This window comes from Musca autumnalis, unplaced genomic scaffold (assembly GCF_047663935.1).
Source record: "Musca autumnalis isolate F117 unplaced genomic scaffold, ASM4766393v1 scaffold_4, whole genome shotgun sequence".
Lineage (NCBI taxonomy): Eukaryota > Metazoa > Arthropoda > Insecta > Diptera > Muscidae > Musca > Musca autumnalis.
The window spans coordinates 146,954,751-147,098,929 of record NW_027411977.1 but is presented as its reverse complement, the minus strand read 5'-3'; the positions used below and the strand labels follow the sequence as shown (position 1 = coordinate 147,098,929).

Here is a 144,179-nt window from a genome sequence, read left to right as displayed (position 1 = left end):
GGTATATACTAAGGTTGTAAAAACGTCATGACTCAATAGGTATATTGCTAACATTGTCTTGCCGCAATAGTACCAACCCAATGTACACGCTAGAAAGGCTACACATGCATTCACATACTCTAATGCTTGGTTTACATTTACGAAATCCACTCGATTTCAACTGTCAAATCCATAGGTTAAACGTCAAATGAAATCCAGATGAGATTTCATTTGACGTTTGAGCTATGGAATTGACAGTTGAAATCGAGTGGATTTCGTAAGTGTAAACTTAGCATAAAGCATGTTTGTTTGTATGTTCACTGCCGCATCTACTGCGACATTCAATGGCATAAAAATGAATGACTCGAAAGTTCTTTAACCCGAAATGTTGCAATTATGATGAAGAGTTTTTTGAATTTTCTTGATTCTTTTTGGTGCTTTTCTTCATATACAGTATGCAAAGTTCATATTCGTACACCCCTCAAAGACTAATAAAATCGTCATTAATTCCATATTTTATATGCAAATATGTAACAATTGATTGGAATTACAATAACGAAGAAAGATTTAAATATAAAATAAAAAAAAAACAAATTTTTAATTTATTCCATAGATGGCACCTGTGTGGATGGCAAAGTTCGTATTCGTACACCTAGAAGAACTGTATATTTGTTTTATTAAAGGATTTTTAAAACAAAATTCCACCAATTTTTGTTCTCTTCGTCTTTTAGAATGTCTCTACTGTAGGAAAATGTAAAAATAATGCCAGTTTATTTAAATATTTTGCATGAATTAAAAGTTGAATCAACATTCGAAATATTGATGTAAAATGTGATAGATATGATTAACTATGGCAATTTATAATCGAATTTTGGACGGAAATAGCTCATAGCAGACGTTCTGTAACAACATTCGAGGTCTGCTATGAAAATGAATTTTGTCAGCGTTCGGAAATGCAACGAAACTTAATCCGGGCTAAGGTAACGTAAAGTCATTATTGATTTCTACGTCGTAAAAATCACAAGTTTCGTTCCATATTTGGTCTAAAACTTATTGTACATTTTAGAATACAGTTTTTAAAATCATGTTATGTTTAGACATATCGGAAATGACGAGAAATAATAGATGATTAAGAGCGAAAATTTCCCCAAAAATAATGCATTTCTTCAATAGGTTACTTCACGTTATTTTCTGGCCAATTTACTTAATTCCTTTGACATTAGTGTAATCATTTTGATCCGTTCGGTAAAGAAATACAATTTTCTAGAAGTTAATGCCATTATTTTTGCAATTTTATCAACCATAACCCTCGTTATAGTAAGCGTAAAATTTCAGTCGTACGCAGACAGTATGAAGACTTGTATAGTTTAGTAGTTCCCCAGTTTTCGACATAAAATGACCACGAAGAAACCACAGATGTTACCTTAGCCCACATTACGCTTCGTTGCATTTCCAAACGTTGGCAACATTTATTTTCATAAGAGACCTCGAATATTGTTGCAGTAGGACTGCCAATAGCTTTTCGTCCAAAAGTCGAGAATAAATTGCTATGGTTAGTTATTAGATATTTTTTATTACAGTGTTTTATTTGACTTGCTCTGTTTCCTGCATGGTGCAAGAAAGAAGGTGATACAGTAACACTATGCAACACTGAAAATGCAAACAACTTCTAGTATGCATTTTTTGATAGTACATATTTAGACTACAAAAACCCTAGTACGGTTTTGTCCTGTCAGATCCAGTTCGTATTTTATGGCCATCTAAACCGGGCTAAAACTACACTTTTTTGCATATATCGGTCCTTTATCTCAGAAACGATTAGGAATTTGGTCTTAGGCAATATTGTAGCTCTGAACTAGTAGAACTTATCTTTTGAACAGACCACATAAGAAAAACTCCATCTGGGGCATCAAAATCTATAAAATATACACAATATTACTTAATTGCTGAAATTTTGGTCAGTATCGGCTAAACTATTGGGAGTTGAACCAAGTAACATTTGACAAAAATCTTCCAAATAATGTTCTCAACAATTCTTTAGAACATTCTGAAACTCTAAAATGCTTACTTCATGTTGTTTCAGCGGTATTTTGTATCATATCTTTTACAACACGTATTTCAAACACAGTTCACGCCAACAGTTTATTCTCCCATTTCGAATTTCACAACATTATTGACATTTTTATTAAATGGACGTTGAAAAATGTACTGAAAATAGAGGCATTTTACAACAATGATATGTTCTGGTTGTGATATTGTGGAGTCTCCTGTATCTTCAGGGGGCCCATGACAGTAACGGAGGGCGGATAAATGGATTTTATAGGTTCCGGGATATGAGAACAATATCTTTCACCTTCATTGACACAATATTAAAGACCCTAGTCTGGAGGAATGGGGCTAATACCAAAGGTTTACGTAACATATGGGCAGGGATCTAACGCATTCGGCTATAATTATGAATAACATGTTCCTATATTTGACTCCTATGTATATCGGATCACCCATTGAAGTCTCTAGACTACAAATCAATAGAGTACTTGCCGAAAAAATTCGACAAAACCCGTAATAGAGGCCTATTTTATGCCAATATTACACGAAAGTGGTACCACGAGTCCAATGGGGGGAAATATCACCGGATTACACCAAAACACTCGTTAATTTATTGTTTGGAGGCTCGTAAGTGATGAAAATTAAACGTGGGAAGGGCCTAATATTTTCTGGATTTTAATTCACCACTAAATACTTAAAAAAGTTGCATTTATATGTTATACGTATAACATCTCTATGTCGGCGTAATAATGCAATCAAAAAAAATGTTGAGAGGTGTAAAGTTTATTTTGACGCTCACTGTATGTATGAAAGACAAATTGTTCTCATTTATGTCCAATTTACATTAGCAACTTTTTCGTCATTTAGAGCTGTTTCGTCATTTATTTGCTAAAACAGGCAACATTTTGCGTCATTTACCATACAAAATTAAATGACGATAGCTGCGTCATTTATTCTAAACAACGCACGAAAACACCATACTATTATATGCAACCCAGCTTTTTCGCCATAAACTACCAAAAAATGCAACTGTTTTATGATGTCTTTGTTTGTTTGTGTGTGTTGTAGAAAAACAAAAATACTCAAACGATGACAAAAGTGAAAATAAATGTTTAAAAAACTTGCAAAAATTATGTTTTTTGTTTTTAAAATTAATTTAAGTTATTTGATACACATTTGTGTTGTGAAATTCCTATTTCTCTGAATAAATATATTGTGTGCGTGTGTTTGTGTTATTGTATAAGTGTGTATGTGCGATTGTGTGCGTAAGCAAATGACGCAAAAAAACAGATGTAAATACACTTCATTTGTTTCTAGGATTTTGTAAAACGAAATCATTTAATGTGCATATGTAAATTGGACTTTACCCTTTTATGCAATGTTTTTGTATCATTTTTGAAATGTTATTAGTGAACGCAGACTTTCTGGGCTATGTGTATGTACCATGGTACAAATACACAGGTAGCCGCATCGGCAATTGTTGGCAACATAAGATGTCAAAATTTGACATCAATTCAATGCAGTTGACTCATTATGTTACCATCAGCTGGCATGATAATGCTACCTGTATTATTGTACCATGGTATGTACATACATACACTCCGGTACATCTGAATAGAACCAACCAATATTTGTCTACAAATACCGTTATATCAGACGAAAGGAGAGGAATTGTAAATAATAATTTTGTGGACATGTAGAGTATATAGTAGCCGATATTTTTAATACCTAACATGTTTCACATATGCGTCATAACGGTACTTTTTACTCGCTTTATGAAAAAAATGTCAAAATATTAGCATTTTTTAATGGTTCACCAGGATAGAACCAACCTAAGAATTTACACAAATCCTTTGTTAGATGTGGTAAACTTTAACAAAAAACTATTTATAGGTAATTATAAATAAACTAGCTGATCCCGGTGCGCTTTGCTACCCCGACATAGATAAAATATAATGAAATGCTTTTTTAATATTTTAACGTATAAATATAGGAGATATGAAGGCGTTCTCTATCCATTCAGGGCTGTTTTGGAGCATAGGTGTGCACGGGCATCCACTGGTGGCTGCTGTAAAATACTCTTACATTTATTAATTCAACAAAACTCAGACGTTTAAGTATTTTTTGTAATTTTTATTTAATAAATAATTTCATCCACGATTTAAGATTAGAATTGTGTTTTTACAATTAAAAATCAATTTAGAAAAACCATTAAAAACGACGAATGTTAAATTCTCTTATATTCTCTTAAATTCTGTTTTGCTCACCATTGTTTTGGAGCTACTATGGCAGGGGTGAGCTCGCCTGTGTGCTAGCCATAGATGGGCAAAATTGCTCTTAAATAGAATTTAAGGGAAAATTAGAGCAGTGTTTTTGTTACAATTTCTTTGCTTTTTTAATATTTTTTAAACACAGACGGTATCTTAACAAGTCCAAAAAACTATTATATTAAAAACAAATTTGCGAAATTACCCGTAAATGTTTATTTATGTTGTAACAACGAAAAAGAGAAACAAAACATAGCAACGCTGGCGTGCAAGAAAGCCCATCTATGGTGCTAGCACACATCCAAATTGTGAAAACGTACTCTTAGTTTTTCGTGAACCATTAACAATTAAAAGTTTATGCAATTTTTAATTTAAATTTTTTAATAATTTGCATTGTGGACGATTTTAGACAACATTAATGTTTAAAAAATGTTGAAATAAGTAATGAAACACCAAGAAAAATTAAATATTAATTCTCTCTTAAATTTCCCTCTCTCTCCATTTTGCTCAGCCCTATACTATGGTCACGGTTGCCGCAGTTGGTAGAATGTTACCAAAATTGGTAACTTTTTTTGGAGCTGGTAATTTGGTAATTTCGTTTTTGGTTTGGTAACTTTTTAAAGTTTGAACAAGTATCCAATTTTTGCTTTTCCGCATTACTTAGCATACAGAAAAAAACATTAAAACAAATGTGTCAACGGCGTGATAGGTAAATATCATAGTATCATAGTTAGGGTATTTGTTAACATTGATATTATGTATCTATAGTGCCAGGTTTTTCTTGCAAAACATTTTCTGCCATCCGGCTAAAACCTTAATAAGCCATATAGGTAGAAACTTCAAAATACCGAAAATAGGCCGATGCTGCAATATCAAAATGATGACAATTTTTTTAAATGTTAAGAATGTTTCAATGTGTCCTTCAAGATTTCAAAACTAGGACGGTATCGTTCTACCAACATTTCTCAGTAGAAATAATTTTTGCCATTCCGAAAACTAATTACCAAATTTAAGCCTCGTTGGTTAGATAATGTGGTAAAATAATTCAAAATACTCAAAATCGGGCGGCATTAGAGCTATATCAAAAATATATAAAAAATATGTTTTATATAACCAACGTAAACCAATTACTACATCTAAGACATTTCGTATGGATACTGGACTAAAACCATAAAAATATAGAAAAGCGAGAGACACGTTCTACTTGGGCTGCAGTCAGTATATTTTTAAACGTAATAATTTATATTTTGTTTCTTCCATGAACAACTTTCGTAGGATTTGGCTCGCCTTCAAAGGGCCATACGGTCGATGGTTGGTTTTTTTCGGGTCATCTGTGACGATCTTCTAAACGTCGTTTGAATCACCGCGGCCATATTTAAATTTCATCAATCGACAAGAGCCTTTTTGAGCAATTTTCAAGATGCGCTGAATCTAACGAGAATCAGGTATTCAAGCAATATCATATGTAAGTTGGTTGAAGGATGCATCTTTTTCACGGCGATCATGCATTATCCGTTTAGGCACAGTTTAATTTTTTCTGACATTTTTGGACGACCTTTACGATCTTCGTTTTTAACGAGTGTGTGTACGGGAACGCAAAAATTTTTTAGTTCTGGAACAGAGCTTTAACTATACTACCCATAGTATATAATTTTATAATTATACCCTATACCACAATGTGGAAAAGGGTATTATAAGTTTGTTTTGGTACAAATTCATGTAACACCGCGAAATATTCGTCGGAGACCCCCAATGTGGTATACCAATCTTCATATCTCGACGAGATAAAGCGATTTTGAGACGTGTGTCTGTCCGTCCGTCCGTCTGTCCATTATAAATTGTAAACACGCTCCAGGCCGCAATTATGGACCGATCGTCACGAAATTTCGTATGGAGGTCGGGTTCAGATCAGAATAGATCCCTATTATTATTGGTGATGATCGTGAAATATTTAGCGGGTGAAATGGACCAAAAACATAATATTTATCCAATTTTCTAGCGGCTCTGTAGGTCTCAATAATAGTCCGATCAACGCGTACTTTTAAATAAGGTAAGAGCATATCACAAAGGAGAAGCTTGCAATTTGAGATGGTGATCGGATAATATTTAGAGGGTTAAATGGACCAAAACTTTTGTGTGAAAATTGTGAAAATTTTTAATATTCAGCTTATATCTTAATTCCTGGAAGTGACATTCCGGACAAGTGAGATATACTTGAAAGTGGAACGCTTGACCTTTCAATTGATGCCAATTATGTTGGTGGGCATGATCAGTAGTGGGATTCTGTAAATCATTTTTGCTGTTATCGATAATCGTCGGTAAAATGAATATGCTTATAATTTCGATAATTAACGAAATTTTTCGGTAAGTTAACGATGAGTAGAAAGTAGTCGCTAACCTCTACCGACACAAACAGTGATGCCAACTTTTTTTATGTTTTTAGTCATAATTTTGCGATTTTATTTTACCGATTTTTGTCGGTAACAGCAAAAATGAGTTACAGAATCCCACTACAGATAACAGAGTTACAGCCTTATATATTCCGTTATTTGTTTGTAGTGTAATAATAAACTCGCTAGAAGTCGCAATTATATATCAATAGTCACGAAATTTTGCACCGGGTAAGAGTATAGGTCGAAAAAGATGCCTAAAATTTTGAATGATGATCTGATATTCTTTAGCGGGTGAAATGGACCATTACTTTTGTATGAAAAATATAAAAATTTTATTTTTGGTCGGTATTTTAATTCCTTGAGGACATATGTATATATTTCGCAAAGTAGCCTACATATGGAAAAAAACTACTGGCCCTTCCTCTGATGTAAATTGCAATAAAGTGTTTGCTAGATAACGGGACTACTGCCTAATATATAATGGGTTCTGTGTATTGGTTCCGTATTGTCTCTCCAAAAGTTTATGTAACACCACGAAATATTCGTCCTAGACACCTTATTTGGTATGCAGAAATTCATATCTCGACGAGATAAAGCGATTTGGCGATGTGTGTCCGTCCACTAAAAATTGTAAACAAGCTTAAGGCCGCAATTATGGACCGATTGTAACGAATTTTTTAAGGAGGTTGGGTTCAGGCAAGAATGTAAATGATTAGTTTTTGCTGATGATCGTGAAATGTTCAGGGAATGAAATGGACCAATTTTGTAGCGGCTCTGTAGGTCAAAATAATAACCCGCAAAATTTTAAACAAAGTTTGAGTTTATGATGAAGAAGAAGGGTACAAACCAACGTGAAGATCAGATAATACCTAGCGGGTTAAATGGACTGAAACTTTTGTGTGAAATTGGTAAAAATTTCAATAACGTAGCGGTTAAACAACGGAAGTAGTAGTACTACATAAGTAAGTTTCATTACATTTTAGTTTGTGTGAACTAAATGTTCCTTTCCTGCTACAAAAATGTCTTTGTCATGCTAGATATCTTTTTGGTTTTGGTCATAGGTATTATACATTATAACTCTCATATTTGATAATTAAATTTTCAAAATCATTGAAAAGAAGTTCCGTGGAGAGCGATTGTCCAGGGATAATGGTATAGGGTATCCCATGGTCGGCTCCGTCCGACTATAAACTTTTCTTACTTGTTTTTATATTAAAAGTTTGTTGGTAACTTTTTGGTAACATTTTCGGAAAATTTTGGTAGAAAATTATTTTACTCAGTGGCAACCGTGACTATGGTATTTTTGTATGTTTCAGGGGGTAACACTCCTAAAGCCTATAAGTATTCCTACGGTAGTTATATACTCTTACAGTATTAATTTCTCTTTATTTGTACAGATTGGATTTGGAGTGAATAAAATTAAGAATAGAACCAGGTTTGAGAACCTTAGGTTTGAGGATAGTTGTAATTTATTCTATAAATGGGACTTATTATTTTCAGGTCATATACATTAGGGCTATAACCAAAAAAATACCACCACATAGCCGTGTAGAGCATGGAAAACTATTATGAAACACGGTGTCAATTTTTCTCTATCGCGAAAAAAGTTTCCGCACCAAATGCATTGAAGTTCTGCAATGCATTTTTTAATTTTATCTGTCATAACAACATATTTGCTTTTCATTAAATTTTTTATTTTTTTGTAATCTAATTTAAAATCATTATCAAAGCGTTCTGGACCAATTTCTTCTCAAATCGCGCCATTTCGGACCACATTAGGATTTTTTGACACTATTGCAATTTTTGGTTTTTCTTTATAAATTCGTGAATTTTATGTTTATATTTTTTTAACCTATCGGACCAGGGAATATGGGGTCATTTGAAACGAATTCGCGAAAGTTACAGGCTGTTTTTGTTGACTTTGCTTGTGAGAATCGTATTTGTTTTCTACAAAAGTACAACACCAGTACCATGTGGGGAATTTTGTCCTAATAATGAAAACGCGTTTCTAAGACCGATTCTGTGAAAAAAGTTCCCGCACCGGCCGTGATTACTAAAACCCTTTTGATATTTCTTCTATTTAAAATTTTAAATTTGCTTTGTTTGAATAAATATTTATAGAAATAAATACAATTCTCACAGGCAAAGTCAACAAAAACAGCCTGTAACTTTCGCGAATTAGTTGCAAATGACTCCATATTCTCTTGTCCGATAGGTTAAAAAAATATAAACATAAAATGCACGAGTTTATAAAGAAAAACCAAAAATTGCAATAGTGTCAAAAAATTCTAATATGGTCCGAAATGGCGCGATTTAAGAACAAATTGGTCCAGAACGCTTTGATAATGATTTTACATTAGATTACAAAAAATAAAAATTTTAATGAAAAGCAAATATGTTGTTATGACAGATAAAATTAAAAAATGCATTATAGAACTTCAATGCATTTGGTGCGGAAACTTTTTTCGCGGTAGAGAAAAATTGACACCGTATTTCATAATAGTTTTTCATGCTCTACACGGCTATGTGGTGGTATTTTTGATATTTGCAAAAAAGTGCAAAAAGTTATATCCCTAATATACATATTAGCATATTGTGATATCTTAAATTACTCTTAGGATAACTCCCACTCGTATTCATAATTTTTACTCAATATTGATTTAGTTATATCATATTAAAACATTATTCTTAAGAAGTCTCTCAAAGATATAATCAGGCATGTCACAGAAACGAATTCCGATCGAAAGTGGAATTGATTCCGTATTTAGCTTCTTCAGAAAACGAAAAACGAAGAATTTTTCGGAATGAAACCACTTTTGATTTTGCAAACGGAATTGTATTTTTATTTTGTTTAAATCTGCCACTTTAAAACACTCCAAAAACACTTAGAAATAATTAAAATGTTGTTTTATTAACAAATTTACATTTAATTTCGCACTTAAAATAAATAATTAAGTTTTTTGACTTCACAAAATCGATCGGAATCTAAAGAAGCTAAGACAAAAACGATCGAAATGAAATTTCGGAATTGCAACCATTCCGATCGGAATCTGTGACATGCCTGAATATTTAAAGCTGTAGCCTAGGTCAATTCCTTCTCAACTGTAAGTACTTGTGTATATAATGATGACTTCTAAATATCTTCAAAATTTCATTGAAATTGGACATAAGCAACAAAAACATGAAAATATATATGGGAACTATATTCCGATCTGAACAGATCTCGATATCATTTTGCACATTTATTTTTACACCAAATCCCGTCTCACATTCCAGATTGCAATGAAATTGAACATACATAACGTGTTTGGTGCACAAAAAATGCAGGAAATCGGCCGAAAATATATATGGGAACTATATCCAAATATGAACCGATTTCGATATAAATTGGCACATTTATGTCTAGACCAAACTGCGTTAGACATTCCAAATTTTCGGCGAAATTTGACATACATAGTGTGCTTGGTGCATAAAATACAGGAAATCGGCCGAAAATATATATGGGAGCCATATCCAAATCTGAACCGATTTCGATTTAATTTGGCACATTTATGTCTACACCAAATTCCTTCAGACATTCTAAATTTCAGCAAAATTGGACATACATAGCGTGGACATACATATCCAAATAAGAACCGATATGGATATAATTTGCCACATTCATTTCTAGACTAAATTCCGTTAAACATTACAAATTTCAGCGAAATTGGACATATATAGAGTGTTTGGTGCATCAAATGCGGAAAATCGGCCCAAAATATATATGGGAGCTATATCTAAATCTGAACCTATTTCGATATAATTTGGCACATTTATTTCTAGATCATGTTTTGTAACACATTCCAAATTTCAGCGAACTTGGACATATATAGCGTGTTTGGTGAATCAAATGCGGAAAATCGGCCGAAAATATATATGGGAGCTACATCCAAATATGAACCGATTTTGATATAAATTCGCACATGTATTTCTAGACCAAGTTCAGTTACATATTCCAAATTTTATTGAAATTGGATATAAATAGCGTGTTTGGTGCCTCAAATACATGAAATCGGCAGAAAATATATATAGGAGCTATATCCAAATCTGAACCGATTTCGATATAAATTGGGAAATATATTTCTAGGCCAATATCCATCACACATTTTAAATTTCAGCGAAATTGGACATATATAGCGTGTTTGGTGCATAAAATAAGGAAATCAGCCGAAAATATATGTATATGGGAGCTATATCTAAATCTGAACCAATCTCGATATAATTTGGCACATTTATTTCTAGAACAAATTCCGTCAGACATTCTGAATTTCAGCGAAATTGGACATATATAGCGTGTTTGGTACATAAAATAAGGAAGTCGGCTGAAAATATATGTGTATGGGAGCTATATCCAAATCTGAACCGATTTTGATATAATTTGGCTCGTTTATTTCCAGACCAAGTTCCGTCACACATTCAAAATTTCATTGGAATTGGACATAAATAGCATGTTTGGTACATAAAATAAGGAAATAGGCCGAAAATATATGTATATGGGAGCTATATCCAAATCTGAACCGATTTGAATATAATTTGGTAGATTTATATCTACATCAAATTCCGTCACACATACAAAATTTCCCATTTTTAAAGATATTTGCATACAAAATCTAAATTTTTTGGAGGTGTCTCCGGTTTTGATTCTATATCTCTAGATCGACGCGAAATTTCAAAAAATGATATAGCCTATTTTCATTCCAGGCCATTTAGCAATGTACCCTAAACATTTCGGTAAGATCTGTTCAGCGGTTTTGGAGTCTATAAGGCACAAACAAACAAACGTACAAACAAATTTCAATTTTATATTTATAGATAAATCGCGGCATTGAAATATGATAGAACATGTAGCAACCACATAATTAGCCTTTGTCGTTACTTACGGTCACAAAATTAACACCGAAATATATGTATTTACTTTTGGAAATGTAGGTATTTTCTTACTAAACCAATAATAATAATAATAATAATAATTGCCTCTTTAGAAACCACTAATAACACTGGTCAACAGGACTTTTGTTTCAACCGAAGTTGCAGTTGTTTCTAGATGAAATCGGCGAGTTATTTTCAAATCCGGTCCCGGTTTTTCTCCATCAGCTCTTGTTTTTGAGATATAGCTCAAAATCGGTTTTTACGAGTTTAACCCAGACTTTCGTTATTTTCGGATACAAACAAATATTTTTGTGGGTTTTTCGACATTAATATATTAAGGAGATGTTGTACGCTCGATAAAATCGTTTTTGAAATAGTTATGGTGAGTATATATCAAAAAAATATAGAAAATATACGACGGACCTTGTAAAAATTGCATATTTTGAGTACTTTAAGCTGTAATTACGTCATCGGTTGAAGTCATAGGATCTTCGTATGGTACTCCGGATATGCTTATGGTGTCTACTATATAATCCAGTATTCAAATGTATAATATAAAGTTCATAGTCCCCATGATTCGGCCATAACCTAAAAATCGCCATGAAGACTGCTAAAGGGAAATAATTTACCAGTGATATCATTACCACATAAGCCATTTACTTTTCAATGGCAGTCTTCATGATGATTTTTAGGTTATGACCGAATCATGGGCGCTATGAACTTTATATTATATATTTGAATACTGGACTATATAGTAGACACCCTAAGCATATCCGCATTGCTATATGAAGATCCTATGACTTCCCCCGATGACGTAGTTACCGCTTAAAGTACTCAAAATATGCAATTTTTACAAGGTCCGTCGTATATTTTCTATATTTTTTTGATATATACTCACCATAACTATTTCAAAAACGATTTGTATCGAGCGTACAACATCTCCTTAATATATTAATGTCGAAAAACCCACAAAAAATATTTGTTTGTATCCGAAAATAACGAAAGTCTGGGTTAAACTCGTAAAAACCGATTTTGAGCTATATCTCAAAAACAAGAGCTGATGGAGAAAAACCGGGACGGGATTTGAAAATAACTCGCCGATTTCATCTAGAAACAACTGCAACTTCGTCTGAAACATTCAACTTTTTCGATTTTGTTGAGCAGTGTAATCGTTGACAATTTGTATCTTTTTAATTTCCTTTAAATAATTTCAATGCAAATTAAATTGATTGTCGTTAATAAAACATCTTAGAACTTTCAAATATTGATAAAACTAAAACATAAAATGTCACAATTTTGGCATATTAGGAAAGTCAGAATTTTTTAATATTCCATTTGAAAAAATTAAAAAAACTGTTTGACGCTATGAACGATTTTTGGTACATGGATTGAGAAAAAAATCCCATTCTCAAATCTGTTCGAGATACTAATTTTGGATATTGCGCGCAAAAGTTATGGCGGTTACAATTCTGATTATTAGAAAAAATCTTATAAAAACGCTATTCATTATATCGAGAAACATTGTTAATTTATGGCTTTCTACATACTATATGTTTACTGAGGTCCCATAACTTTAGTGAAAAAGTTGTAAATTTTCGCGGAAATTAGGAAATAATGCAAAACAATTGGTAGTTTGCAACTTGTTTTAAAAAAATTTAAGATTCAAATGAATATTAAAACTATACAAATCCGGTTTGAATATGATAGCAAAGACAAAAAAAAAAAACGTGTTTTTACCATTTACGTGTTTTTATTCATTTACGCGGTCATAGCTTCCGTGAAAATTAACTTTTTAGCCACTTTTGAGCATTGATTAAAAACACTTCGTTTGATGCAACTATGGTCATATTTCGTGGTACACTGCAATATTTCGCGAATTATAACAGTGGAAACCTTCATCAATGTTAATTTTGTTTTTTTGACTTTTCGTCATATACACTTTTCGCTAACAATTTGAAAAAGGTGGAAATAAGCAAGTCGGCGACAAAAGCCTGCAACGAAATGTGAGGCAACAATTAACTTTCTTCAAAATATATTTTTGCAAATTTTAGCGGATTTTTCGCCCTAAAAATTTTAAAAAAGGTGGAAATAAGCAAGTCGGCGACAAAAGCCTCCAATGAAATGTGAGGAAACTATTAACTTTCTTCAAAATATTTTTTGGCAAATTTTCGCGGATTCTTCGCGATATCTCAAAAATAAAATACGTCAGATCCTTCCTTTGATAAATACGAACATTTTAAGACAAACGCGAAACAAATCGGTTGCAAATTGGTCGAGTTTTTGATTCACGTACGAACGTCATTTGAGTTTTATATAATAGATGCCGTGAGTGTTAATTGCTATCAAATATTGTGCAAAAATTTGTATTAGGGTCATGGTAGAATAAGAAAAGGTAGCAGCAATACACAGCTGACTGAACTGGGTTGTAACGTTAGTGTCAAATTTCATATGACATTTTATACATTTATTTCTATTTCGATGTACATTAGGGACATAGGTATGTATATTTTTTGAAAAAAAAAATATATCATTCGGAAAAAACCATTTCCCAGAAAGACTTCTTATATCAATTATATGTAACCTCCTCCAAGTTCGAACGATAAGCCGTAAGCATAAATCCCCGCTTGTAGAGGCGATACAACGTTTGTTAATATGTGAGGTATTTTGTTAAAATTTAAAAAAATAAAGCCCTAATAAACATGTGCTTCTTTGATTTCTAAAACAAAACATTGAAACAGCTTCTCCTTTTTCTATGAATTTCCAGCGACCCCAAACTTTTCTGCAAGAATTCTACTTTCTGCGAGAATTTACGCATTTAGTGGAATGATGTGGAAACATGAAAATTGAAAACATGAAAATCCAAAATATTCAACCAAATGTGAAAAATTATTAGTTTTTTAAATTCCAATAATTTATAGACATTTCCTTGTTTTGTTTACAAATACAACTGGCAGTAACGTTACAAACAAAAACAAATTCCAAGTATTAACTTTACCTTATATTTGTTCTACCATGTATTAGGGTCTTGAAATTTCATGAAAATCGATGCTTAGAGCTCCAAAAAATATTTTTATGAAGAAATCGGTAGAAACAATAAAATTACAAAAAGTCACATTTGATAGGTTTATAAGTCCGAAACAGAGGAAATATGGTAAAGATAACTCAACCTTTCCAATCCAAATTTTGATATTTTATCTCAGGAAAGTGAATGCAAATCGATGGGTTCCACCCAGTTTCATTGGCTGTGGACATCAACAGGTTCAAAAAATTAAGAAAATTCCACCGCCGAATGCTCCATGTCACCATCAAGTCCTTGGAATTTCAAAAGGTTCTAAGACATTTGATGTGAAGAAACAGCTTAGAGGTAGTTTACACTATCTATCAATGTCATATGACACAATAAAAAAACATTCCATATCTACCCACGGAGGCAATGTGGAGACGTAGTTTTTTACATTTTTGCTGGTGTGGGCCCACAGAGTAAATGGCGTAAGGAAAATCTCCAATATTGCAAATATTAGCGAATATATAACGATGGAAAATTTCATGTCATATGACATTTACATATAGTGTAAACTACCCCTTAGCGATAAGGGAAAGCAGACGTTAACTTTTTTCGAAAGGAAAGGGTTTAATTTTTATGGTTATGATGTTCACACATCTTTTCCTCATATGTAAGTACCGAAAAAATTTTTAAGCAAATATATATGTACCTATGTATGTACATACAACATACCTATGTACATAACAATAAATAAGCTGCTGCAAATTATTCAAGTTCATGCAAAGTTCTATTCGGCGTGGTGGCAGCAATTTAACTTCCCGTACAAGAGATGACAAGTCTCTTTTTCTCTTAAATACATACATACAAAATGTTCTCTTAATTTGCCCTCTCATACACACAACTCGCGGACGCTTGGTGGTAGTTTGACGAAAAATACTCTTGTCTGCCTCTTCTCTAGAATTTTCAGGAGAAAACTCTAGAAAATTCTCTTTGCTTTGTGCAGAGTATATAAACAGCTGATACAGCGACCACAACAGTTCAGTTTGAATTGAAAGTTCAAAAAGACGCATTGAATCGTTAAAAAGCTAAAGCAAATAAACCAATCAACTGCACAATTCTTCAAACCGTTAAATAAATTGTTAAAAAAAAAATTAACATAAACAAAGTAGAAGAGAATAATAAAACGAAATGTCTCTAATTCCATTGTTACGCGAACTCGATGACACATTCAGTGAGGTGGATGATTTCTTCGAGGGTCCATTTGGACTTGGCATTCATCCAGTGGACATATTTAGACCTCGTCATCGTGCCTTAATGCTACATCCTCGTAACCGTTACTGTCCATACGTAACGCGTTATGGTGGTCATCCACGCAAAGAATCGTCTGCTGCTGAAAAATCGGAGTTAATACCAACTGTGGGCAAAGATGGATTCCAAGTTTGCATGGACGTTTCACAATTTACACCAAATGAGTTGACAGTCAAAACCGTTGACAGAATGGTCGTAGTTGAGGGAAAGCACGAGGAGCGCGAAGATGAACATGGTTTTGTTCAACGTCACTTCATACGCAAATATTCACTGCCCAAAGGCTATGATCCCAAAGATGTAGTCTCCACAATATCCTCAGATGGTGTGTTGACCGTTAAAGCACCACCACCGGCAATCAAGGGAAAGAACAACAACGAACGCATCGTACAAATTCAACAGACTGGACCGGCACATTTGAATGTAAAACAGCCGGAACAAATCAAGAAAGGAGAGGAATCTTCAGAGAAAATGGAAACAAAATAATAGTCTATCACTTTGATTCATTCCTATTCCTACCTTTGCAACTGATTAGTCTTAAATTCATCTATGGTTTGCTGCATTTCATTCATCATTTTAGATTTAGAAATTTGAATTTATCTTTAAGTTTTCAATAAATAAAACCAAATCTAAAATTAATTTTAGAAATGTGTTTTTCTATAGATTACAAAGTTTTTTAAGGCTAATGTCCCACTCTCTTTCCTATTTAGTTATGTATGTACCCACTCGAAAATATTTAAAAAACTTTTGCCACGGGTGCCTCTTTGAAAAACTACGACGATTGTCATGAAATTTTTTCAGAATGTCCATACTTCCTAAGACAATCAGGGCAATCATGAATATTTCCTTCGGAATATTCCGCACGGAAAATAATGTTAAAAAGTAAAAGGTAATAGGTGGCTGACGTTATTCTGCTACGATAGAAGGGGGATGTACTCCAGGGGCCTGGATAGGTTTGAAGAAGAAAATTAAAAACGTCCATGCTTCTTGAAATGGAAATAGGATATTGCTGTTTTGTTGATCGATTGATTGTATTGGAACAGAAAGAGAGTAATAAAGTAATGTCCAAGCCATGATAGGTTTTGGATATCGTTGTGTCCGATGACAGCCCATCTGTTATTAAGGCTACCGCATATATTTGCGTAACATATATGGCCAAAAATTCTAAACTTTCAAAACAACTGAAAAATAGAGGAGAAATTTAAGAAAACAATTTTGTAAAATCCTATTTTCGAAGTTATTGCTTGAACATACATACCTTCCACAATCAATCCAATCGCATACAAAATCATTCTTTGAACTTGGTGAAGACATGCCCCTGCTGGGTGTGATGCTGGTCCACATGGTGATTATCAATGTCGCTATCATAGAGTTGGTTGGGCGCATTTCAATTATTGGCTTGTTCCCGTACTTTATTACTTTATATTTTATACTAGCAAATGCCCGCTACTTCGTATGCGGAAAGGGAACAAAATATATATAAACAATATTTAATACGGGAATGGTGAATACTGGAGATTCTGTTGTACTAAGACCTATTTTTATTACCAATATTTTTTTCGATTGTAGTCAGTATTTACAAAAAAAAAAATCTGAAGTATCACACAACTACCATATTTTTTATTTCGAATTTACAAAACTACGTATCATATTGCAAATTTCAGATTTGACTCCTGGTTTTAACCCTTCACTAACACAGCATTCCCTTCCAGTACGAATTTCCAAACACTAAACTTTATCTCACGCCTTCACAACAACAATCACGCACATTTACAATGCAAGGTTCTAGCTTTAGCGGTTTCGCCCAGAACCCGAATAGGTCCGTTAAATTTTCGGCATTCAAAATGGCCATAAAAATCCAAAATGACCATAAAAATCCACGATTTCGTATATCCCCATATAACGGTACCTCTCGACTTAGTGTATTTTAAAAGATTACTTCCTTATATTCAACATATATCCTAACCCCAATTCACTTTTCCAGCTTTATCTGTTCTCCTGAAACCCATTATAGTACTATTTAGTACTTTTTGTATAAATAAGTACGAATTTTCAAAACCTCCTCCCTATCTCCACTCTAAACAACAATTGCTAATCTAGTACCGAATTTCAAAATTGCAGTTCTACCCTTTACAAAGTCACAAATTGTACAAAATTCTCTACCATATAGCAAATATCAAAAGGTACCAAATTTTGTACCTTTTAGCACTTTTCGTACACGATTTTCTAAAATGTACTTTCATATCTCAGCTCTATCCGTTCACCTAACCCCAATTTATATCCAATGTAGTTCCATTTAGCACTTTTCCATAAGTATGAATTTCCAAAACTACCTCAATCCTCACTCCAACAGTAATCTGTTCACGCAAATACAGCGAATTCCGTACCAGTTAGTACTGCTTCGTTCACATTAGTACAATTTTCCAAAGCTTCCTCCATATCTCAATTCTATATTCTAACAGTAATCTTAATTCCAAATTTCAGGATTCCAGCTCTTCAAATCCAAATCATACTAAACTCACTACCATTTAGGACTTTTCGACATTTGGTACATCTTTCTTACTCTTAATCAGTGATTCTCATTCCAAATTTCAGGATTCCGGCCCTATTCGTTAACTCATATCCAAATTGTACTAAATTTAGTACCATTTAGTACTTTTCGTGCACTTATAGTTCGAATTTCTAAAAACCTTTCTTTGTTACTCTCCATCAATGACCCTCATTACAAATTTCAGGATTCCAGCTCTATCCGTTCACCCATATCCAAATTGTACTAAATTTAGTACCATTTAGTACTTTTACCCTTATAGTTCGAATTTACAAAAACCTTTCATTGTTACTCTTCATCGGTAACCCCCATTCCAAATGTCTGTATTCCAGCTCAATCCGTTCACCCAAATCAAAATTGTACTAAATTTAGTACCATTTAGTACTTTTCGTACCCTTATAGTTGGAATGTCCAAAAACCTTTCATTGTTACTCTTTATCAGTGACCCTCATTCCAAATGTCTGTATTCCAGCTCTATCCATTCACCCTAATCCAAATTGTACTAAATTTAGTACTATTCGTGCACTTATAGTTCGAATTTCCAAAAAGTTTTCTTCGTTACTCTCCACAATTGGCCGTAATTTCAAATTTCAGGATTCCAGCTCCATCCGTTCACACAAATCCAAATTGTACTAAATTTAGTACCATTTAGTAATTTTCGTACACATAAGTACGAATTTCCAAAATCACCCTCATGTCTCAATCATACACTTCAACAGTAATCTTAATTCCAAATTTCAGGATTCCAGTTCTATCCGTTCACCCAAATATAATTTGTACTAAATTTAGTATCATTTAGTACTTTTCGTACACATTAGTATGATTTTCCAAAAACATTTAATTACATCAACACCACTTACCAACCTTGATTTCCATACCAAATTCCATGATTCTAGCTATATTCGTTCAAAATATACAATTGGTACTAAATTTTGTACATTTTAGTACTTTTCGTACACTTAGAGGTCGATTTTCCAAAAACCCTTTGGTAGATCTTTCTAGATCTCCATCAGTTACCCTCATTCCAAATTTCAGAATTCTAGCTCTTACCGTTTCCCTAATACAAAGGGTACCATATTTAGTACCTTTTAGTACTTTTCGTACACTTCTGGGTCGAATTTCCAAAAACCCAGCCTTATCTCACCCCTATACACCAACAGCAACCTACACCCAAAATTTCAACTTTCTAGCTTCAGCGGTTTCGTCTGGGCGGTGATGAATCAGTCAGTCAGTCAGTAAATACCTCACCTCACTGCTCTTTTATATATATAGATAAATTGTGTGTAAAGGAAAGCAACATGTGAAATATTGGTCAAAATTTTAAAATATTTTAGTTGTGAAGCAGAGTTTATACTAACCGATATTAATGAGATTTAAATTTACACCATTTATGTTACTGAAATAAGAAATCAATTCCAGATTTTATTTCAGATTTACAGCTGCTCAGTACGTTTACTGAGGTTCCACTATACGTAAACTGTGGAAACGTCTAACCGCATTATGTAGACAGTTCCATACATTCAGAGATATTCCAAATCATAACGGAATTTGGTATTTCGCCAGTTAAATAGAAAAGACCTTTGTGATAAACGAGGTTTCCGGCAATTACTAGACACTCTTTGTACGAAATGGTTTAAAAACGAGTTCGAATCTCGCCAAACAAAACTCACACACTACAAGACACTTAGGGGCCGATTATGGATGGCAACTCAACTGAAACTGCGTTGCCAGAAGTGAAAATCACACAAAAAAAAATAAGTGAAACGACAGACATTTTTGTCAAATTCATTCAATGTCAGTGTTTTGAGTCTTTGGCTATTAGTTTGATTGTAAAAAAGTATGAATTTCAATACAGAATTGGATCTTTTATTATTAAATTTGCTGTCGGCAAAGCAACTGGAGTTGGATTGCTATCCATAATCGACCTCTTATATTACCCGCTCTAATGTATGGATCAAAGGCATGCGTACTTCCAAAATCATATAAGGCATTATTTGGCGTGCTTGTGAACAAATTCTTCGGCTTGAGTCTCGTTTGGGGACACCTATCGGATCGGGCTGAAATTTTTACCATAGGTAGTTTTTGGGATATTCATACTTCTCAAGATATGTGTATACATTGATATTTTACTATTCTTACTTTAGCATAATGGGAATCGTTTTAAAGCTTGTGGATAGTTTTTTTTTTTTGCGTAGCCAACTTTTGGACAATTCCTTAGGAAAAAGTCTTAACCCCCCGTCAAAAGTAAAGCCGACTACTTAAAGAAAACATACGATTTTGTAAAAAATGTGTGTTCGCGTAAAAAACAATTATTGTTGTCATTTTTTAAATATTGACGTATAATAACTTGTCAAGAACTGCAAGAATCTATTAATTTTTACTAGTTTTCGATACAATAAGGAACAATTGTTATAGTAGTAAAAATTTGTAGAAGCAGGCATTATTTAAGATATTATAAAATCAAATTGATGAGGGTATCGTTTGCCTTATTTGTAAAATTTTGCGGGTTAAGGTTTGTTTGGCTGCAGGAGTTGAAGAAAGTATTGGCAGCAAACTTACCACAACTCTCTTTCATTTCCCTGAAGATGATTGGAGGTTCCAATCGAAATATTGGAAAATAAAGAAATTTAAATCAGAACATCAGATTTTTATTTAAAAAAACCTGCAGCCAAACAATCCTTAACCCGCAAAATAAAATCAAATTATTAACGGCATTTACAAACGGTACCCATATTGCATAGGTTAATTAATAGTGAAGTTTATATTTCCCCCTGGAAAGCTATATATCGTTCTGATCAGGTCCCAAGATAAGGAACAACTCTAGTTTAGTAAAAACTCTCCGATTCCAGAGGTAGATATTGTTGCGCTGACCACGGGAATGCATAATTTTCTAGGGGACGGACCCGGTTATTTGACCCGAAAGTTTGGGTACGAAGCTCGTGTACAGAATGGGTATCATTGGAAAGCTTATGGAAATACCTATCCAACAAGTAGTCATACGATATTTTCAGGTGATATAGCCCATTATGGTTGCTCGCATTATGTATGCCAGATTATAGCTCACTTTACCCTTTCCAAAATGGTGCTATATATTGTAATACTTTCTCTGGATCCAGAGATATCGCCCTTAAAATCATGACAAAACGGTTCTGTTTGGCTCAATTCATTAAATTATAGAGCTCTACATTGTAAAGTTCTAAATTTGTTTTCAATTTAATTTATTTATTACAATAACCTAGCCCATAGGGCCATGAGCGGTTCAAAAAACCTCTAAACATTAACTACTCGCAGGCCAGAAGTCTGGCCTTAGACAAAGGCATTTAACCCCCAAAAATGATTTTTTTGTTCTAAAATACATCTCAGAGATGTATAAATTTGCTGCTAATTCCATAAATTGTAATAAATATACCAATTAGATTAAAATAAATTTGTGTAATTATGCTTATTTTGTCACCAAGGAGCCACACAGTGCAGTTGTTGCTGTAAAAAATCCAACGATTTAGCCTAAACTCCATTTTTGTAAGGTGTACGTATACTTATCTGTGCCACTGTATGTCCAAAAAGAGATATTTCTGTCGATTCGCGAAAATATTAAGTGACTCCAGTAGTTTCCAACGTTTTAAAATATAGATTTTCAAGCATGTTATAGGAACGAGTTTCGATCGAAAAAGGAGTTAATTCCGTAGTTTTTAGAAAACGAAATTTTTTTGGAATGAAACCACTTCTGGTTTCGCAAGAGGAGGTATTTTTTGGAAACATGTCACTTTAAAACACTCAAAAAACACTTAAAAATAATAGAAAAAATTGTTTTATTAAGAAAATCACATTTAATTTCATATTTGTTATCATTTTATTTAAAAAAAATTCACAAATTTCCTTTATTTTCCAATTAACGAAACCAATTATTAGCAAAGTATTGCCACATAATTTTTCGTTGTAAATGTGTAAAAATTAAACAATCTAGCATTACGAATGATAAATTAAAGCAAAGATAATGGAAATTTCTATTATGGAATATTCTTCACGCCTCAAGAATTTTGTTCACACCATTTACTATTTTTTGCGAATTTCTTGGGACTAAGATTCATTAGATTATCTGGTATGTTCTGTGACACACTTTACCTCTCACTGCAAACCTCGAGCTTTTTGTTCACCCCATTTCATACGATTTCTATTTATGCCAAATCGTTCCCATCAAATTTCCAGAATAATACTTTGCAAGATTGCATTTTAATAAATACGAAGATAAGAAACGAGAATTCATCCACTTTTGATGCAAAGCATTTTAAAATGATAAAAGATGAACAGTAACCTTAAATTTCTCTTAACTTCTGAGATGATAATTCTGGAAATATATGTTTTACAAAGCTTAGCAAAACAAAAACCCCCCAACCATTAATAAAAATTTTAAAATATTTTGTTTTTGGCTTTTATTTAAAAATACATAGGTGCTTATAAAACTTAAGATACAATTACATAGAAAAAGTCATTAATGATTCGGAATAGTGAATGAATATAGGTACATATATCTAATCAGTCGCAGAGTTATACTAGAATAATACACATGGCTTATGACTTCTGTTATACTATTTTTTGCCTGTATCGCCACCACTGGGTCCATCAACATTTTTTACTTGTTCCGGCTGCTTAACATTTAGATGTGCTGGACCAGTCTGTTGAATTTGAATGATGCGTTCATTACTTTCCCTTTCCTTGATTGGTGGTGGTGGTGCTTTGACGGTCAACACACCATCTGAAGATATTGTCGAGACTACATCTTTGGGATCATAACCCTTGGGCAGTGAATATTTGCGTATGAAATGCCGTTGAATAAAACCATGTTCATCTTCACGTTCCTCATGTTTACCCTCAACTACGACCGTTCTATCCACAGTTTTAACGGTTAACTCGCTGGGCTTAAATTGTGACACATCCATACAAACTTGGAAACCGTCCTTGCCAACTGTTGGTATCAGTTCGGACTTTTCCGTAGAAGATTCTTTACCTGGACGACGGCGACTATATCTGGCTAAATATGGACAATAATTGCTGCGAGGATATAGCATTAAGGAGCGTTGACGAGGTCGAAATATATCCACGGGATGTATACCAAGTCCAAATGGACCTTCAAAGAAATCATCCACTTCATTGAATGTGTCGTCAAGTTCACGAAGCAAAGGAATTATCGACATCTTGTTTACTTTTTATTTTCACTTTTTTGAAATTCAAATGACGATTTTTTTCACAAGCGTAGTAGGCTATCTGTTTTTTTAGACGGTTCGTTGAGTTTATTAGCTGTGTGTGCTTCTTCAACTTTCTTTTAAAACTGAACGTACCCTGAGTGTGTTTCCGCCGCTTTATATACTCTTTGCAATGGCAAAGAGATTTTTCTCGAATTCTCTTCCCTTTGGCTTCTAGAAAATTCAAACAATACAAAAGAGAACAATTGAGAAGAGAGCAATTTGTTACAGCATTTTTGAGACCGGCGTTTTTGAAAACACAATTCAAGTTAAATATGTATGTATATAGCACAGATGTATACATACATATGTATATTTCTTTATATATCATTAGTATGTGTGTAATTTTGTCTGTTTTCATTTTTGTCTGCAAATACGATTGCTTCAGTGTTGTTTTTGTTTCGTCTGCAAGTCGAAGCCATACAATGGAATTGCAAGCCTACTGCTTATCATATGTGTGTATGAACGTATGTAATTTGGTATTGTTGATTTTTCATACCTCATTGTCTGATTCCCGAATATTCAAAGGTTCTTAAAAATTCTAGAACGTATTTTTTAAATAACAACAAAAATTCAATTCACTTAAAATTAATTCTAAAAAGTCGACATACAACGTACATTGTATGTTTTTACGTATGTATGTATATGTACATATGTACAGTGGTGGCCAATACTATTTTTTTATGAAAGTAAAATTATGTACATATTTTTTTGCAATTATTTATAGTTCATACCCCCATTATTATAAGTCTTCTTTTGTTATAGTTTGGATTTACCGAACAGATTTATAGCGCTCCGGTTAAGTTAAAGTTAAAAGTGATGATTGAATTTCAAAGAGGAGCTTCTTGCCATTAACTTTCAATGTGAAAATTATATTTTTTATGCCTCCAAATTAGTTTATTTTGCATTTTTAAATCCATCAGATAGTAAAAGAACACATGTAATAATGGCCCATAGTCTCAAATGTAAGAATATAAAAAGATTTGACACGTTATACAACAAAAAATTTAAAAAATATGAAAATACATAACACGTCTTAAAATTTAATGGTCAAAACATACCTATGCAACTGAACCAAAAATCCGATGTAAAAATCTTCAAATCATTTGTAAAAAATAAAATAACGGCAACCAATAACTACATGTAATTGCACGTTGTCAAATAAATGTTTTCGAAATGTATTTGAGGTTTAAAAATACCCCATATTGGTCCATATGGACCAAGGGAGTACCAGGTCATATTACATGAAAACAGAGGGTCTTAAAGCGGGAATATCTGAAAACTACGTCGTTTTATGACTTTCTTTAGTTCGCTAGGATAAATTATCATCAACAAAAATAAATATTAATTTCAGAATAATTAGATCAAGAGGGTTGCCAGATCTACTAAAAAGGTACCAGGTTATATAAACAGTAAATGAGACCATCTGAATCCATAACCAGTGCTTCAGATTTGTTTATTTAACTCAAATTGAATTAAGGGATAAGGCAATTCTCTAAAATAAACCAAAATATGACATAAAACTACAAAAATCGCTTAGAAGTACATATGCAAGATATAATCAGTCTATACTGATTTTATAATAGACATCCGATTTCAACTGTTTAGAGCCAATTCATAGGAATTCTCTAAGTTTTTTGGCTTCTATGGTAACACTGAAGCATTATTTTTCCGTTCGCATTATTTTCCCCTTAAAAAATATGCTGCAGTAGTACTGCAGAGTACGCGAAATGTGTCCAATAGGTCTAGTATGAATTCCTGAAAATTGTCTAAATCTGTACCCTATACATTTCTAATCAATATTAGTCTTCTACTGCGATATTTCCGATTGTTTCGTGAAATGTCATTATCTCTTAATTAAACTTCAAACAATCAAACTTCGGTGCCCTGTTTTGAGACACAGGTGGTCTCATTTACTGCTTATATAATTTAGTACCTTTTTAGTTGATCTGGCAACCCTTCTGATCTAATTATGCTGGACCTAACATTTATTGTATTTGATGGCAGTCCATCCTGATTAACTAAACAAAGTCACAAGACGTCTTGGTATTTAGATTTTCCGGTTTAAGACCCATAGGACCCTATTTACATGTAATATGACCTGGTACTCCTTTGGTCCCTCCTAGTACGGATATTCGATGCCTAAAATTGTTGATATTTATCAGTATTTAATCCCTGTTAAGAATAAAATTTATAATTTGTCATGATTTTCAAGTATTTACCTAAAATATGGGGATTTTGGAACTTCCACTACATTTCGAAAATATTTATTTGACAACGTGCATTACATGTATTTATTGGTTTTAGTTATTATTGTTGGACTACGTGGGCTAATTTTTTATTTATACATCTTGTCTTGTCTTAAATAAATCGTCCAACTAATTTTTGCAAAAAGCCCGACATTTTTATCAAAATTATCAGTATTTTTTTCATAAATTAATACAGTAAAATTTTAGTTTTCTTGTTTCGAAAACAATTACTTGACAAACTGTATGTATTTTTGTGAACCATAAACAATTAAAAGTTTAAGCAATTTTTTATTTAAATTTTTTAATAATTTGCATAGTGGACGATTTTAGACAACATTAATGTTTATAAAATATTAAAATAAGTAATGAAACATCAAGAAAAATTAAATATTAATTCTCTCTTAAATTTGCCTTTCTCTCGATTTTGCTCAGTAGTGCGATTTTGCTCAGGAGTTACCGACAATTGTCGGTAAAATTAAAATGCTTATAATTTCGGTAATTACCGATGTTTTTCGGTAAGTTAGCAACGAATAAAAAGCAGTCGTAAAGTTCTACCGATAACAAGAGCGTTGTCAACTTTTATTAGAACTTTTCATTCATAATTTTGCGTTTTAATTTTACCGATTTTTGTCGGTAACTCAAAAAATGACTTAGAGAATCGCACTACAGCTAGCGTCAATTATTCTTAATCGCAGTCATAATTGACACAACTAAAATTAAAAATAGACACATTGTTTTATAAATATTTTTAAACAATATGCAACTTTTAATATTTTAGAATACAAATAAAGTTTTAAAACACCTAATGTCGGCATGTACCAGTAGTCGGCACCTTTTGAATTTGAACTCAAATAACTAAAAATTAAGAAAACAAAATAGGAAAATAATCTTAAAAATTCTTCAACAATATTGTCAGCTAACTTTATATAAAATTTCATTGAGCCAGGACCAATTATTATATCGAAATTTAAGTTTTTGTCAGTGAGTGTTTTTCACCACAACCGAAAATGGATGTTTCTTAAGAAAAAAATTGTGGAGATGTTAACCTTATAAGCTCTGTAATTATTTTAAAATGAAGAAATTTTCCACAACATTTTTGTTATATATGTAGAGAACAGTTAAAAGAACACTTCAGAAAAAGAAATTTTTAAAAAATATTTATAATTGTGCAATTTTTGCTGATGCCGACTTTAGGGACAAAAAAATATAAAATTTGCCTGAAGTCGGCATGGGGTTATAAACATTGATTTTTATCGATTACTTTTAACTAAAAATTATAAAAAATACTAAAGAAATACTTTAAAGGCTAATTAATAAAAAAATAGTTTAAATTTGAAAGGAACTTTAGCGATTTTAAGCAATATTAGCCATGATTTGAAGTACGTGCGTTGTGGGGTGCCGACAACTGGGTAATAGATGCCGACTACTGGTACGAACTAATTTATTTAAACAATATGTTTAAATTCCCTTATTTTTTTAAGTAAAATCAATAGAAATGTATACAAATAAACTAGAAATGTATAAATAACTAAAGCTTAAGCTATAGTTCTTTCAAATATTTAAGAAAAAATGTAAAGTATGCATTTTTTCTTTATTTAAATATAACATGCCGACTACTGGATCATATCATGACGACTATTGGGGAATGGTGCCGACTACTGGTGAAAAAGCAGTATTTCACTAAAATTGTATTTTTTGCATGTTGAACAGAAAGAATCAAAAAATTGTTTATATAATCTAAAACTATACAAAATAACGAATCATAACAACATACATTTAATTTGATTGGATATTTAGACTCGGAATGACATACGGCTGAAGATACGAGAATCCTTAAAGTGCCGACTACTGGTGCACTTACCCCATAAAAAAGTTGAGAAAATCCAACAAAAATGCAGTTTGAAATATTTAAGAGAAAATGTGTCCGATTCTCTTTGTGCACCCCTAATTTACGGTAGCGTAAAGGCGTAAGCACCAATGTTCTAGAAAAGGAGAAGAGAGGAATCGAGAAATTTCTCTTTGGCAAATAAAGAGTATATAAGCTGCCGAGCGTTATCAACGGTATGTTCAGTTCATAGATGGGCAAAATTGCTCTTAAATAGAATTTAAGGGAAAATTAGAGCAGTGTTTTTGTTACAATTTCTTTGCTTTTTTAATATTTTTTAAACACAGACGGTATCTTAACAAGTCCAAAAAACTATTATATTAAAAACAAATTTGCGAAATTACCCGTAAATGTTTATTTATGTTGTAACAACGAAAAAGAGAAACAAAACATAGCAACGCTGGCGTGCAAGAAAGCCCATCTATGGTTCAGTTTGAAATTCAAACCAAACAAAACACACACTCACAGCAACAGAAAAAGCTACTCAAACAAATAGCAGAACCTTTTGTTTATTATCCGTGGAAAGCAAATCATACAAAGATAATTTAAAAAGTTTTCGACATAAAAAGAGATAAAATCAATCATGTCCATAATTCCACTCTTACGTGAACTTGAAGACTCCTTTGATTCCTTTGGTGAAGTCCATGAACTTTTGGAAGCACCATTTGGCCTTGGAATACACCCAGTGGACATATTCAAACCGCGTCATCGTTCCTTATTGTTGCGACAAAGGCCCAGTCGTTATTATCCGTACCTTATAAAATACTGTCGTCCTCGAAAGGAATCACATGAAGAAAACTCTAGTCGCCTTATACCTACTCTGAGCAAAGATGGTTTCCAGGTCTGTATGGACGTTTCACAATTTAAACCAAATGAACTTACTGTTAAGACAGTGGATCGAATGGTAGTAGTTGAGGGAAAACACGAAGAGCGTGAAGATGAACATGGTCTAATCCAGCGACAATTTGTACGTAAATACACACTACCAAAGGGTTATGATCCCAAAGATGTCGTTTCCACAATATCTTCTGACGGTGTGTTGACCGTTAAAGCAGCACCACCGCCAGCAATAAAGGCAAACAACAGCAATGAGCGTATAATACAAATTCAACAGACCGAGCCGGCTCATCTGAATATTAAGCAACCGGAACAGTTAAAAACGAATAGTAATGAATGCAATGGAGCTGCTGAGAAAATGGACACAAAGTAAAGGAACACGTGATGTATTTTAAAAAATTCGACTGACTAGTTTTACACTCATTCCCGTGGTTCAATACTTGTTTATTGTTCCAATTTCATTTTATTTATTGTATGCTTCATTTCATTTATGTACATTTAAGTCTACTTTTTATTGTAATTATTGTAAAATGTTAAGTTTTTATAAAAAAAAATAAAACAACAAATCCATTTTGAAACAAGTAAGAAAAGTCTATAGTCGGACGGAGCCGACCATGGGATACCCTATACCACTATCCCTGGACAATCGCTCTCCACGGAACTTCTTTTCAATAATTGTGAAAATTTAATTATCAAATATCAGAGATGTAGTGTATAATACATATGACCAAAACCAAAAAGTTATCTAGCATGGCAAAGACATTTTTGTAGCAGGAAAGGAAAATTTAGTTCACACAAACTAAAATGTAATGAAACCCGCTTATGTAGTACTACTACTTCCGTTGTTTATCCGCGACGTTATTGAAATTTTTACCAATTTCACACAAAATTTCAGTCCATTTAACCCGCTAAGTATTATCTGATCTTCACGTTGGTTTGTACGCTTCTTCTTCATCATAAACTCAAACTTTGTTTAAAATTTTGCGGTTTATTATTATGACCTACAGAGCCGCTACAAAATTGGTTAAAATTTTGTTTTTGGTCCATTTCATCCCCTGAACATTTCACGATCATCTCCAAAAACTTATCATTTCTAAAATGGCCCGAACCCAACCTCCTTAAAAAATTTGTTACAATCGGTCCGTAATTGCGGCCTTAAGCTTGCTTACAATTTTTTATGGACGGACACACATCCCTAAATCGCTTTATCTAGTCGAGATATGAATTTTGGCATACCAAATAAGGGGTCTAGGACGAATATTTCGTGGTGTTACATAAACTTTTGGAGAGACAATATGTAGCATGGGATAAAAATGTGGTTCTCTACACAGAACCCATTATATATTAGGCAGTAGGCCCGTTATCTAGCAAACACTTTATTGCAATTTACATCAGAGGAAAGGTCAGTAGTTTTTTTTCCATATGTAGGCTACTTTGCTCAAGGAATTAAAATATCGACCAAAAATAAAATTTTTATATTTTTCATACAAAAGTAATGGTCCATTTCATCCGCTAAAGAATATCAGATCATCATTCAAAATTGTAGGCATCTTTTTCGACCTATTCTTTTACCCGGTGCAAAATTTCGTGACTATTGATGTATAATTGCGACTTCTAGCGAGTTTATTATTACACTACAAACAAATAACGGGATATATTAGGCTGTAACTTTGTTATCTGATCATGCACACCAACATAATTGGCATCAATTGAAAGGTCAAGCGTTCCACTTTCAAGTATATCTCACTTGTCCGGAATGTCTTTTCCAGGAATTAAGATATAAGCTGTATATTAAAAATTTTCACAATTTTCACACAAAAGTTTTGGTCCATTTAACCCTCTAAATATTATCCGATCGCCATCTCAAATTGCAAGCTTCTCCTTTGTGATATACTCTTACCTTATTTAAAATTACGCGTTGATCGGACTATTATTGAGACCTACAGAGCCGCTAGAAAATTGGATAAATATTATGTTTTTGGTCCATTTCAACCGCTAAATATTTCACGATCATCACCAATAAGAATAGGGATCTATTCTGATCAGAACCTGACCTCCATACAAAATTTCGTGACGATCGGTCCTTAATTGCGGCCTGGAGCGTGTTTACAATTTATAATGACACACATCTCAAAATCGCTTTATCTCGTCGAGATATGAAGATTGGTATACCACATTGGGGGTCTCCGACGAATATTTCGCGGTGTTACATGAATTTTTACCAAAACAAACTTATAATACCCTTTTCCACATTGTGGTATAGGGTATAAAAAACATTGAAACATGTCTTTGCTTTGGGCACATCTTTTGCGCATTTTCTGCAATAGATATGGCGAAAAGCAAAAATCCTTTGCAATTCAATTTGAAAAAAATTAAAATTTTTTTTGAGAGCACATCTACAATTTTTGGCAAAAATTGGACGATTTTTGGACGGTTTTTATTCTCATATAAAGAAAATATATTTAAAAATATCTTTTTTGTTTTTATGAGAAAATATATGCATATTAATTAATTAAATATTAATTAAATATCACTATAAATGGCCTTCGCCTTAATAAGGCAAAAATAAAAAAATGCATAAATCGTTAGCAGCATTCCATATCTATTCGTAGATGTTTAAATAGTTATTAAATTTATTATTATTTTCGCGGAAAACCAACAAATGCGTAGAAAAATATGATACCAAATTTATAGAGATTGGGTACATAAATTGCATATTATAGCAACAACAAAAGAGAAAAACTTATTGTTGGAAAATATTGTTGCAAATATACATATGTATTTTTTTGGTTTGATTCGAAAATTAGAAAAAAATATGCGGGAGTTCTCCAACTATTTCGCTAAAATCTCATACAATAAATAATGTGTACTGCTAAAACTTCATCAAGAAATATGCAGGCATGTCACATATTCCGATCGGAATGGTTGCAATTCCGAAATTTCATTTCGATCGTTTTTGTCTTAGCTTCTTTAGATTCCGATCGATTTTGTGAAATCAAACAACTTAATTATTTATTTTAAATGCGAAATTAAATGTAAATTTGTTAATAAAACAACATTTTAATTATTTCTAAGTGTTTTTAGAGTGTTTGAAAGTGGCAGATTTAAACAAAATAAAAATACAATTCCGTTTGCCAAATCAAAAGTGGTTTCATTCCGAAAAATTCTTCGTTTTTCGTTTTCTGAAGAAGCTAAATACGGAATCAATTCCACTTTCGATCGGAATTCGTTTCTGTGACATGCCTGACGGTTTACCATCGTGAAAGCTTATTTGCTTACTGTGATAGCTTATATTATAGGAAGTTAAGAGTAATACTGAAATTACAATCATTCAAAAAATGTGGAAATTAAAAAGCCTATTATTCGCGAATTAGTTAAAATCAGTTGATGCGCATCCGTTTTTGGATACAGCGAATCAATCTCTTTCAATATCTATGCATATTTCGATGTTTCACTCAGCGGTCAAAGTATGCCGCCAGTTGCATCACACAATGCAAAAAACTTTAAAGTGGGTAAAAATCGCGCAAGTTGCATACGATTTTGATGCGCATCCGGTTTCAGTAGCACCCATCAAAAATACGTCTATATACACATATTTCAAACAGATTCTTTAAGAACCGCGGATGTGCCTCCACATTCCATTTTTGGCAAAAAACCGATATTACTCGCGAATCTCTATAATTTATGACACGCGTTTTCGCAAATGTTATAATCGCGTATAAAGGATTCCATTTCCGTAAAACATTTTAAAGAAAATCGCGGTTTAGTACGCGGATTTGGCAAAATAATTTTTTGCTGATTTTCCTATTTTCAGGATATCTATATCAGCGGTTTTAGTGGATGGATTCGATGGCGGATGGACTCATTAGAACCGTCGCGTAAAAAAAACTAAATTCACGCGAGGTACAAAGGAAATGGCATGGCACTTGTAAATTTTAAACGCAAAAAATGGGTTTTTAAAAAAAATTCACGCATCAAATATTGGCCTTTAGACTCCAATTACTAGGATGCTGTAAGGAGCACACTCATAAGATATGCATTAAACGACGAAAAATCACGAGTTATATAATCATATTATGAGTTTTGAATTATTAAAACAATTCAAAAACCCCGAAATTCCGGCTTCAAAATGTCAGCATCAAATTTAGGTGGATGCAGTGGATATATCGAAAAATGATACACTAGTATCATATTGTCCATGAAGTATTCTTTGAGTCTTTCTTTGGGTCTATAAAATGTAAGGTTAAGCCAGAAATCGGAAGAGAGCGTAAAAAAACTTGTTGGCTTCAACCCATTTTTACCTATTTTTATACATTGATGCCAACACAGCTTCCACGTAAATTAATTATAATGGTCGACCTTATGGGATTCCTCCTAAAACACTTCATTTTAAAGAATGTATATCATTCTATATAGAATATGTTAACGGTTCGCGAATTCTGAATGGGTGTAACTCGGATTCATCGATTGTAAAACATTTTTGGTTTTCGCCATATGTACTTCAATTTGTTATTTATTTGATTATATTAACTAATAACAAGTGAACCAAGGCTATAGTCGGGGCCGATTATGTGATACCCTACACCACTACCCCTGTACATACGCTTTTGACTGGTAAAATTCCAAATATTAAAATTGGGATAGCGTAGCGTCTTTGCTCTGAATGTGTTCATTAATACAGGTCAATTTTGCGGAGGAGATACTAAAAATAATGGATCTCCAGCCACTGCATATGGTACCATAGGGGATTTTACAACTTCAGGGATGTTTGCTCAAGAAGTATGGACTTGCCCCTGAAACAACTTTCACCATCGCAATTGAGGCAGCGAATGCAAGTTGCTTCAACAAAAATCAAAGTGATTCGGGAGCAGGTCTTAAAGTGAACATGTATCCGAAATTTTGTGTGGGAGGTACCGGATGAAGTGGACAAATATAGTCCATATTTGAATCTGATCTATATCTGGTAGATATATTAGGATGTGTAAAGTATGGACCAATTCGGCCACCCTCTTCAAGAGTTATCGTGGAACTTTTGTGGGGGAGGTACCTGAAGGAGTGGACCGATAGGGCTTATCTTCGAACTTAAACTATGTTTGGACAAAATATTATTAAGGCCAAACTTTGGACCGAATCGGCAGACCTGTTCGAGAGTTATTTTGCCATCCAACCTCCTTACACGGTGTCATAGGGGTTTTTTTGCAACTTTCAGGCTATTGCCCCTGATGAAACTTATACCGTCGTATGGAGGGCAGTGAATACAAGTTGCTAAAGCAAAAATCAAAGCGATTTGAAAGATGGTCCTAAACTGAACTTTTACAAATTTTTGTGTGGGAGGTACCCGACGGAGTGGCCCGATTGAGTCGATATTAAAACCTGATCTAAGTCAGGTACACGCTCCACGATGGGCAAAGTATGGACCAAATCGGTTACTCCCTTCAAGAGTTATCGTGCGCACAAATTTTCCGAACATTTTCGAACTTTTGTGGGGGAGGTACCGGAAGGAGTGGACCGATATAGCTCATCTTCGAACTTAAACTAATTTTGGGCAAAATATTATGAAAGCCGAATCGGTTCATCCGTTCGAGAGTTATCGTGCGCTCCAGACAGACAGACGGACGGACATTGCTCAATCGACTCCAAATTGTCTGAAACACATTTCGTCCAAACATATCGCTCATTTACTCAAAGAGTGGCATAACTCAAAAAATGGGTTTTTTAATTTCTATTTTTTCTACGACATCTACTTTATCTTGTGTCAAATTTTCAAGTTGATATCTCTAAAACTCAACGAGTTACAGCTTATTTTCTAGGAGTTTGGCATAAATCATCAAAAAAGTTTTTTGCATTTATGAAGCACTAAAACACTTCAAGTCATGCTTGAACTTGCACAGAAATTTAGCACTGATATCTGGCTAGTTCTCTGCAAAATATGGTCCAACTAGTTATTTTAGTTTTTGTGTAATAATCTTTTAAAGTTGGGAAGTCAAATTTCAATCGATAAATTAAAACGCGTTTTTCTCGAAACTTGATTTTTTGAAATGTGTCACTCTTTGAGTAAATGAGCGATATGTACTTGGGGTCTAAAACCATTATTTCGATGAGGCACATTTTGCCCGTATGAAAGTGTATATACCCTCGTTAGCATAAATGCTTAGGGTATAATTAGTATAAATGCTGAGGGTATAACAAGTGAGAAAAGGCTATAGTCGGTACGGGGCCGACTATGTGATACCCTACACCACTAACTCTGTGCATAATCTTTTCACTCGAAAACATTTCTTTTAGGGAGATACGAATGTTTTCACCTATGTCCCGGGCCACACTAGAATAATTTCACTGAAATTTTAACATGAAATTATGAGTCTCTAGATTGAGTTCCACAGTAGAGTAAAATCATGAAATTGCCGTAATGGGGAATTCGGCCTAAGAACACCTAATTTCATGAACTTTTTTAATGAAATTTACTCCAGTGTGGACCGGGACTATCTGGCTTTTATACCAAATGACTTAAGGCGAACTGCGCCAAATTAATTAATATTTAATTTTACATTTGACTACTATCGACATCTGTGAGAAAATTTCTTGATGATCCGATCAAATTGTAGTGTGATTGCAGAAAAAGTGGAAAAAAGGGATGCATTACCGACTATTGCGATATCTCTATTATTTGACTACCAACGACAACCTACTTTGCATAATTTTTTTTAAAGATGGGATTTTCAACTTTCTTAGTCATGCTTTGCTTTTATAAATTCCCCAACCAATGGTGTGATATATCCGTCATTATTATTAAAATCGCAAAAATGAAAAGTTGGGTTCTATTAGCGACTATTGCGATATCTTCGTTGTTTGACCTCCTACGACTACCTACGTTACATCGTTGTAAAGGTGATATGTTCTACTTTCATTGCCAGGTCAGGTCTAGCTTTTTGTATATCTTTGTATTTTCTACAAATAAATTTTTTGCTCATTCCGACCCCTAAATATTATCCGACTCATAATGTTACTCATTCGTTTTTGAACGAGGACAGTGATCCGGATCGTTCAATTGAATGTTCACTAATTATGACAGGGAAGTTCTTGTTGTACGATGCACCGGTAAAATCTTCCTCTCCCCATGAATAGGGTTCAGTGGTGTCCTGTTGCAGTCCTCGACAACATTCTGGCAGCTTTGAATATTCTCCCACTGCGTAACGCTGACATTTGCTTACCACAGCCCGGCTTATTGCATTGTAATGCAACAGGAATTCGAAAACATTGAAAAGGTATGTTGCATTTGAGTTTTTTGCATAATTACAGAACAATTTTTCAAATGATAAATAATAAAAGGGGCGGAGTTTACCAGCAACTTGAAGACACTGTTGCCACTTCTGATATTCACCTCAATTGGTACTAGACCTTTTTTGTGCTTTTTGGTCACGACATTTCCACAAACATTTATTTAAGGTATGTATACGTTGTTGTTTCTATTAGTTTTTCAGGTTATAATTCAAAAGTTTTTTAGGTTATTATTTTAAAGCCCATGGGCTAGTATATATATATAGACCTAGTTGACAATACTCAATACACGCCCTGTCAAATCCAATAATTTTTCTCCCGATCGTTTATAGACGCAGCGTGTTCATGTTAAAAAATTGTGTGTTGTACACAGAGGAACCAGAACCAGTTAACTGAAATTATTTACAAATAAGCATATTTTAGTGGCTGACGAATGTTTCAAAGGGTAAGTATGAGGTAGACGATATTTTAGTGCGTTGTCATTTTGGTATCTGCCCATTGAACAAAGTCTTAGGGGTCGATTATGGATAGCAACCCAACTCCAGTTGCGTTGACCATAGCAAATTAGGAATAGAATTTTCTATTTCCGCATTAAAATTTACTTTTTTACAAATAAATTAATAGCTGACAAATTGACACAAATTTTCGTCTTTTTGCTCATTTTATGGGCCGATTCCGTACAGCGAGGCGAGTCATGTCGCGTCGTCTATCGTCTCTGTGACAAAATTTAAAAAATACACTACGTACAGCGATAGAAAATAATCGTCGATAACAAGTTATTTTTATTTTTTTTTATTCGTTAGTAAAAATGAACGCGACAGCTAATTTGTTCTCGCCGGAAAATGAACATTATGGCGACAAAATTTGACGTCGTCGTGCGACTTTTGCCATACGTAATGGAAAAATTGCAACTGGCAACGCGACACGACTCGCCTCGCTGTACGGAATCGGCCCATTAATTGCATGATTTTCTCTTCTGGCAACGCAACTACAGTTGAGTTGCTATCCATAATCGACCCCTTAATTCCCGTGCGAACATGGGTTACTTACTCCAAGTTTTGGTGGGACTTCATCTACTTGAGTTTTCTATCGAAGTTTTTACCTTCATTCTTCGTCAGGGTGTATTTGATCTGCCAAAAAGTTATTTTATTTTTGAGTTGCTTGCTCAGTCCAACTCAAAACTGATGTTTGTTTATTGATGGTGGTTCTGAAGTAACCAAAATCGACCTGCATTAAAATTGCAGTTTCCAACTTCAGCTGTTTATACGAGTCCATTGCGTTTTACGCATATTGGTACCAACAACTTTGTCTTTTTCGATGTTGACTGTCTGAACAACTTAACCAATTGTAAACTGAGCATGGTATCCTTACCAGTTCTATGACATCTATACTAATCTAATTGGCCGGGGATAACGATCTTGGCGCGATGTGGGGCTAGACGCCACAATTTTCCATTCAACTTCTAGAGTGTTGAATTGGGTGTTTGTGACCGACCTACAGGTTAAAATTTCCCTCGATCTAACGTTTTGTCGTCTTCCCGAATGAAAATAAAAAAATTTTCTTTTTTTTATAAAAGTTCAATGTATTTGGAAATTCATTTTATTCAATTCAATAAAAAAATCAAGTCTTTTTTCTCGTTCAAAGTAAGCAGTTTTGATAAATGAAAATTAAAATAATATTAATGAAATATGAAATGTTTTGAAGAAAAAATGTAATGTATTAATATGATGGGGAATGTAAACTACATTTAATTGAATTAGACGTTGCTTATTTGGCACCAGTTTCTTCGACAGCTTTTTCTCCAGCAGCCGCGCCATTTTGGGCTTGTTTTATAGCCTGAGCCGATTCCGGCTGCTTGACATTCAAATGAGCCGGACCAGTCTGTTGAATTTGAATGATGCGTTCATTTTTAATGGCTTTATTTGGAGGAGGCGGTGCCTTTACGGTGAGAACACCATCCGAGGAAATTGTTGATTGAACATCTTTTGGATCGAAATCCTTCGGCAGAGTATATTTACGTATAAAATGACGCTGAATCATGCCGTGATCGTCTTCACGTTCCTCATGTTTGCCTTCAACTACGACCGTTCTATCCACAGTTTTTACGGTCAACTCGCTGGGCTTAAATTGTGACACATCCATACACACCTGAAAGCCTCCATCACTGCCCACAGTTGGCATGACACTAGTCAACTCATTACGTTCACGATGTTGGCGATGATGGTTGTGACGTCGACCACCCAGCAAATAGGGCGAATAAAATGGGCGTCTAGCATGTAGTTGGGCTAAACGTGGACGAAATATATCAACTGGATTGATGCCGAAACCAAAATCATCATCTAATAATCGATCCCATTCATCTAAACCGCGATGTTCAGCGTCCAAATCTCGAGCCAAATGCATTAAAACCGGTACCAGAGACATTTTTTCAATGAATAGATACACACAATTATCTGCACGTCGTACGTTTTATTTTTATTTTTTTTTTTTGTTTGTTTATTCAACACAAAAGCAAGTTGCAAAATTAACAAAGAAGCGCACAGAACTTGTGTTAAATGACCAGAACTTGTCTGTATTCAATACTTAAATAAGAGCAGAACGACACTTTTACAAGTTTATATGGCGAAATATGTTGGTGGGAAAGAAACTGCAGCCTGCTTGCAATTGAGAATAAGTAAATGACAAAAGAGAAAACTCTCACTGAAAGAGCAACGCTGTGCACATACGTTCTCTTTAGTTCTCGCATTTTCTAGAATTTTGAATGGAAGGACATTTTTGAACAGTTTTTTTTTGTGGGGGTTTTCAGACAGAAACCACTATAACTTAGCCATTTGTGAACCGATTAAAAAAATAATAACTTGTTCGAAAGATAATATTCACCCCTTTAAAAGGAAGAAGGATCAATATAAATCCGTTGTGAAAAAAAGAATTTTGCATCAGAACGCTTGAATATTTTTCTGGTCAACTTTTGTACAACTGTGTCATTTATCGACATTTCCCGAAAAGTTTGCACCTTCTCAAGGCCAAAACTGCCTGAAGGAGCGTTCCAATGCTTTTGCGATGTATTAGAGAGTTCTTAATCACTGTCTTGGCTACAATTTTTGTGTTGGATCGAAAATCTCCATGGTTTGGCCGTTATATGCTTAAATGTCCAAAAAACTTGGATAAAAAACTTAAAGTCAAAATCGGGAGGCTCGATTTTCGCGGTAGACCTATGGTCTAGTGGACTTTTTTGCTCAGTTCAATCCCAGGAATCAGAAACGCGAAGGGCTCATTAAGGTTTTCAAATCGCCCGGCCTATTGTATATATGTATTTACATTGCGTACGTAAGTATATACAGTATAGTGCAAAACAAACGCAACAAATAAATTTCAAAAATTATGTACGTGCAATGTACGTCGTACATACATACATATGTATGTACATACATTGGGTTACTTTGTTCAATACACCCTGCATCAAGGGATGTTCAATATTGCGACATTTTAGCTGCTAAAATTTAGCAAAACAAACGTAGTGTGCAAAAAATTATACATATGTACATACATATGTTATGTTTTTTTACTACAATAACAATTCTCTTAAATATCTCTGTCTCTATCTCTCTCTCTCTTTACAATTGGACATATTAAGACTCTTTATTTAAGAGTGCAGTATTCTCCTTATTAATTCTTTCACTCTTTTGAAACAAAGAGCAAAAAAACAAAGGTAAAACTCTCTTATTTTTCTTTAAATAAAAAATTCTAGAATTTACCCGCTCTTTCATGAAGGTATGTCAAACAAATATAAAAGCAGAACACAAGGCCGGCAACATTCAATTCAGTTTCAGCATTCGAACAGTTAACAACAGCGAAAAATTGCGGTGTTTTGCGATAAATAACAGAAGTGCACAAAGTGAAGCAAGTTAAATTGTCGTTCAGGAGTACAAAATTTAAAAACATGTCAAGCCTAGCATTGTTGTTGAACCTTCTTGACGAATTGGATCGTGAAGCTCCATCTTACTATGGAAATGACTTTGGTTTGGGTCTTTCGCCCTATTTAATCCATAGCCACGCTCACCGTGAACCCATAACCAACTCTGTTGGCTATACACTGCCCTTAAGTTTGTTGAATCGCCTAAGCGAACGTCAAGCAGTCAAATCTCGCCGTGGTGAAAAGAAAGAATCCCGTGTATCGCCCATTGGTAAAGATGGTTTCCAAGTTTGCATGGATGTGGCACAATTCAAGCCCAATGAACTGACTGTCAAAGTGGTGGACAATTGCATCGTCATTGAAGGTAAACATGAAGAACGCGAGGATGAGCACGGTTTCATAGAGCGGCATTTTGTACGACGCTATGTCCTTCCCAAAGGTTATGATGCCGATAAGGTTGCATCGACCCTATCATCTGATGGCGTCCTAACTGTTAGTGTTCCAAAGCCTCAAATTGAGGATAAATCAAATGAACGTATCATACAAATTCAGCAAACTGGACCGGCTCATCTGAATGTGAAACAAAATTCCGAGGAAAATCAGCCGGCTGAATCGAAGGAGGAGAAGTAATGTGTTTGCAGTCAGTCCTAGTGTAGAACACAGACATTCAACAAATCACAATTCACATTGCTGAGTATTTGAATTAATTTATCCTTAGTTTGTAACATTTAAGTATTAGACGATGAGTCATCTTTAGGAGTAGTCATTCGCTTTTAGTGGAGATGAAAACATTTCCATTCCATTCATTATATACATATAAATATATGCATACATTTGTTTTTCGTTGTATTATTATTCATTAACTAATTCCTTTAATTTTGTATTTAATTTTCATTCCTCGACAAATAAAATAAACGAAATTGAATTTCTATTAAAATAAAATAATTGTATTTTCGGCAGTTATGGTCAATCAATTGGGAAGAAATGTTATTTGTGTTCGTTTACTCGAAATTTGTATGGGTGTCCCAACTAGATACAAATTGTTCCTGGGCGTTGTCGTCGATTACAAGAAGTTACTGAACTTGTACAAATTGTTGAGTAAACGAACACACCTATTGTATCGTGCGTGTATTAGTTATCACGTTCTGTATTCAGACTCGAAAATTCTGCAACTTGTGCTGGTTGGGTCCATAAAGAGAGGAGACAGGTGAGTGGGGTTAGCGGGACAGCTTGGCATGGATGGCGGTATTGAAGGCATTCGATAGGCCAAATGTAGGGGACATTAACCCACTTAGAGCCACTGGTCGTTTAAACGCCACAAAAAATGGTTGCAAAAATTGACGTAAAACTCGGGTATTTTTGCGTGGTTTTTTTGCATTTTGTTATAGAATTGTCTATTATCTATCATTCCACGCTTATTCAGTTTCATTTCATTTTGCTTAAAATTTTGTAATTTTCGATTTTTGATGAAAAATTAAATATGCCATATAAATTTAAAATCATAAATTTAATCATAAATGTTACATTCAAATAAATTCAGGGATTTGTTTGGAATATAGTAAAAGTATTTTCTTCATCAAAACCAAGGGATTGTAATGTAAGAATACACCGATATTATACTTCCAAGTTTTCGGCATTTTTAAAAGAAGGCCCGATTACAGGAAAACTACGTTTTTACAGTGTTTTATTTAACTTGCTTTGGTCCGTTTAGTTCAAATCTGGTAAGTCATTTTTAACACAGTTGCAGTTGACCAATCGGACTAAAACTTTGCACACTTTTCAGATTTGGATGACAATACATGAATATGAAATTAAAACAACCCAGTGGGAAAATGGAAGCAGTGGTAAACGAGAAGGTAATGCAGAAACACTATGGTTTATTGATTCCAGAATACATTATTGTTAACACGGACCATGTCCTAGGAAAATAATGCATTCTTTTCTTGTGTCCAGAAATGAGTGTGTAATCTACGAATTGTCTGTGTATTGATTCCATAACCGTTAGATTGGGGAGTATAATGGATAATCAATGTGCAATTTGTTGGTCATTTGCATTCTTTTCTCGATTACAAAGGTAATACATTCCCCATTTTCCCACTGGGAAAGATTAGTCCATTTTACAGTGTTTCAACGGTGTTTTATTTAACTTTCAACTCTGGTAGCTCATTTTCCACACAGTTGCAGTTGGCCAATCGAACTGACACTTTGCACACTTTTCAGATTTGGATGACAATACATGAATATTGGCCCAATTTTTCCTACAGCCCCCATATAGTCGTACATTTTTGCCCGATTAGCTGTCATTTGGCATTTCCAATGATACAGACATTTCCCCACCAAAAATTTGGGAAACATAGGTCCAGGGTTTGGTATAGCCCCATTTAGCGGTCCCAACCGATTTCAAGTATTATGATTTTATCTTCATTTTGAGGCCGAATTTGCTGTAACTTGGCATTTGGAGTCCCCAATGGTACAGAAACTTATCCACCATTGTTGACATAGGTCCAGGTTTTGATATAGCCCCCATATAGTGTTCAAGTGTTTTAAGGTTTTGATCTTCCTTTTTTAGCCAAAATTGGCTGTAACTTGGCATTTGGAGTCCCCAATGGTACAGAAACTTTCCCACCAAAAATTATGGACATAAGTCCAGGTTTTGGTATAGCCTTTATATAACGGTACAACACGATTTCAGGCATTTTAAAGTTCTTATATAAATTTTCGGCCTAAATTGACTATAATTTTGTTCTCAGTGGTCAAAAAAATGTATTTACTAAAAATGAGAAAGAATATATTTATTGAGGCTAAGCGACAAATTATTTCCTAGTTTTAAGGGCATTTCTAAATAAAACACTGAAACTTATTTTTTTTAATTATATTTTATAGAGAAATAAATTATTTTATAAAAATGCTTAAAAAGCCTCATTAATATAATTTTCATAAAAAAATTAAGTTTTCTCGCAAAAAATTCTTGGCGCTAAGTGGGTTAATGAAGAAGTTCTGTAAGTAATTCCCAATTTACATTAGGCGAGTTTACTTGCGGCAATTGTCAGTTTGTGGGTGAGAGAGGGTGTTGAGAGGCAAAGGGTTACCATATACCTCACCTCTCTCTCTCTCTCCATCAAACTGACAATTGCCGCAAGTAAACTCGCCTAATGTAAATTGGGACTAATAGTTTGAGCATGTCGGTCAAGGATTGACGATTGTGTGCAAAACATCTGCTTGGCATGTGACTGACACGGATTTAGGCATGACCTCCCGATTTCTTTGAAAAACAGATAGGTATTTGTCCTGAGCACAACAATATGTGTATACATAATTGATCTGGGCGAAGTTTATATGTCCCGAAAATTGGGCTTTGAACGTTCCGAAAATATGTACATATCATGGCAGAACTACCAGGTAGTGGTATCACACCAGCTGATCGAATATGAAAAGTCAAATTCCTTTATAAAAAAATTATTTTTGTTGTAATTTCCCCAACAACATAAAGAAAGTTTTGACATAACATATTCAAAATTTTACGATGCCACTACCTGGGTAATTGTGCCATGGTACATATGGATTTCTGAATGAAATAGGAAACTTTTTAAAACGTGGTTTTTGATTTCCTTTATATTTTGTTGTATATTTTCAGATTTTTTTTACTAAAGGCTCCGGAGATAGCGCGCCTTGATAAAGTCGAATTCTGTAAAAGTTATATGCAAAGAAAGGCTGACTTCCGTATCGTCAGATGGGTTGACTTCTGTATCGTCAGTTGCTTGGCAAATGACTTCAAATGTTGTAAGTATTATGTTTCTTAACGCCGTAGTACTTAACAACTGCTACTTGCTCCAAAAAAGCAAACATGTATTATTTCTTATGCATTTTCGAGGAATAATGCATGAGTGTGCAACTTAAATATTTTGACGAAGTTTAAAAACTACAAAGCATCTGACGACACGGAAGTAAGCCAAACAATAATTACTTCTTTAATAATAGTCCAAATAGAAAATGGTTGACATTTAGACCTCTCGGTCTAGCCCAGTTGTAAACTATTTTTAGAGCCGTTTCGGCCCTTCTACAGACTATACTTGGATTCTTTTCCCTAAGAAGTATTATAACGTCGTCTGCATAGCAGATGTGTTCAAATCCCTCGTCGGTTAAGATCCTTAGTAGACTATTTATGGTGGTAACCCACAGGTGTTCCTCCCTGTGGCGTCCCCTGGCCAACTTTGTCTCTTTTTGTTACGTCTTGTAGCGCGCAGCTTATCCATCTATTCCTTAAGGCCTCGTCACAAAAGAGGATTTCTGGCCGCATCTCTACGCGGCTGAATGTGTGTTAAATCACGATTTTCGTATGCTTTGACTTTTGACTTAAGCCGGAAGAACATGCAACTTAATGAATTAAGCCAGAAATCCTCTTATGTGACGAGGCCTTTAGCATATGGTCTATACAGTGCCTCAAGGCCCGGTTTACCTGAAACTCGTCTAAGGAGTGGATTAGTGTTTCGGTGCTAACGTTGTTGAACGCTCCTTCGATGTCGATGCATACTGCGAGTATATACAGCTTCATCTCGAAGGTTCTCTCCATATGGTGTACTAGCTCATGTAATGAGGTTTCCACTGATCTATCTTTTACGTATGCGTGTTGTTTGTATTTGAGCATATCGTTGGAGATGTTACTCTTTATCATGGTGCCGACCGTCCGTTCCATTGAAGTTAAACTTATTGGGCAATAAAATTTTGGTATTGCATAACTTGCCTTGTCGGGCTTGGGAATGAATACTACCCTTGGCTCTTGCCAGGCCAATGGAGTATACGCAAAGTTTAAGCAAACATTGAAAATCTCGACCAGATTGGACGAAATGTAGTCCACTTCCCTTTGAAGTAAGGCTGGGAAAATCTGGTCTGGTCCGCTGCTTTGTATTGTGAGAAGTTCATTATTGCTTTTTTAGTCATCAAGTTGTCAATTTTTGTGCTTCTTCTGATGCATAAGCTATCTCCGTCGGTGACACTGTGTGTACCGTAGTACTCGACGGGAAGTGCTTCTCATTAGAAGGCTAAGAGTTTCCTCGGTTGTTTCCATCTTTTTACCCGTTTCATCAACCATAAGCTCGGGTTGTGAGTGAGTTTTAGATGGGAACTTTTTTAATTTTAGAGTCGTCATTTACCCTATCTACCTGTTTACAAAAAAGCTTCCAGGAGTTACGTTTGGCGTTTCTTGTCATTTTGTTGTATTCCTTTAGTTTTTTGGTAGTTGTCCCAGAATACAGCTGCTTTTTTACGTTGTAAAGTCTTCGGACCTCTTTGTCTTTGTTACGAATTTCCCCTGTCATCCAGGGTTTTTCGTAGGCAGACTTCATCTCTCGAAGTGGACAACTTTCTTCGGAAGACCTTACTAGAGCCTCTGTTAGTTTATTGACATTTCTATCTACAGTATGCAAAGTTCATATTCGTACAAACTTCAAATATGAATAAAATCGTTATTAATTCCATATTTTATATGCACATATGATACAATTGATGGGGATTACTATAACGAAAAAGGATTTAAAAATAAGAAAATAAATGTTTAATTTATTCCGTCATTTAGGTATAGATGGCGCCTGTGTGGGTGGCAAAGTTCGTATTCGTACACCTAGAAGCACTATATATTAGTGGTATTTAAGGATTTTCAAAGCAAAATACCACCAATTTTTGTTGCTTTCTTCTTTTAGAATACCTTTGCTGTAGAAAAATGTGAAAATAACGATAACTTAATTATACATTTTGCATTAATAAAAAGTCGGACGAACATCCGAAATACTTAAGAAAGATGTCATAGAAACGATTAACTATGGCAATTTTTTCTCGAATTTTCAACGGAAATAGCTAGCAGGAGTCCTTATGCAATAATATTCAAGGTCTTATATGAAAATAAATGTTGTCAACGTTCGGAAATCCAACGAAACGTAATCCGGGTTAAGGCAACGCAAAGACATGTTTTGGTTTCTACGTCGTAAAAATCACAATTTCTGTCTGATATTTGGCGGAAAGTGTATTGAAGTTTTAGAATAGGGTTTCGAAAATTATTTTATATCGAAAACTGTGAGAAATTATGAGGAACAATTAAACTGTAGAAGTCTTTATACTGTCTCCGTGCGACTGAAATTCTACGCTTACTATCACGAGGGTTATGGTTGATAAAATGGCAAAAACAATGATTTGTATTTGTAGAAAATTATATTTCTTTACCAAACGCTCCTACATGAATGCATAAATGTCAAAAGATTTAAGTAAATTTGACAAGAAAGAACGTGAGGTAACATATTGAAGAAATGCATTATTTTCGGGGAAATTTTCGCCCTTAATTATCTATTTTTTCTCGTAATTTCCGATATGTCTTGACATAACAAGATTTTCAAAACCCTATTCTTATACTTCAATACATTTTATACCAAATATAAAACAGAACAGAACGACATAGAAACCAAAAATGACTTTACGTTACCTTAGACGGGATTACATTTCGTTGCATTTACGAACGCTGACAACATTTATTTTCCTAGAAGACCTCAAATATTGTTGCAGAAGGACTGCTATTAGCTGTTTTCGACCAAAATTCGAGAATAAAATACCATAGTTAATCGCATCTATCACATTTTTCTTAAGTACTTCGGATTTTCGTCCGACTTTTTATTCATGCAAATTATTTCATTAAATTATCGTTATTTTTACATTTTTCTACAGCATAGACACTCTATAAGAAGAAACCAACAAAAATTGGTGGTATTTTGCTTTGAAAATCCCTAAATACCACAAATATATAGTGCTTCTAGGTGTACGAATACGAACTTTGCCACCCACACATGCGCCATCTATACCTAAATGATGGAATAACTTAAAAATTTGTTTTGTTATTTTTAAATCCTTCTTTGTTATAGTAATCCCTATCAATAGCATCATATTTTTATATAAAATATGGAATTATTAATGATTTTATTCATTTTTGAGATTTGTACGAATATGAACTTTGCATACTGTATATCTTCTTTGCTTAGGCAAACCTCAATTTCTTGCCCTAGTCTATCTTTAACTTGTTTTCCGAATTTAGTCCAATTAGTTTTGGATTTATTTCGGAAAGTTATCGGGTTCGGCGGTGGCCACGATATTTTAAACCTAATATACCTATGGTCAGAGAAGGAGTGTTCCTTTTAAACCCTCCACTCATGTACCTCGTTTATTAGATTTTCTGAACATATTAGTTGTGTCTTTTTACTTTTTCAGTAATAGTTTTCAGTAACTTCTTTTCAGAGAGCAAGAGAGATTTTACTCTTTGATACGAAAATAGAGAAAAGGTAAAAAGAAACTATTTAGTAAACTTTATCAAGATAACAGTTGATAACCAAAACAAAAACAAACCAAAACCAGCAAAATTTCACAATTGCACATTTTTTTTTTTTAGATTGTAAAGCGTTGTAAAAACATTGTTCCACAACATCCCATACGGGACAAGGGAGACTTCTCTCATATCAATGAGTGCACCCCGATTCATATTTAGCTCAATGATATGGGACCTACTGTTTATCGCCGAGTCCGAACGGCGTGTCTTAAGACACCACTTGTGGAGAAGTTTTTCAAGGCTGAAATACTCAGGAAATGTCGCCAACATTACTGAGGGGTATTTTGCCACCGTTGAAAAATGTTTGATGTTGCTTGGCCGAGGAATCAAACCCCCGACCTTCTGCGTGCAAGGCGGGCGTGCATACCATTGCACCACGGTGGCACGGTGTAAAGCGTTGTGAATAGGATTAAAGCATTAAATAAGTAAGTCTCGGTCCACACTAGAGTAAATTTCATTAAAAAATTTCATGAAATTAGGTGTTCTTAGGCCGAATTCCCCATTACAGCAATTTCATGATTTTACTCTACCGTGGAACTCAATCTAGAGACTCATGTTAAAATTTCAGTGAAATTATTCTGGTGTGGCCCGGGACTAAACTGCAATTTTAAAATTTATGTTTTCGTTCCGTTTGGTTTAAATTATCAAAAGAAACAAAAACAATTTTCATACATTTTTGGAAGCAGCTGATTTTCTTGCAAGTTTTTGCAAAATGTTGTTCGATAACTTTTTGCAATTTTTCTTGCATGAGAGAGTAAAATTCACTGAGAGAGGTTGCTGGAACTGACTGAGTAATTGTTGCTGTGAAAGTTATCGTACACACCTATTGTTGACCAAGAAAATTTCACAATTTCACATTTTTTAGATTTTAAAGCGTTGTGGATAGGATTACTGCCTTAAATAAGTCAAATGCTATTTTAAAATTTATGTTTTTGTTCCATTTGGTTTAAAATATCAAAAGAAACAAAAACAATTTTCATACATTTTTGAAAGCAACTGATTTTCTTGCAAGTTTTTGCAAAATGTTGTTCGATAACTTTCTGAAATTTTTCTTGCTTGAGAGAAGTTGCTGAAACTTGCTGAGTAATTAGGCCTGTTCGATAACTTCGCAAGTAAAAAGTATTTGCGAGTTCTTGCAAGTACTTCTCATTTCTCTTTTATGAACAGCATTTTGTAAAAGTTTGTACAAATTTTTACAAACTTTTGAGTTATCGTACAGACCTATTGTTGCTGGGAAAGTTATCGTACAGACCTAAACATTGAGCAGCTGACCATTAGCAGATGATTAAAAAACAGCTGATCGAACTTGCTAAATGTTGCTGGGAAAAATTCTTTCAGCAACTTTTAGCAATTTCTCAGCAAACAACTGTCAGAATTGTTCTCTCACTTCGCTCTCTTTTACTGAACTTTTGTGTAAAAAGACAGCATTTAGTAACATTTCATTATAATTATTTCAAGTTATCACACCTGTTGTTGCATCTAATACTTCCTCCCTAATTCTGTTAACAAAGGTTGGTGTGTTTCCTATGTTAAGGGTTATCAGTAGTGCGATTCTGTAACTTTTTTTAATAACGAACCGACATTGGTAGTTAACGAAAATATTCGGTTGAGTTAACGAATGTGCTATTCTGTAACTTTATGTTACCGATTGTAGAAATCGTTAGCACATACCGACGAATATCGATGGGAAGACAAATTGTCAAATAATATATTTTAATAATTATTAATGTATTTTTAAGTTAAAAATATTATTTCTTCGAAAAAAAATATTATTTCTTCAAAAACGTCAAGTGTGTATGTGAGTACTTCTAGGAGGTAAAGGAACAATACACGATTTTCATATATTTTGGTGGTTTTATTCCAGGATATGAAGAAATATATCATTAGCCCCCACCGTAATAGCTCGGCGAAACAAAATATAGAATATCCCCAATTTATCAATTTATGGTTTTTAAGTGAACAAGAACTTGTCTAGACAAATAAATATGCATGCGTGCATCTACACCGTCTTATGTGAATCAACAGAAGCTGCATTATTTATGTTTACCACAGATTCATATTTTAACGTATTACTGGCATAAAATAGATGTATGTAAGGATCATTGGTCAAAAGGTCACTTCCTATTGTAGTGAATTGTATTTTATAAATGCATGATTTAAAAATTATAAATTTGGTAAAATCCTTCCTATTTGTATGTGAAGCGCTGTTTTATTTTTTCTAACTACAAAGGAAGGGTCATATTTTGGGTTGTGGCGCTTTGTGCGAAAATTCTGAACAGCGCAATAAAAAGAAGAGCTATGTAAAAATTGAAGTTTCACATAATTAAGCTCCTTCGGTGACGTTCGTGGATCCACGTTTCTGCCATTTGAGTCATTTATTCATTTCACGCCCATATTAAATGGAATTTCTCATGACCTATAGTTCGGAAATCCGAACTTATAGCATTTTGGCTTCAATATGGCATAAAAGCCAACGAACGCCTCTTAGAAAGATAGTGTTAAGGGAATTGGTATAAGCCTTACATAACAGTACCACACTTGAGTTCTTTTGAAGCGTTAGCTTACGATTTTCCTCTTTAATAAGTAAGACAAAGGTTAGAGCAGCCTCCAAGGGAAAGTTATGAGTTAATCGAAGTTCTACAACTTTCTCTTTGGTGGTCTTTATACAGCTATAATAAAATCTGCGCTGGTGAAAGCACAACAGTGGCGAAGCTGACCCATGTTATCATACATAGTTAACCCTTATGTAAACGCGTTAAGAAGATTTTTCTCAATAAGGCAGAATTTACCTTGTGTACACTCCTCATTAACATAACATATATATGCTCATATAAAAACGCTTTTCTAACAGAAATCAGCAAAATATTGCAATAATGTACTGTCGTTAAGACTTAACAACTACTTTTTTTTGGTTGTTAACTTAACAATAATTTTCGGTAATTAACGACAAAATTTACCGACAAAAATTGTTAAAATTGGTTACAGAATAGCACTTACCGAAAATTATCGTTAACTACCGACATTTGTCGTTAATTCTGTCGTTAAGGAGTTACAGAATCGCACTACAGGTCGTTAGTATTCAAAAATTCTAGAAGGGCTTGACCCCTCTTGTTAGTGTTAGTACTACCCCACGAAATGTGGTGAGAGTTAGCATCGCTACCAATTATTTACTTCGTTACCTGTTTGCTTGATTTTCCTCACCAGTTGCTGCAGCTCCGACGAAGGTGGTAATGTCGGCGAGTCGAACGGCAGGTAAATTGACGCTTGGTATATATTACCATTCCCTTGCTTCAACACTGGCGTCCGAGGTTGACAACTCTGGGGAGAAAAGAAAGCATAATTTTTTATGACATATAATACAGGTCCTCGGTCGGTTTCCTGTATTAGCGTAAAAGAGTTGGTAATTAATGTGGTTTAGTCCGGAAACCTTGTTCTTTACGGTCCAAGGTTCGTGGATTAAACCGATGTGTATATTACCTTTGTTTATTTTATCCATCAGGGCTTGAGTTGCCGTTTCGCTCTGATGGAGGTTTATCTGGATGACCTCAATCATAAGTCACCAAGTAAGCGGGCTTCTTGGGAGTCGCTGATGGCTTCGACCCCATCTTCGGTGTTGCTCTGTGGTTTGTCCTCCTTGCTGGATTGGTGGGCATCCTCTTCTTCTTCCCCGACTCGTGCCCTTCCAACTTTAAAGGTGACTGCATTACAGACGTAATATGCCTTGCCCTTTTTCTTGGTAAGACGTGACTAGTGAGAGGTCGTCAATTCCAACCACAAGGAGAGTGCCATCCTCTTTCTCCTCCCTGTGGAAGACTTCCCACCTCTTCACTTCCAAGGTCTCATATTGTTTGCCAAAGACCTCGAGCATGCGTTCCGTCTCGAACTTGCAACCATACTCTTTGACGTAATCCGTCGCTTTAGTCAGGTGAGGTATCTCGTCCTTCCTCACCGGCTTCAATTTGGCGCCTTTCCAAGGAGTTGCCACACTGTTGATCACTTCCTCGAGGGACTCAAAAAAATTCATTTACCATACTTCTTCCTTAAATATCAAAATTTTAAAATAAAGGACGTTTTATCTATCAAAAATTATACTAAAATTGACAAAAAGAAACATATCCTAGCATTCAATTGAAGTTGGTATATTGAATTTAGATCCAAAAGATATAATATGTTTAAAAAGTTTCTATCTTATCTACACTTCTTTCTCTTGCTTCAAATGTTTCCTAGACTTCAGTTTCAAGCTCGTTCTATAATGATCTTAATTTACTATGTCCCTATCTTAGACTACACTCAAAAAAAAAGTTATTGTACGCATGATAAAAATATGTATTTATAGTAGCACAGTGCCAAATTCAGCTTGGCAGTCTTTCGAACCCATCCCAACGACGAGCTCCAAGGCCGTGTAAATGCGTGCGACTGTTGGATTAAAGTTGAAAACCTACACCAGCCACAATATGCCTTCGTTGTATGCTAAAAATGTTACATCAATAGGCTACGTTTAGCATAATATTTGATTTTGACTTCACAAGATATTTTGACTATACAAGATATAACAAAATATATGTACCTTCCATTAACTTTTTCGCAATACCCTGAAAAACACAAAACTGCTTGCATCCTCAATCATATCTTTGATACAAATGCCAGCTTTTGCGATATGATAGATCTTCGCTAAACTCACAATTTTCCTTTTAACGGGGTTTTTGTAGCATTTGTAGTTTTCAAGAAAATCTGCGGATTTAATAAATCCAGTACAAATCCCATTGCATTTAGATATACATTTTGGAGGATTTAAATGGCAGTCAGCTGATTTTTGTTCGTAGCACAATTACCAAGGTAGATGCATCAGCCCATCTGAACGAATTTGAAACGTCGAAAGAATTTTTTGTAAATTGAATTCATCTCAAAAAGCATACGTCAAATTATAAATTTATTGTTTAATACTGAAAATGTTAGCATATTATGCTACTAATGCTAACTAAAGAGCAAATAAAGAATTATTTTATCGCAGTTTGCCCATCTAAAATAAATAAACGAATTATTTTATCGTTTAGACATCACAAATATTAGTCTTGGTTGATTAAAATCAACTTTGTACATCAAAACAAATTTAATTTTTCCGCCTTGTTTACAAATTTTTACATTTTAAATTATTTTTAGTGTAGCAATTCACCGATGCATCTACCTTGTTTCTTGTGCCAGCTTGCAACTTTTTGTATTTTCTAGCAACATGTTGCAAAAAACAGAGTTGTATACGAGGATTTATGCCAGATTAAAAACAAATCCACTCAATACGAGGATTTATTTTTGTATGGGAAATCTGGTAGATTTTGGCTGGATTTAGCAAATAAAACCTGATAATGGGCTAAATCCGGCTAATGGTGACATATCTAAATGGCATATAAAAATAATTTAAAATGTACAAATTTGTAAACAAGGCGGAAAAATAAAATTTGTTTTGATGTACAAAGTTGATTTTAATCAGCCAAGACTAATATTTATGATGTCTAACCGATAAAATAATTCGTTTATTTATTTTATATGTGCAAACTGCGATAAAATAATTCTTTAGTTAGCATTAGTAGCATAATGTGCTAACATGTTCAGTATTACACTATGCAACACTGAAAATGCAAACAACTTCTAGTATGCATTTTTTGAAAGTACATATTTAGACTACAAAAACCCTAGTAGGGTTTTGTCCTGTCAGATCCAGGTCGGAATTTATGGCCTCATCTAAACCGGGCTAAATCTACACTTTTTTGCATTTATCAGGCCTTTATCTCAGAAACGAATAGGAATTTGGCCTTGCTGTCTTTAGCAATATTGTAGCCCTAAACTAGAAAACTCTATCTAGGGCATCAAAATCTATAAAATATAGAAAATTGTACATAATTGCTGAAATTCTGGTCAGTATCTTCTAAACTATTGGGAGTTGAACCAAGTAACCTTTTGCAAAAATCTTCCAAATAAAGTTCTCAACAATTCTTTAGAACATTCTGAAACTCCAAAATGCTTACTTCATGTTGTTTCAGCGGTATTTTGCATTATATATTTTACAACACGTATTTCAAACACAGATCACACCAACAGTTTATTCTCGCATTTCGGATTTCACTATTTTATTGACATTTTTGTTAAATCGTCGTTGAAAAATATACTGAAAACAACGGCATAGAGGCATTTTACAACAATGACATGTTCTGAAGAGTTGTGTATTACATTCCGGGGAATATTTTTCCAAAAGAAAATATTCAGAAAAAATTAACGGTTTTAGAGATACGGTGCCAAATGTATAAAAATTGTGGAATTTTTGCATATATTTTGAAATTTGAGGCAATAAATGTAGTTTTTCCGAGTTCATTATTTCTCCAAATATTTTGTACTTGTCCTTAAGTAATCCTCAGTTCGAATTGTTTGCACAAGATAACCTTAAAAATGTTGCACAGTGTTATACAATAAATTTGTAATTTGACGTATGTTTTTTGAGACGAATTGAATTTAAAAAATTCGTTTGACGTTTCAAATTCGTTCAGATGGGCTGATGCATCTACCTTGGTAATTGTGCTATGAACAAAAATCAGCTGACTGCCATTTAAATCCTCCACAATGTATATCTAAATGCAATGAGATTTGTACTGGATTTATTAAATCCAGTCGAGGATTTATGGCTAGTCTAAATGAGCTATTAGTCCAAACATTTTGCGTAGTGGGCTTGGATGAAATTTTCTCGATCTAATATTTAAAATCAATTTTTATTTTCTTGATTTTTATATTAAACTGCGATTAATTACAAAAATGTTGAGCTGTATTTGATAGTGGGAATAATTATTATTTTATTATTTTTTAGTAAAATAGCATACAGTGAGTTAAATAAATAAATTTTAAAATAAATAAATAAATTTTTTTAGAGTTAAATAAATTTTATTACATTTTTCATTACAAAACAATTAGTTTTATTATAATTTAACAACCTAAGAGGAAATTTCATTCAATAGTAACACAGCTGCGATTAATCGTTTTTCTAGAAACCTTAATAATCATGCGACATTCGTTTAAGCCACGTTGTCAGAATTTTTTCTATAGAAAAAAAATGTGAGAACCACGTTCTCAGAATTTTTTCTATAGAAAAAAATGTGAGAACCACGTTCTCAGAATTTGAGAACTGCGTTCTCAGAATTTTTTCTATAGAAAAAAATGTGAGAACTGCGTTCTCAGAATTTTTTCTATAGAAAAAAATGTGAGAACTGCGTTCTCAGAATTTTTTCTATAGAAAAAAATGTGAGAACTGCGTTCTCAGAATTTTTTCTATAGAAAAAAGTTGAGAACACGGGGGTCTCTGAATGTTTTCTATAGAAAAAAGTTGAGACCACGGGCGTCCCAGAATGTTTTCTATAAAAAAGTTGAGACCACTGGCGTCTAAGAATGTTTTCTATAGAAAAAAGTTAAGACCACGGAATGTTCTATAGAAAAAATGTGAGAACCATGTGCTCAGAATTATTTTCTATAGCAAAAACGTGTTTCTATTGAAAAAAATGTAAGAATCAGTTGCTAAGAATTCTGAATTTTTTCAATTGAAAAAATGTGAGGATAGACAAAAATGTGAGAACCAGGAGCTCTTAATTTTTCCAATTGAAAAAAATGTGAGAACCTGGTTCTTAGAATTTTTTCTATAGAACAAAAAAAATGTGAGAACCAGGTTTTCAGAATTTTTTCTATAGAACAAAAAATGTGAGAACCGGTGCTGAGATTTTTTTATACATGGTTCTCACATTTCTTTCTATTGAAAAAATTCTGAGCAACTGGTTCTCGCATTTTTTTCTATAGAAAAAATTCTGAGCGCCACATTTTTTTCTATAGAAAAAATTCTGAGCAACAGGTTCTCACATTTTTTTCTAGAGAAAAAATTCTGAGCTTCTTCTACAGAAAAAATTCTGAGCAACGGTCTCAACTTTTTTCTATAGAAAAAATTCTTAGACGCCCGTGGTCTCAACTTTTTTCTATAGAAAACATTCTGAGACGCCCGTGGTCTCAACCTGGTTCTCACATTTTTTTCTATAGAAAAATTCTGAGCATCTGGTTTTTAAATTTTTTTCTATAGAACTGGTTCTCACATTTTTTCTGGTTCTCACATTTTTTTCTATAGAAAAAGTTCTGAGCATCTGGTTCTCACATTTTTTTAGAGAAAAAAATTCTGAGGACCTACCTGGTTCTCACCCTGAACCTGGTTCTCACATTTTCCCAACTTTTTTCTATAGAAAAAATTCTGAGACCCCCGTGGTTTCAATTTTCATCTATAGAACGTGGTCTATATTAAACATTCTGAGACGCCCGTGGTCTTAACTTCCTTTAGAAATACGTGGCCGATTGGCTTCGTATAAATAAAAATGAAGTCGGAAATTATCCGTGGACCTGTACATCTCCAATTTTCTTAAAAAATGTAAAAATAAGTTGTTTTCGGCAAGATAATGCTCCAATTCCTGCGCCCAACAAAGAAATAATAACAGAAAATCAATGTATTATCCTGAAAGGATTGAATTGTTGATTACATTCAGTATAAAAACTATTGATCCATTATCTCAGCTGTTGTTTACACTAGTGAAATACACTACTCAACAATCAATGATCCCAAATAAGCGGTTGAGTAGTGTTGGTACAACTTTTACCTGAAAGCGAATCACCATTTTATAACAGCAATTGCGATTAGCAATTTTTCTCCATTGATGAAAGCATAGGCCCTACTAGGAAATAATTTTGCATAAATGCTGGCTTATACTTGATATTAAGTCTATATTTTTCACTTTTAAGTAGGGTGCGCTTAAACGAATGTCTTACTATTATTAAGGTTTTTGTAGAGAATTTCCCACGATTATTTGTTATTTTGTATGTTTTGTGCCTAATTCTTTAAATTGTAATAAGACAATTTTTTCTATTTGGACCGTTAATAAAGAAGTATTAGTGTTTGGCTGACTTCCGTATTGTCAGATGCTTTGTAGTTTTTAAACTTCGTCAAAACATTTTAGTTGCACGCTCATGCACTGTTCCTCGAAAATGCAACTAAATGCATCAGAAAGCAACTAAATAAAAATGATACATGTTTGCTTTTTATCTGCGTTAAAAATGCGCAATTGTGACGTTTTTAAATACACACAGGCATGTGCTGAAAAATGAATCGACTCGATTTGCAAAATCGAAATGGTATATATTCGGGGTGCCTTTGATTATTTGTATAGTTTTGCTTCACAAACGTCCCTTATTTGAATATTTTTAAAATCCATTTTTAAATATTCACTGGGACCTCAAAGTTTCCATAGTAATTTGTATAGAGCTAAAGGAGAATTTTCACGAAATCGCTCTACAGAACAGATTTATTGTCCAATCGCTGAAACAATTTTACACGTATTTCTGTTGCTACACGTATTTCTGTTCCTACAAAAATTGCGAAAATCGGGTCGGATTTTAATATTATCCCAGCGAAAAGTTTGCCTCCAAAGAGGCAGTTAAATGATATGTACAAGTGATTTGGAAGTGCATCAAATTATGCATTTTCACTCATGATTTTTACAAGGGAGTGACCCCGGAAAGAGGCACTCCATTGCACCGCATTTCAACTGACCCTTTGGCATTGCATTTTAACTGAACCTTTGCCACTGCATTTTAACTGACCCTTTGGCATTGCATTTTAACTGACCCTTTGGGGTAGAATAGGAGGCAGTCCAGAGCACGTGTTTTGAATAACAAAATAAAATGCATTTATTATTTGTGTAAAACAAAAATATTAATAACTTTATTAAAGTAGCATTATGAAAATTCTCTATTGAATTCAATAGCAAACATGTGTGTTCCTTCGCTCTTTATTTAATCCAAGCTTAAGTGCTTTTGCTTCTTCTGCTAAATGGGTTTGATATTGTCTTCCCATCACCAGTTAAGATTTCGACATGTACTCCAACAGCACCCCATTGGGAAATTTTCTTCTCGTGAGTTACCGGAAAAATGTTCACAAATTAAATATTATTTAGTTTGTATTAACAAATGTTTGGAAATGTTAACGCGATTATCTCTTTTATTCCGCTGCCTGTAGAGATGTATAAACTGATTTATGTACATGTAGGGATCTCTAACAACTGCTAATAAAATGTAGTGAACGGAGTGCCTTTTTCACGACTCCGTTTGCACTGCATCCGGATGCTGTTAATTGTGAGGAATTGGAGTGCCTTTTTCACGACTCCGTTGAACTGCCTCCGGATGTTGTTAAAATGTGACGAATGGATGTGATTATTTGGATTGCATCCAAATGCGGTTAAAATGTGAGGAATGGAGTGCCTTTTTCACGACTCCGTTTGAACTGCATAAAAACATGCCGTGAAAGAACTAGTCTACATTGCACTACTTCCAATTTATTTTGCTGGGTAGCTATATAGGACCCATGGAATTTTTGAGGCCGCAGTGGCAGGTGCTAACATATTCCGATTGTGTTCAAACTTTGGCAATCTTAAAATCTAAAAGAACTAAACACTTTAGTGGTGTGCCGACATAGATTTTTTAAAACCACCCTAGTACACAAACCGCGAAAAAGGAAGAAAGGCCATATTTACTTTACGTCAAGTTCTATACATGTTCAAAAATTTATTTCATCAGAAAGACGGTTATTTACATTCGCTTATGGTATTCTACAAGTAAATTTACAAAACATAATACTAAACTAACGTTCTCTTAAGATCTCCAACTCTTCTGGCAAAGCGTATATTCTCAATTGTTTTTCTATAATCAAATCCTGCAGATGAGACAATTCTTGTGGTACATAGGTTGCACCGTCCAGGTATAGGGCTTTACTCCACGGACACTCGTCCAGAGCGGTGAGCAAACACTGTTTGCTCAATTCAAAAGAGCAGTTTTGATCTGACAAACAGCGCAAATAACATCGCCAAAACAAAGAATTTCGTCGCAGCGACAACAATGGTGACTGTATTGAGCAGGATGTGGTATTTGTGTGTTGACGATGTACCACCATTTTAAACAGATTCAGAATACGTTGGCGCACAACCATTTCATGATAATATAAATCTGCCTCAGTTAATTTATTACTTCCCTCAATCCCCTTCAAATCCGACAGACTATTTATGAACCTGCAACGTGCTAAAGTGATGAGGAAAATAATCGACTTGATGGATGTATCGACGACCGCTAGATATCCGCGCCGCAATTTAAACCAAGGCAAAGATGATTGACAACCCCATTTTTGCAATATAAATAAATTATTTGGAAATTCGCAGAGACCTCTTTCAATACTCTGTTGTATAAAAGTGTGAGAAACATAGCTATTGCCTCCAGGCATCTGTAGTAGGCATATAAAGGTTTCGTAAAACTGTTCTCTCAGGTATTGATGCCTTGGATTTTGTTTAGAATTGAATAGTGTCAATAGTTTCTGCATATATTCCAAGGCCTGTTGCTTTTGTTGCAGCGCACAGAGTAAAAGGGTGTAGATTTTCACTTGTGTTACTGTGTGATCCGGCAACAGATATTGTTCCAATAACATTATTTTTACATTTTCTTCGATTTTTATTAGGCTTCCCACTTTTTCCTTTAATGTGTTAAGAGCAATCAATTTTTTAGCACTTGTTATTTGGCTAACATCGCAAGCAAGTACGTATGAAGAGAGTAGACTACTGACCCTTTCAACATTCTGGGAATCGACAAGGATTTCGCAATACGTTAAGAAGACATATGCCAATTCCGATCTTAGGTTTTCTTCTTGGTTATATGCCGTTATTAGATTTTTAAATATATTTTCAACCGTCTCCAACGGTGAGCCGCCTGCATATTCATAACGAGCAAACTCAACATAGAGGGTTAGGCAATTCCGATTATTCGGCAGTTTAAGTAATGACTTGAAAAGTTTTCGGCCATTTTTTGCAAAATCTGAATTCAATTTTTTGCTCAACTTTGCGAGCCTCAAAAGAAGACATTGGAATCGTGACCATAAAACTAAGAAGAGCAAACGTTTCTTGTCATCAATTTGTTCATAGGCTTTTGAACAATTTATGAGAAATTTTTGTAAACATTCCGCATATATTTCATGACCTATGCAGTGGTTCAAAAAACTAGGGTTGCATACCACTTCTTTGGATAAATCGTAAAGACTTTCAAAGAAATCCTTATGATCCAACGACAAATTGTAGTTTGGATTAACGTAGAGGGCCAACAAATCTTCTATGGCATCTGTGTCTCCTTCCAGTTGTGTGGCTAAACAGTGACTGTGTATAAAAGGCACCTTTAATAGTTTCACTATTAAAAGCAACATTTTGAGAGAGTTTTCCCTGGATTGTAAAGGATAAACATAATGACAAACATCTTCGTTAAATACAACTCTCTGGGGGTCACTGCACTTCGAACTCTCTCCAGGGAACGGCAAGAAAAAGAATCCCTGCCTTAGTTTTTCAATACGCAACCAAATTTCATTCATTGGTAGGCCAGATTGTAGAATTAACTCTTCGTATTCTACACAAGCTTGTTCATCCTGTTCACGAGGCACCAACTCTTCCAGTATACAGCTATTGGCTGCAACATTTAATTCGACAGATAGTTTGATCAAAGAAAAGAATTGCTCATATAAGCCGGATTGACGTAAAAACAAAGCACATGTGTAAAAGAGATGCATCATTACGTCATCGCTTGCAACCACTTGCGATTTGGGATTGTGAAACATTTTTTTCATACAACGTTCGTAGATCCGCAATACATCGGGTACTGTGCATCTGGCCATTGTTCCTTGAGTACACATTATTTGTGCCTGCCACAAAATCAAACTGTGAGGATCCTTGGCTAGCAATGCATCCAACATCTTACTGACATCATGCGATGTATAGCATTGGACGATGGTGTCAATATATACCGAGTATAAATCTTTATGGAATGGATGAAAATTCAAAGCCTTCTCCATGTAGTCTAATTTCTTTTCGGCGATTCTTAGTCGCGACCACTTGTAAGGATTTCTATCTTGGAGAGCAATTAACTCCAGCCAGTGTTGAATTTCCCTGCAATTCTCCATTGTTTTGCGATTGAGTTCGCCCATTTTTGATGTATATTCATTTTCGGTTAGTGGGTAACATTCAGTGTTTGACTTCTCCACGTTCTCAATGTATTTGCAATTGTAGTAACGTTTTGTCTTAGCTTTTCCAATAGAGCCATAACTGCGACCCAAAGTGTAATGGTTTGTACGATATCTTGGACATGCTGGTTTATGTAGTGTTTTAATTGTATTATATTGCTTAGCCTTTCTCTTATCTACATAGAATTCTTCTTGACCAGTAAAATCTAGGGATGGTAAAGCTGGGGGCGTAGGAACTGTATCATCTGCTTTTCTTTCTTTTTTAGACTTTTTACGATTTTCCTTTTTGCTTTTAAGCTTCTTTTGCTTTGGTTCTGGTTCGTCATTACTAACTTCACTCGTGGAGTCGGATGAGTCTGAATTATCACTATCCGATGTGTTGGCATCATTGCTACCTTCGTTCTGTGTAGATAGACCAGTTCTCAATTTGATAACGTCAAGTGGGAAACTTGTATTTTCTAACCACTTTGAGGTTGAAGGCTGATCAGTATTGTCTTTGTTGATTTCATATGCGGACTTGTTATGGTCAGAGTAAGCGGGAAATAGTGACATGATATTCTGCAAATAATAGAAATGTATTTTTATAAATTCAACTCAAATATGCTTAATTAAACCTTTTGGAACAAGTCCAGTTTTGGGCATAGTCCGGGATCTTGATGATATATGTATATACCACAGATAGCCCTGAGTATAAGGTACAATGTTTGTCTTGTCCCAAAGCCTTCAAAGTTCCGCAACCAATGATTTTTCTCGTATTTTTACAGCCGACTGTGAAAGTATGAGAAATATCATATCATTGATATTTACAGAACTTTCAAGGGACTTGTGAAGGACAAAATGTATATCTTTATATTCAGGACTTTAGGCCGTGTTAATGTCGATGGCGGTGAGAATTTCTTTTCAAGTTTCCATTTACCTTTTCCAAACAAACAGCAAAATATCAAAACATCCAGCCAAAATCAAATGTTTAGAATTAGGAAGTAAAAGGGAACATATGAAAGCAACACAATAAATTCAAATTCTGGTATCTACATTGGTTCATTTTGGTGAATACGGAGTTCAACGAACTAAACGAATGAGTAATACTAATGGGTACTTTACACGGTATGTTTTTTACATATGAGTTGTCACTTCTCCAATACAAAATGTATATGCAAAGTGACAACTCATATGTAAAAAACATATCGTGTAAAGTACCCATAAGTTTACATTTATGTCATGTCCACACGAGCGTTTCAATTACGTTGTTCGCCTGTCGAACGACGTACACGAATTAACCCGTTTCCACGACACCATTCGTAATTAACAGAAACATAAACAAAATTTCCTTTATTTTTGTTTCCTTGTTTTCACAAAAATTTGAACCGAAAACACTTAAAATATACATTAAATGAATAGGAAAAGCAATCGACTTTCCTTCAAATGTATCTTCTGCATTTAACTACACACATTTCATTCATTTTTTCCATAAATTCTGAATAATTTTGTATTTTCAATATATTTTTATATGTTTCTATTTTCAAAATTAAAGAGAGAGACATGCCAAAACAATATTTGTGTATACAGAATTTCAGTTATGGGTACTTTACACGGTATGTTTTTTACATATGAGTTGTCACTTCTCCAATACAAAATGTATATGCAAAGTGACAACTCATATGTAAAAAACATATCGTGTAAAGTACCCATAAGTTTACATTTATGTCATGTTCACACGAGCGTTTCAATTACGTTGTTCGCCTGTCGAACGACGTACACGAATTAACCCGTTTCCACGACACCATTCGTAATTAACAGAAACATAAACAAAATTTCCTTTATTTTTGTTTCCTTGTTTTCACAAAAATTTGAACCGAAAACACTTAAAATATACATTAAATGAATAGGAAAAGCAATCGACTTTCCTTCAAATGTATCTTCTGCATTTAACTACACACATTTCATTCATTTTTTCCATAAATTCTGAATAATTTTGTATTTTCAATATATTTTTATATGTTTCTATTTTCAAAATTAAAGAGAGAGACATGCCAAAACAATATTTGTGTATACAGACTTTCAGTTATTTGTTTTCTTTTTGTTTCTGATTTTTTACGCGATTTTGAACTAATGGACAAGATATGTGTGTGGAATTAAGAAGGAAACACAACCATCTTCCTTCTGCATCTATATAAAATGTTTAGTTCATTCATTTTCATTCATCTTTTTCCTTTTTTCTAAAAATTTTTGTGTTTTCAACAATTTTTTCAATTTTGAATTTAGACATGTCATAATTAATTTTTTCGATAAGTTCTCTCATTTGTTAGGGATGGGACATACTTATTCGTCGTTCAGAGAGTATTTCTAATAGAACAACGTAGAAAAATCGTCGTTCGTTCATAGAATTTTGTGTGGGGAAATAAATAATTTAGTCGTAGTTATGGGTCGAACAACGAATAGAGAACGAACGACGTACCGTGGAAACGGGCTATTACGAAATCCACTCGATTTCAACTGTCAATTCCATTGCTCAAACGTCAAATGAAATCCAATCGATTTCAGATGAGTTTTCATTTGACGTATACGCAAAGGAATTGACAGCTGAAATCGAGTGGATTTCGTAAATGTAAACATAGTATAAGACAAAAGAGATTAAGTCGAAGGTCACACTAGAGTGGTTTCATTGAAACTTTTAGGTATTTATAGATCGAGTTCCCCACTACAGCAAATTTATGATATCACTCTACTGTGAAATTCGACCTAGGAACCCTTGTTTTCATGAAATTGTTTCAATGAAACACTCTAGTGTGACCTTCGACTAAACGATAAATAAGAATAACCAAAACAAACTAATGCTTGGTTTACATTTACGAAATCCACTCGATTTCAACTGTCAAATCCATAGGTTAAACGTCAAATGAAATCCAATGGATTTCAGATGAGATTTAATTTGACGTTTGAGCTATGGAATTGACAGTTGAAATCGAGTGGATTTCGTAAATGTAAATGTTTTTTGTTTTGTTTTAATCGTTGAATTTGGCTGCACTGAAGGGACTTTTTCATTTTCATACTTTTATGCCCGAAGCCCTGCAACACACAAGAGCAATTTCAATGAAAAATTTAACAAAGATTTTAATACATAAAGATTCGAAAACTCAATTGTTAACATTTGTCAATAGATGAAGTTATACCCTAGACAGACTGCAGCGTTAATTTGCATTAACTGCCTTAATTCAAATTAATTCGTGCATTATCCACATTCTTAATGCACAAAATCGAAAGCAATTTAAATTGAATTTAGGTATTTCAATATGGCAATGCTGTATAAGAGAGCCCATATTCATGTAGGAGAGAGAGCATATTCATGCTCTGAGACACAACTTGCATTGAAAATCAATTGTCTTTTGTCAAATTTCCATGTTTAAGAAAATAAAAAAAGAAAACAAATCAGAAATTTTCGCGTTTCTTTCAAATAAGTAGTGGTTTCCACGACACCATTCGTAATTAACAGAAACATAAACAAAATTTCCTTTATTTTTGTTTCCTTGTTTTCACAAAAATTTGAACCGAAAACACTTAAAATATACATTAAATGAATAGGAAAAGCAATCGACTTTCCTTCAAATGTATCTTCTGCATTTAACTACACACATTTCATTCATTTTTTCCATAAATTCTGAATAATTTTGTATTTTCAATATATTTTTATATGTTTCTATTTTCAAAATTAAAGAGAGAGACATGCCAAAACAATATTTGTGTATACAGAATTTCAGTTATGGGTACTTTACACGGTATGTTTTTTACATATGAGTTGTCACTTCTCCAATACAAAATGTATATGCAAAGTGACAACTCATATGTAAAAAACATATCGTGTAAAGTACCCATAAGTTTACATTTATGTCATGTTCACACGAGCGTTTCAATTACGTTGTTCGCCTGTCGAACGACGTACACGAATTAACCCGTTTCCACGACACCATTCGTAATTAACAGAAACATAAACAAAATTTCCTTTATTTTTGTTTCCTTGTTTTCACAAAAATTTGAACCGAAAACACTTAAAATATACATTAAATGAATAGGAAAAGCAATCGACTTTCCTTCAAATGTATCTTCTGCATTTAACTACACACATTTCATTCATTTTTTCCATAAATTCTGAATAATTTTGTATTTTCAATATATTTTTATATGTTTCTATTTTCAAAATTAAAGAGAGAGACATGCCAAAACAATATTTGTGTATACAGACTTTCAGTTATTTGTTTTCTTTTTGTTTCTGATTTTTTACGCGATTTTGAACTAATGGACAAGATATGTGTGTGGAATTAAGAAGGAAACACAACCATCTTCCTTCTGCATCTATATAAAATGTTTAGTTCATTCATTTTCATTCATCTTTTTCCTTTTTTCTAAAAATTTTTGTGTTTTCAACAATTTTTTCAATTTTGAATTTAGACATGTCATAATTAATTTTTTCGATAAGTTCTCTCATTTGTTAGGGATGGGACATACTTATTCGTCGTTCAGAGAGTATTTCTAATAGAACAACGTAGAAAAATCGTCGTTCGTTCATAGAATTTTGTGTGGGGAAATAAATAATTTAGTCGTAGTTATGGGTCGAACAACGAATAGAGAACGAACGACGTACCGTGGAAACGGGCTATTACGAAATCCACTCGATTTCAACTGTCAATTCCATTGCTCAAACGTCAAATGAAATCCAATCGATTTCAGATGAGTTTTCATTTGACGTATACGCAAAGGAATTGACAGCTGAAATCGAGTGGATTTCGTAAATGTAAACATAGTATAAGACAAAAGAGATTAAGTCGAAGGTCACACTAGAGTGGTTTCATTGAAACTTTTAGGTATTTATAGATCGAGTTCCCCACTACAGCAAATTTATGATATCACTCTACTGTGAAATTCGACCTAGGAACCCTTGTTTTCATGAAATTGTTTCAATGAAACACTCTAGTGTGACCTTCGACTAAACGATAAATAAGAATAACCAAAACAAACTAATGCTTGGTTTACATTTACGAAATCCACTCGATTTCAACTGTCAAATCCATAGGTTAAACGTCAAATGAAATCCAATGGATTTCAGATGAGATTTAATTTGACGTTTGAGCTATGGAATTGACAGTTGAAATCGAGTGGATTTCGTAAATGTAAATGTTTTTTGTTTTGTTTTAATCGTTGAATTTGGCTGCACTGAAGGGACTTTTTCATTTTCATACTTTTATGCCCGAAGCCCTGCAACACACAAGAGCAATTTCAATGAAAAATTTAACAAAGATTTTAATACATAAAGATTCGAAAACTCAATTGTTAACATTTGTCAATAGATGAAGTTATACCCTAGACAGACTGCAGCGTTAATTTGCATTAACTGCCTTAATTCAAATTAATTCGTGCATTATCCACATTCTTAATGCACAAAATCGAAAGCAATTTAAATTGAATTTAGGTATTTCAATATGGCAATGCTGTATAAGAGAGCCCATATTCATGTAGGAGAGAGAGCATATTCATGCTCTGAGACACAACTTGCATTGAAAATCAATTGTCTTTTGTCAAATTTCCATGTTTAAGAAAATAAAAAAAGAAAACAAATCAGAAATTTTCGCGTTTCTTTCAAATAAGTAGTGGTCTTTCTCGAATAGAATAGCAGCTAATCGTTTTTAGCGCCTTCTATCAAATCTATTTTTAAAATTTTTATTTTCACAAGCATTTCATTACCCACCATACCAATTCTATCGAAAATAATATCTTCTTCAAATGTTCCTTTATGGCCCCGGCACATACGGCGCGTAGAGCGTCGCGTTACAACAACCACATGAAAACTTTAAGAACAAACTTGGCATCACTTACACTTTTTTCATGTGGTTGTTGTCCTCAACGCGCGACGCGACGCACAACGGACCGTATGTGCCGGGGCCATTAGAGTTTTGCGACATTTTTTAATATTAAAAAGACTCAAAAATATCGCGAATAAATTAAATTTATTTTTGCATTATCTTGGTGAAAAAGTCAATGGTAGATAGTATATTTGTTTCGCATATTTTGGCGAACTTTTGTAAAACTTTATAAAATGGTCTGCTGGGTACAAACAAACAACACAAACAGCTGTTTCATAAATGCAGAAACTATCGTCTGTCAGGGTAAAAAGTTAATTCAAATTAAGGAATTTTTAATGCAAATTAACTCTGCCGTCTGTCTAGGGTATTAAGATCTGTTGTTACTAGACGTTTACACACAGACAGTATTGGCAAGACAATACAATAGAAAATCGAATCGTTGATGACATTTTCGTCGACTATTCGTTGAAGAAATCTATGAAATTGTCATGTACGACAACCTGTATGACCATGTCTTGCATTGTGTCTTGGCAATAAACCGAAAAATGCTCTAAAGTGTGCTTTGAAACAATTGTATACATATTTATTAAGATATACAATTTTGGGTTTGTAATAAATGTAAAATTATAAAGTCACAAAATTCGTCGATGGTCAGACTAGCACGATTTCAACATGGCGACGTCAAGTTTATAGGCGAGGGGTATGAAGTAGTGAAACCCATGTACATGGTTTTCTGTGTTTGTTGTGTTGTCTCTTCTTGTTCTTCGTTGCAAGATTTTTTCTTCAATTTTCTTTCATTTTTATTTTCTCAAGCAAACGTTAACAACAAAACAAACATAAATATATTTAATAAAAACATTTAATAAATTAAATAGTGAAAATTTAACTATTAATATTAATTTAATTATTAATGTTAATTATTTTGTGTTGTTTTTTGGTTTATTTATGTCTTTTTTTGTTTTTATTGGTATGAGAAACACAACAAACGCGAATGGTAAAATAAAGAGGACACGCAAAGATCTTAAATTTCACGTTAACGTGTGTGGACATTAACGAAATTTGAAAAGAAACTTTAACGAAATTGGTTTCATGAAACCTTGCTAGTCTGACCATCGACTTCGGAAACCGCTTTGCTGATTAAACAATTATTATTTATACAACCTGAATTATGAAGAAAAGGGTAAGTTAGAATAAATAGTAAAAAAATTAATTACTTTAAAATTAATTATAGTTATTTTTTGAATAAGTGCAATTAGGTTATGGGTACTTTACACGATATGTATTTTACATATGGGTTGTCACTTTTTATATACAAAATGTATACGCAAAGTGACAACACATATGTAAAATAACATATCGTGTAAAGTACCCATTAAAGAACATTGAATAAATAGTAAATAAGTCCCGGTCAACACTAGCGTGAATTTCATTAAAAAAATCATGAAATTAGGTGTTCTTAGGTCGAATTCCCCACTACAGCAATTTCATGATTTTACTCTAATATGGAACTCGATCTAGAGACGCATAATTTTATGTCAAAATTTCAGTGAAATTACTCTAGTGTGGCCTGGGACTTAAAGTGTTTTTTTTTAAGTTTCGTTATGCTTGGTTTACATTTACGGAATCCACTCGATTTCAACTGTCAAATCCATAGGTTAAACGTCAAATGAAATCCAATAGATTTCAGATAAGATTTCATTTGGCGTTGGCTATGGAATTGACTATGGAATTGAGTGAAAACTATTTGGAAGCAATACGTGTATCGATAGATGGATTTTCTACAAATGGGACACCCCTGAAAATCACCACTTTTTATCGCTCTCCAAAATGTAATATAACGACTTTCTTAATGTATCTAGAGAATGAGCTATGTGGTCGTTGCAGTACAATGTCTATTGTAGTTGGAGATGCTAATATCGATACGATCAATTTAAGCGGTTCTTCAGATATTCTCTCGGTTTTGTCCTCTGTAGGCTATGAGATATGTCATACATTAGTGACGCGACCAAGTAGCAAGAAATCATTAGATCACGTCTATAGTAATGAAGCTAATAGATTACATATAAATGCCATTGAATGTGAGTTGTCAGACCATAATATAATATGGTGTCAAATGATTAGTAAACTCCAAAGCAATCAAACAACCAGAAGATCCTTCAAACGATATAATTATAACAACATAACTACAGATATTAATACATATGCACAAAATTTCTCTTGTTGTGGTAACCCTTCATCAGATATAAAGAATATAACATCCAAAATAAGTGACATTGTTAATGTAAACACAACGGTTCATGTGAGAGATGTACTTTCCAAAACATTTATAACACCTTGGGAAAATGAAAATCTGCAAGCATTAAGGAAATTCAAAAATAATTTACTGGCAAAAAGGAGGAAAAATGGCAGAAACCCAACAAATGAATATACCTTAAAGCAAATCAGTCGCATAATAAAGATTGCTAGTAATGCAAGCATGAATTCATACGTAAGCGAAAATATGGAAAGATATGGTGAAAATCCTCGTAAATGCTGGCAATTTATAAATGAATGTTTGGGAAGAAAAAAGGTAAAACAAATACTGTTGAGAAACGAGAGGAACGAGATTATCGATGATGATGTTATAAAGTGCAATACATTCAATGAATACTTTTTAAATATTCCACAAACCTTAAAAAGTACTCTACAATACAATGTTGGTGATGATTTTGATTATTTTAATAGCCTTAAACAAACATCGTCAAGATTTTCCTTGGTTGCTGTTAACAGAGCTGATGTGGAGGAAGTAATAGACAATTTTGATATTAGCAAAAGTCCTGGTTATGACGGAATAACAGGCAAAGTTTTAAAATTAACGAAGAATTGTATTAGCCCACATTTTGCATTTATATTCAACAAGATTATAGAAACCTCAACATACCCGGAAGTACTAAAAACTGCTAAAATTGTTCCAATACCCAAGTCCGAAAATGCATGTACGGTTAGCAATTTTAGGCCAGTAGCAGTGTTGCCATTAATTGACAAATTGTACGAAAAATTAATATGCAAACAATTGGAAACATTTTTGGAAGAAACTAGTCAAATGTATCCGTTGCAATTCGGATTCAAAAAGCGTAGCGGGACGCAAGAGGCCATTGTGTACGTTGTTAATACAATTTGTGAAGCTCTCGATTCAAACTACGGTGGAGTGGGAGCAGCGTTTTATGACCTCTCAAGGGCATTTGATCTGGTTGATCATGATATACTGTTATCAAAACTATCATATTATGGAATACGAGGAAAAGAACTACAATTGTTACAAAATTATATAATAAACAGAAAGCAATTTGTAGAAATTAATGGCAGCAAAGGAGATGTAGGATTTGTGAAGCACGGGGTACCACAGGGAAGTGTTTTGGGGCCCTTATTGTTCACAATTTACCTGAATGACTTATCCAACTTAAATCTTTATGGCAAACTTATTATGTACGCCGATGACATAGCCTTACTCTACCCATATAGTCATGAACTCGTATTGAAATGTCAAATGGAGCATGATGCTAAAGTTATTATGGAGTTCACCCGATTAAATAGACTAGTAATTAACTCTAATAAGACGAAAATTATACGATTCCGTCCTCGCTGCCATCAACAAAATTCAAGGTTTTATATTGAAATTGGTGATAAACAAATATTTGAAAGTCAGTCACTGCAATACTTGGGCATTCATTTACAAAGCAATTTGGCATGGGATACACATATAGATGACTTGAAAAGGAAAATTGCCCCTGCTATAGGAATACTACACAAGTTTAAAAACAAATTTACTGTCGAGACTAAACTGCTACTGTATAACTCTCTAATCCAGAGTCATTTCAATTACTTGGCACTAATATATGCTTATAAGAAAACGACTCACCTGAAATCACTTCAAAGATGCCAAAACAAGGCTCTGAAAATTGTATACAATTTGCCACGTCTATACTCTACAATTGATCTATATAGCAATATTGCCAGAAACATTTTACCCCTCTACGGAATTTACAAATTACAAACTATTACATATATTTACAAAGCCATAAATAATATTGGCACCCGATCAATCCAGTTTGATATTAATCAAACTGCAGTTAATACCAGGAACGCTTCTAATTTACGAGTCAAAAGATGCCGATTAGAACTATCAAAACAGCGTATCGAATATAATGGTTGCTTGGAATTTAACCATGTTCCCAATAATATAAAGGTTATTTCAAGAATTTCAAATTTTAAAAGAGAATTGAAATCATTTTTGCTTTGTAATATTGATATACTTCTGATGTAATTTATAACCATTTTTCATTTTATAATAATAAATATTTATGTACATTTATAAATGATACGTTCGTACACGAAATTGTAAACCAATTAGCCCCTACAAAGTCTACAAGACGCTGGGGCAATATTTTTGAATTGTAAACTAATATTTATGAATAAAAGTGAATTAATAAAAAAAAAAAAAAAAAAAAAAAAAAAAAAAACTTAGCATTAGTGTCCACACATTTCAGATTTTGCCATGTCCTCTTTATTTCCCCATTCGTGTTTGTTGTGTTTCTCATTTAAAAATTCGCCAATAAGTACAAAACAAATATGAACTAAAAAACAACACAAAATAAACAAAAAAAGAAAAACACTTTTTCATTAATACAATTTTTTATTAAATTTAAAAGTAATTTTCTACTTTTTCGCCTTTTCCTGCTTGTTTTGTTGTTAATCGCAAAGATTTAAATACATAAATATTGGAAAACTCAACTGTTAACTTTTGTCAATAGATGGAGTTAAGCTCTGTTGTTACGATATCACCCAGCAAAAAAATTTGGAAGTTGTGCAATTGGAGTTATGATTTCACAACATCTTTCGATGTAGTCCAGCAGAGTTATGAAAAATGCACTCCGTTCGATACATTTTATAAGCAGTCGCTGTAGAGATCCCTACAGAAAAAACCAGTTGGTTGATCCCTACACATTTTTTCAAAAAACAAACAAGAGTGTATACATTTCGGAGAATTTGTTATAAAATAAAGAAATAAAAACTTAAGTTGCGAACATTTTTGCGATAATTCACGAGACGAAAATTTTTAATGGAGCGGAGTTGGAGTCCATGTCGAAAGCTTAACTAGTGATGGGAAACTGCATAAAAAACCTTTTGGATGATGAAGCAAAATCAGATGCGCTTGGATTAAATTGAAAATGGAGGAAAGGAAGTAAGCTCAAATGTGATTGAATTTAATGGAAACTTTTTTTTAATTTGTGTTTATATAATAAATATAATAAAGTTCTTTGAGTTCTTGTTTTAGGGCGAAACCTATAGCTCTGCGTGTTGCGTGTGCGTTCAAAAATACATAAACAAAATACATGTATTTGTTGTTGTTTTCAATTTGAAATACATGTATTTTGTTTTTGTATTTTTGAACGCACACGCAGAGCTATAGGTTTCGCCCTTACACAAATAATAAATGCTGTTTGAGTAATAAAACTACAACCGTCTCGTTGGGTTGTAAATTCTATTCTAATTTTATTAATGTTAAAATGAATCTTAAGAACTAAGTTACAAAATAATTCTTAGCCTATCTTCTCTTATTCTATGCACTTATCACTACAAAAACCTGCTCCCTTGCTGAGTGCATTATCTCTTGGGCAATGCCTTTATTATAAATGCACACTCAGCTGCATAAAGTGTTATCACTATAGCGCTAAGTACATTCATATTTCTGGTTGGGCTATATTAATATTTATAGCCTAAAACACTTAAAGATGTTATTAAAATATTAAGAGAGCTAGTGAACCTATCTAAAATATTAAAAAATGTTGCTGCTGGAAAACTGGCTGATTAAAATATTTTCCAATATTACACGAAGTTCCCCAACAGCGCAACCCTTACTAAATCATGTACAAATGATTTGTACATTCTCCGCCGCGGCTTAAAGTGAGAGTGGTGGATTATCTAACATTATGTTACATTATAACAAAATGAAGAATGAAAAAAGTATTACTTAACTAAAAATAGAACCTAAATATAATTATTAGAAAAAAATTAAATATAATTATTCTAGGTCACTGCACCAATGACCTGTCTCAGCCACCTCTCCCACGAACGTATCTGGCAGTTTCCTCCACCTTTGCCTAACGGCTTTATTTTCCACGCCATCTTTATGTTTTCTGTGGACCTTTCCATCCAGGGCAATTCTTTGACTATGTTTCCCATCTTCTGCCGTGCTTTTAGTTGTAGCGGTCGATTACTGCCAAAATGTTTTTTAAAGTTGTTATGCGTTGCAGCAGCTTCCTCGAGTCTTCCTATTACCAGTGGGTCAATTTGGGCCACCTTACTTTTTCTGTTGTCTTCTTTCTGACCATTTGTTTTAAAATATTTATCGTCTATATCTTCGTTCCTGTAGTCTGTAGTATACTCTTCTTCATTCGCTGTATCTTCTTTCTTGTTCTTGTCCTCTTCTTTTGATGTAACGGCAACGATGCTATTGCTTCCATGTTTTCCTGTTAGTATCTGGCCACTCCTCTCATTGAAGACGACATCGTGCTCTCCTTGACATTTCAGACTAGCTTCAAAAGAAAAATTGTTGTTGATATTCATATATGAATTTGGATTTACCTTAGGATCACATTCAGTCATTCCCATTTCATCCTTTTCACTGCTGGTTGAAAAACATTCTTTTTTGCTTAAAACGTCTTCGCCACCCAATAGTTTGTAGTAAGCTTCAATTTCTAAATCCGATAATCCTTCCATATCCCTTGAATGTGAATAAGCTTGCAGCTGTTGTACCATTGCATTGCGTAACCGTTGCAATTCAGCTTCCATATTGGCTATATCCGACTTATGACGTGTACGTTCTTTTTCTTGTAATTGCTCCAAATCCTGATTGCGGGCAATCAATTCAGCATTTGTAGATTCTAATTCACTTATTCGACCATTCATGCTATCTATACGTGTACGAGCATCAAGTAATTCTTCGACGTTATAGGAGTTACGGTTGGCTGCAGCTTGAAGATCCTCCATCTTTTGCTCGAACGACATTTTTATTTCCTCACGCATCTCCTGCAGAGCTTGTTGTAAATTGGCCTCATACTGTCTAGCGAGACGATCCTCAATTTCACTGATTTCCGCTTGGTGAAGAGAATGTATCTCATTGATTTCCAGTGAATGAATATGATCGTTGAAGTTAAGTGCCACACGTAGAGTTTGCATAGTGCTTTCTAGATCCATACGAATGATTGATTAATCTTCTAAACGTTTTTGAGTTTCACTTAATTGTTTGCGTAGAACCACCATTTCATTTTGCACTTCATTGCGGTCAGCATTTGCAGCATTGTACTTGGCAGTAAGATCAGCGGCCTGTGACTCTTTTTTCATGTTTATAATAATGACATCCTCGTCCTGGGAGGTATTCTCGGGTTGACAGTTGTCTTCAAAATTTTCCTCAAAATGAGGACTTGCCGGTGGCCAACTCTCCAGCTCTTGATATTTTCGGCTGGCCACGGCAATGCACCCGTCACATTCACAGTTGTGGGGGTAGAAGATCCAATATCTTTCAGCCATCCAGAGTCTCTCCATTGAATCCTCCTCCCACATCTTATCCTGTCTACCTTTGTCTACGGGACAGACCATTTCTCCTTGGAATAAAGCCTGGAAAGCCTTCACCAATTCTTGAAGGCGAAGTTTGGCATCCTCGGCTAACTTTAGTCGGCCTTCTAGCTCTCTATTTCGAGCTGTTAGTTCTTTCAGCATATCTCCTTCCATGATTGTTTTTTTTTAATTGGGACCTTTGCCTCTTTCCGATAGAATATATGGTAACATGGGGCGGCTTCGCCACTGGGGCGCCTTCGCCAGCACCGATTTTCTTGATAATTGTAACTGCTACAGAAATGCAGTTAAAGGGAAAATTGTGAGTTTAACGAAGATCTTTCATCTCCCAAAAATTGGCATTTCTATCAAATATATGATTGCCGATGCACGCGGTTTCATATTTTTGGGGTATTGCGAAAAATATTCATGGTAGGTATATTTTGTGATATCTTGTATACCTTTAGTGATATCAAAATTATAATTTATGCCGTTAATAGACAACTACTGAAGAATATAAATCTAAATAATTTGCATGATAAAAGTAATTATAAATGTCAATATATTCATATTATGAACTATGTAGGGGTGGGGCGGCTACGCCATGATAGGGGTGTTGTGGGTTAATGTGAAAAATATGTCAGGTTTAACTTAAATTGTTTATGCTATTGATATACCACGCTATAATGTGAAGTTGAAATCAAATATTGTGCTAAACCTATCTAATTTGGCAAAAATTTAATTTTTATGCCTAAATTCAAGGTACCTACTTCAATTAACGGCTAGAATATGTTTCTTTTTGTAAATTTTAGAATCATTTTTGATTATTAAATAGAAAACATGTTCCTTTTATGCATTATGTTGATATTTGGGAAGGAAGTATGGTAAATGCCAGTTTAAGAGTCCGTTGATATATGTATATCCAATGTCGATGGCGAAGCTACCCCATGGGTGGGGAGGCTTCGCCACTTTTTAGACATTTTGTAAATTCTCAAAAATAATATTTTAACCCAGATAAAGCCACTGGTCGTTTAAACGCCACAAAAAATGGTTGCAAAAATTGACGTAAAACCCTGGCTTTTTCGAATATTTTTGTGGGGTTTTTTGCATTTTGTTATAGTATTGTCTGTTATCTGTCATTTCACGCTTATAACGCTTCATTTGACCTAGGTATTTCCACGCAATTGGCCTAAAACCCAAGCTATTCAAAAAAATCGACTTTTTTGTAATTTTCGACTTTTGATGAAAAATTTAAATATGCGATAAAAATTTAATCATAAATGTTAGAATCATACAAAGTCAGGGATTTGTTAGGAATATAGTAGGAGTATTTTCTTAATCAAAAACCAAGGGATTGCCATGTAAGGATACACCAATATTGCCCTCCAAAATTTTTGGCACTTTTAAAAGAAGGCCCGATTGCAAGAAAACTATACGTTTTAGAGAAAAAAGTTATTTTTTAAAAAATTTTTAGAAAGTTTCAAAAATATAATTTTCAAAAACAATTTTAAGTTTTCTCGCAAAAAAATTTCTCGGCGCTAAGTGGGTTAAAAACAAAATCATAATCATTTATATATCAAAACTTATAGTCAAGACATGCTAATATTCTTACCAAAAATAATATTTGGAAAAACTTTAGTGATGTCGATATGAGAACATTTTGAAAAAAACGTGGCGAAGGCGCCCCATGTTACCATATATGATTTATTTAAGTGAGACTTTATGTCTTCTTTTTATGTTTTTTTTTTTCGAATGGGACTTTTATAGTCCTCTTTTCTACAAATTTCTATTTTATTTTTTTACTGTTGGGAGCCTTTGTCCTCTTTTAATATAATTATTTTTTGTGCCCTTTTGCGTCTTTTTCCTTTTTATCTTTAAATGTGTACTTCAATTTTTAGTTTTTAATTTTTGTCGCTATTTTTTCTTCTTCCTTTTTGACTTTTTATTTTTTTTTAATTTTGTATTGACTTTAATTTTTTTATTTTTTTTTTGTCCTTTGTTTTTTCAAAATAGTCTGGCTTAATCCCATTGTTGTTGTTTTAATATTTTAAAACAACTATTTTTATTAGTGGAAAAGATTTGGCATTGTTCGCCAAGGGCAATTTTGAAAAAACAAAATTGCAAACGCTATCCCAATAAAAAAAAACGCCACAATGCTTCAAATTGAAGACACTGGCACGACGTGTGTTGTTTTTGCTGTAAAGCAGACCAACCAAATTTTGGTGTGTGCATTCGTCAAAATTCGACGACACATACAAGTGGAAGAGGTTTGAATTGTTTCGCAGACACTTTCGTCGGAGTTGTATGAGGTTGCCAAGGAGAAACTTCTCATTGAACTTTTTTCTTTGCTTACCTTTATACTTCGAGCTGACGATTGATGTTTGGGTATAAAAAGTTTCTTGTTGAAGAAGTTATTGAAAAATAACTTCGGTGGAGAATATCCACAAACAAGAAACAAGGGAACTGATGAGATCCAGTGGCGTGGATCGAAACTATAGTATTCCCTGCCTTACCCCTTGGCGAACAATGCCAAATCTTTTCCACTAATAAAAATAGTTGTTTTAAAATATTAAAGCAACAACAATGGGATTAAGCCAGACTATTTTGAAAAAACAAAATTGCAAACGCTATCCCAATAAAAAAAAAACGCCACAATGCTTCAAATTGAAGACACTGGCACGACGTGTGTTGTTTTTGCTGTAAAGCAGACCAACCAAATTTTGGTGTGTGCATTCGTCAAAATTCGACGACACATACAAGTGGAAGAGGTTTGAGTTGTTTCGCAGACACTTTCGTCGGAGTTGTATGAGGTTGCCAAGGAAAAACTTCTCATTGAACTTTTTTCTTTGCTTACCTTTATACTTCGAGCTGACGATTGATGTTTGGGTATAAAAAGTTTCTTGTTGAAGAAGTTATTGAAAAATAACTTCGGTGGAGAATATCCACAAACAAGAAACAAGGGAACTGATGAGATCCAGTGGCGTGGATCGAAACTATAGTATTCCCTGCCTTACCCCTTGGCGAACAATGCCAAATCTTTTCCACTAATAAAAATAGTTGTTTTAAAATATTAAAACAACAACAATGGGATTAAGCCAGACTATTTTGAAAAAACAAAATTGCAAACGCTATCCCAATAAAAAAAAAACGCCACAATGCTTCAAATTGAAGACACTGGCACGACGTGTGTTGTTTTTGCTGTAAAGCAGACCAACCAAATTTTGGTGTGTGCATTCGTCAAAATTCGACGACACATACAAGTGGAAGAGGTTTGAATTGTTTCGCAGACACTTTCGTCGGAGTTGTATGAGGTTGCCAAGGAGAAACTTCTCATTGAACTTTTTTCTTTGCTTACCTTTATACTTCGAGCTGACGATTGATGTTTGGGTATAAAAAGTTTCTTGTTGAAGAAGTTTTTGAAAAATAACTTCGGTGGAGAATATCCACAAACAAGAAACAAGGGAACTGATGAGATCCAGTGGCGTGGATCGAAACTATAGTATTCCCTGCCTTACCCCTTGGCGAACAATGCCAAATCTTTTCCACTAATAAAAATAGTTGTTTTAAAATATTAAAACAACAACAATGGGATTAAGCCAGACTATTTTGAAAAAACAAAATTGCAAACGCTATCCCAATAAAAAAAAACGCCACAATGCTTCAAATTGAAGACACTGGCACGACGTGTGTTGTTTTTGCTGTAAAGCAGACCAACCAAATTTTGGTGTGTGCATTCGTCAAAATTCGACGACACATACAAGTGGAAGAGGTTTGAGTTGTTTCGCAGACACTTTCGTCGGAGTTGTATGAGGTTGCCAAGGAAAAACTTCTCATTGAACTTTTTTCTTTGCTTACCTTTATACTTCGAGCTGACGATTGATGTTTGGGTATAAAAAGTTTCTTGTTGAAGAAGTTATTGAAAAATAACTTCGGTGGAGAATATCCACAAACAAGAAACAAGGGAACTGATGAGATCCAGTGGCGTGGATCGAAACTATAGTATTCCCTGCCTTACCCCTTGGCGAACAATGCCAAATCTTTTCCACTAATAAAAATAGTTGTTTTAAAATATTAAAACAACAACAATGGGATTAAGCCAGACTATTTTGAAAAAACAAAATTGCAAACGCTATCCCAATAAAAAAAAACGCCACAATGCTTCAAATTGAAGACACTGGCACGACGTGTGTTGTTTTTGCTGTAAAGCAGACCAACCAAATTTTGGTGTGTGCATTCGTCAAAATTCGACGACACATACAAGTGGAAGAGGTTTGAATTGTTTCGCAGACACTTTCGTCGGAGTTGTATGAGGTTGCCAAGGAAAAACTTCTCATTGAACTTTTTTCTTTGCTTACCTTTATACTTCGAGCTGACGATTGATGTTTGGGTATAAAAAGTTTCTTGTTGAAGAAGTTATTGAAAAATAACTTCGGTGGAGAATATCCACAAACAAGAAACAAGGGAACTGATGAGATCCAGTGGCGTGGATCGAAACTATAGTATTCCCTGCCTTACTCCTTGGCGAACAATGCCAAATCTTTTCCACTAAAAAAAATAGTTGTTTTAAAATATTAAAACAACAACAATGGGATTAAGCCAGACTATTTTGAAAAAACAAAATTGCAAACGCTATCCCAATAAAAAAAAAAAACGCCACAATGCTTCAAATTGAAGACACTAGCACGACGTGTGTTGTTTTTGCTGTAAAGCAGACCAACCAAATTTTGGTGTGTGCATTCGTCAAAATTCGACGACACATACATGTGGAAGAGGTTTGAATTGTTTCGCAGACACTTTCGTCGGAGTTGTATGAGGTTGCCAAGGAAAAACTTCTCATTGAACTTTTTTCTTTGCTTACCTTTATACTTCGAGCTGACGATTGATGTTAGGGTATAAAAAGTTTCTTGTTGAAGAAGTTATTGAAAAATAACTTCGGTGGAGAATATCCACAAACAAGAAACAAGGGAACTGATGAGATCCAGTGGCGTGGATCGAAACTATAGTATTCCCTGCCTAACCCCTTGGCGAACAATGCCAAATCTTTTCCACTAATAAAAATAGTTGTTTTAAAATATTAAAACAACAACAATGGGATTAAGCCAGACTATTTTGAAAAAACAAAATTGCAAACGCTATCCCAATAAAAAAAAACGCCACAATGCTTCAAATTTTTTGTCCTTTTTTAACTTTTAATGTTTATTTTCCCTGTGGGTGTTTTTTGTGCTTAGTTCTTCTCTTCCTTTTTAGAGAAGAACTGCTTCGATTTTCCTTTTTTTTAATTGTATTCTTTTTTCCAATATTTTTTTTTTTAATTTTGTGGCCACTGATTCTAATTTTCTCGAAGATCCATGTATCTATATTTGATTTTGTAGCAGGTTTTTGGTGTGATTATTTAAAATAGTTTCCAACTTCCAGTTTCAAATAAAACACCAAAGTTTTCTACATAAACGTTATAAAAGTTATTTATTGATAAAACATCTTACATGTGTGACAATTATTTCCATATGCCTCAAACATGAATACAAGTGACTGCCATCGCTTTCGCCAAGTATTCTATGTTATTAGCTTTGGAAGAAAAAAGTCAACCGGCCACACTATCGTGTTTCCAAGAAGACTTAGTTCTTACCGTATGGATTGTCTATAAGAGAATCAAGGTTCTTCGTATGAACGCATCGTCCTTTTATAGCGATCCAAACAAAGCTTTAAACTAATAATCTCTCAATACATTACATTAATACTCAATATTGTAATAATCAAAAGGAAAGCTCTTTACGTTAACACAATAAAGGATAAAAGAGACAACAAACAAAAGCTCAAGCATAACACTCAATCAGTGATCGAACAAAACTCAATAACTGTTACATTGTAGCTATTCGTTTGGTTGACCACTCAATGTGTTTCGAATTTACTTTGGAAGCATTAGAAATATCGTTGATGCAGGTGTTCATAAAACTAAACAATGCACAGTGAATCAAAACGTTGTAATAAGCATTAACGATAGTTTAATAATGAAACAATAATGAACATAATTGAGCTTATGATAATTAACGAAATGATAATTAAGTAATAATGATAATTTGAATAAAATAATATAACGTCTCGCTACAATCTCCCCCTTTGGAGTGCGGCTTCGGCCCGAAAGCACGACAACATTTTTAGGACTTCCTTGGTCTTCCTCTCTTACGGATGGGATGCACAGGATTTGGAATAATGTTGGTATCGTCATCATTGTAGAGCGTTAGAGCAGACGCATGGTATGTTCCCAGTGGAATGTTGATATTTTCAGGAGAAGCTACTTCATAGGACGTCGAACCAATCTTCTTCGTTATAATATAGGGACCATCTCTTTTTGGAACAAACTTGGAAGTAACACCTTTTGACGATTGGCTTAGGACGTGTGTGGTAGCCATTACAGTGGCTCCAACATTAAAATTCGGCTGCGACCTCCTGTGGGAGTCATATAAATTCTTGTTTGCATCTTGTCTTCCTTGTTCACACTCCTTTGAATCCTTAAGAATGCTTGATAGATTTCTTAAATATGTCGAGATTTGGGGAACAAAGTTTTCTCTCTCAACTATTGACCTCAAGTCGTTCTGGACATCATCTAATGTCCTCAATTCTCTCCCAAAAGTCAGAAATGCGGCAGAATAACCCGTAGATTGACATTTGGCTGTATTCATGGCAAATCTAATGGCACTGATGTGGGTGGACCAAGTGTTGTGATGACCTTGTACAAGAATAGCCAGTTGCGCTTTCATGTCACGATTCTTGCGCTCAACTGGGTTGGCTTGTGGGTGGTACACAGGCGTAAATTGTTGTTGTATGTTCAAACAAAAGGTAACTTGTTGCATTATGGCAGAAATAAACTGAACTCCATTGTCAGTTTTTAGTCGTCGTGGAATTCCATAACGAAGAAACACCTCTTCAATGAGAACTTTTGCGCATACTTCGGCAGTAGCTTCTTTAAGGGCAAACAGCTGAATCCAGCGTGAAGCAACATCTTCTGCGATAAGTATCCATTGACAACCATCAGCAGTTGGAGGCAGTGGACCAAAGAGATCAACGGCTAATACCTCAAAACGTTGATGAGAGCTTGTTGTCTTCATAAGTCCAACTGGCTTCATGTTGGTTGCCTTAAATCGTTGACATTCTATGCATGACTTGACATATTTGGTTATTTCTGCTCTCATGCCAGGCCAGAAATATCTTTTGGAAATTCTTTGAATGGTTCTCTCCACACCATAATGTCCAGCAGTACTATCATCGTGATACGTTTTTAAAATTTGGGCTCGCTCATGCTCTGGAACCACAAGCTGTGCCTCATCGGTTTCATCGTCATTGTAACGATAGAGAACACCTTCATTCATAATGTATCCACGATTAGTCCAATGACTCAAATCTTTATCTTCGGATTCCAAGGAAATGATAATGCGTTTTATGGATTCATCTTTCATCTGTTCTGTTCGTACATCATCAGTAGTTCTAGTGGGAAAATCAATTTGAAACGATAGAAGAGGAGCAGTATTTGATCCATCATCAAAACCACTTGGACGAGACAACATGTCAGCAACAGAATTAGATCTTCCTGGGGTGTATTCCACTCGAAAGTTGTACTGTTGTATCTGCAATGCCCATCTTGCTATACGACCTACGGGACACTTGACAGTTAACAACCATTTCAAGGGTTGATGGTCAGTCATAAGGATTATCTCTGCTCCTTCAATGTATCCTCTGAATTTGGAACATGCCCACACAATTGCAAGAGCTTCTCTCTCCGTAGTAGAGTAATTTCTTTCAGCATTAGAGAGCAACCTGCTTATATACTCTATGGGGTGTTCATCACCTTCCTCCCCCTGGATCAAAACTGCTCCGAGTGCAAAAGAACTTGCATCCGTTTTCAGAATAAACGGCAAACCATCTCGAGCTTGTTTTAGTATTGGTGGGGATATTAGCTTTTGCTTCAATTCATTGAAAGCTACTTTCTGGCGATCTCCCCAAATCCAAGTTGCAGTTTTCTTTGTCAAATCTGTAAGGGGTTTTGCAATTTGGGCATAATTATCGATAAACTTTCGATACCATGAGCAAGTCTGTATGAAAGATATCAGCTCTTTCACATTTCTGGGTTCCCTTTTTCCTGAAATTGCCTCTGTTTTCGCAGGATCTACAGCTATACCATCTGGGGTTAAAATATGTCCCAGATATTTTACTTCTCTGCAACAAAAACGACATTTTGAATTGTTGACACGTAATTTATAATGTCCTAGACGGGAAAACACCAACTTCAAATCTCGCAAATGGTCTTTAAAACTTCCTGAACATATAATCAGATCATCCAAGTAGGCAAATAAAAGCATGTCATTCAAGCCAGATTTAAAACGGTCTATAAGGCGTTGAAATGTTGCAGGAGCATTTCGAAGTCCGAATGGCATCCTGGTAAATCGAAATAATCCAAAAGGCGTAATGAAACATGTTTTATCGCGATCTTTTTCCGCTACTGCCACTTGGTAGTAACCGCTCTGAAGGTCAAGCGTGGTCATAAATTTTGTACTTTTAGCAGCTTGGAGTAGGTCATCCATCCTAGGCAAAGGATAACGATAGGGCTCAGTGAAACTATTCAACTTTCGGTAGTCCACACACACGCGTATGCCTCCATCTCATTTCGGAACCATTACAACAGGTGATGCCCAAGCAGATTCACATTCTTCGACTATACCAAGCTCTAGCATTTGATCAACTTCTGCCCTCAATTCCTTAGTCTTCACGAAGGATAGTCGATAAGCAGGTGAAAAGATTGGGGATTTATTCCCTGCATTAATTGTGTGTTCCATAAATGGTGTTGGTTCACCAATTTCTCCAAAAATCTCCCAATGACTTTGTAGAAGCTTATCCAATTCTGACTTTTCCTCAATGGTCAGACAAACTCCGTCCGAAGGCTTCAAAATCTTATAGACCACCATAAATAAGGGAGTAAAAACTGAGTCTAGATACTCTTCGTCTTGTGATTTAACACCAAAAAGTTCCGATTTCTTACTACGCTCTGGAGTATCCTGCTCATGCAGAGGTAGAGAATCTTTAAAGATAGCTTGAATTGAGTGTGGGGAATAATCGTTTCCTGTCACTTCTGGACCAAAACTCTCAAATTCAGACATGTAGACTTCACGGTGGTACTTTTTCTCCACATGTTCTTCGTCTGCACATTTTCTTTTGACTGGTTCTGATGTTGCTGCGGATGCCACTTTGGGAATTGGCTTTGTAATCCGACCAACCACTTTAACAGTTTCGAGTAGATTCAGATCTAATGGCAAACAATCCGGAAATTCAAAATGACTATTTGGATCGTCCTCAAAACACCAATATCCTTGACCCATATTCATAACAATAGCCGCTTGTTCTAGAAAATCTGCTCCCAATAATGTTCGATTATTTGGGGCGTTTGGCAAAATGACGAACTGAATATTTAATGATCTGCCTCCAATAAATATTTTGCAAATAGTGGACAAACATTCCTGCACCGATCTGCTTCCATCGGCTAAGTATATTTCCATTCTGACCTTGTTATAAATGCAGCCATGAAAATCCATAACCTTTTTCAGGTTAGCACTAGCGATACTGGTACGAGCTCCTGTGTCCATATATGCTTGTCCTGGTACGCCGAACATCTGTATGTTGGCTAAAGGAATTTCCCTTCCAACTAACCGCAACGACATATTATTAAAACCAACATGTCCTTCAGCATGTCCTTTATTTTTAGTTCCACTGCAATTGGGACAATTTGCGCGAACAAATCCAGGCGCATTGCAACCATAGCATGCTAATTTCGGTTTTTCCGTACTGGTTTGAGCAATGTAATTAGCTTGTTGCCTAGCCTCAGATTCAATTTTCTCCTTCTTAAAACAATTGTCTCTCGTGTGACCCTTTTTGCGACAATACGTGCATCGAACTGGACCACCTGCACCTATATTCTCGGTGTTCACAGCTTTTCCACGCTCACTCAAGGAATCTTCTGCCTCTCGTGCATCTTTGAGCAATTCGTCGAAGTTTGACACCTTATGCCGAAGAACTCGATCACGAATCTGGACATGAAGCATTCCATACAGGATGTCGATTTGGTCACTTTCCAAGACTGTTCTTGGAAGTTTAGCAAATAACGCCCTCTTCTTTCTAATAAAAACGTCCGTGGCTTCATTTTTCTGCTGCTTTCCTTCAAAAATCTCAGCATATATACGCCAAGCAGGCTTCGCTGGACAAAAGGAATCACGAAGCATTTTTACCACATCATCAAACTTCTTTGCTTTTGATTTCACGCCACTCCACCATTCGGAAGCGTCACCCAACAACAACATTGGCATGCTATTGATAGCATCAACATCACCAATATTCTCCACCGTTTTAAACGTGGTTATCGCCGAGATGAACTCCTCAAGCTTAGTAGAATCCTTTTCTCCATTATAACGTGCCGTACAATGACTAAAGGTGCCAACTTTAACATTAGCCGCAGCTACAGCCTTCACCAACTTCTCAAACTGCTCGGTTGTTAACGATGTACTGGTCATTGTTTGTAAGCGTGGACTTCTTCTTGGAGTTTCAGGAATTTCCATACAATTTTCAAAAACAGGTAAAACACGATGGGCGCCAATTATGTAGCAGGTTTTTGGTGTGATTATTTAAAATAGTTTCCAACTTCCAGTTTCAAATAAAACACCAAAGTTTTCTACATAAACGTTATAAAAGTTATTTATTGATAAAACATCTTACATGTGTGACAATTATTTCCATATGCCTCAAACATGAATACAAGTGACTGCCATCGCTTTCGCCAAGTATTCTATGTTATTAGCTTTGGAAGAAAAAAGTCAACCGGCCACACTATCGTGTTTCCAAGAAGACTTAGTTCTTACCGTATGGATTGTCTATAAGAGAATCAAGGTTCTTCGTATGAACGCATCGTCCTTTTATAGCGATCCAAACAAAGCTTTAAACTAATAATCTCTCAATACATTACATTAATACTCAATATTGTAATAATCAAAAGGAAAGCTCTTTACGTTAACACAATAAAGGATAAAAGAGACAACAAACAAAAGCTCAAGCATAACACTCAATCAGTGATCGAACAAAACTCAATAACTGTTACATTGTAGCTATTCGTTTGGTTGACCACTCAATGTGTTTCGAATTTACTTTGGAAGCATTAGAAATATCGTTGATGCAGGTGTTCATAAAACTAAACAATGCACAGTGAATCAAAACGTTGTAATAAGCATTAACGATAGTTTAATAATGAAACAATAATGAACATAATTGAGCTTATGATAATTAACGAAATGATAATTAAGTAATAATGATAATTTGAATAAAATAATATAACGTCTCGCTACAATCTCCCCCTTTGGAGTGCGGCTTCGGCCCGAAAGCACGACAACATTTTTAGGACTTCCTTGGTCTTCCTCTCTTACGGATGGGATGCACAGGATTTGGAATAATGTTGGTATCGTCATCATTGTAGAGCGTTAGAGCAGACGCATGGTATGTTCCCAGTGGAATGTTGATATTTTCAGGAGAAGCTACTTCATAGGACGTCGAACCAATCTTCTTCGTTATAATATAGGGACCATCTCTTTTTGGAACAAACTTGGAAGTAACACCTTTTGACGATTGGCTTAGGACGTGTGTGGTAGCCATTACAGTGGCTCCAACATTAAAATTCGGCTGCGACCTCCTGTGGGAGTCATATAAATTCTTGTTTGCATCTTGTCTTCCTTGTTCACACTCCTTTGAATCCTTAAGAATGCTTGATAGATTTCTTAAATATGTCGAGATTTGGGGAACAAAGTTTTCTCTCTCAACTATTGACCTCAAGTCGTTCTGGACATCATCTAATGTCCTCAATTCTCTCCCAAAAGTCAGAAATGCGGCAGAATAACCCGTAGATTGACATTTGGCTGTATTCATGGCAAATCTAATGGCACTGATGTGGGTGGACCAAGTGTTGTGATGACCTTGTACAAGAATAGCCAGTTGCGCTTTCATGTCACGATTCTTGCGCTCAACTGGGTTGGCTTGTGGGTGGTACACAGGCGTAAATTGTTGTTGTATGTTCAAACAAAAGGTAACTTGTTGCATTATGGCAGAAATAAACTGAACTCCATTGTCAGTTTTTAGTCGTCGTGGAATTCCATAACGAAGAAACACCTCTTCAATGAGAACTTTTGCGCATACTTCGGCAGTAGCTTCTTTAAGGGCAAACAGCTGAATCCAGCGTGAAGCAACATCTTCTGCGATAAGTATCCATTGACAACCATCAGCAGTTGGAGGCAGTGGACCAAAGAGATCAACGGCTAATACCTCAAAACGTTGATGAGAGCTTGTTGTCTTCATAAGTCCAACTGGCTTCATGTTGGTTGCCTTAAATCGTTGACATTCTATGCATGACTTGACATATTTGGTTATTTCTGCTCTCATGCCAGGCCAGAAATATCTTTTGGAAATTCTTTGAATGGTTCTCTCCACACCATAATGTCCAGCAGTACTATCATCGTGATACGTTTTTAAAATTTGGGCTCGCTCATGCTCTGGAACCACAAGCTGTGCCTCATCGGTTTCATCGTCATTGTAACGATAGAGAACACCTTCATTCATAATGTATCCACGATTAGTCCAATGACTCAAATCTTTATCTTCGGATTCCAAGGAAATGATAATGCGTTTTATGGATTCATCTTTCATCTGTTCTGTTCGTACATCATCAGTAGTTCTAGTGGGAAAATCAATTTGAAACGATAGAAGAGGAGCAGTATTTGATCCATCATCAAAACCACTTGGACGAGACAACATGTCAGCAACAGAATTAGATCTTCCTGGGGTGTATTCCACTCGAAAGTTGTACTGTTGTATCTGCAATGCCCATCTTGCTATACGACCTACGGGACACTTGACAGTTAACAACCATTTCAAGGGTTGATGGTCAGTCATAAGGATTATCTCTGCTCCTTCAATGTATCCTCTGAATTTGGAACATGCCCACACAATTGCAAGAGCTTCTCTCTCCGTAGTAGAGTAATTTCTTTCAGCATTAGAGAGCAACCTGCTTATATACTCTATGGGGTGTTCATCACCTTCCTCCCCCTGGATCAAAACTGCTCCGAGTGCAAAAGAACTTGCATCCGTTTTCAGAATAAACGGCAAACCATCTCGAGCTTGTTTTAGTATTGGTGGGGATATTAGCTTTTGCTTCAATTCATTGAAAGCTACTTTCTGGCGATCTCCCCAAATCCAAGTTGCAGTTTTCTTTGTCAAATCTGTAAGGGGTTTTGCAATTTGGGCATAATTATCGATAAACTTTCGATACCATGAGCAAGTCTGTATGAAAGATATCAGCTCTTTCACATTTCTGGGTTCCCTTTTTCCTGAAATTGCCTCTGTTTTCGCAGGATCTACAGCTATACCATCTGGGGTTAAAATATGTCCCAGATATTTTACTTCTCTGCAACAAAAACGACATTTTGAATTGTTGACACGTAATTTATAATGTCCTAGACGGGAAAACACCAACTTCAAATCTCGCAAATGGTCTTTAAAACTTCCTGAACATATAATCAGATCATCCAAGTAGGCAAATAAAAGCATGTCATTCAAGCCAGATTTAAAACGGTCTATAAGGCGTTGAAATGTTGCAGGAGCATTTCGAAGTCCGAATGGCATCCTGGTAAATCGAAATAATCCAAAAGGCGTAATGAAACATGTTTTATCGCGATCTTTTTCCGCTACTGCCACTTGGTAGTAACCGCTCTGAAGGTCAAGCGTGGTCATAAATTTTGTACTTTTAGCAGCTTGGAGTAGGTCATCCATCCTAGGCAAAGGATAACGATAGGGCTCAGTGAAACTATTCAACTTTCGGTAGTCCACACACACGCGTATGCCTCCATCTCATTTCGGAACCATTACAACAGGTGATGCCCAAGCAGATTCACATTCTTCGACTATACCAAGCTCTAGCATTTGATCAACTTCTGCCCTCAATTCCTTAGTCTTCACGAAGGATAGTCGATAAGCAGGTGAAAAGATTGGGGATTTATTCCCTGCATTAATTGTGTGTTCCATAAATGGTGTTGGTTCACCAATTTCTCCAAAAATCTCCCAATGACTTTGTAGAAGCTTATCCAATTCTGACTTTTCCTCAATGGTCAGACAAACTCCGTCCGAAGGCTTCAAAATCTTATAGACCACCATAAATAAGGGAGTAAAAACTGAGTCTAGATACTCTTCGTCTTGTGATTTAACACCAAAAAGTTCCGATTTCTTACTACGCTCTGGAGTATCCTGCTCATGCAGAGGTAGAGAATCTTTAAAGATAGCTTGAATTGAGTGTGGGGAATAATCGTTTCCTGTCACTTCTGGACCAAAACTCTCAAATTCAGACATGTAGACTTCACGGTGGTACTTTTTCTCCACATGTTCTTCGTCTGCACATTTTCTTTTGACTGGTTCTGATGTTGCTGCGGATGCCACTTTGGGAATTGGCTTTGTAATCCGACCAACCACTTTAACAGTTTCGAGTAGATTCAGATCTAATGGCAAACAATCCGGAAATTCAAAATGACTATTTGGATCGTCCTCAAAACACCAATATCCTTGACCCATATTCATAACAATAGCCGCTTGTTCTAGAAAATCTGCTCCCAATAATGTTCGATTATTTGGGGCGTTTGGCAAAATGACGAACTGAATATTTAATGATCTGCCTCCAATAAATATTTTGCAAATAGTGGACAAACATTCCTGCACCGATCTGCTTCCATCGGCTAAGTATATTTCCATTCTGACCTTGTTATAAATGCAGCCATGAAAATCCATAACCTTTTTCAGGTTAGCACTAGCGATACTGGTACGAGCTCCTGTGTCCATATATGCTTGTCCTGGTACGCCGAACATCTGTATGTTGGCTAAAGGAATTTCCCTTCCAACTAACCGCAACGACATATTATTAAAACCAACATGTCCTTCAGCATGTCCTTTATTTTTAGTTCCACTGCAATTGGGACAATTTGCGCGAACAAATCCAGGCGCATTGCAACCATAGCATGCTAATTTCGGTTTTTCCGTACTGGTTTGAGCAATGTAATTAGCTTGTTGCCTAGCCTCAGATTCAATTTTCTCCTTCTTAAAACAATTGTCTCTCGTGTGACCCTTTTTGCGACAATACGTGCATCGAACTGGACCACCTGCACCTATATTCTCGGTGTTCACAGCTTTTCCACGCTCACTCAAGGAATCTTCTGCCTCTCGTGCATCTTTGAGCAATTCGTCGAAGTTTGACACCTTATGCCGAAGAACTCGATCACGAATCTGGACATGAAGCATTCCATACAGGATGTCGATTTGGTCACTTTCCAAGACTGTTCTTGGAAGTTTAGCAAATAACGCCCTCTTCTTTCTAATAAAAACGTCCGTGGCTTCATTTTTCTGCTGCTTTCCTTCAAAAATCTCAGCATATATACGCCAAGCAGGCTTCGCTGGACAAAAGGAATCACGAAGCATTTTTACCACATCATCAAACTTCTTTGCTTTTGATTTCACGCCACTCCACCATTCGGAAGCGTCACCCAACAACAACATTGGCATGCTATTGATAGCATCAACATCACCAATATTCTCCACCGTTTTAAACGTGGTTATCGCCGAGATGAACTCCTCAAGCTTAGTAGAATCCTTTTCTCCATTATAACGTGCCGTACAATGACTAAAGGTGCCAACTTTAACATTAGCCGCAGCTACAGCCTTCACCAACTTCTCAAACTGCTCGGTTGTTAACGATGTACTGGTCATTGTTTGTAAGCGTGGACTTCTTCTTGGAGTTTCAGGAATTTCCATACAATTTTCAAAAACAGGTAAAACACGATGGGCGCCAATTATGTAGCAGGTTTTTGGTGTGATTATTTAAAATAGTTTCCAACTTCCAGTTTCAAATAAAACACCAAAGTTTTCTACATAAACGTTATAAAAGTTATTTATTGATAAAACATCTTACATGTGTGACAATTATTTCCATATGCCTCAAACATGAATACAAGTGACTGCCATCGCTTTCGCCAAGTATTCTATGTTATTAGCTTTGGAAGAAAAAAGTCAACCGGCCACACTATCGTGTTTCCAAGAAGACTAAAGGCCTGCGTACATAAGCTGCTCTGCCTGATTGCCTTGCTTACCTGCTTCATTTCTGACGTAATAAAAATAATAGAATAAAGACGAAATTTCGAACTGGGTTGCCATCAGTTGGAAATTGGGTCGGCCTTCTTTGTTCTTTTATTTTTTATTGAAGCAGCAAAGCAAGGCAATCAGGCAGAGCAGCTTATGTACGCAGGCCTTTAGTTCTTACCGTATGGATTGTCTATAAGAGAATCAAGGTTCTTCGTATGAACGCATCGTCCTTTTATAGCGATCCAAACAAAGCTTTAAACTAATAATCTCTCAATACATTACATTAATACTCAATATTGTAATAATCAAAACGAAAGCTCTTTACGTTAACACAATAAAGGATAAAAGAGACAACAAATAAAAGCTCAAGCATAACACTCAATCAGTGATCGAACAAAACTCAATAACTGTTACATTGTAGCTATTCGTTTGGTTGACCACTCAATGTGTTTCGAATTTACTTTGGAAGCATTAGAAATATCGTTGATGCACGTGTTCATAAAACTAAACAATGCACAGTGAATCAAAACGTTGTAATAAGCATTAACGATAGTTTAATAATGAAACAATAATGAACATAATTGAGCTTATGATAATTAACGAAATGATAATTAAGTAATAATGATAATTTGAATAAAATAATATAACGTCTCGCTACAATTTTTATTTCGGCTCGAACGACCATGTTTGAGTAATAAAACTACAACCGTCTCGTTGGGTTGTAAATTCTATTCTAATTTTATTAATGTTAAAATGAATCTTAAGAACTAAGTTACAAAATAATTCTTAGCCTATCTTCTCTTATTCTATGCACTTATCACTACAAGAACCTGCTCCCTTGCTGAGTGCATTATCTCTTGGGCGATGCCTTTATTATCAATGCACACTCAGCTTCATAAAGTGTTATCACTATAGCGCTAAGTACATTCATATTTCTGGTTGGGCTAGATTAATATTTATAGCCTAAAACACTTAAATATGTTATTAAAATATTAATAGAGCTAGTGAACCTATCTAAAATATTAAAAAATGTTGCTGCTGAAAAACTGGCTGATTAAAATATTTTCCAATATTACACGAAGTTCCCCAACAGCGCAACCCTTACTAAATCATGTACAAATAATTTGTACAAATGCCTTCTATTTATTTTGGGATATTTCGCAATGGTTTGCATTTTTATTGCATCTTTAGACTGATTAAAAATGCAATCCGAAGAATGAATATAAATTCAATCCAAGGCACTGCATCTTAAGCCGTGATTTGGATCGAAAATGGAGTGCATCCTAGCTGTGTGCTGTGGAAGCAAAATGGAGTGCATCCTAGCTGCGCGCTCTCTTGTAAAATTCATAAGTGAATTCATAGGAAAAGATGTACTCCAACGGCAATTGTACTGTACACTTGTACTGATTAAACTGCATGCATGCACTGGATGCAAACTTTTTGCCGTTTTCGGGTTGGAGTGACTTGACCGCGTAAAGATTGAGTTATCCGTCGTCTGTATATTTATTAGTCTATGGTTGTGCTGAATTTTGCTCATTTGTGCCGCAAAAATTTTTTCGATAATTCGTACCATTTTCGAAAAAAAACAAATTTTTGAAATACATTACAGAATTGCAATTTTCAAATTTCGAAAAAACAAAAGTTGTGCTGAATTGTGCTCTGTTAGTGCTCATTTCGAAAAAAACCGATATTTTAGAAAATATCGTACATTACAGAATTGCAATTTTCAAATTTCGAAAAAACAAAAGTTGTGCTGAATTGTGCTCTGTTAGTGCTCATTTGGAAAAAGCCGATATTTTCGAAAATATCGGTTTTTTTCGAAATGAGCACAATTCAGCACAACTTTTGTTTTTTCGAAATTTGAAAATTGCAATTCTGCAATGTATTTCAAAAATTTGTTTTTTTTTTTCAAAATCGAAAAATAATTGAGCGTTTACGATGTTTAAGATAAATTCATAAATAAAACAACAAAACAAATATTAAAAAAATAATTTTTAATTTTTATACCCTCAGCATTTATGCTAACGAGGGTATATGCTTTTAGTTGTAGCGGTCGATTACTGCCAAAATGTTTTTCAAAGTTGTTATGCGTTGCAGCAGCTTCCTCGAGTCTTCCTATTACCAGTGGGTCAATTTGGGCCACCTTACTTTTTCTGTTGTCTTCTTTCTGACCATTTGTTTTAAAATATTTATCGTCTATATCTTCGTTCCTGTAGTCTGTAGTATACTCTTCTTCATTCGCTGTATCTTCTTTCTTGTTCTTGTCCTCTTCTTTTGATGTAACGGCAACGATGCTATTGCTTCCATGTTTTCCTGTTAGTATCTGGCCACTCCTCTCATTGAAGACGACATCGTGCTCTCCTTGACATTTCAGACTAGCTTCAAAAGAAAAATTGTTGTTGATATTCATATATGAATTTGGATTTACCTTAGGATCACATTCAGTCATTCCCATTTCATCCTTTTCACTGCTGGTTGAAAAACATTCTTTTTTGCTTAAAACGTCTTCGCCACCCAATAGTTTGTAGTAAGCTTCAATTTCTAAATCCGATAATCCTTCCATATCCCTTGAATGTGAATAAGCTTGCAGCTGTTGTACCATTGCATTGCGTAACCGTTGCAATTCAGCTTCCATATTGGCTATATCCGACTTATGACGTGTACGTTCTTTTTCTTGTAATTGCTCCAAATCCTGATTGCGGGCAATCAATTCAGCATTTGTAGATTCTAATTCACTTATTCGACCATTCATGCTATCTATACGTGTACGAGCATCAAGTAATTCTTCGACGTTATAGGAGTTACGGTTGGCTGCAGCTTGAAGATCCTCCATCTTTTGCTCGAACGACATTTTTATTTCCTCACGCATCTCCTGCAGAGCTTGTTGTAAATTGGCCTCATACTGTCTAGGGAGACGATCCTCAATTTCACTGATTTCCGCTTGGTGAAGAGAATGTATCTCATTGATTTCCAGTGAATGAATATGATCGTTGAAGTTAAGTGCCACACGTAGAGTTTGCATAGTGCTTTCTATATCCATACGAATGATTGATTAATCTTCTAAACGTTTTTGAGTTTCACTTAATTGTTTGCGTAGAACCACCATTTCATTTTGCACTTCATTGCGGTCAGCATTTGCAGCATTGTACTTGGCAGTAAGATCAGCGGCCTGTGACTCTTTTTTCATGTTTATAATAATGACATCCTCGTCCTGGGAGGTATTCTCGGGTTGACAGTTGTCTTCAAAATTTTCCTCAAAATGAGGACTTGCCGGCGGCCAACTCTCCAGCTCTTGATATTTTCGGCTGGCCACGGCAATGCACCCGTCACATTCACAGTTGTGGGGGTAGAAGATCCAATATCTTTCAGCCATCCAGAGTCTCTCCATTGAATCCTCCTCCCACATCTTATCCTGTCTACCTTTGTCTACGGGACAGACCATTTCTCCTTGGAATAAAGCGTGGAAAGCCTTCACCAATTCTTGAAGGCGAAGTTTGGCATCCTCGGCTAACTTTATTCGGCCTTCTAGCTCTCTATTTCGAGCTGTTAGTTCTTTCAGCATATCTCCTTCCATGATTGTTTTTTTTTTTTAATTGGGATCTTTGCCTCTTTCCGATAGAATATATATGATTTATTTAAGTGAGACTTTATGTCTTCTTTTTATGTTTTTGTTTCGAATGGGACTTTTATAATCCTCTTTTCTACAAATTTCTATTTTATTTTTTACTGTTGGGAGCCTTTGTCCTCTTTTAATATAATTATTTTTTGTGCCCTTTTGCGTCTTTTTCCTTTTTATCTTTAAATGTGTACTTCAATTTTTAGTTTTTAATTTTTGTCGCTATTTTTTCTTCTTCCTTTTTGACTTTTTATTTTTTTTTAATTTTGTATTGACTTTAATTTTTTTTATTTTTTTTTTTTGTCCTTTTTTAACTTTTAATGTTTATTTTCCCTGTGGGTGTTTTTTGTGCTTAGTTCTTCTCTTCCTTTTTAGAGAAGAACTGCTTCGATTTTCCTTTTTTTAATTGTATTCTTTTTTCCAATATTTTTTTTTTAATTTTGTGGCCACTGATTCTAATTTTCTCGAAGAACCATGTATCTATATTTGATTTTTATTCCGGCTCGAACGACCATGTTTGAGTAATAAAACTACAACCGTCTCGTTGGGTTGTAAATTCTATTCTAATTTTATTAATGTTAAAATGAATCTTAAGAACTAAGTTACAAAATAATTCTTAGCCTATCTTCTCTTATTCTATGCACTTATTACTACAAGAACCTGCTCCCTTGCTGAGTGCATTATCTCTTGGGCGATGCCTTTATTATCAATGCACACTCAGCTGCATAAAGTGTTATCACTATAGCGCTAAGTACATTCGTATTTCTGGTGGGGCTAGATTAATATTTATAGCCTAAAACACTTAAAGATGTTATTAAAATATTAAGAGAGCTAGTGAACCTATCTAAAATATTAAAAAATGTTGCTGCTGGAAAACTGGCTGATTAAAATATTTTCCAATATTACACGAAGTTCCCCAACAGCGCAACCCTTACTAAATCATGTACAAATAATTTGTACAAATGCCTTCTATTTATTTTGGGATATTTCGCAATGGTTTGCATTTTTATTGCATCTTTAGACTGATTAAAAATGCAATCCGAAGAATGAATATAAATTCAATCCAAGGCACTGCATCTTAAGCCGTGATTTGGATCGAAAATGGAGTGCATCCTAGCTGTGTGCTGTGGAAGCAAAATGGAGTGCATCCTAGCTGCGCGCTCTCTTGTAAAATTCATAAGTGAATTCATAGGAAAAGATGTACTCCAACGGCAGTTGTACTGTACACTTGTACTGATTAAACTGCATGCATGCACTGGATGCAAACTTTTTGCCGTTTTCGGGTTGGAGTGACTTGACCGCGTAAAGATTGAGTTATCCGTCGTCTGTATATTTATTAGTCTATGGTTGTGCTGAATTTTGCTCATTTGTGCCGCAAAAATTTTTTCGATAATTCGTACCATTTTCGAAAAAAAAAACAAATTTTTGAAATACATTACAGAATTGCAATTTTCAAATTTCGAAAAAACAAAAGTTGTGCTGAATTGTGCTCTGTTAGTGCTCATTTCGAAAAAAAACCGATATTTTCGAAAATATGACAGAATTGCAATTTTTGATTTTCGAAAAAAAAAAACAAAAGCTGCGCTGAATTCTACTCAATTTGTGCCAACTTGTGCCGTTCAAATTTTCTTCTCAATTTCTTTTAAAATTTCCTTGCAGTTTAGACACACAAATAATGTTTTTGTCAATTTTCTGATTCTTCTTCACAGTCATTTTCTCATTCGACCATTCAAAGGCAATACTAAGTCTGTGTTTAGACACACAAATTTCTCGGGAAAGTAAATTGAGTTTTTGGGAGAGAGCGGAGAGGAAAGAGCTCCTCAATACTCTTTCCTACCCCCTATTGCCTAAAAACTGAATTTACTTTCCCGTGTGTGTAAACACGGACTAAAGAGCAGTACACATTGTCAGTTTTGAATGTCGATATTTTGCAGTTATCGATAACTGTCCAACCGTCCAGCAACCATAAAACATTTTTTGGTTGCATGATGAATGACAAAAATGAACGGCCACACTAGCAAGCACCAACAAAGCTGTCATTCAAAACTGGCAATGTGTACTCAGCTTAAGGCGATATTTCTTATAGAAATTAAATTAAATTTAATTAAATAAATACATATGTATATGTTTACTATTAATTTTTACTGATAAATTTTTTGTTCAGGTAAGCAGGCAAGGCAGCTTATGTACCCAGGCCTTGACATAATAAAAATAAAAGAATAAAGAAGGCCGAGCAAATTTCGAACTGGGTTGTCCTTTTCTTTTTTATTCTTTTATCAGAAGCAAGCAAGGTAAAGGGTTGTTTACACCATCTATCAATGTCGTATGAGATGCCAAATTTTCTACCTGCGAATGTTGTACACATAGTGTAACCACTATGAAAATTTTCATCTATCAAAATGATTTGGCAACTCATATGTAAATTTTTCATTTAGGGAGCGCTCTATTTGATACGGCATTCTCGTATGTAAACATAAATTTATCAGCTGTTTTCTGACATTCTCAAACAAAAAATGAAAAACAAAATCTTTTAAAAAAGAAAATGGAAAGGTATGTATATTTAAATATTCAGTAAAGTAAATAAATGGCGTTTATAATGTTATTTTCAGATCGATTGGTCGAAAGAAGCAGTCTTTGAAATGATTGTTTGGTGGCAAAAACATGAATGCCTCTATAACATTTGTCATACATTTGTCGTTTGGCTACCAGCTGTCCATCATTCTTTCACAGACAGCCGGGTTAACAAAATGTTGACATTTTTTGTAAAAATGTGTGAGATAATAATTGAAATATGTTGAAAACAAAAGAACATGAACAAAAACAAAATATGTGAACGGAAAACGAAAGGAATTCGATGATTTTCATTCATAATTTTACAAATGTTTTTGCAGTTGTCTGGACGCCTACGTCACAAAGGCAAGTTTTGGGATTTTGACAATCAATACATGAAGTCAACTGTCGTGTCATTTGTAAACGCAGGGTTAGTCTTGGTTGAATAAAATCAACTTTGTAGCTTCGTTCCCGTACTTTTTAACAGTAAAACTCGTAAAAGAGAGAACTGTAAAAAAATTTTTCTCACACAAAAGTTTTTTGAAACAGTTCGGGAACGAAAAAATGGAAAATACGTCAAAAAAAACTGGTACAAATGTCAAAGTCGGCATATCAGCCAATCAGACGCCGGCAACCATGTTACTATTTTTTACACGCTCAAATTTGTCGAGTAAAAAGTTTTTAGAGAGAGCGCCATTTTTGTTCAAAGAGAAGTGAACATTTTACGACTTTCCTTTTTTGTGTACGGGAACGGGTTTTCGGGTAAAATGTGTAAAGTCGTAAAAATTGTAAAAACTTTTTAGTTCTGGAACAAAGCTTTTTTATATCAAAACAAATTTTATTTTTCCGCCTTGTTTACAAATTTTGACATTTTAAATTATTTTTATTGTAGGAATTCAGTGATGCATCTACCATGTTTTTTGTGACAGCATGCAACTTTCTTTTTTTTCTAGCAACATGTTGCAACAGAGTTGTATACGATGATTTATGCCGGATTTAAACCAAATCCATTCAACACGAGGATTTATTTTTGTATGGGAAATCTTGTAGATAATCGCCGGATTTAGCAAATAAATCCTGATAATGCGCTAAATCCGGGTAATGAGGTCATATCTAAATGACATATTAGAGTTTGTTCATTAATGCAAAAGACATGTTTTAAAGGGGAGGTTCTAGAAAACTATACGAAGGGAACTATCAATTGGCTTTTCAGTTTTTGAAATGATGATTTTTCTAGTTAAAACCTGTAGTGGAATTCTGTAACTCATGTTTTGAGTTACCGACAAAAATCGGTAACATAAAAACGCAAAATTATAAACGAAAAGTATCAATAAAAGTTGACAGCACTGTTGCTGTCGGTAGAATTTAGCAAAAGCTTTATTTTGGTTGTTAACTTACCGAAAAATTTCGTTAATTGCCGAAATTATAAACATTTTAATTTTACCGATATTTGTCGGTAACTCGAAAAATGAGTTACAGAATTCCACTACTGAACTCTTTAAGCATCGAGTATTCTCATGTTAATGAGAATGATGTTCAATTTTCGGCTTTCCCAAAAAAAAAAAAAAAAAAAAAAAAAAAAACAGAACAAAATATTTTGTTTGTTATTATATTTTAATAAGTGAGGTCTTCGAGCGCTTTTTCGTATTAAATTAACAAAGTCATAAAATGATTTTGGATCAGATTTAATACTTATCTTAATTCTACCAATGTTAGCTTTATATGGCTTGTGGTGCATTATAAGACTCAATGGTGTATTCAGATCTATCAACGGAACAATTGGTGTAATCTAACGTAGATCCCGATTTTTTGAATTTTTTTGAAAAGTCTGTATTTAGAGTTTTTTATAGAGGATATTTCAGGTGTAATCTATGGAAATTTTTTAGAAGAATTTATACTAACTTTTGGTACACATTCATTAAACAAATTATTCCACATGGAATGGAATAACAATTAGACAATTTTATCATATATGGTAAAAACCAAAAATGTTTTACAATCGATGAATCTGAGTTTCACCTTTTCAGATATTCTATATAGTATGACTGAAATTCTTTAAAATGAACTGTTTTAGGAAGTATCCCATAATGTAGACCATTAAAATTAATTTACGTGGAAGCTGTGTTGGCATCAATGTAGAAAAATGGGTTGAAGCCAACAAGTTTTTTATGTTTCCTTCCGATTTTTGGCTTAACCTTACATTTGATAGACCTACGCCCAAAGAAAGACTCAAAAAATACTCCATGGGCAACATTATACTAGTGTATGATTTTTACGTCATTACGTCGTTTAATGTATATCTATATACGAGTGTGGTCCGTACAGCATGCTAGTACTTGGAGTTTAAATGCCAACATTTTATACGTGAATTTTCTTAAAAATCTTATTTTGAACTCCGCGTGAATTTAGTTTTTTTTACGCGACGGATCTAATGAGCCCTTCCGCTTTCGAATCCATCCACTAAAACGGTGGATATACATACTGAAAATGCCAGATGTGGGTATTTCTGGAGGAAAGAAAAGCTGGGTATACTGCTGTGGTTTTGATAGAAAAATATATCTAGGAATTCGAAATATTTTCCTCTCGGTTGCAGTTATGGCAGGATGGGAAGAAAAGAAATAAAACAAGCGTATAAGTTGGTTGGAAAAGAACAGTAGTGGTTCTTTATTTTGTATTCAAATTTGGAGATTTGAATAGCAGCGCTTACCGAATTTAACAACAGTATTGGTTGATAGTTTGGTAACAAGTGTTTATTTACAGGAAAAGTTATTAAGGCAAATGCAGTAAGAAATCGCAAAGAGAGAAAATGAGAGGATACGTGGCACAGGTTTCAGTAGAATTAGAGATGCTCAATGCAAACATATAAGAATGAAGGAAAATGTAAATTAGGGTTGCAGGTTGGGAAAATCCGGCGTGAACACATACCTTGAAAATAGAAAAATCTGCAAAAATAGGTATATTTTAATAAATCCTTGTGACGGTCACACTTGCTGTTGCTTAAAAAATTGCAGCATCACGAAACAAATTAATATTTCTTGCGTTTTTTTTAAATTTGTTTGTCGAACAATTTTCCATGGGCTACAAAAAAATCAGAAATACCAAAATGTAAACAAAGATAAATAGAGATCGCTCATTTGTTTTTCGATCCCTCTAATTTATCTGGGCGTTGTTACACAATAGAGTATATAATACGTCCCATGACATATAGATGGTGCTGAATGTTATTTAATCATCTTTATGTTTGACGCAACAAGAAAAGACCAACATTTTAATAATCTACGTCAATGATTAAAGCCCAATTGCTAACGATATGCAAAATTTACACTTACAATAACACCCATAAAGAGCAATTTACATCTAACGTGTTATAAAACATGCGTCATATAAGTCTTCAATTCCGTAGAACATCTGTCAAATAAATGACATAACTTCCCAAAACATCTGTTTTAAGTACAAGTGTAAATTGTTTTTAATATTATAGTTCATTATTCCATAATTTCTATGACTATACCAGGATTTACATCCGCTGGATTTTTAAAACGTGTGATATTAAGTGAAATTTACATTTAACATATTTTATCGTGCGTCATTTAGGTTGTCAAATGCATTGAATATTTGTGAAATAAATACAAGTGTGCAAATGCATTTAACGTGTTTTACCCAATAGTGTTTTCAGTTGTAAAGGTAAACGGAGTTTAAGATAATAAATAATGAATCAATGCATGTATTATATGTCCAATACACATAATTATATCTCAAAGAGTTATATTCATAAACATTTTAGTTCATCATTGTTTATATTTCAGTTGAATGTATTTATACATCAAGTGCATTTTTTCAAGTCTTTTGGTCTCTTCCTTTACCTTTGAAAATGGTAAAACCGGCAAAAGTAGCAAACATTTTAAACTGCTACCGTATGAATTGTATGGTGTCAGAAGTAAAGGAGCGCTTTTCGAGTAAAAAGTGGTAAAACTTGAAGATTTTTGCACGTAAAGGAACAGAGATTTTGATTCAATTTATACATGCATGCCATCTGCCGAGTCGCTCAACATCATCGTCATTAACGCACCCACGCTTGCAAATAATGTTAGTTCACACCATTTCATTACAAACATGTGATACTTCATCTTCACGATGTCACATTGAATTACTCTGCCATTTTTGAAAAAGTAATTCAACACGTAAGATACGATTCAACAAGATCACCCATAACCTTAAGATAATTTAAAGGTGATTTTTTTCTTAAAACAAGTTATCATTACAAGTGAAATGTTGTGTCTAAAATTTTCTAAAATTTAATTTTTTATAGAATTAGATTGTTAAGCCAAATTGACACATTCGCAAATTGACACATTCTACAACGAAATACATTTATATTGTTCACTCGGGTAAGAACTTTTCCAACTTGAAAGTACAGTCGATTCATTCTTGTAACAAGTGAATCAACATTATTTTTCTTTTTACCAGAATCTCGTGGTAAGGTCATAAATAGACCATAGAAAGGCCATTCTATTGAGGATTTGGCGATTTTTACAAACCGCGGTAGTCGCCAAGTACCAATTATACGCATAAAAGCCGTAGGATACCACAGATTCCGAGCCTGGACTTGTGGTAAAGGAAAGAAGTCATCTATATAATAGGACCTTAAACCAAGTTACCATAAAATACCACAGGTCTGAACAATATTAAAGAGTGAGTATGTTGCGGTGCCTCACAGAACAAAGTCCCAAATCCGAGGGCGAAAAAAAATTTTGCGTGGAGGGGCCTTAGGGTGTAGCCTTTTTCGCCTGCATGGCGGCTACGAACCATGAGATTCCACCAGCTCCCATTATGCGGTAGAGTTGGGGGAGCCAGTGGTAACTACAGTGAACACTCCCGGGATGGCAGGCCACTGTAATGCCTTTCATGACCTGCCGTGTTCACATTTTTGTTGTTTTTTTTTGTAATGGGGGGGAGTTAATTTTTTTTCCCAAAAAATTCGTGTGTTTAGGGTTTTTGTTTTTATCGTTGGGGTGTCCATTTTTTTTGTTATACACCCTTTGGAGTAAAATTAAGGGCAACTGGATTGTCATGCCTTCAATCCGTTGCCCAAATTAAACACAAGCTGAAGCCGCCACATGTGAAATACAGAAAACACAAGTATCGAACCACTGGTATGGCAAAATAAGCCAAGGAAATATTAGCCATCCCAGAGGGAGATCTTGATTGTTTCCTGTAGTCCATCATTGGGGGCTGCACCTAAAAAACCAAGGCTGAAAAGAAAAAACAATTATTAATTAATAATAGAAGAAAAAAGAAAAAAATTGGAACGATACCGCCAGTCAACTTATGCGTGTTTTTTCTTTTTGTTGTTTACCTCTGGTTTTGACATTTTGATCAAGTGGAGAATTTACAATCTCCAATTTTAGGCAGTGTTCTGAATGCTAGTTGAACCCGTGTTGCCAAAACAAATATGACTGAGAATTTTAGGAAACGGTTTTATCGGCCTAAAATGTGCACAAACTAAGGTGGCACTCTCTTAAAACAAGTCCGGCGAAAATTAGGGCTCAAATGTTGCAAAGGTTTTTTTGCTAATTAATTGAGAGGGGGACGACTGGTGGTAGGAAAAGGGACAAATCTAGTGGGTTTGCAAGATGTCGAGTAATGGAAAGGAGCCATTTTTACGACCGAACCTATAAAAGAGAGCATTTTCAGAAAAAGGTTCAGTTGTTTAGTGGTGTTGAGCAAATTAACCTATCCGTGTAATTAAGAGCGTTTTAAACAATAAAAGTGAACGTTTTTTAATAAGATATCTAGAACATTTTTAATATATCAAAGGTAAAAATTTAATGACAGTACGTGAAAATCAAAGGAAAAGGTGTTAACATTATGTTTGAATAATTAGGTGACGAGGAGAAATTTAATAGAATAGAGTGGTGACGTGGTGTTCGAGCCGTGTGAATTTACCTAAACCGACAAACAAAAAAAGGTACGAGCGTTAAGTGCTAAAAATATAAAAAAATATGATAATTAAAATTAGTTAATTTTTTCCTTTTTTTGTGGGTTCGGCAGGTCGGTGTCAGGTTGGAGCACATAACGTTATCTTGTGGTCGATAGTGTCACTAACTCTGGAACATAAGGTAGGAACACAGTATTGCCAATCATCATTGAAAATAAGTGTTACCTAATACCATCTGTGGGCAAAACCCAAAACTAAGAATTAAATCTCCGCTCGTGGAATCCTAGCCCAGCACCCTAATCAATTTATTCGAGACACCCAAATTAATTGTTATACCCTGAAGTCTCCAATTCATTTCTTGCCAACACCGTGGTCTGAAATCGTCATAAAACGACGTAAAAATATACTAAGCTAATTGATGGTGGAAATTTGTTCTCGAAACAGGTAGTTGTCGAGAAGTAATGAGGATACCACTTTGTGAGACGTATGAGCGTATTGTGGTCATTATATGACCCCAAGGATGAATCGTTGCCCAGTTAAAATCTTAAAAGAAAATATTAAACCATTTACTTTTTTATTTATTATTCAAACTTTTATCTGACATAACATATCTTTAATTATTTATTCTGCTTGTTTAGTATATTATATTTTTTATTCAGCATATTTATTGTTTATTGATATTATTGATGTTTTAATTAGGTTATCAAGTTAATGTTTGCTTGTTAAGTCCAGTTTAAATGTCTGTTGTCAACATTCTCGTGAGCGAGATTATTAATCCTGATAATTAGGCCCATTACATGTCCGATATTAGAAAAGAGCTCTTTTTTTAGTGACATTAGGGTGGGTAGATGTCAGAAACCTAGATCTCGTGATATCGAAATGATTGATTTTGATTATCCTTATTGGATGGTTGTTTTGTATTAGTCCCAAGGACAAAAAGGAAACATTAAACTGATCATTTTGTTTGGTCAAAAGACCGTTCGTTTTAAATACCCGTTTTGTTAAACAATCACTATATTGATTTTTTTTTCTATCTTCAAAAGAGAAACTTTAGCTAGTGAAAACTGTTTTTAATTTTATTTTTTTTTATTCATAAATTATTTTATTTTATACAAAATTATAATCAACAAAATATTTAATTATTAAGTCCGACATAAATGTTAGTTTTAGAATCAATTAGAATAAAAATGACTTGATGTATTTTTTGGAATCAGAAATCATGATGTGCTAAATTGATTGGAAGGGGGACATGAAGGTGAGGTAAGTGGTGTGGCTGTGTGCGGGATTAGGGGTCATCTGGGAAAGAAGGGCAAAGGTGATCAAGGTAGGGAGGGCGGCTAAGCTGGTCCATGGGCCAGTGGTTAGTATGGATTGTGGTGGTGTCCAGTAGGTGATAGTAGATTGTTCAATGTTGTTCTCCAGTTGTATATTGTTGATGTTCCTGGGCCAGATGTCGGGATGGGACTCACCCCAAGGGAGTCGACGGAGTTGGCCGGCGCTATCAAGGCATCATTAGGCCGCATCTAAGGGACACATAACAGTATGGCGCCCAATCCAAAGAAACCTTAGTGTTTGTAGACGTTAGGAAGTGTATACCATCGAAACACTTGGAAATAGACCACTAGAAAGAGAAAGAAATAGACCAACATTACAACTTTGCGTCAGGAACAAGCATTTCAGCCGTTTTTGTAGCCATTCTGGACAGGTGCCAGAATCTGATGTACAGAAACTGCTAGATATGGTTGTTTTAGACAAGAAGTCAGTGATGAAAAGTACATACCAGAATAGGATGTGGCACGGAAATCTGAGGGTTTAACGTTTTGCACAGAATATCCTGGGTAGTAGATTAGATTAGAATCAGATTAAGATTTAATAGTGATCCAGCTTCACATATTAGGATATCCGCTCTGGAATCAAACTAGAGGTCAGTTGTATTCAAATAGAGGAACTGAAAGCTGTTGACGTCGACGTTCAGAGGCGCATCAGTGCATTTATTAAATCGTGTTTTTTTTGTTGTTTGTTTGAATGATCCATCACAGTCCAAAACCATTAAAATAGCCTGAAAACCGCACACACTACTCCTCATCCGAAAATGTCCTCCTAAAAAGATGTATAATTAGATTTGAGACTTGATAAAGCGTTAAAAAAAAAAAAAAAAAAAAAAAAGACAAACGAGTAGAAAGCAAGAAATTGACTGACGAGAAAATAAAACTTAGGAAAGTGTAATGAGTAGAGAGACTAGGTCCCAAGCAAAAAAGAGAGATAGACCCACTTTATTCGACCTTAATAGAACCATAGATAATTCGGAAGGAAAGAAAACGAAGAAAGAGTCTGAAATGACCGAATCAACCCCAACAGGTGGCATACATTTCAGGGATTTATCCGACACCATAAACGCCAGGACCCCGATTATGGATACACCACGTCCTGCGTTAATGCAGACCGGAACAGAGCAACCACGTAATGCCCCGAACACTGATCAAATCAGGGCTTTAGAGACCTCTGTCCATTCCGTTCAATCGGAGATGGCTGAGATTAAGAAAGCATTAGGAGAGTTATCAATCACGATGCAAAAGATAGCCCAGGGCAACGTCGATCGAGAAAATACCACCAAACAGGTTCCGAACACTACCTCAGCTCAAAATGCACAAAATCAAGACGGCAACAACATTTTGAATCCAGTTCCGGCCAATATAGGGACCAATCAGGACCCACCAACTACTTCTACCAATTCCCAACAAACAAACAATGATTTTCAGGAGAGACCACTCCCTATCGAACAAACAAAAGGGTTGAATATAATTCGAATAAATAAACTAGGACTAAATTTTGATGGGAGTCCAAATGGTATTGGGGTTGAAGACTTTGTCTTTAGATTGGAGTACTTCCAAAAGCAATATAGGATACCATGGACAGAGATTATTCGTGATTTCCCTCTCTTAGTTTCCGGTAGAGCCGAGTCGTGGTTCTGGTTATTCCAGAAGACTAATCAATTTCACGATTGGGAAGATTTGAAATTCTGCCTATTAAGTCAATACCAATCATCTCGATCGAATTTTGAAATTGTCACGGATCTAGCTCAAAGAAAGCAACAGCCAAACGAATCGGTAGACAATTTCTTTCAAACAATGGCTAAAATCAGAACCAAATTGGTTCAACCAATTCCTGAAATCGATATGATAAAGATAATGAAAAAGAATATAAGAGAGAGCATAGGAAGAATTGTTTACCCGATACCGGTTTCCTCAGTTGAGCAACTCCGAATAGAGTGCAATGAGGCTGAGAAGCATTTTTTGAGACGGGAAAACAAACCAACCTTCACAACAGCACGCCCAATCAGACAGGTCAATGAAATTTATGAAGAAATGGACATGAGAGGAGACCAGTCCTATAGGGAGGAAAATTTTGAGGTGTCGGCTATTCAATTTAACCGAAACCCAAATCCTCAGCTAATTTGCTGGAATTGTAGGAAGACTGGGCATGGGTTTAGGGAATGTGAAGAAACCACAAGGTCCCTATTCTGCTACAAGTGTGGCAAACCTGGAACTACAACTCCAAAATGTAGCGTTTGTCAGCAGGGAAACTGCAAGAAGGGCGTCGAGAGAGAAGGGGGCTCACGTCCGAGTTACAACCCCGGAAACTAATGATATCCCATGATAATGATAAACATCATATCAATAACAATAGTGAGATTACACAAACCACTAATGAATCTTCATACGCCCAAGAAAGGCATCTAAAATCGCTTGAGGAGCGTCAGAAAAATTATGACCAAATTAGGGAAAGAATCTTCGGGGAAGTTGAGGTCCCACTGTGCAACAAAAAGGTCCCCAAAGTTCGTCAAAAGTTTGCAGATAAGAGGAAAAAGTTCAAAATGATTATCGAAGCCATAAACAGAACAATTCAAGTTAATGACCCTAGACCTTTTGCCGACGTAGAGATCGAAGGGATCCAATTAAAAGGATTACTGGACTCTGGGGCTTCAGTGAGTCTAATGGGAAAGGGCTGTAGGGAATTTGTAGAGAAGTTAGAAAAAGAAATAAAACCCATCTTCTCCCATGTTAAAACGGCTGCTGGTAGTCAACACCGGATAATAGGAAAAGTATTTTTAAACATCTCATACAAAGGAATGGAAAAACAAATCGAGTTTTATCTCTGCCCTGACTTAGAGCAGGAGATCTACTTGGGGATAAATTTTTGGAAACTATATAATATTGCCCCGGAAGTAGTTAAAGTCGATGAAATGAATGTAGAACAGATACATAAGGACATGGTTGATGGGGAGAACTACAAATTAAACCCACATGATTTAACTCCAGAACAACAACAAAGGCTAGATAATGTAATCAAAAATTTTCATACATTCGAGGAAAAAGGACTGGGAAAGACTTCGTTAGAGAGGCATTCCATAAAATTAGTTGATGGCGCTGAACCTGTAAAGGATCGATATTACCCCATATCGCCCGCAGTTCAGGCTATCGTATATGAAGAAGTAGACAACATGCTTCGGTTAAATGTCATAGAGGAAAGTGAAAGTCCCTGGTCCAACAGGACAACTATAGTTAAGAAACCAGGTAAAAATCGTTTCTGCTTAGATGCCCGAAAACTTAATAAATTAACGATAAAGGACGCGTATCCGCTCCAAAATATAGACGGCATCTTAAGCAGAATCGACGAAACCTATTATATCAGCAGTGTTGATCTAAAATTTGCATTTTGGCAAATTGAATTAGATGATGAAAGCAAAGCATACACAGCGTTTACTGTCCCCGGCCGCCCTTTATATCAATTTAGGGTAATGCCATTCGGCCTTTGTAATGCGGCCCAACGCTTGTGTAGGCTGATGGACAAAGTTATACCATCACACTTGAAAGAGAATGTTTTCATTTATCTGGACGACCTGCTGGTTATATCCAGTGACTTTGACGATCACCTACGTCTTTTAAACGAAGTAGCAGAGTGCCTGAAGAAAGCCAATCTCACTATAGGGCTTAAGAAATCTCAGTTCTGCTTCCGCGAATTGAGGTATTTGGGATTTATAATTGGCGATGGGAAGCTAAAGACAGACCCCGACAAAGTAAAAGCTATTAAAAATATTAAACTACCACAAAGCGCCAGGGAAGTTAGAAGCTTTTTAGGGACAGCGGGATGGTATAGGCGTTTCATTAAAGATTTTGCCACCATCTCCGCACCGCTTACGGATACACTAAAGAAAAGTAAAAAGTTTGTAATATCTGAAGCAGCTATTAAAGCATTCGAAGCATTGAAAAAGGCATTAACATCCGCTCCAGTTCTTCGCCATCCTGATTTTTCTAAACACTTTTACATCCAATGTGATGCATCAGAATATGGCATTGGAGCGGTGTTATACCAATTAAACGATAAGGGGGAGGAACATCCCATAGCGTTCTATTCCCAAAAATTGAATTCCTGTCAACGCAATTATAGCGTGACAGAAAAAGAATGTCTAGCAGCTGTGATGGCTATCAAAAAGTTTCGACCATATGTCGAACTGATGCCATTCACAGTGATTACAGACCACGCTTCACTAAAATGGTTGATGTCCCTAAAGGATCTAACCGGAAGATTAGCTAGGTGGTCACTGCAACTGCAGGCCTTCAACTTTAATATAGAGCATCGGAAAGGAACCGATAATGTCGTAGCCGATATGCTGTCGAGGGCCCCAGTTGTAGATGTTAGCGAAATCACTAAAGAGGACTTTCTAGATTTTGAGACCCTAGAGTTCGAGAGCGAGGAATATTCAGACTTGATCAAGACGATTAACGAGAATAAGGATAAATTGCCCGATTTAAAGGTAGAAAACGGGTATGTTTTTAAAAAGTCACTACCCCATGTTACCGAAAATGAGGAGCTCATGTGGAGGTTATGGATCCCTTCCAATCTAACCCAAGAAATAATAAGGAAAGCCCATGATTCGCTCACATCGGCACATGGTGGTATTGTAAAGACCCTGGAACGAGTCAGAAGATTCTTCTATTGGCCTCGGATGACAGTACAAGTGCGAGAATATGTTAGGAACTGTCAGCTGTGCAAGGAAACCAAAGCTAGCAATCAGCATATGATGCCCAGTATAGGGAAAGAGGTGGTAACTGATAGGCCGTTCCAAAAGCTGTACATTGATTTCCTAGGAAAATATCCTAGGTCAAAGAAGGGTAATACATACATCTTCATCGTTGTGGATCACTTCACCAAATTCACCTTCCTCAAAGCTATGAGAGAGGCAACCACAGGAAACGTAGTCAGATTCCTCGTCGATGAAATTTTTCATAAATTTGGTGTTCCTGAAGTGATCCACAGCGATAATGGTGCACAATTTACCTCCAAAACCTTTGAAGAATTGATGGACACCTATCAGATAAACCACATGAAAACGGCCATATATTCACCACAGTCAAACGCGTCGGAACGTGTTAACCAGTCGGTGATTAATGCCATGCGGACATATCTCGATAAAGACCACCGAGATTGGGATATGTATTTATCCGAAATAGAATGTGCATTAAGAAATTCTATACATACTTCGACTGGTGTGGCACCGTTCTTCGCGTTGTTTGGCTTTCATATGTATTCAAGTGGTTGTGATTATAACCTTGCAAGAAAGCTAAAGTCCTTAACCGACCATGAACTCAACGGTTTAGATAGACCAAATAAACTAGAACTTATAAGAGATAAGATTAAAAACCATTTGCACCAAGCGTACAAAAAAAGTTCTGAAAAGTATAATAAACGAGCACGGGTGGTAAAATTTCGACCTGGACAGGAAGTGTACAGGCGAAATACAGTCCTATCCGACTTTTCTAAAAACATAAACTCAAAATTCTGCAAGAAATTTTTGAAGGCTCGAATCGTGAAACCCGTTGGACAAAATATGTATGAGTTAGAGAATATGCAAGGGAAATCTATCGGTATATACCATGTCAAGGACATAAAGTATTAGTGCAATATAGAAACAAGATCTGTGATAGACAAGTGCAATATTAGATTTAAGTTAGCTTTAATTATATGTCGTGCTTGTCCCATCCATAGATTTACTTCTATAGTGCAATACAATACTACGTCTGTGATATATGCCAATGTACTTGATTTTAAGTCCAAATCAGTAATAATTTCCCTTCATTTTATACCATACCTCGTAATTATATCTCTACTCCAGAATTATACTAGCTTTTTGATTATACCAGTTTTAATTTTACACCCTAGCTTTTATTTATATGTATATATTATATTTCCCTACCCTATCTTGTAATTATACGCTCTATATAAGAACTTACGCGATAGTCCACATCCATCGAAGAGAGCAATTAGGTTCCCAATCGTTCTCAAGTCCATACCGGACAACCTAGAATGAGACACAAAGTAAGGACTTATATGATGGACCTTGAACACTATACTTCCCTAATGCCAAATTATGTCCTTAGCCCGGCTGAATCTCAGGGCGTGAGAGTTCCCCACGTTGGGTTTAATCAACGACATCACATAACCCATAGCCCCCGCACACCAGTCCTGACTGCATGCTTGGTCAGCCCTGGAGTTTTGTTGCGGTGCCTCACAGAACAAAGTCCCAAATCCGAGGGCGAAAAAAAATTTTGCGTGGAGGGGCCTTAGGGTGTAGCCTTTTTCGCCTGCATGGCGGCTACGAACCATGAGATTCCACCAGCTCCCATTATGCGGTAGAGTTGGGGGAGCCAGTGGTAACTACAGTGAACACTCCCGGGATGGCAGGCCACTGTAATGCCTTTCATGACCTGCCGTGTTCACATTTTTGTTGTTTTTTTTTGTAATGGGGGGGAGTTAATTTTTTTTCCCAAAAAATTCGTGTGTTTAGGGTTTTTGTTTTTATCGTTGGGGTGTCCATTTTTTTTGTTATACACCCTTTGGAGTAAAATTAAGGGCAACTGGATTGTCATGCCTTCAATCCGTTGCCCAAATTAAACACAAGCTGAAGCCGCCACATGTGAAATACAGAAAACACAAGTATCGAACCACTGGTATGGCAAAATAAGCCAAGGAAATATTAGCCATCCCAGAGGGAGATCTTGATTGTTTCCTGTAGTCCATCATTGGGGGCTGCACCTAAAAAACCAAGGCTGAAAAGAAAAAACAATTATTAATTAATAATAGAAGAAAAAAGAAAAAAATTGGAACGATACCGCCAGTCAACTTATGCGTGTTTTTTCTTTTTGTTGTTTACCTCTGGTTTTGACATTTTGATCAAGTGGAGAATTTACAATCTCCAATTTTAGGCAGTGTTCTGAATGCTAGTTGAACCCGTGTTGCCAAAACAAATATGACTGAGAATTTTAGGAAACGGTTTTATCGGCCTAAAATGTGCACAAACTAAGGTGGCACTCTCTTAAAACAAGTCCGGCGAAAATTAGGGCTCAAATGTTGCAAAGGTTTTTTTGCTAATTAATTGAGAGGGGGACGACTGGTGGTAGGAAAAGGGACAAATCTAGTGGGTTTGCAAGATGTCGAGTAATGGAAAGGAGCCATTTTTACGACCGAACCTATAAAAGAGAGCATTTTCAGAAAAAGGTTCAGTTGTTTAGTGGTGTTGAGCAAATTAACCTATCCGTGTAATTAAGAGCGTTTTAAACAATAAAAGTGAACGTTTTTTAATAAGATATCTAGAACATTTTTAATATATCAAAGGTAAAAATTTAATGACAGTACGTGAAAATCAAAGGAAAAGGTGTTAACATTATGTTTGAATAATTAGGTGACGAGGAGAAATTTAATAGAATAGAGTGGTGACGTGGTGTTCGAGCCGTGTGAATTTACCTAAACCGACAAACAAAAAAAGGTACGAGCGTTAAGTGCTAAAAATATAAAAAAATATGATAATTAAAATTAGTTAATTTTTTCCTTTTTTTGTGGGTTCGGCAGGTCGGTGTCAGGTTGGAGCACATAACGTTATCTTGTGGTCGATAGTGTCACTAACTCTGGAACATAAGGTAGGAACACAGTATTGCCAATCATCATTGAAAATAAGTGTTACCTAATACCATCTGTGGGCAAAACCCAAAACTAAGAATTAAATCTCCGCTCGTGGAATCCTAGCCCAGCACCCTAATCAATTTATTCGAGACACCCAAATTAATTGTTATACCCTGAAGTCTCCAATTCATTTCTTGCCAACACCGTGGTCTGAAATCGTCATAAAACGACGTAAAAATATACTAAGCTAATTGATGGTGGAAATTTGTTCTCGAAACAGGTAGTTGTCGAGAAGTAATGAGGATACCACTTTGTGAGACGTATGAGCGTATTGTGGTCATTATATGACCCCAAGGATGAATCGTTGCCCAGTTAAAATCTTAAAAGAAAATATTAAACCATTTACTTTTTTATTTATTATTCAAACTTTTATCTGACATAACATATCTTTAATTATTTATTCTGCTTGTTTAGTATATTATATTTTTTATTCAGCATATTTATTGTTTATTGATATTATTGATGTTTTAATTAGGTTATCAAGTTAATGTTTGCTTGTTAAGTCCAGTTTAAATGTCTGTTGTCAACATTCTCGTGAGCGAGATTATTAATCCTGATAATTAGGCCCATTACATGTCCGATATTAGAAAAGAGCTCTTTTTTTAGTGACATTAGGGTGGGTAGATGTCAGAAACCTAGATCTCGTGATATCGAAATGATTGATTTTGATTATCCTTATTGGATGGTTGTTTTGTATTAGTCCCAAGGACAAAAAGGAAACATTAAACTGATCATTTTGTTTGGTCAAAAGACCGTTCGTTTTAAATACCCGTTTTGTTAAACAATCACTATATTGATTTTTTTTTCTATCTTCAAAAGAGAAACTTTAGCTAGTGAAAACTGTTTTTAATTTTATTTTTTTTTATTCATAAATTATTTTATTTTATACAAAATTATAATCAACAAAATATTTAATTATTAAGTCCGACATAAATGTTAGTTTTAGAATCAATTAGAATAAAAATGACTTGATGTATTTTTTGGAATCAGAAATCATGATGTGCTAAATTGATTGGAAGGGGGACATGAAGGTGAGGTAAGTGGTGTGGCTGTGTGCGGGATTAGGGGTCATCTGGGAAAGAAGGGCAAAGGTGATCAAGGTAGGGAGGGCGGCTAAGCTGGTCCATGGGCCAGTGGTTAGTATGGATTGTGGTGGTGTCCAGTAGGTGATAGTAGATTGTTCAATGTTGTTCTCCAGTTGTATATTGTTGATGTTCCTGGGCCAGATGTCGGGATGGGACTCACCCCAAGGGAGTCGACGGAGTTGGCCGGCGCTATCAAGGCATCATTAGGCCGCATCTAAGGGACACATAACAAGTACACCAACCAATATGAATAAGTGAAAAGTGTCATCTTTTATAATGTAAAGTAATCAAAAGAACAATTGTGACAAAGAGAAAGTACCATCTACAGATCATTTTGGTCTTTACAAAAAAAGTAGCTTAAGAAAAGAGCCCCACCTTTCTGTGATAACATCCCAGAAAAAAAAAAATGGAAGTGGTGCAAGTTGGAGTGAGGATTTCATTACATGCATGGATGCGCTTCCAGTGGACTAATGAAAAAGGCAATCCTTTTCCTCACATTTGGATTACATCCAACAAGCACTTTTATGTATAAACGATAAAAAATTAAATTTTCATTCAACAAATGAAATTAAAGTAATACGGCGTTTATATTATAGTTTTTTGCAGGGTTAACCTTCTTTATGAGGATTTGTTTGAAGTATATACAATGGAAATGACATTTGAAACCCAGACCCACTGGGTTAACCTTGTTATATATAAACGGCCTATAAGAATAAAATTAAAATGTCTTATTAATGGCCTGTTCCCGTACTTTACAAAGTGGTAAAAGTCGTAAACGATTTTCATACAAATTTTGTGTACGGGAACGCAAAACTCGTAAAAGTGGTAAAAATTGTAAAAATGGAGTGCTTCCTAGCTGCGTGCTGCGGAAGCAAAATGGAGTGCTTCCTAACTGCGTGCTGCGGAAGCAAAATGGAGTGCTTCCTTTCTGCGCGCTCCCTTGTAAAATTCACTGAGGAATTCATAGAAAAAGAAGCACTTCGTGACACTTGCACCAGTGATTTAACTGCTTCCGTGGATGCAAACTTTTTGCTGGGATAACCTTCATATTTTCACATGTGGCTGATTCACAATGATTTGTTACCTAATTGAGTAAAACTTGATAATTAAAAAAAGAAAGCATAATTTTAGGCATAAATAAAGGAATTATATTATGAAAACGTAACTCTACATATTAAAATCCAAAAAAAAGAGAAAATAATATAAATGTTAAAAAAATAGATAAAATTCATATTAAATTACCTAAAATGATATAACCTAAAATTAACCTAACCTAATAATGAAGTGCACATGGATATCATTATCAACCTGTAGACTACATAGAAAAGTACATTCATTATAAATTGAGAAACATATATACATATATGAAGCACTTTAATAGAAAAAAAGGAACAAACATAAATATATTAAGTTATATATATAAAAATTTCTCTATAATTTTTAATAAACAAAAATTAGATATATATAATTTTATACATATGTACATATAACAATTTCAAACCAAAATATACAAAAAAAAATACAAATTATTAAATATTGCATGTTAATAAACAAATATTTATTAAAATTAATCATTTTTTTTTTTAATATTTTGTTGTTGAAATTGTTGTAAAAGGAATTATTATCTATTATCACATTAGCGCTAAAATAATATTAAACAAAAATACATCTATTTTTTTTAGTAATATAAAAATAAGTATAAAATTTTTGTCTAAACGTTATAAAATGAACGAAAAGTTCCAATTTAATGAATATAATTTGATTGTTAATTAAAATATTAGAAATGTTTTGATTTTTGAATTCAAAATGGGTTGAATATTTGTTAGGTTTGTGGTAAGTTTCATTAGGGGTATTTTCCAAATATTAGATGGCAGGAATATACCACGGATGACTGTAATATGTCATATGGGGTGGGCAAGAAGCCATCGAGGTTAACATCCAGAACCTCAAATTGGTTGGAAATCTAAACGCTATTCATTTTAAGTTGATTTAATAAAAGGTTATTATATTTGATTTACATCCGTTTCCTCTTTGTTTGCTATTATAAATTCAAATTTAGATTCAATTTAAATTCCCGCTATGAACAAAAACATCTATCATGGTACACAAATTTATATGGACAGTTTAGCGGAAAAAGAACCTACCCATTCCGGCGAGCTAAGCCGCAGCCAAAACATAAGTACCATGTCCGCTCAACTAGACTGTCACATATATGGCGCCCAACTCTCGAGCTTCTTTAAATTTTTGTTTTTACAATAGCCTAAACTCTTCATCAAACTACTATCAGTTGTATAGGTATCCAGGAAGGCTAGTATAAAGCCATGCCATGTTGTAAAGGTACTCTGATGTAGTGAAATGTAGAGTTACCAATTTAGTAAAGTGTTATTACGATCGTGGAAGTATCATAATTTAAGGCTATAGAGCTAGATATTTATTTGTATTTCAACGAAAGTATTATTCATTGACCTAAAAAGGTATAATTCATTTAATTTTGATTTCCCAAATTGTATTTCGATATATAAACCTCAAAACCCAAATCTATTGAAAACAAAAACAACATTCGATTTAAAATGAATACTTTATTTAAAATGTTTATTAGAAAATAATCATAATTAAGTATTCAATTACAATTTATATTCTAGATAATTAATTTTCTAATTAATATTAGAAAATGTTAATAGTTTAGAAAAGCTATAAAAGTTGTAAAACTGATTTCCATCCTAATGTAAATACATAGAAAAATATACCACTATCTAACAAATAAAAATTCAACCCAGAAATTATCTTATAATTGAATCAAATTTGTCGCTATTTTCATTGAATGATATTTATTTACACATCATTGAAAATTACTAAAGAATAAAAATAAAAAAACATATGGAAAGAAATTGAAAACTAATAATATTATTACATAAAAACAAAGAAAAATTCTAAAAGAATACAATTTCCAAAAATATTCAAAAATCTGAAAAGAAACAGAAAAACATAGCTATTATTAAAATAGTATATTTTTATATACTTAAAACTTATATACTAAAACTTAAAAATATTTCAAAATATTATATACTAATTATTATATTATTTATTAAGTATTTGAATATAAATTACATATAATTAAATTTCCAAAATATTCAATGAAAATTATTAACATTTATATTTCCAATTTAAAAATGCTAAAAATTTAACTTGATAAATTTCCAATATATTTCATATGCTAATCATAAGAAAATTTTGCGCATAAATTCATTTTTTTCAACTTCATATTGGTCATTCAAACTCTTTTCACCCATTTTCTAATTAAATATTTTCCATAATGGCAAGTAATAACCAAAATCAGTTACCTAGTAGATCATCTAGTAGGATAGCGAGCAAAAATAATCAAAATACAGCTCCTCAAAATCACCCTATAGCTAGTACTTCAAAAGCGGCATTTCAAAACAATAACCCTATAGGTAACCAAATTTTGTCCAATAATACTGCTGTAACGCAAAATAATGCAAACAGTTCATTGCTTTCTACACCAGGTGTAAATCAGACTGTTGTCCAAACAGGGATTCCACCATTAATGTCTGTCAATGTTCCACCACCTACAGGTCCTCAAAGGACATCTTCACCAGACACTGTTACTTCCATAGCTAGTCCAGAATATAATAGTACTGTTGCTCAAGAAATAAGAAGTCAATTTGAGAGAAATGCTAGACAACAACCCCCATTAGAAAACGTGAATCTTGAAGCCCCTATTCTTAGTAATGACGGTCCAAGTCTACGAGAATACATAACCGCGTCTGTTAGAGTAGCTCAAACCGAGGCCATACAGGCAATGGAAAACAGATTAGCGGCTATGATACCTCAAGTGGTCTCAAATTCCATAAACTCTTTGAGGAATTCGACTTTTAATACCCGAGATGCTAATAGAACTGAGCATGAACCAATACCGCACTCTTACTATCCCCAAACAAATAATTTCCAAAGGCAACAACAACCAGCCAATACGAATATTAATCGAGAACACTATTCTCAAAACTTTAGTCAAAATTTTGCGATAGGTTATAAACCGATGACTCCACTTCAATTGCAAAAATGGGGATTGAAGTTTGATGGTTCTTCGAAAAACATTAGCGTTGAGGAATTCATTTTTAGGGCAGAATCTCTAAGAGTTGACTATAATTGTCCTTGGGATGTTTTCGTCAAAGGATTCCATCATTTGCTAACTGGAAGAGCCTATGATTGGATCTGGCAGTTCCGCCAACAGAATCCTTGGTGCGAATGGGATTTTCTAAAATATAGCCTCATTAAAAAATTCCGAAATTTTGAATCCGATTTTGAAATACAAAGAAAGATTATAGATCGTCGACAGCTTCCTTCCGAAACTGCCGACATCTATATTTCTGAAATTGTTAAATTAAAAAATCAGATGAGAGTTCCCATCCCTGAATTTGAGATAGTACGAATAATCAAAGAAAATCTAAAGGAAGGACTAGTACAACTCATTTATGCAAGAAATATTGAATCGATAGACGTTCTCATAGAAGAGTGTAGAAGAGCTGAAGCAAATATCGCTAAACGAATGCTTTATAGGCAACAGCAAAACTACAGAAGAGTACATGAGATTGAGTTCGATGAATCCTGTGAACCGTTTTCTGAAGTTGAAGCAATTCATGCAACTTCACCAGCAAGGCAAATGACATGCTGGAATTGTAAGAAAACCGGCCACACATATATCGAATGCGATGTAGAACAGCGCAATATCTTTTGCTATAAATGTGGGTTCGATGGCGTAACATCACCCAAATGTCCAAAATGCGTGGGAAACCGCTCCAAGAGCATGGGAAATGCTGGGAACCCATGTTCTCAGAAGGACACATCCCAGTGAAACTATTTACCCCAGACCTACAAACAAATAATGATCAGACATTCAATCAAAACTCCACTAATTTACACGTAGCCAAGAAAATTTATTCAACAACAACAAAACTTAAAACTATTGTACCATATGAAGAAAGATTGCTAGAGTACAATAAAAAAAGGGCTGAAATATTCAAGGACTTTGTACCTGAAGTTAGCAAAAGAGTTGTAAAAGCAAGAAAAGGTTACCTTAGAAGAAAGACAGAAAGAAAATCTATAGCCTCAGCATATCTAGAAGTCGATAATGACATCAGACCTTATATGAAAGTAAAACTCAATGGCATCGAGTTCACTGGCCTTATGGACAGTGGAGCTTCAATAAGTTGCCTGGGTCATGATTGCATTGAAAATGCTGACAAAATGAATGCACAGATTTTCAATTTCAAATCGTGCTTAAGAACAGCTGACGGCAAGCAACAGCTAATTGTAGGTAAAATCAATGTCAATGTCCTTTGTGGAAATAAGTCTACTGAAATGACATTCTATTTAGTACCTAGCTTGAAGCAAAATCTTATTTTAGGATATGATTTTTGGCAAAAATGTCATATTAAAATCTCTGTCATACCTACTATAACAGACAAAGAAGTGTCAGAACTCGAAGAAGACAGAAAAATGCATAGTTTATCTTATGAACAATCGGTAAAATTAGAAAACGCTAAACTCTCATTTCGTTGCTACACGAAATACGGTCTAGGAAAAACTCATCTGGAAGAGCACATGATTGACATTGGAAATGCAGCTCCTAAAAAGATGAGGTACTACCCAGTTAGTCCAGCAGTACAAAAACTGATGTACGACGAACTAGACCGTATGCTCGAACTCGATGTAATCGAGATAGCACGAAATGCAGAATGGAACAATAGAGTCACCCTTGTTATAAAACCCAATAAAAACCGATTATGCTTAGACGCTAGAGAACTCAATAAGGTGACGCATATCCGTTGCCTAATATTGAAGGCTTATTAGCAAGACTCGGAGATACACATTTCATATCAGCAATAGATCTAAAGGATGCATTTTGGCAAATTCCTTTGGAGGAATCGAGCCGTCCTTTGACAGCATTCACGGTCCAAGGTAGACCCCACTACCAGTTTAAGGTCATGCCTTTTGGACTATGCAATGCTGCTCAAAGGATGTGCCGCCTGATGGATAAAGTGATTCCTCCAGAGTTGAAGGACCGTGTTTTTGTGTATCTCGACGATCTATTGGTGGTATCTCAGAACTTCGATGTCCATATGGAAATGCTCAAGGTTGTAGGAGACAGACTTACAAACGCTGGCCTTACGATAAATATGGAGAAATCGAAATTCTGTTATCGAGAATTGCGATATCTCGGTTATATCGTAGGCGCAGGCAAGCTAAAGCCTGATCCGGGAAAGATAGAAGCCATTATGAACATCAAATTGCCCAAAAATCAAAAGGATGTAAGGAAATTTTTAGGTACTGTTGGGTGGTATCGTAGATTTATCCACGATTTTTCCACCTTAACATCCGCCTTAACAGATACCTTAAAGAAATCTCCGAAGTTCATAATGACACCTGAGGCTATCGAGTCTTTCGAAAAATTGAAAATATGCTTAGTTTCAAGCCCTGTTTTGTCGAGCCCTGACTTTTCAAAACCTTTCTTTGTGCAGTGCGACGCCTCAAACGTTGGAGTTGGCGCTGTTCTCTTTCAAAAGGATGATGACGATGGTGAACACCCCATCGAATACTTCTCCAAGAAATTGAACAGTGCCCAACGCAATTATTCCACCACAGAGAAAGAGTGTTTGGCAGTAATCTTGGCCATTGAGCGGTTCAGGCAATACATTGAGTTGATGGACTTTACAGTCATCACTGACCACTCAAGCCTACAATGGCTGATGCGGCAAAAAGACTTGAATGGACGTCTAGCGCGATGGAGTCTTAAACTTCAAGGCTACAGGTTCACTATTGAACATCGAAAGGGAACCAAAAATGTAGTACCTGACATGCTATCCCGCCTAGATATGGAAGAAATCGCTTTTGACACCACAGCTCTCATTGATTTCGATTCGGAAGAATTCAAAAATCCCGATTATTTAAGTCTAATTGACACAATCGCACAAAATACAGACCGGCTGCCCGATTTGAAAGTGCAGGAAGGAGTTGTGTATAAAAGGGTCAAGTTTAACACCATAGATGTAGAAAATGAGGAGGCCTGTTGGAAGATTTGGCTTCCAAATAGTTTAACTAAAGAAATTGTCAAAAAGTCCCATGAAATAAATACATGTCATGGTGGTATAGCTAAAACCATACATAATATTCGACAATATTTCTACTGGCCTTCTATGGTTACAGAAGTACGCGAGTTTATAGGTAACTGTGATACATGTAAGGAGATAAAACACCCTAAGCAAATTCTTAGACCTCCAATGGGAAGTGAAGTGATCACACTACGACCATTTCAAAAAGTCTATATTGACTTTTTAGGACCTTACCCCCGGTCAAAATCAGGCAAAAGTTTCATATTTATAGTCCTAGACCACAAAACCAAATTTGTTCTGCTCAAATCAATGATAAAAGCAACAGTTTCACAGGTAAATAAGTTTCTAGTCGAAGAGGTATTCTATAAATTCGGAGTTCCCGAATATATCCATTCTGATAATGGTAAACAATTTACCTCAGATGCCTTTAAAGAGCTCTTAAAAATGTTTGGTATACAACACATTCGAACTGCAATACATTCACCTCAATCGAATGCAAGCGAAAGGGTGAATCAAACTATCCTTAGCAGCATTCGTAGCTATTTACAAACCGATCAGGCTAAGTGGGATGAAAAGCTACCGAAGATTGAGTGTGCATTGCGTTCTACTATTCATGCCTCTACAGGTACTACACCATATTTTGCTCTAACGGGTTATCAAATGATTACTCATGCAGATGCATACAAAATATTGAAGAAACTAAATGCTCTAGAAGACGGTGAGACTGCTGTTTTGCCTAAATCAGATCATATGCAAATATTGCACCACAAGATTAATAAAAAGATCCATGAGGCATACGAAAAAAACACTAGGTTTTATAACAAAAGAAGTAGAGTCATAACCTACAAACCCAGACAAGAAGTCTTTCGGAAAAATTTTGTGCAAAGTAATTTTGCGAAAGGCATAAACTCGAAATTATGCAAACCGTGGATTAAATGTAGAATACGGAAAGCCCTAGGAAACTGTCTATATCAAATAGAAAACCTTAAAGGGGAGTTAATTGGAACTGTACACGCTCAACACCTTAAACAATAGTATTAGTGACAACACTTATGACTAATGTTAATCTTAAATATCTAAAAATTGCACACCATTTTCAAAAGTTTCAGCAAAAAAAGAGTTGGTAGAAATAGGTCACAGTTGGCACAATTGCTGGAAAACCACACATCCATCCAGAATAGTATTTCATTATTACAGCAATCGTTGTAAACTACCTGAAAAAGAACAAAAAGAAATAATTATTCATAAAGCCAATAGTTTCATATTTGAACCTAAAAAAAAAGAAAATAATCAGTAACAAACATGATAATAATTTACTAAATGAACTTAGCTGATTATGCTACTGTTATGTATGTCACTGCTTTGGATCCTATCCAACCCATAGCCATCTACACAGACATGAAAATTCCACCATAATTGCATCTACATGCCACAAAAATATTTATCCTCAGTCACCTGAAAGCATAATGTAACTTGTAATGAATGTAATAAAACATATTAAAATTGGAAACATACTCCCCTTGTAAACATCTCTATGCAATTTAGTAAGACATTGCATCGCTTTTAAACTTCTTCCATCAATATCAGGATTATGCCAATTCTGTTAAATTCCACGACTTAATTCATTATCTGGTTCAATAGACTCTGGTCGTTTGCATGCAAAAAAACTGAGTATACGTAATATCACAGGTTAGTTTGCTTGACGTTACTCATACATTTTTCAATTAGGGCAGCGAACTATGGAAAAAAATGTCAAACTCTAATCAATATATCATCACGATATCATGACAAGCATCTCTACCTCTTTACACACACATACGTATTAATACCACAGTCGAAAATGTTGCCTGATCTGGGTATCGAACGCACGGATACATTGTGCAAGTATCCATTGCACTCTGTGTGTTTACCCAATCTATTTTGTTAAATCTTCCTTCAATAAGTTTAAGGTACCTTAAAACTAAAAACGGTATTATCAACTCATAAAAAAAAAACATAAAATATTAAAAGAATACCTTTCTGGTATAGCACATCTCCTGAATACTGTTTGTCACGTTAAACCTTTGTCCACATATGAGTTGCACAATAATATCGTTAAAGGAGAGATGAACCCAACATAGTACACTTGTCATACAACTCCATTTGATCAGTAAAACAATTAAGTGCACCTTTACGAATGTCATTCAGGAACTTCATTAGAGACCACTTCAATATGTCTACCTAAAATGTGCTTTTGACCATTTGTTTCCTAATTAACTACCCGTTCTTTAATAATAGTACAAGCGTAATGTCCAAATCTTGACGTCCAATGACACATCACTACATCGAAAAAAAAAACATCAAATTAAGGTATTACATAGTGTTTCAAATGTACAACTAAATATACAAACCTAACTCCATAGATACTCCAGTAATATTCTCGTTGTAACTACCATCGATTTTATGATTGACAAACTAATTGTTTCATAGAATATTGGCATATGAATATCTTTTTGTTGTCCATTAAACATTGTTTGATGCCAAACACTCCACATTTCCTTCATATAGTAAAGACTCTGAAAACAAAACAAAGAAAACATATTAGTCATATTAGTGTAATGAAAACATATCTAATTGCAATGGTCAGACACGTTCCCTGTCGAATGGATTATGTACATGACTACTTGGGTCACTGCCGTTTACTACTGTTCGTTCCACGCTTTTATGTACATGCTATATGAACTAGTTCATCATCATGTTAAATGCCCTATGCAAAGACGTAAACAGGTAGTATTGCTAATTTACAACAAATCGACTGTCTATTTGAAAACACCGGTTTTGCCAGAACTAGAAATAGAAAGATAAACATTAATAAATATGCTTACTGATATACTTATTTATAATTGCCTACATGTCCATGACAATTGATATTTCTCCATGACTCCATGACAAAAATAAAAGGTTACAATTTTCGGCTGGCTCAATAACTCTCCTTCAGTGTCCACAGAAATTTATATATGTACTCCAAATAATTTTCAAATTATTCGCTTCCAATCAATATGAAAGTTGTATTATTGCATTTGTATGGAAGATTGTTTTCTTTTAGCGCTGGCGTTAAACAATTCGTTTAAGTGGAAAATTCTTGACACTTCATTCATTTCTTCGCGATTTTGTTTGTTTGTAGACACAGTTGTTGTTCGCGCTATTTAACTTTTGTTTGCTTACAAATCAATTCCCAACTCATTTAAGCTCCACGGGCTACGTTAAATGAATTGGCTTTGTGACGGTCACACTTGCTGTTGCTTAAAAAATTGCAGCATCACGAAACAAATTAATATTTCTTGCGTTTTTTTTAAATTTGTTTGTCGAACAATTTTCCATGGGCTACAAAAAAATCAGAAATACCAAAATGTAAACAAAGATAAATAGAGATCGCTCATTTGTTTTTCGATCCCTCTAATTTATCTGGGCGTTGTTACACAATAGAGTATATAATACGTCCCATGACATATAGATGGTGCTGAATGTTATTTAATCATCTTTATGTTTGACGCAACAAGAAAAGACCAACATTTTAATAATCTACGTCAATGATTAAAGCCCAATTGCTAACGATATGCAAAATTTACACTTACAATAACACCCATAAAGAGCAATTTACATCTAACGTGTTATAAAACATGCGTCATATAAGTCTTCAATTCCGTAGAACATCTGTCAAATAAATGACATAACTTCCCAAAACATCTGTTTTAAGTACAAGTGTAAATTGTTTTTAATATTATAGTTCATTATTCCATAATTTCTATGACTATACCAGGATTTACATCCGCTGGATTTTTAAAACGTGTGATATTAAGTGAAATTTACATTTAACATATTTTATCGTGCGTCATTTAGGTTGTCAAATGCATTGAATATTTGTGAAATAAATACAAGTGTGCAAATGCATTTAACGTGTTTTACCCAATAGTGTTTTCAGTTGTAAAGGTAAACGGAGTTTAAGATAATAAATAATGAATCAATGCATGTATTATATGTCCAATACACATAATTATATCTCAAAGAGTTCTATTCATAAACATTTTAGTTCATCATTGTTTATATTTCAGTTGAATGTATTTATACATCAAGTGCATTTTTTCAAGTCTTTTGGTCTCTTCCTTTACCTTTGAAAATGGTAAAACCGGCAAAAGTAGCAAACATTTTAAACTGCTACCGTATGAATTGTATGGTGTCAGAAGTAAAGGAGCGCTTTTCGAGTAAAAAGTGGTAAAACTTGAAGATTTTTGCACGTAAAGGAACAGAGATTTTGATTCAATTTATACATGCATGCCATCTGCCGAGTCGCTCAACATCATCGTCATTAACGCACCCACGCTTGCAAATAATGTTAGTTCACACCATTTCATTACAAACATGTGATACTTCATCTTCACGATGTCACATTGAATTACTCTGCCATTTTTGAAAAAGTAATTCAACACGTAAGATACGATTCAACAAGATCACCCATAACCTTAAGATAATTTAAAGGTGATTTTTTTCTTAAAACAAGTTATCATTACAAGTGAAATGTTGTGTCTAAAATTTTCTAAAATTTAATTTTTTATAGAATTAGATTGTTAAGCCAAATTGACACATTCGCAAATTGACACATTCTACAACGAAATACATTTATATTGTTCACTCGGGTAAGAACTTTTCCAACTTGAAAGTACAGTCGATTCATTCTTGTAACAAGTGAATCAACATTATTTTTCTTTTTACCAGAATCTCGTGGTAAGGTCATAAATAGACCATAGAAAGGCCATTCTATTGAGGATTTGGCGATTTTTACAAACCGCGGTAGTCGCCAAGTACCAATTATACGCATAAAAGCCGTAGGATACCACAGATTCCGAGCCTGGACTTGTGGTAAAGGAAAGAAGTCATCTATATAATAGGACCTTAAACCAAGTTACCATAAAATACCACAGGTCTGAACAATATTAAAGAGTGAGTACACCAACCAATATGAATAAGTGAAAAGTGTCATCTTTTATAATGTAAAGTAATCAAAAGAACAATTGTGACAAAGAGAAAGTACCATCTACAGATCATTTTGGTCTTTACAAAAAAAGTAGCTTAAGAAAAGAGCCCCACCTTTCTGTGATAACATAACCTTCATATTTTCACATGTGGCTGATTCACAATGATTTGTTACCTAATTGAGTAAAACTTGATAATTAAAAAAAGAAAGCATAATTTTAGGCATAAATAAAGGAATTATATTATGAAAACGTAACTCTACATATTAAAATCCAAAAAAAAGAGAAAATAATATAAATGTTAAAAAAATAGATAAAATTCATATTAAATTACCTAAAATGATATAACCTAAAATTAACCTAACCTAATAATGAAGTGCACATGGATATCATTATCAACCTGTAGACTACATAGAAAAGTACATTCATTATAAATTGAGAAACATATATACATATATGAAGCACTTTAATAGAAAAAAAGGAACAAACATAAATATATTAAGTTATATATATAAAAATTTCTCTATAATTTTTAATAAACAAAAATTAGATATATATAATTTTATACATATGTACATATAACAATTTCAAACCAAAATATACAAAAAAAATACAAATTATTAAATATTGCATGTTAATAAACAAATATTTATTAAAATTAATCATTTTTTTTTTTAATATTTTGTTGTTGAAATTGTTGTAAAAGGAATTATTATCTATTATCACATTAGCGCTAAAATAATATTAAACAAAAATACATCTATTTTTTTTAGTAATATAAAAATAAGTATAAAATTTTTGTCTAAACGTTATAAAATGAACGAAAAGTTCCAATTTAATGAATATAATTTGATTGTTAATTAAAATATTAGAAATGTTTTGATTTTTGAATTCAAAATGGGTTGAATATTTGTTAGGTTTGTGGTAAGTTTCATTAGGGGTATTTTCCAAATATTAGATGGCAGGAATATACCACGGATGACTGTAATATGTCATATGGGGTGGGCAAGAAGCCATCGAGGTTAACATCCAGAACCTCAAATTGGTTGGAAATCTAAACGCTATTCATTTTAAGTTGATTTAATAAAAGGTTATTATATTTGATTTACATCCGTTTCCTCTTTGTTTGCTATTATAAATTCAAATTTAGATTCAATTTAAATTCCCGCTATGAACAAAAACATCTATCATGGTACACAAATTTATATGGACAGTTTAGCGGAAAAAGAACCTACCCATTCCGGCGAGCTAAGCCGCAGCCAAAACATAAGTACCATGTCCGCTCAACTAGACTGTCACATCCTCGTACTACGCGGCGATCTTTTTTGAACATTTGTACAGTAAGCGCGATAACAATATTTGCAAAATAGCATGTCATAAATTACAGAGATACACGAGTAATATGGGTATCTTACGCAAAATAGAGTGTTGAGGCACATCCGCGGTTCTTGACTTCTTGAATGTATTAGAAATAGGCGTATTTTGAAGTATTATTTATCGGTGCAACTGAAATCGGACTCCCATCAAAATCGTGGACATTGCTCGGCTTTTACCCACTTTAAAGTTTTTTGCAGTGCGGATGCAACTGACGGCACATTTTGGCCGCAGAGTGAAACATCGAAATATGCATGGATATTCAAAGAGATTTATTCGCTGTATACAAAATCGGATACACACAAACTGATTTTAACTAATTCGCTAATGACAGGGTTTTTAATTTTCATATTTTTTGAATAAATGTAATTTCAAGATTACTCTCAATTTCCTATCCTTATAAGTTATCACAGTAAGCACCTAAGATTCAAGATTCAAGATATATTTATTGAGACTTATATAATGTTTAAACAGTTACAATTAGCATGTGACAAGGAAATATTAAAACTATTTTGTATTATTTTAATTAATGTGTAATGGCATGAGCTACTTGCTTTTGTGATAAGTTATAACAAGCACCTAAGCTTTCGTGATGGTAAACCGCCTTTCTTGGTGAGTAAAATCTAAGATTGAATGAAACCTGAAATATAAAGCGATTCAATGAAAAAAGCTTCCGCACAAAACCCCTTTTAAAGTTCTTATTTTTTCAAAACTTTTCACAATTTTTTGAAGTCACTGTAAGCAGATATTTAACTGAAAAGAAGGTACCCAACATACCAAATAAAAATAAAAAGTAATAGGACTTGAGAATAATACTATAAAAATAGAAAATTCACAATCATTTTTTAACAATGCTTAAACGTGCACAGGCTTTTCTAAAGTCTGCCTGAAAATTATTTTTATACACATTTTTGTTTATTGACATTTGTTGATAAATTAGTTTTCGTAGAATTATTTTTGTTGTATTTTACATCGATCTTTTAGTTTTTATGTGATTAAGTATATATCCGCGTTGTGTTATGTTTGGTTTACATTCGGCTTCGTTTCGTGATTTCAAAGGCTTTTCGTGATTTCGCGCGAAATCAAGCAAAATTTATCATGATTTCGCATACAAAAATGAAATCATCTCATTTCGTGATTTCAGCGAAATCAACATCGAAATCACAGTACACATGATATACAACCTTGCTTTTGCCTAAAAAAGTACCAAAAGTTGCAACACTTTTGACGTATGACAATAAACAAGGTAGATGTGCGAATTGCTGCAACAAAAAATGTTAGTATCAAAATTTGTAAACAATGTGAAAAAATATTAAATTACTTTGTTACAATGCTATTTTTCATTGTGTTCCCGTACTTTTTTAATGGTAATTTTAGAAAATAGAGCGAATTGTCAAATATTGCTTCCCCATACAAATTTCCTAAAAAATACGGGAACGGAAAAATGACGGAAATTGCAAAAACTCCAGCAGAAATGTCAAAATTAACGTATCAGTTATAATATTAGATACCAATGAACATAAGAACATGCTTGCTGCTGGTTTCTACTAGGCCAAAATTTTATGGCAGAAAACAGGAGAAGAGGGTGTTATTCGTCGCTATTTTTTTTAAAGAGAATTGCAAGTCTTGCTAGATTTCGGTATACGGGAACGCATTTTTAGCACTAAACGGAAAAACTACTGCAAGTACTAATATTTTGCAGGTTCTGAGCACAACTTTTATCTATCAGAATTTATTATTATGATGTCTCAACGATAAAATCTTTTTTTTTTTTTTTTTGGTACTATACACAATTATTACGATATATAGATAATTTTACGATAATTTTCGAAATAAAGTTGTAAAGTTCTATATTGTCTTATATTTTTGATGTTTAATTCAATTTACAACAACTTGTTTTGAAAATTCATGTTCGCTCAGCTGCGCATATGCATCTACCTTGATCATTGCGATATGTTTGAAATCAACAAAAAAATAAGTGTAAACACCGGGGTGTATTTCAGGATTTTGTGAAATCCAGTGGATTTTGGAGCGCAAGTGTAAACTTGGCATTAGTAAATAATTATGTCCCTATTGTGCTAAAATATAATTGCCGATGCCTAAAAAATATAAAACAAGTAAAAAAGTGTCTGTCGCATGGTTTAATAAGAAAGGTTAGCTAAAGCTTCCTGTCAATTTAAATTTTTTCTTTCGACGTTCCTAAAACGTCAAAACAATATACACAATCTGTGCATGTGTCCGTGCTGTTTGAATAATATGCCAAACAATTTTAAAAACAATCGAATTCAATGTTTTTTGAAACTGTTTTTAGAACATTTATATGGAAGAAATTCGTCAGCTTTGCATTGAAGTAAACATTTCATCATATCCCCAACTCGATTATGTTGAAAAATCTTGACACTTCATTCATTTTTCGCGTTTTTTATAAAATGCTCAAAAATTGTATTGAAAACAAACCCACTTGTTGCTTTTGTGTTTGCTAATTTTGACGTTTTAGGAATTCAGGGAAAACAAGTGGTCTTTAGATTGTTTTCATTTAAATCTACCTCTTTACTTATACCATGGTCAGTCGGCTTTGCCGACAGATATATACCCTTAGCCAATGCGAAGTGAAGCTTTAACCTACGGACAGATCGAATGTATTTAAGGTCTCTTCAGAATTTTGTGGCCCTTTTTGGACATTTGAACTTGCCGACAAAAATTAAGATTAGGAATTAACTGCACTTAGACACACATGTTGAACTTTTGTGGTGGAGGTACCTTATGGGTCAATTTAGAAGTTAAACTAAATTTTGACAAAATATTAGGAGATCCAAAGTTTCGACCAAATTGGTTGCCCCATTCAAGTGATATCGTCCTAGCATTTTAGTGATACTTTTAAATATTGGGGAGAAGTACCGGAATATGTGAACCGGTATTGCCCCATGAAACTAAGTTTGGAAATAATATGACGAAGACCAAATGTTGACCAAATCGGTTGAACAGTTCGAGAGTTATCGTGCTCTCCAACCGCCACATATGGTGACATAGGGATTTTTTAAACCTTTCGGGCTGTTTTACCTAAGAAATATGGACTTGCCCCTGAAAAACTTTTACCGTCGTAATGGAGGTAGCGACTGCAAATGGCTTCAACAAAAATCAAAGTGATTCCAGAGCAGGTCTTAAAGTGAACTTATCCAAAATTTTGTGTGAGAGGTATCAGGAGGAGTAGACAGATATAGTCATATTCGAAACTGACCTATATCTGATAGATATATTAGGATGTGCAAAGTATGGATTACATCGGTCACTCCCTTCAAGAGTTTTCGCGCGCACAATTTTTCCAACCATTTTTGAACTTTTGTGGGGGAGGTACCTTAAGGAGTGGACCGATATGACTTATCTTCGAATTTAAACTATGTTTGGACAAAATATTGCGAAGGCCAAATTTTGGACCGAATCGGCAGATCCGTTCGAGAGTTATCTTGCTCTCTAATCACTACACCGGGGTTTTTTGCACAGGGGTTTTTTTTGCAACTTTCAGGCTATTTTCTCAGGAAGTATGGACTTGACCCTGATGAAACTTGTACCGTCGTATGGGGGGTAGTGAATACAAGTTCTGAACATATCCGAAATTTTGTGTGGGAGGTACCCGAAGGAGTGGACCGATTGGGTCCATATTGGAATCTCATCTAAGCCCGGTAGAAATTTCACGATGTGCAAAGTATGGATGAAATCGGTTACTTCCTTCAAAAGTTATCGTGCGAACAAATTTTCCGAACTTTTGTGGGGGAGGTACCGGAAGGAGTGGACCGATATAACCCAACTTCGACCTTAAACTAAGTTTGGACAAAATATTACGAAAGCCAAATTTTGGACCGAATCAGTTGATCCGTTCGAGAGTTATGGTGCGCACCAGCCAAACAGACAGACGGACATACAGACAGGCAGACAGACATACTGACGCACATTGCTAAATCAACTCCAAATTGTCTGAAACACATTTCGTCCAAACATACTTGGGGTCTAAGACCATTATTTCGATGAAACACATTTTGCCCGTATGAAAGTGTATATATCCTCGTTAGCATAAATGCTGAGGGTATAAAAAGTGTTAAAAGATAAAAAAGTCATTGAACTTCGTTTGAATCATAAAAAACAAAAATACGAATCTGAAGAAGTTTTCATGATTGGTGATATAAATAGCGGTCGTGATGAAACTAGAAGTGAATGTGAACAAAGTGAAAGTGACAAAACTACGAATAATTATAGAATTGACATTCTTATATATATGTATGTTCCCATACACATTCCCTAAGTCGATGGTCAGACTAGCAAGGTTTCTTGAAACCAATTTCGTTAAAGTTTCTTTTCAAGTTTCGTTAGTGTCCACACTGGAGTTGTGCCAAAGGAACTATATGGAACTATCTAGTTCACTTCGCAGTTCCAATGGCCCACATTTTTTCTTTGAACAAACTGCGTATACTTACTATCACACGTTATATTTCATGATGTTGCTCATACGTTTTGGAACTAGTACAAGGAACTAGATTACCCAACTCTAGTCCACACACGTTAACTTGCAATTTAAGATTTTTTCGTGTCCTCTTTATTTTTCCATTCGCGTTTGTTTCGTTTATCATACAAATAAAAACAAAACAAACATAAATAAACTAAAAAACAACACAAAATAATTAACATTAATAATTAACTTAATATTAACAGTAAATTTTCACTCTTTCATAAATCAAAAGTTTTTATTAATTTTTTTTATGTTTGATTTGTTGTTAACGTTGGCTAGAGAAAATAAAAATGAAAGAAAAAATTTCAAAAAGTCATAACCCTAAAGGCCTGGGTACATAAGCTGCCTCGCCTGCTTACCTTGCAATCTAGAAATTGATTCGGCCTTCTTTATTCTTTTATTTTTGTTATGTCAGAAATGAAGCAGGAAAGCGAGGCAAGCAGGCGTATACTTTTTGTAAGTTGAAAAAGTTTAACTTTGACAGAACGTTATTGTTTGTATGTGTGTGTGTTTTGTATTTTAAAAACAAAAGCCCAACAAAACATGAATCACAATTCATTGCAAAGGAAAATTATTTGTTTTACGAATGAAAACATTTAAGTTAGTTTCGGTCGCGGATTTTGTGTTTTAAATGTGATTTTGGACTCAACGTATTTGGGTAATACGGACGCTCAGAGAGCGTTGGTGTGGTAGGTTGAATAATTTTTGTACGTCGCCCTGAGAGTTATAGCACGTTTATATATAACCGGGTTTGACAAACCCACTGGGTTTCAAATGTCAATTCCTTTGCGTATACGTCAAACAAATCCTCATGTAGAAGGTTAACCCTGCAAAAGGCTATAATATAAACATGGCCTAATACCCCGTTTATATATAACCGGATTTAACAAACCGACTGGGTTTTAAATGTCAATTCCATTGCTTATATTTCAAACAAATCCTCTCAAAGAAGGTTAACCCTGCAAAAAGCTCTAATATAAACAGCATATTAGGTCATGATACAATGATACATGGTAACCTCACGCTCACAACTCACAGAGTTGTATTCGCTTTGCCGTCCCTTCATTGACAAAATGATTTTGACAAACTTTGTATGTATATGTTAAAACACACATACATATGTCAATTATATTTACATTTTCAATTTATTTTATTTTCAATTATTTACAAATTTTCAATATAAATTTTTCATTTGGAGTCGATTATCCCAGTTCGTCCGTCCGACTGCAAGATAACTCTCGAACGGATCAGCCGATGTGGTCCACATATAATGTTCAAACTTTGATCAATTACGAGGATGATCCATATCAGTCCACATTTTCCGGCACAACCCCTAAAAAAAACTCAATATTTTTCGCTGATATGGTGCGTACGGGTAAGGAACCAGTTTGCACATCGTAATATTTCTTCTTGGCATAGATGATAGACTGTATCGGTCTCATCCCTTAGGTGTCTCCCACACAAAATGTTTGGCATAAGTGCAGTTTGGAAGCAGCATGCAAGATTTTTTCGTGGGCAAGTATATACATACTTCTTGAGATAATGGCCCAAAATCTTCCAAACGTACAATTCAAATGTTCGAGGATGGACTAGAAATTGTTCCCAAAAGTATTCCTTGTGATCCCTTTTACAGCAATATAGGTAGGGGTATTCTGGACGAAAATTCCCCGTGAGTTTTTCGCTTTCTGCCTTAAGTTGCAACGACAGAAAGGCAAGACTCTCGGGGAACTTTCGTACTTTTGTTCAGAATAACCCCCAATGTGTTTCGTGGTCAAGTCCATATAGGCCCAAAAGCTTTAAAATGTCAATAAATGAAAGGAGTGAACGACAGTATCAGCCTTTGCACATTGTAATATTTCTCTCAAATCTGGGCCTTGCTTGCTTCCTCATATAATCACCAAAACCTCAATAAATCCTACGGTAACCCAACTAAATGGCTGTTTGACACGAAAACTATTGAGAGAACATCCAGTTCCAAGATGAACTACGGCCTTTAAATAATAATATATAATTTAATACAAACTTGTATCTTGTTAATGTATATATTTGTGTTATTTATTATACATATACTATTTTTGCGCAAAGAAATGTCCAATGTAGATGTATTATCGCATCATTGATGTTCATCAATAAAATAAATGGAAAGTATTCATGGCTACAACATTTTATTTATTTTTTTGCTAGGGGAAAACCACTTTCGGAAGGTATTGACCCCGAAATGACACAATATTTATGCTGTTTATTTTCAATTTGATTAGGGAAGTGTTGTTAGCACATTTAGGTTAACCGCTCCGTTTATTGTATTTGTGTTAGATATTTTGGGAAGTTTGGATCTCTTCGTTAAGGCAAACGACTGCAAATTCGGCAGATGACAAAACGACGATTTCAACATGTTCCGCTTGTCAACACCCTCACTGGTTAGTTCCGCCACCACGGGCACAGGGAATTCAGCAATGTTTCACCTGTAACAATCATCACACATTTAATGCATAAATATAGACCCATTAATCTTCGCTCCAACCCAATTACCGGTTTGTTCGCTGTGAGCATAAGGTTGACGCTTGTTACGGCACATCAATTGGTTGTTGTTATAGCAACCCAAATACATATGTTCGTTGATGTATTATTTCAGTTAACAGGTTCTGGTTCCTCTGTTCCAGACTCAAAAATTGTGTAACCAGGACCACAAACAGTCATAACCATAAACAAAACAAATGCAGCGTATAGTGTGTCTCAATCCACATGCCGGATCATGGCATCAATTTGGGTGACTGCATCGTCCGGAACAGTATAATGTTTTCCTTGGCAGCTGGCTTTCGGCGTTCTTCTGCTGCGATGGATATTTCACAACTTTCTTTTACACAGGATTTTAGCGAATTTTCACAGCACTTTGATATATTCGCATTAGCCACGATTTCTATCACATCACACAACATTTTCTTTTGTCCAATTTTTTCAAATTACGAAAATATTTAATTCTGCTTTATATAAACAAATATTTCACAGAACGTAAACAAATAGTATGTCAGTATGTTGTTATTGTTGTCATTGACATACAATTACAAAAACAACATTTATATTGTTTTTAGGCATGGTTGTATTTGGCAGCTCAAGGACGGGTTTTTCAAATGAGATTACCTTCTTATTCTGCCATGATATTAGGTATAGCTGTAAAAGTTTTCATTTCACATTTTCATAGAAACAGTTGGTCTGTTCCAGTACTGCAAGAATCTACTAATTTTTACTATTTTTTCCAATAATATAAAGGAAAAAATGTTATCGTAGTAAAAAATAGTAGCTTCTTGCAGGTTCTGGAACAGAACAAGTATTATTTGTTTAACGTAGATCCCGATTTTTTAATTTTTTTAAAAGTCTGATTTTAGAGTTTTTTAGAGAGGATAGTTCAGGTGTAATCATCCAAGGCAATTTTTTAGAAGAATTTATACTAACTTTTGGTACACATTCATTAAGCAAATTATTCCATATGGAACGGAATAACAATTCGTCAATTCTATCATATATGTATGTACATATGTACCCAACAAAAAGTTTGACTCCAAAGAGGCAGTTAAATTATATGTACTATGTAAAAGGGATTTTGAAGTGTACCAAATGAATGAATTTTCACTCAGTCTTTTTACAAGAGCGTGACTCCGGAAATAGGCACTCCATTAGCACTGCCTTTTAACTAACCCTTTGGCACTGCATTTTAACTGACCCTTTTGCACTGCATTTTACTTAACCCTTTGGGGTAGAACAGGATGCAGTCCAAAGCAGGTGTTTTGATACAGACATTCTGAGGAATGTGTGCAAGCCATTGCAAAATATGTATACCAGAACAAATAAGATGCCTTTATTATTTGGGTAAACAAATATTAAAAACTTTATTGCATTAACAAAAATTATGAAAATTTTCCATTGAATTCAATCACAACCAAGCGTGTCTCCATTTTATCCAAGCTGAACTTTTCTTGATGATGATTTGATGTTCGCAAATTATATATTTTTTATTTTATAGTAACAAATTTTGGGAAATGTTCACACTTTTTTCTCTTTTTGTAGGTATCTACTAACCGAATTACTTGTAGGGACCTCTAAGCAAGTGCTAATAAAATGTAACGAACGGAGTACCTTTTGCACCACTCCGTTTGAACTGTATCTGGATGCTATTAAAATGTGAGAAATGGAGTGGATTTTACACGACTCCGTTGAACTGCATCCGGATGTTGTTAAAATGTGACAAATGGATGTGATTCTTTGGATTGCATCCAAATTCGGTTAAAATGTGGGGAATGGAGTGCCTTTTTCACGAGTCCGTTTGAACTGCATCAAAACATGCCGTGAAAGAACTAGTCCACATTGCACTACTTCCAATTTATTTTGCTGGGTATGTACATACAACAATATTGTTTTTGCAATTGTAAGCCCTGTTCCTTTATGTGCAAAAATCTTCAAGTTTTACCATTTTTACTCGAAAAGCGTTCCCTTATCTCAGACAACGCAAAAACATACAACATTTTGCGGAAGGATCACAGAAGAAGCGGAGGAGAAGCACTTGCCTTCCTAATACACCAGTCTGTCCAGTACAGATCTATGTATGTATCTCGCTTGAGCTATTCATGGAATGTTTGAGGTAGCAGTAAAGTGACAGAAAGAAAGACATCACCACTGCAGCCGCTCGCTACATACCTGCTGGTCGAATACCCGACAGGTACCACCACAATTTACAATGCGCGATGTTGCAGATGCCATCCAAAACTCGAAATAATCTAAAGCATTGGGCCCACACCGAATATTGATGGTAATGCTTAAGCAACTGGATGAACCCGGAGTTAAGTATTTAAAATTGTCCTCAACTTATCGATAGTCATCCATGTTGTACCAGAAACCTGGAATGTTGGTAGGGTGGTCCCGCTGCTGAAGCCTGGCAAGGATGTAAGGCCGATTTCACTCCTGTCGCCAGTAGCAAAGATCCTAGAGGCACTACTCCCCCCACGATGAGAATCTGTTTTCCAGTTGCCCAACATCGACATGAATTTCGAAAAATGCATAGTACTACAAAAGCATTAGACGCCATATCCACACATCTCAGTAGAGTATTGAACCAAAACAGGCCGTGCGACCGAAAAGTCGTGGTAGCACTTGACCTATAGAAGGCATTCGATACCGTCAACAATGCCAAGCTGTTCGAGGATATAGAGAATACTACTTTCCAGCCGTGTTTGAAACAAGAAGTCCAAACCCCGTAGACTGAAACAGGGAGGGGTGATATCTCTGGAACTGTTTAACATCTACCTCGTAGTGTATGCGGATGATTATACGATCTTGGCGTCGGGTCCTATCGTCAATGACATATGTATGTGACATGTTAAATGTCTACATAGCTGACCTAGTGGAGTTCTTCCATCTGAGGAATATGGACATGCACTCCGCTAAATTCACTGCCACACTGTTCACCACTTGGAAGGCTGAAATGAGGCTCCCACTGAATATATTGGTCGATGGTGACTACCCCAAAATATTGGGTGTAATGTTCGATGGCATGTTTAAGTCGTCCGCGCAAGCCACTGCTATAGGCCGGTCTGTGGTAAGCATGGAATGTAAATGTTAGCGCTACACAGTGGAAGAATATTCAAACCTGTCAAAATGACTGCAACAGGGTGCCTCCTCATGACGCCAGTGGACAATCTTCATGAGGAGACGAAGATTTTACCGGTGCATCAGCACAACAGGATGTTGTCGATGCAGTACATGTTTGGTTGTTATCGCTGTAAGCATCCCTGTCCCGATTTAATGGACAGGCTTCCCCCACCCATAGGTATAAAAGAGAACCTCTTGACCAACGAGTCTATCAGGCAGGCTTGGATAGCATTCACACTGACGCGGTTGTGCAGGCAGTACAGTACAGATATACAGTGTGAATGCCGTAACCACCCCCCATTCATTGCAGCAGAAAAACGCCAGCCAGTTAAGATCCGACTATGCAGCCGCCTCAATTCGTATTGGGCCCGAATTGATGCCACGATACCCAACACATGGCCACATGGCACACAGCATTTGTTTAGCTACCAATCTAACCCCGGTCACCTGTCTCCTGATTTTTTATGGGCGCAACCAGTCCAGGGCCTGGATTCTTGTTGTATAAAAATTTTAAATCAAAAATATGTTCTTTATAATTTTTATACCCTTCACCATAACAAGGAGGGTATAATTAAATTTGTCATTCCGTTTGTACACATCGAAATATTCATCGGAGACCCTATAGAGTATATCGCTCATTTACTCAAAGAGTGGCATAACTCAAAAAATGGGGTTTTGGAGTTAGCAATTTCCATTTTTTCTACGCCTTTTACTTCACCTTGTGTCAAATTTACAAGTTGATATCTCTAAAACTCAACGAGATACAGCTTATTTTCTGGGAGTTTGACATAACTCACCAACGCGTTTTCTCGAAATTTGATTTTTGGAGATGTGTCACTCTTTGAGTAAATGAGCAATTTATACTCTTGATCAGGCTAAAATTCTAATTCGATATAACCATATCCGTCTGTTGAAATCAAGATACAGCTCGCAATATTTAAGATAGAGCTTTGTAATTTGCAAATGGGCTATATCGGTTCACCTTTTGATATAGCCCCCCATAGAACGGTACCACCCAATTTTCGGTATTTTGAAGGTTTTATCTTCTTTATTACACCGAAATAACTGAAATAAAACCTTTCTCTAGAATTTTGTCGGTATAGGCCCACGCCTTCATATAGCCCCCATAGAACGGGACCTTCAGATTTGCGGTATTTTGAAGGTTGTGGCCTCAATATTCCTCCGAAATGGCTGAAATTTGGTATTTAGTCTTCGTTGGTGGTATAAAATTTTCCCCCAGAAATGTGTCGGTACTGGTCCATGCCTTAATATAGCCCCGATAGAACGATACCTTCCGATTTTCCATATTTTGAAGGTTATGGTCACAATAATCCATCGAAATGGCTGAATTTTGGTATTTAGTCTTAGTCCCGGTCCACACTAGAGTGATTTCATTGAAAAAATTGCATAAAATTATGCGTCTCTAGATCGACTTTCATAGTAGAGTAAAATCATAAAATTGTAGTAGTGGGGAATTCGATTTAAGAACGCCTAATTTCATGAAATTTTTTAATGAAATTCACGCTAGTGTGGACCGGGACTTAGTTGGGGTGCAAAACTTTCCACCTCATATTTATAGGTACAGGTCCACGCCTTCATATTGTTACGAATGTAACTGATAGGTTTAAGTTAATTTAGTTTAATTTCCGTTAATTTAAAAATTTGAATTGTAACGTAAAGTTTTATTACGCAGTTACTCTATTTAAGCAACAACAACAACTACCATGTAGAAATCTCTTCATCATTCTAGTTCTTTACCTTTCATTAATGAGCTTTTGTTTTGTTTTGCCATAATCATGTAATTATCGTTTAGTTTGTTACTTCTTTATTTCTTGCATTTGTTTGTTGTTGTAATTACGTCATTACTGTGTTTGTCTACTGTATTGATCTTCCCCCCATGTATGTGAGGACTCTCGAACAGGGAGACTTTGGGGTATAAATACAGGGGAACTGGCAATGACGAGTTAGTTGTGTTTTAAGCGTTGAACTGAACAGATCGGTTAAAGAAGTGCTAACTTGATACAAGCTGTGTACTTAGCTATAACAGTCAGCTCCGAATAAGTGTGATAAATTAAATAAAGCATTGTAGAAACGTAATCTGAAACGAACCCTGTTTTATTTGGTACAAATCGTATCGGGGAATAAAACAACGTCTACACGGACATTAGTTAAATCTAATTCCGTAACAATATATTCTGCATAGAACGATCCTTCCGATTTTCGGTATTTTGAAGGTTGTGGCCACAATAACCCACCGAAATTGATGAAATTTGGTATTTAGTCTCCGTTGGAGGTGCAAAAACTTTTCACTTGAAATTTGAAGGTACATGTGCACGCTTTTATATAGCGCCCATAGAACGGTACCTCCCGCATTTCGGTATTTTGAAAGTTAGCACCATTGTTTTACCGAAATTGGTGGAATTTGGTATTTAGTCTTCTTCATAAACGAAATTAAACTTATCGTTCAGTTTTACTTCAATAAAACTGGTGGTGGAGGGTATAACAAGTTCGGCCGGGACGAACTTAACGCCGTTCTTACTTGTTTCATTTTACATTTATTTACTTTATAAAAGTTTTCATTTCAAATTTTCATAGAACAAGATTTGAGCCCCATGTTGTCGAATTTTTGAGTCTGGATACAGAGGAACCAGAACCTGATAACTGATATAATACACGAACGAACATATGTACGTTGCTATAACAACTTACATAAAATGTTGCTGTGAATCGCAGGTATAGACATACACCTACAATGCGATTGTATGTGACCGCATTTAATAAACCCACTGGGTTTCAAATGTCAATTCTATAGCGTATACGTCAAATAAATCCCCATACAGACAGTTAACCCGGCAAAAGCTCTAAAGCAAACAGCATTTTAGTTTTTGTACGTTTACTTTTTGATTATACTGTTTATAAAATAATCTATAAAATAATCTCCGCTTGAATGATATTTCGGTCCAGTTCACGTATGCATGTATGTATGTAAATAAAATATGTCCATATGTGTGTAGACTAATAATCTTCTGCTGGACAGCTTAAAAAATACATCTCGTATGTATTTTAGTTTGAAGAACACTGCGAAGCTGTCAATATGGTTGACAAAAACATCGGTATTGATTTCGAAAGAGAATATTCTCCAAGTATGCACACAAAACGATTTCAAAATTGTGCCAAACCCGATGAAGAAGTCTTAAAGCATTTTATTAATGTTTCGATGGAAGGTATTTATTTTCTTTATGGTAGTGCGGTATTGCAATTTGAATACAGTAACGAACTTCAGAGTTATGGTTCAATACTAGTTTCAAAGACATTTAAAAGTACAAGTACTATTAGAATTAGGAAAACACAAAAGTGATTTTCAAAAAAGCATATATTTTAATACATACCTGAAGAGATAACATTGTGAGATTTAATATTCATTGACCTTGGATTGAAAAATAAAAACATTTAATATTATATGTATACATTAGGGTTATGACTTTTAGACCTTTTGACTAAAAAACTTTTATTCTATTTAAATATTGAAAAAGGAAACGCACAAACAACTTTTAATTGATATGATATATGAAATGAAGTTATATGTACAATTTTGTTATGAAATGAATATATGTAAACATATGAGTTGTGTTTCCTTACACCAAAGCGCAGCGCAATTTTTAGGTGTGTTTGCCACATCTCATGATGCGCATTAGTGCTCAAGCGAGATAGGTCTGTATTGGGCAGACTGGTGCAATAGGAAAGCTAATCCCACGCCTCCATTTCTGGTGCGATCCTTCTTTATCACGTAGCAACCATCACAGCGCAGTAAGCTACAGTTGTTGTTGAGATTGGTTTCTTGCACCGCCGCGATCTCGATATTCTTCCGACTCATGAAGACCACTATTTCCTCGATCTTACCTCGGAATCCATTGTAATTAAATTGCAAAAGAAATGCATTTTCAGGGATTAGGACAACAACGGCAGGTGTTAAATGCTGCGTGTGCGGTTGCTGTCGAGGGGAAGGGGGAGTTTCATAATCTGACGATGAGATAGTAATCTGACGACGACTCTCTGGGGACTGTATTCCGGAGCAGGCATTTTGGGATATGCTGCTATATATATATATATAGAATTTTTGGTGAAAAGGATTTTTGTTGTGTAGGCAGTATTTGATCTGTCTATACATTAAAGTTTCAATTCACAAAGGCGAGGAAATATCTCTGTCGGCAAAGCTGACTGATACTTTTTTACTTGTTTAATGTGTTTTTACACTATTCATTTCAGCAACAAATTTAGCCCGTCGCCTTTATAAAACTCGTTTGGATGTTCGCTATGGAGGAGAGAATGATAACCAACTATTGGACATATATTTTAAAGATGAGGAACATGGTAAGAATACATTTCAAATAAATTTCTCTAACACTCACATACATATTGTATATATCTCAAACTCCACAGGTACTCCGATATTAGTTTTCATCCATGGCGGGAATTGGCAATTATTGGATAAATCAGCATCTGGTTCCTTAGTTCACACTTTTGTCGAACTCAACTATCGCGTTCTAGTGGTGGACTATGATTTATGCCCAAATGTCAATTTGGCACAATTAACGCAACAAATTTTGAATTTCTACAAATGGCTGAGGGTGTATGCAAATGATACTGGAGCTACAAAAATTTCAATATGTGGACATTCTGCAGGTGCTCATTTGGCGTTGCAGCTGTTTGATGACGTGTTCCTGAAATCACAACATGATCTAGATTTGATTGACCACCTATTTCTGATAAGTGGTCTATATGATTTGCGTCAATTATGGTCATTGAACACTACGAATTCCAATAACATATTAGGCTTGAATGCCAATCTTGCAATTGAATTATCTCCATTTTGTTCGACATACAACGATGAACTTTTGGCGAAATATCGAAAACAGAACCTTTGCCTGCACCTACTGGTCGGTGAAAACGATAGCAACACCTTCAAATTGCAATCACAAAATTACGCTCACAAACTTATGCAATTAAATATGAATGTAAATTATCGAGTTTTTAGGTCTTACGATCATTTTGATATCATTGAAGAATGCTCAAATCCTGATTCGGCTATTAGCCGTTATATGCAGCATGAAATGAAAATATAAACTTTTAATTAAAAATAAAAAATGCAAAATTATTAAAGTATGTCGTATGTTTTTATACACTTTAATTAGGAGTTTGATATATGTTAGGTTATAGGATGCACATCGGCCGTTGGTTGTTGACAGGTGCCGTTGGTTATTGACAGCCATTTCACTAGGAGACCAGCGATATATTTTGTTCATCCTGAAAAGAGATAAAAAGGGATAGAATTGTGAAGGGAAGGGAGGACAGAAAAGAGGTAGAAGAAGAGTAGATATAACAGAGAGATGGGAAAGAGGAGGTAATCAGTTGAAATAGGCTAGGATGAGCCGATCCATAGCCACCTAAGGCAAAAATATTCCCTTTTTGGACGTAAATAAAAAAATGTGAAATTGGGGAATGGGAACAAATTCCGCACGCAATTTTTAGTCATGATTGCCGTGTATGTTGTTTTCCTCCCACTTGCTTGTCATACATCTAAGACCGCAATGACCAGTAACGATCCTTACAGCGATTCCAATTTACGTAGTAAGAGAAGGGACATTGTTCTACGCCCTGAGATTGCCGGCCAGATTGGTTTGACACAGTCCTTCACTCGATGGTCAGAGGTCTGGAAGCCACGTTCACCAACTGTCTCGATTCCCTCAACATTGCAGTGCTTAAGGGCTTTGTTACAAGTTTTTTATGAAGGACCTACAATTTTCAACGTCTTGCAAATATTTTTGCCTGAAAACACTGGAGTTGTCGTTAAGTTTGTACGAACGTCTGGTTTTAGTTCTTCACAATACACACAAGATCCCGTGCCTTCTTTCATTTTCGACCCATTAGTGAAAATGGATGGGCTATCGGAAAGTGGTATGCCCAGCTTCCACTCACTCCTATAAGGAATTATTACCTCCGCTATGTAAAGATCCACGATTGGCGAAATGTGTTCCAGAACGATCTTGAATATAAATTTCACGTGAGTTTTCTCACTCTCGCTTTAAGTTGAAACGGCAGAGAGACAAAACTCACAGGGAGTTTAAACTCATAATCAGGCTAATTAGTTTTACCGCCCTGTCCTTAGCCCAGTCTGGCCACTTATTTGCTGTACAGCGCTGGCATGGACATGCCGTGAACAACGCCAAAGATTGATCTCCTTGAGTCTCAAGGCACCTCGTGATGCTTGATATTGAACTAGAATATCCAGGGGTTGGATATTCAGTATATCATTATAGCTGCCTGAGGGAGGGGTGCTTTGTACTGCTCCATTAATGAGAACTGACGCAGCTTGTTGCACAGTAGTTAACCTGGACAGGTTAGAACTATTAATTTGGGACTGCCCCCGTGGGAGAAACAGAGGGCAGCCATTGCGCGTGTTATAATACGTTTATATAGTACCGGATACCTGGGGGAGTTTGCCATTCTCTTACCAGGCGCGTCTTCCCGGGTGGCGGATGGGAAGGGGGTCACTGCAATGTGTGGAGTCGGAGCCGTCCTTGGGCAACCAAAGCCGGACCCGACCCCGCACATCGTGGAGACCCTGGGAGTCTTTGGGTCCCTCGTGGATCAAAAATTGGTTCGGGGTAGTTCTCTTAAATAAATTAACTAAAATGGGTAGAAAGAACAGGAGAAATAAATTTACGGTGCAGGGAGTTAATAACCCAATACCGGCGGCAAGCGTTGGTGTGACCACAAGCCATGTGTCGTCGAAATCAAGCGATTGTGATCCGGCTGTGTTAGGTGTGGATGCCTTGTCACCTACAGCTGTACCTGTTACAAGTGCATCAATTCCAACCCCCAAAATAGATGACGACCCGGCAATTCAAACGGAACATGAATTAGCCAGGGCTGGTGAAAGCCAGTCTATGGCAGACAGGACCGCAGTTGTGGGCGGGGACGACCTTCACGGGACCCTCAGAACTATTCATGACAGTTTAGGGAGGCAAAGTAAGGAACTCCTCGACCAGCTGGATAGGCTTGTACCGGATGAGCATTGTGAGGACACACTCCCGCAGGAATTGTTACACAATCTGATCCTGACTGACGATGAGCTGGACACCACGGTGATCCCGGCCAAGTCTACACAGGAAATTTGTTGTGACTCTAACAAAGGGAGTGCGAGCCCTGATACTCAACCGGATGCAAGTCTGATTCCGACTGGTCCTGTGCCGGCACTTGTCGACAATAGGCTTCAAAGGCAGACTGCAACTGAAACGATGTCCGACGACGGGGAATCTAACGGGACCCCGACAACGGGCAGCGACTCGAAAGTTGCATCTGCACGAGAAGCATCGGATGCGAAGCACTACAAACGTGCTGTATCCTATCTCCGTAAGTTCGAAGGGAGAGATGCGAACTTGCATTCGGCGAGGGAGGTCCACCTCATCAGGGGTAAGCTGAAATTCATAAGGAAGTTCGAGAGAACTTAACCGCGTGAATTTCATCGCGAGCTCCAGGTGGAAAGGATCTTCCTCCCGGATAAAGTAGTGTAGGCGGCTAAGCCTACTGCCTCTGGCAAATGCGCTGCGCCGAAACCTATTCAGAAGCTTAACCCGAACCGACAGGTAAAGGAAAAGGCTAATGAGTGCACCCCAAACCTACAGGCAACCCTAGTGATGACCGACCGGTAAAGGACTCTGCCTCAAAGCCCGATTCTGCTCCGAAAGGCAAGGGTGAAGCGGCTGGAAATGCTGGTCTCAATAGGAAGATGGTTAGGCCAGCAAAGGAAACATCGTCTTCTGGAGGAACGAACAATGCCCCGCAGCATAAATGTGTGAAGCGCGTTCGTTCCTCCGAGGGTCCACAGTCTTCACCAAAGTAGACGATGACTTCTCAGCTGGTTGAACCATCAACCTCGTATGCGGCGGCTGTTGAGCGTCCAACCAAGGGGAAGCAACAGAGTACAGAGAAGGCCTCCTCTGGAAAAGTTAACCCCAAGGCACGGTCAAGGACGCAAGAAGCCATACAGTAGACCGGTTACAGTGGCAGATGATAAAGACCTTCATTTGGCAATCATCGACAGAGCTGACCCAAATGGTAGAATCAGCGACAGTCACTGGTTGCTTTTTGAAACTGGTCTTCGGTCTGCCATAGTTTCTGGACCGGAAGATCAGGAAGACCGACAATTTGGCAGCGCCTTCTTACGAAAGGGTGTCAAGGTCATTAACTATCAGAACAAGAAGTCACGAGATTTTCTTGTTCGGACAGTTGAGGGCTTTGGCGCTCTGTGGGAAGGAGCTGATCTTGCGGTGGTCTCCCTATCCGATATTCC

At 35.1% G+C, this 144,179-nt stretch overlaps 9 protein-coding genes and 6 long non-coding RNA genes across 19 annotated transcripts; 8 read left to right on the top strand and 7 right to left on the bottom strand.

The window, feature by feature from the left end:
* The first annotated feature begins 15,655 nt into the window (after positions 1-15,655).
* On the top strand, positions 15,656-16,544 carry LOC141400616 (heat shock protein 27-like). Its single transcript, XM_073979907.1, has one exon. The coding sequence runs from the start codon at positions 15,789-15,791 to the stop codon at positions 16,389-16,391; it is 603 nt and encodes a 200-aa protein (XP_073836008.1). The 5' UTR covers positions 15,656-15,788; the 3' UTR covers positions 16,392-16,544.
* A 6,324-nt stretch (positions 16,545-22,868) lies between these two features.
* LOC141401951 (heat shock protein 27-like) lies at positions 22,869-24,211 on the bottom strand. Its single transcript, XM_073982525.1, has 2 exons — positions 24,193-24,211; positions 22,869-23,867 (listed from the first exon to the last, which is right to left on the bottom strand). The coding sequence occupies exon 2, from the start codon at positions 23,643-23,645 to the stop codon at positions 23,040-23,042; it is 606 nt and encodes a 201-aa protein (XP_073838626.1). The 5' UTR covers positions 23,646-23,867; positions 24,193-24,211; the 3' UTR covers positions 22,869-23,039.
* A 3,810-nt stretch (positions 24,212-28,021) lies between these two features.
* LOC141401950 (heat shock protein 27-like) lies at positions 28,022-29,037 on the top strand. The gene has a single exon (XM_073982524.1). The coding sequence runs from the start codon at positions 28,411-28,413 to the stop codon at positions 29,035-29,037; it is 627 nt and encodes a 208-aa protein (XP_073838625.1). The 5' UTR covers positions 28,022-28,410.
* Positions 29,038-37,505: 8,468 nt separating this feature from the next.
* LOC141400644 (heat shock protein 27-like) lies at positions 37,506-38,540 on the bottom strand. The gene has a single exon (XM_073979938.1). It carries the CDS (start codon positions 38,364-38,366, stop codon positions 37,710-37,712), a length of 657 nt encoding a protein of 218 aa, XP_073836039.1. The 5' UTR covers positions 38,367-38,540; the 3' UTR covers positions 37,506-37,709.
* A 194-nt stretch (positions 38,541-38,734) lies between these two features.
* Positions 38,735-40,797, top strand: LOC141401997 (heat shock protein 23-like). Of its 2 annotated transcripts, XM_073982600.1 has the most exons (3): positions 38,735-39,269; positions 39,577-39,651; positions 39,714-40,797. In XM_073982600.1, the coding sequence occupies exon 3, from the start codon at positions 39,883-39,885 to the stop codon at positions 40,483-40,485; it is 603 nt and encodes a 200-aa protein (XP_073838701.1). In that variant the 5' UTR covers positions 38,735-39,269; positions 39,577-39,651; positions 39,714-39,882; the 3' UTR covers positions 40,486-40,797. The 2 variants fall into 2 exon arrangements, with proteins under 2 accessions (XP_073838701.1, XP_073838700.1); XM_073982599.1 differs by lacking the exon at positions 39,577-39,651 and having other exon boundaries at positions 39,691-40,797.
* A 17,008-nt stretch (positions 40,798-57,805) lies between these two features.
* LOC141404385 (nuclear exosome regulator NRDE2) lies at positions 57,806-99,238 on the bottom strand. 3 transcript variants are annotated; one of them, XM_073987962.1, is made up of 2 exons: positions 99,057-99,238; positions 57,806-60,881 (listed from the first exon to the last, which is right to left on the bottom strand). In XM_073987962.1, the coding sequence occupies exon 2, from the start codon at positions 60,873-60,875 to the stop codon at positions 57,918-57,920; it is 2,958 nt and encodes a 985-aa protein (XP_073844063.1). In that variant the 5' UTR covers positions 60,876-60,881; positions 99,057-99,238; the 3' UTR covers positions 57,806-57,917. The 3 variants fall into 3 exon arrangements, with proteins under 3 accessions (XP_073844063.1, XP_073844061.1, XP_073844060.1); XM_073987960.1 differs by lacking the exon at positions 99,057-99,238 and adding an exon at positions 61,240-61,355; XM_073987959.1 differs by lacking the exon at positions 99,057-99,238 and adding an exon at positions 60,938-61,346.
* Positions 67,899-72,117, top strand: LOC141403108 (uncharacterized). The gene is made up of 2 exons (XM_073985272.1): positions 67,899-69,357; positions 72,062-72,117. Exons 1-2 carry the CDS (start codon positions 67,899-67,901, stop codon positions 72,115-72,117), a joined length of 1,515 nt encoding a protein of 504 aa, XP_073841373.1.
* On the bottom strand, positions 92,336-92,987 carry LOC141403107 (lamin Dm0-like). The gene is made up of 2 exons (XM_073985269.1): positions 92,394-92,987; positions 92,336-92,344 (listed from the first exon to the last, which is right to left on the bottom strand). The coding sequence occupies exons 1-2, from the start codon at positions 92,985-92,987 to the stop codon at positions 92,336-92,338; spliced, it is 603 nt and encodes a 200-aa protein (XP_073841370.1).
* Positions 99,239-101,753: 2,515 nt separating the features above from the next.
* LOC141401802 (uncharacterized) lies at positions 101,754-103,286 on the top strand. Its single transcript, XR_012412444.1, has 3 exons — positions 101,754-101,948; positions 102,016-102,099; positions 102,183-103,286. It is a non-coding gene; the product is annotated as an uncharacterized lncRNA (long non-coding RNA).
* On the bottom strand, positions 103,137-110,279 carry LOC141401804 (uncharacterized). Its single transcript, XR_012412446.1, has 3 exons — positions 109,362-110,279; positions 103,850-104,169; positions 103,137-103,690 (listed from the first exon to the last, which is right to left on the bottom strand). It is a non-coding gene; the product is annotated as an uncharacterized lncRNA (long non-coding RNA).
* Positions 110,280-110,547: 268 nt separating this feature from the next.
* Positions 110,548-112,080, top strand: LOC141401803 (uncharacterized). The gene is made up of 3 exons (XR_012412445.1): positions 110,548-110,742; positions 110,810-110,893; positions 110,977-112,080. It is a non-coding gene; the product is annotated as an uncharacterized lncRNA (long non-coding RNA).
* A 2,903-nt stretch (positions 112,081-114,983) lies between these two features.
* LOC141401234 (uncharacterized) lies at positions 114,984-120,527 on the bottom strand. The gene is made up of 2 exons (XR_012412295.1): positions 120,394-120,527; positions 114,984-115,137 (listed from the first exon to the last, which is right to left on the bottom strand). It is a non-coding gene; the product is annotated as an uncharacterized lncRNA (long non-coding RNA).
* Positions 120,528-120,902: 375 nt separating this feature from the next.
* Positions 120,903-122,698, bottom strand: LOC141401233 (uncharacterized). The gene is made up of 5 exons (XR_012412294.1): positions 122,193-122,698; positions 121,693-122,128; positions 121,318-121,621; positions 121,104-121,262; positions 120,903-121,039 (listed from the first exon to the last, which is right to left on the bottom strand). It is a non-coding gene; the product is annotated as an uncharacterized lncRNA (long non-coding RNA).
* A 1,058-nt stretch (positions 122,699-123,756) lies between these two features.
* Positions 123,757-124,288, top strand: LOC141401119 (uncharacterized). The gene is made up of 3 exons (XR_012412272.1): positions 123,757-123,817; positions 123,897-123,975; positions 124,055-124,288. It is a non-coding gene; the product is annotated as an uncharacterized lncRNA (long non-coding RNA).
* A 6,897-nt stretch (positions 124,289-131,185) lies between these two features.
* On the top strand, positions 131,186-140,986 carry KFase (kynurenine formamidase). Of its 2 annotated transcripts, none has more exons than XM_073987963.1 (3): positions 131,186-131,561; positions 140,093-140,197; positions 140,267-140,986. In XM_073987963.1, exons 1-3 carry the CDS (start codon positions 131,306-131,308, stop codon positions 140,947-140,949), a joined length of 1,044 nt encoding a protein of 347 aa, XP_073844064.1. In that variant the 5' UTR covers positions 131,186-131,305; the 3' UTR covers positions 140,950-140,986. The 2 variants fall into 2 exon arrangements, with proteins under 2 accessions (XP_073844064.1, XP_073844065.1); XM_073987964.1 differs by lacking the exon at positions 131,186-131,561 and adding an exon at positions 138,883-139,050.
* The last annotated feature ends 3,193 nt before the right edge of the window (positions 140,987-144,179 follow it).

Bases quoted from the DNA above. Each gene is read 5' to 3' on its own strand.
- LOC141400616 (XM_073979907.1), top strand. From the start codon at position 15,789: ATGTCTCTAATTCCATTGTTACGCGAACTCGATGACACATTCAGTGAG.
- LOC141401951 (XM_073982525.1), bottom strand. From the start codon at position 23,645: ATGTCGATAATTCCTTTGCTTCGTGAACTTGACGACACATTCAATGAA.
- LOC141401950 (XM_073982524.1), top strand. From the start codon at position 28,411: ATGTCCATAATTCCACTCTTACGTGAACTTGAAGACTCCTTTGATTCC.
- LOC141400644 (XM_073979938.1), bottom strand. From the start codon at position 38,366: ATGTCTCTGGTACCGGTTTTAATGCATTTGGCTCGAGATTTGGACGCT.
- LOC141401997 (XM_073982599.1), top strand. From the start codon at position 39,883: ATGTCAAGCCTAGCATTGTTGTTGAACCTTCTTGACGAATTGGATCGT.
- LOC141404385 (XM_073987962.1), bottom strand. From the start codon at position 60,875: ATGTCACTATTTCCCGCTTACTCTGACCATAACAAGTCCGCATATGAA.
- LOC141403108 (XM_073985272.1), top strand. From the start codon at position 67,899: ATGGAATTGAGTGAAAACTATTTGGAAGCAATACGTGTATCGATAGAT. The intron at 69,358-72,061 runs GTGGAGTGGGAG...GTTCCCCAACAG, and splicing joins AGCTCTCGATTCAAACTACG to CGCAACCCTTACTAAATCAT.
- LOC141403107 (XM_073985269.1), bottom strand. From the start codon at position 92,987: ATGCAAACTCTACGTGTGGCACTTAACTTCAACGATCATATTCATTCA.
- KFase (XM_073987963.1), top strand. From the start codon at position 131,306: ATGTCAATTATATTTACATTTTCAATTTATTTTATTTTCAATTATTTA. The intron at 131,562-140,092 runs GTAAGGAACCAG...TATTCATTTCAG, and splicing joins CGCTGATATGGTGCGTACGG to CAACAAATTTAGCCCGTCGC. The intron at 140,198-140,266 runs GTAAGAATACAT...CAAACTCCACAG, and splicing joins TTTTAAAGATGAGGAACATG to GTACTCCGATATTAGTTTTC.